The following is a 144,179-nucleotide window of genomic DNA, read 5'->3' on the forward strand; positions in this document are numbered from 1 at the left end:
TCCTAGTTGATTGATACCGTTCTGTTCAGAAATGAATGGATTGTAATAGGTTTCTGAGTAGTACTGCTACTACACAATGTGAGATATTTTGACTCTGCTTATGGAGCTATACTTGTTTGCAACCAAGAAATCCTATTTCAGAAAGCAGCTTCATAGATACAAAAGTATTCTCCACACCAAAAGAACCATGTTATTGTAGATATTTTTCTCCTTTTTGATTGATTGTTGTTACCAATAAGGTGTTTTTCAACAGACACTTACCCATTTATCACAGGATTTGAAAGATGATCTCTACTTTCTGTCTGCTAGTGGAGTAGAGAAAATAAAGAGTAAATATTTTATGGACTCGTCTATGAACTCATTACTTACTACATAAGGAACTGAACTTTAAGAGACTATACTCAGTGGCGTTTATGGTGCTTTTGACACTATATTTTTAGGATTCTTGTCTTTTGAAGAATTACACTTAGTCCCATTAGCTGCTTTGCAAGTACTGCATTCACTTTGCAAGTACATTTCTATTCACAAAGTAGGAGCTATTGTAGGTCCTTCTTTTTCTAAGGGATGTCTTTAGAGATACAGATACTTTGTGTGTCCAATAGTTTCAGTCCTAGACAACCCACAAGTGACTTAAAAGCTGTCTTTAGCCAGTTTTGTATATCACTGCTAGGGTGATTTCGTTACTGAAATATATGCTACTAAGAAAGAATGGAAAGACTTGGAATAATCTAACTAACTGGTGATGTTCAGCTAAAAAGTCTCTTTTTAGATAAGTTTAACTTATAAGCCCTTTAAAAGTCAGAATTTTGCGCAGCAATTCAACTTGCTATCTAATAGCTTTAAAATGATGCTGTTAGATTTCCTTGAATCACTATATATTTGCATTAGAAAAGTATCTTAAGATGGTGTAAATGGCAATTTCTTCTAAAAATAGCATGATATAGTGCACACATAAATAAATCATGGTTTTGTCTTCTTTTTGATGCCAGCATGTAATTCCAACTAAACAATGTCTTACTGCCTGAGATGTGAAAAAAAGGGTTCATATTCATTGCACAATATGATAAATATGAAGCAATGCCTTCAAAATGACCCTTTTCAAAATTGAAATTGTTTCAATTAATATCTCAAATGCTCCATTTTTCTGAAAGGTTAATTGCAGTCCATTGACTATGAAGTCAAACACTTCTGCTTTTTCTTTTTACTTTGTACTATGTAAGAATCATTAGGATGAAAGGGTTTTATTTTAAGTATTGCATGATTTTATATATTGCAGCTCTTTTTTAGACAATAAGTTGGACAACCTACTTTTTAACTTGTAATTTAATTTGTTTCTTTTTATTTAATGGCTCATTATAAAACTCAATATTACTTTAGTCACAAACCACAAAACTGCAGTTGCACATGTCAATTCTGTTGCTGCTGTAACTTTTTTACCATGTTTTCTTAATATTTCCAGCTCTTTCTTTGCCAGTTGCAAAGTTACTCTATACAATATTTCTTAGCAGTTCTATGTAGGCTTTAAGTCCAGCTGCAGACTACAACTCTGTTGTAGGTTGAAAAAGGCTTTCCCCCTGGAGTTGGAAAGTAGTTCTTGGTGTTGAGCCAATCAGCGCCCCTGTGAAATTAGTGTATTACACAGACCGGAAAAGCAGACTGGTACATAGCTGGAAGGAGAGGCAGCCATGGCTGGAGATACCACGTGTTAGAGCTGAGGGGCCAGTGAGCTACACTGGGGGCCAAGGCCCCCAGCTCCCGGCTGGGACCACGGGAGACCCGGCATAGTGTTGAAACTGGACCGGGTGCCGTGGCTAAAGGCTGGGGGGAGTTTCTCCACTGTGAGTGGGCACTGAAGCAGCAGCAGAGGCAGCACTGAATAGAGAGCTTTGGCTGAAAGCCGAGAAGATAACCAGAGAGCAGTAATATGGCACAGAGAGACTGCGAGACACAGAGACACAGGCTGAGAGATGCAGAGGTGTCCTGCAGAGAGAGAAAGCCGGCAACACAGCAGAGAAAGCTCAGCAGAGACTGATTTGGGGTAAGACTGAATTACATCCCCAAAACCCTGAGACCTCCTTGGAAGGAGGGGTGGGCTTCCAAATTTGAAGGGAGTCCCCAGCATCTAGAGAGAGAGAGAGGAGCTGAGAGCTCAGAGGTGTCCTGCGAGCTGGATCAGGATGGGCAGACCAAGGAATGCGGGGGAAGTGGGCCCCCTGCCACATTTGCAGCCAAGACGAAGCAGAAGAGCTCTGCTAGAAAGCTTGGAGCAAGAACCGAACTGAAAGCCCCTAAAACATTCTGCCCCCGGGGGAACTTGACCCACTGGGGAGAGGGACTTTTATGGAAATGTCTTGCACTCCGTGATATGACTGTGGCAAGGCAAGTTTTGTCCCGGCTTTGGGGTCCATGGGCGAGACCTTCGGCTGGAGCCAAAGGACTGAGAGGGGTAAGAGAGGGACTCCTGCATTGTAAAGAAGAGAGAGATTTTTTTCTAGCTATGACGAATTGGAACTGCTGCTTTGAAGAGGAGAGATTCTGCTGCCCTGAAAGTGAAAAAGACTTCTTCTTCTTTCCTTCTCGATGTTTATGGACAGGAGGGATGATCTATGTATATATATTGTTTTACCATAGGAGAGATAGTTAGGATTGTTGTATATATATGTATTATAGTATTTATTGTGTTAGTAATAAATTTAGATATAATTCCCCCATGTTGGTAGTTGTGCATGTCTGAAAACTTCTCTCACACTGAAGCAAATTGTGGGAGGTTTGAAAATTGGATTTTTGGAGAGTCAAACTACAACAGCTACTACCCATACACATTTTTTTGCATGTATAGTACTACCTCTTCTTTACAAATCAATGCAAACTTCACACATGAATATATACATTGCCTGGAATTATCTAAAATTTGAACTTAATCCCACTGAATTGTCACATAAGAGGCTTATAAAAAGTTTCACAGAGGTTAATGAATATTAATACATATTTGCAGATTTTTTGATTTAGTAACTCTATATATGTTTTTTATGTTTATCTTTGTGGGTTTTTTTCTCAGGACGGAATTTTCTATTACATGTAAAGTTGCAACTAATCATGCCAGAACTAATTTTGGGAGTTAATTAAAACAGAGACAAGAGCAGTATGAAAAAAATTTAGTTTCTTACTTAAATTCTGAAGTATGACTTTAGAATTTTACTACAAATGGATTAAATAAAATTAATACTGGTATAGCATTCATGACAAAAGTTTAAATTGTTCCTAAAAACCAAAGATCCTTACAAGAGCAAGGGGAAATATGTAGCATGGAGTAATACTTCAAGGGCATTTAAAGTTCATCCAGATATTTCTTATGAAGGCTGTAATGACTGAGTTAGCGTATTGGAATCAAGAAAATTACACCAATAGACATTAAACCACACATTTAATTTATGTGTATATGAGTGATAGGTGGATATAGATTTCTGAATAAATTAATACTGCAAGGTTCTTTATTTACCTTGTACATAAATGATACAGCTTTATTTTTCAGGCAGTTTCATGCATGTGATGCCGTGTATTGCAAAAGAAGCTTGAGACTTAGCTGGACACTTTCGTGCATTTTTTATGCTTAATATTGTCATGTTTGAGCTTGGAGTTTGAGATGATCATACCACCGTTTCACTTATATTATTGCTAGAAGCATGAGCAAAACCTGCAGCTGCTAAAGTCCGACAGAAATCCCCAGATATAACATTCAAGAAAAAATTTATTAACACATAATATTCTGATCCTTGTCCACACAAGATAAGACATGTTAAATTCATATTATTAAATGCCATTTAGATTACCTTCCTCTGTCTTATCTGTCATTTGAAGAATAATAAATGCATATTTATTTAAAGCTGAACTATAGCCAATAAATTTCTACTTCAGATTTATTATTTGTTTATTATCCTTACAAAATGTAAGAAAAAATTAATTTGTTGCTTTCCTTTTTTAAAATTGATTTTTTTTCAGAAATAGTAGATCTGATGTCTAAATTTATTAAATTTTAATTCATAATATGGGTATTTCATTGATTTCTTTTTCCTTTTTTTTTCCCCTTTTTTTTTCTTTTCAGTTCCAGGACTCATTGACTTACCCACTTCACTCCTAAGTTTCATTTTTTTTTCTACTTTCTTGTGTCATTATTGGTAATTATTGACTTATTTATCTCATTCAAAAAGTCACTTTTGGATAATGCATAAAGATGCTTGTCCCTATCTTCAAAAGAGTCCTTGCAAGTCAAAAATCAGCTTTTTTCTAGAAAAATACAGTGTTTTATTGGACATGTAAACTTTTCTGAATTGGACGTGGTCTACTGACGTGGATTTTAATAGTCTTCAAGTTTGTATTTTCCAAAGACTATTTCTGCCTATAAATCCTATTTCAGAATTATGGTAGGTTGACCCTGCCCAGCAGCCAGAAAACTACTCTGATTTTCACTCACTGCCCTCTCCTAGGGGATTGAAAGAAAAGATAGAAGGAAGGTAAAAACCTTCCTGACAAATTAAGGTAAAGAAAGTTTAATAAGAAAGCTGTATGTGCAAGCAAAGCAAGACTAGAAAGTGATTCACTACTTTCCATAGGCAGGAAGTTATCTCACATTCTAGGAAGCAGGGCATAACAGTTACAACCACAACAACAACAACAAACACCTCTTCTTCCTCCTTTCCCTGAGTTTTTATTGTTGAGCATGGTATATGACCATACGTATCCCTTTGGTCAGTTCAGTTCAGCTGTCCCACAGTTGTGCCTCTTCCCCAGCATACTCAGTTTGAGGGAGGTAGGGAAGAAAGAGAGAAAAAGCCTTTATGCTCTGCAAGCACAGCAGTAACAAACCCAGTGGTGGTTACTGAAACTGTTTCAGCATTAAGTGCAAAGTACTGCACTATATGGACTGCAGCGAACTTAACTCCATAACTTCATCCCAGCCAGACCCAGCACAAGCATTCTTTCAAAATACTTCTGATTTGGCCTAGACTTCATTGCAGCTAATAATAACTTGTGATGGTGTTGAGTTGATTATCAGAGGAAACAAATTTTTTTTGGTCACCAGATGACTCTACTTTAGAGAGATGTTATTACTCCTTATAAGAATTTCATGACTATTAATCTACTGATTTGAAGGTGTAATTTCATCACTGTAATTATATGTCCAGTATCATGTCAGTGCATCACAAAACTGATGTTACTGAGGCAGAATTATATGCACAGCTAAAAAATATGGCAACTGCAATTTTATCCAGATGGCCAATCTGAACTCGCCCATGTCCAGCACCATCGAATTAGTGGAAAGACTGACTTGCATGTAGGCGTAATGCCATATGAACAGATGGAGATGAGTACAAATATCTAAGAGACCATCTATAATCACAAACTATGTTTGTGAAGGACACAAGTTTAGCCAGCAAGTACCAGATGGTTGTCTGTCCTGAGGTTGTAGAAATACAGCTATGGGAATGGACCATTCTTAATCCTGATTTTGACTAGATAAAAAACCTTAAGTTAGCAAAATTACTTCACTACTGATGAAAAAAAATATATTATTTTACTTATTTTTAAATATATCTTAATATTTCTTTTTAAAATAGTATATTCTCTTGTATATAAGTGAAAAGTTACTTTGTAGGCAGTGGAAAGGAATACTTAGGAGACGCTCTTAATAAAATTTAACAGAAATTTTTTTACATCAGGTGAACTTCCATGTTAAATGGAATTGGTGGGAACGATTATGGCCTTTAATAAATGGATAAGAAATTCTGCTCTTTTAGGTTCCAACTACATGTAAATTTTTCAAAAAAAAGTAAAAATTCACAGAATATCTTTCTATGGGTGTCTGGTTGTGACTTCTAAGAAAATATCCTCCTTTGAAACTATGATTTTAACTAACTTAGGGCATAATTTGCATGCATTAAAGTCTATGCAGCCTTCTAGAATGAAGGATCAGAAATATTTTCTTTCCCAACTTTCATTGTGACGGTGATGATGGTGATGATTGCTATTATTACTATTATAAACTGTTACTTTTGTTTTTCTTTAAACAAATTATTTCAGTTTTAATATTGGTAAGTGCATCTCTTCCCTTCTTCATATAATATTCCTGCAAAAACATTTGTTTTATAAGAAATGAAAATTTAAGTTAGAAACTGATTTTCTGTTGTCCTGTATTGTAGACTCTGTTTTCAACAGCAAAGAAATTACTACTACAGAATAAAATCTGAATGGCTTTCTCTCTCTGACAAATGTCCAAATCAACATTTATGCAAAGTAAAAAAATAAAATCCTGAGCATCTACTCGTAAATTGACATGATGTGCTTGAATTCAGTGTTTAATTTACAGAAGCTGGTATAATGTCTTTAGAACATGAGTGATTTAGTAGTATGACTTAGAAATTTTAACAATAAGTTTGGAAAATCTGCCTTTTCTACCATGGTTTTCAACATAACATTTTCTGTTGAAATGTTGGTAAATGTTTGATTTTAATTGTGTTCTTACATAAAAAATACACACACATACAGAGTTTAAAAATATATTTTATTTACTTTTTCTATGGCACTTTTAAAAATCTCTTATCATAGCAGTGCTTTTAAATTTATACACATCTGTGGGCTTTACAGAACTTAGCTGACAAATTCTGTGCATGAATATAAAAATAAGCTTTATTACTCAAAAAGCACACAAAAAGCTGCTGATCTAAGACATGCTATGAGATATTCTTTAAGCTTTTGAAAGCATGTCAATGAATCTACACTGTCAATGTGCATTATACTGCAAAGTCATCGAGGCTTAACCTTAGAAAAAAGTACTGATCCAACATTCTGGCAAGTACTTTTCATGCTACTTTATGTATTTGAAAGTGATTTAAAATTCTTGCTAGTTTTATAAATATTCTGCCACTCTGTCAAAACGTTTTGGAAGATTTTCATAGTCTGTACCATTCAAGGTCTGACACAATTGACAAGACAATGTCAGGGACAACTTCAAGCTGTTAAAGACCTTGCCTTACTAGATCCCAGTCAGTGCTGACTATAGAGAAGTGGAGAAAATACGTTCAGTATGTCAGAGAAAAATATTAATCAGAGAACAAGATGCCAGTTTCTCAACCTTCACCAACATAACATACTCTAAAATGACATAAACATCAAATTATGAAAAGAAAAAAAAAGTAACGAAACAATGTGAGTAGATCACAAACTAGACAAGCAAAATTAGAAAAATTTATTTTTCTGAAGAAACACTGAAAAATCACAAGTTTTATATCTTTTCCCTTGTCTACCTTTATCTAAGTTTTAAAAAAACTATAATTTGAGGGGGAAAAAATACCAACAACAACACCCACCAGCAAAGATTAATTGTGCACTAGCTTTTTTCTTTGTATATCAGTTATTTTTAAATTTATGTGAACTGAAAAAACAAAACTAGAAATCAAGCATATGTAGTTACATATTTTTAACTTGGATCAGCACGATTTAAATTTTAAAAAACTGTGAGAAGTACTAGAGATAATTTAGAAAAAGTCATTATATAAATAACTGAATTTAATAATTAGAAATTTTACATTAAAAAAATATTGATATCTTTGGTTTTGCTAAATCAACACCCAAATCTTCTTATTACTATTGAAAATTATATATTGACTCAAAATCCTATGAAGATTTAAACACTTTCAATTATTTTAGCAGACATTCAATGACAAAAAGATCACCTGCATGACTCAATAGGTGTGATTCAATAGTCATTGGCATTGACATGTATCTCTTCATTAATTTAAGTAAGATTAGCCAATTCTAATCCCATTTTCTTGCTAAATTTAGTTCCCTCTGGCTTGACTGAGTACGACAGTACACACCAGGATGCTGTTAATCTGTACACCCAAATTATTCACTCAGTAAAGTCTTCAAAGCAGTTTGTAACTAGTTTTTTAGCAATTTTATAAAACATTTTTAGAACTTTAGAAGTACAGTAATGAACCACAGTATCGTTAAAACTAATGAGGATTTGAAACTATTTTAGTATCTTGCTTCCTACTTAAGATGTTTATTAACTTGTAATATTTAATTAGTGTTATGCTATGATATAAAGGGAAACACTTTTTGACATATTATTTGGAACAAGCTGCCTAGGGAATTAGTGGAATCACCATCTCTGGAAGTGTTCAAAAAACTTATGGACGTGGCTGTTGTGGACATGGTTTAGTGGTGAACATGATGGTGCAGGGTTAGCAATTGAACTCAATGACCTTAGAGGTCTTTTCCAATTGTAATGATTCTATGACTTAAAATATTCTCAAGAATAAAATAGGTATGACTTACTGGAAGTGCTGGCAAAACCAAATACTGCTGTCCCATAAATAGGGATAAAATAATGAAAAGCACAGATACAAACCCTAGAAGATTTCTGCTTCTTAGTGGAAACTGATTAAAGTTGTGAGTGCTTCTTCTCTACACTGGGAGTAAAGCTTCTTAACACTTCCAGTCGGAAAAGCACTTCATTTCTTATCAGGAGATCTGTGTGTTTGATTAAGTGTCTAGTTCAACTGGGAATGCCTTTGGTTGCTTTGTAAAATTCTGTTTATTTTTAGAAAAAAACTGAGAAACAAATATAATTGCCTTTTCCCATTATGGCTTATTTGGTACAGTTAATAATTTAGTATCCCCAAACCAATTCTTTTAAATCTCTGGCCATTCCTTGGTTATAGGGTGGAGCTGTGGGCTCAAAATAGTATCGAATCAGACTTAAGGGTTAAAAATATTTCCAGATCTGTGCAATGCCAAATATAGGATACCTTAAGGTTCCAAACTTGATTCTTGACCACCTTAGAATTATTATGCAAATAATACCAAGATACATTTAGAGACTGTACATATTTCCATGTAATTGAGTTGCAAAATTGAGCTTCACCATGACAACTGGCACGGGTCATTTTTGACACCTGCATACACACAAACACATACAAAAAAAGGAGAGGAAAGATGAACATGTTGCAGTATGTATATATATTTATCTCTTTCTGTGATCTGAATATAATTGTCAGTAGAAAATATATTGTTTGAATTGTTTTCATAATTATATGTATATATTTCCAGCACATCTTTGTAACATAAAGCCTAAACAAGTTACAAAAGACCCACATGTGTTTCCGTACTGATTAATCTGTGGTTTCTGGCAAAACTTAAAATTGTTAGAGCTATTTTTTTCCTTTTGTATTATCCCACTGCATACTCTTCTTGAATAGAATTATTAGTAATAAAAGAGAAATAAGAATATGCACACCCCCAAACTCCAGTGAGACTTATTTATAAAAATTTATTTCGTGAAGTTGAATGTGGTTCAGATGTGTTATTTTTGTTGTGTTCAGAAAGTTGTCTGAAATCACCAATTTTCACTTCAAGATCCATATTTGAAAAATGCCTTTTCTTTCACAAAAGTGAATTCAAGGGGACATGAAATTTCACATTATGTACACTACTTTTGTCAGTTTCATTAGTTCTGAGGGTATATTTGCCAAAACCAGGCTATCTGAAGTAGACTCAAAATGCAAACGACAGATTGAGTAGAGAAGTGAAGAGGGAAGAAAAAACTTGTTTTGTACCATCAGTTCAAATGTTCTGATGTCTATTTAATAGGGAAAAAGTGTTCATGGAATAAAAACAGGTTATGAAATCTCTTCCAGAAGATGGTACAAATATGAAAGTACAACTTCAAATGTGTTTCTGGGAATCCTAAAATATTTAATTTTTTCCTTTGCTGACTGTGCCTTTCAACTTCTAAACTTAAAAAGTGGAGAAATATCTCAGAAAATAAAGAAAAGTCATTTTATGTTACCTCACAATGATACTTATGACTCTGTTCTATGAACTACCAATCCAACTGTGTGTTGTATAAAAAAAACCCAAACCATCTAATTTCTTTTGTTGCAGTGGATAATTACAGTATTCTTGAATAAGTAGCCACTCTGGCAAATCCTGTAGAAGAAGCCACAGAGTTGTGATGGAATAGGTAATATAAAAAATTGCTAATTGAAAACTGTAACTTTCAAAACAAACACTTATGTACAGAATTTTCTCCACAGTATCAATTTAGTCATTTGGATGAAACATTGGCTCCTTAAATTCATAAAATTCAGACTACATTCATACACATCTAACTTCTCATTGTGTTTTTAGATTTCTATCTAAATATATATATTTATTAAAGTAAATTAAATCTAGTTGATTATGTACTATATACATCTATGTATATGTTTACATATATATTAGCTTTTAAACCACGGAAAGAACAGCATATTTTAAATATGTTAGAATTTGATTTTAAAAAAATCTACTGGAGAACGGGATTTTTTAAAAAGGAATTAAATGATTACTGAATTTAATGACTAAAACTTATCTGCTATTTTTTGCAAATAATCCTCACTGCTGATTCTTGAACACAGTATCTTCATCACTAATGAAATTAAAACATTTTGAAACAATGTTTTAAAGACAATTGAAAGTCTTAAAAATCTAAGGCTTCTCAAACATAATAAAAAATTACTACATTTTCACATTTGATAAAACACTTCTTGATTGACATTTCCAACTGCATAATGTTAAATATAATGCTATAAGGTGAAAAACAGCAATGTTTATGGTATATATATTACTGCATATATATGCATTTTGTAGTACCTCTTTTTGTGCACTTTGAAGAGAAGTGATTTATTTGGTATACAAAATAATGTTTTTTCCCAGCTGTATTCTATTCTTATTTTCATAAAACATCACTTAAATTACAGTTTTTGGAAAAATATATATATAAATTTAAGTAAATACTATTAATGCCAGATTAGGCCTAGGATATTCAAAAGTTTAAGGTGAAACATAGTTCATCCCAAGTGATTAATGTGCTAAAAGATAAAGTAAAATAAATAATGATTTCAGGAGAATATAAAACAACATACATACAAAGATGGCATATTTATAAAAATGTTTTGTCAATGACCTCCAGTTTCTCATCTGGTATTAGTAATTAAAAACAAACAGTATACACAGTGGAATTGGGATAAACTTGGTGGAGGACAGGAAATTCAGGTATTGTCAGGAGTATTTAGGGTCAATGTTATTGACTATTTAATGTTTTACTCCTTTACAGAGTGTATTTTCAGACACATTTACTTCATTTTAAACATATTTAGCAGATTAGCAGACTGTTCAAACAGTGTCTTAGAATATTTTATGGACCTGCAACACATAGAGCCAAGCCAGGACTTTAGAGGAATGAGATTTTGGAGGTGAATATAAAAAACTTTCTTCCCATGCCCCTTAGAAATAAACCCAGACACCATGTCTTTATTTTTTTTTATTATGACACTGTACTTTGCTATGATTGATGGAGTTTCCATTGTAGGTCCATATGGCTATTTAAAATTCCCTGGCTTGATATGTACTGACTAGAGAAAATAACATTCTGACAGGAATCCTTAACAGTTGTGAAAGCACAGAAAGTAACTGCTTTGATCTGTCTACTAAACACAACATTGGCTCTAAAAATGAAAATGCATTGCATAAGATGGCCAAAACCTCTGTAAAGAAATTTTGCTTGACTAAAATCATAGTGAATTATTCTGGAATCCTGAGAAAGATGTCAGCTTTTTTCCTCAACCAGATACTCTTTTTCCATCTTCTTGATCTGGAAGTCAGTGTCATTCTGTTTCTGTAGTTATTTTGAGCCTTCCTTGGAAGGCATTAAGGTGTCCATTGTACTCTGCACATTTTGTAATGGATACACCTTGAGATTAAAAAAGGGAAGATATGTTTTTCAGATGCTCACAAAAAAATTCCTTTTGGGGAAAAAGCCTCATTTGAATGAATGTATCAAATATATGAATAAACAGTTAGTAAGTATGAGAAGAAGGAAAAACAGAAAAATAAATCTTGAAAATATGTCAGGATGTCATATACCTCCTGTAGCCTTATAAATTGAAATTTATAGTCTTTAATAGTAGACATTTCTCATTGTATGGAAAACTCAAAACTGCATTCAGTGTAACTCAGAACTCTAATGAATCACCTGATTTCTGAGGATCTGTTGAGTGAATGATTCCTCAAATTGCAAAAACACTGAGATTCTCCAGAACACTTCCTGTTCTATATCTTGATTGTCTTTTTTAGTGTTCCTAAATCTTGTGCAGTGCTTACAGTGACCATTCAGAACATACAACTAAATATAAATAATAAATTACATAATATAGAAATCTTGTAATTGTATACATCTAAAAATTATTTTCAAATACTCATATTAAATATCAAGCCATGACAGAATATTATTGCAATCCAACAGAACTGGTTTTAATATTTGAAAATGTTTGTGTCTGGTGGATTGATTTCTAGAAACCAAGCATCTGTTCCAACTTAGCTTCTAAGATTAGACAACCAAAACAAAGCACGCTTTTACATTAATTTGGCAGATGGAGAGAACAGAATTTGAAATTACAATACAGTAATTGATTGGGATTGTAATGATGTTAATTCCAATTAAAACAACACTGACAAGACAAATGTTCATTTGAAATCAATATCATAGTAATGAGGGGGTCTATATCCTGTTGTCATTGTTGATTTATTTCCACAAGCAGTGATTTTCAGACTGAGCTTACCTGCCAAGAGAACTACTCAAAATAAATGATGATGCAGACAGATAGATAATTAAAAGAATGTTGGAGGAAAATTATAGTCAATCACTGGAATAACACCACTGAAGAGGATAAAATATCTGTTTTTATTGTTGTTGTGACTTAAAATTCATGCAAAACACAATTTAATAATAGTAAAGAAAATGAAAAATATATTTAATAGTTCCTTCCCTAAGATAAGATAATATTCTGCAATGGTTAATATCAGATTGTTAATACTAGATACCCGGCGAAAATAGTATTGAATTGATTGAAATATTGGAAAATTTTAAGAATATATTTAGTTTGCTTTTGTAAAGGATATCCTGTATTCATACATATAAACAGTCCTTATAGAGTGGTGCTGTGTAGCTCAGGTGGTGCTGATAGCACACTAATGTTTTGACTACAGTTAAGCAGTGCCTGCACAACATCAAGGCTACCTCTCCAGTAACCACTATCCATACTGAGGCCCTAATCCCCAGGAAGTGACTGGACATCACCCACTGATGGGAAGTAGACAATAAGATTTTTTGTTTTCATTTGCTTGTATATGCAGCCTTTGCTTTTCTTTATTAAAATACCTTTATCTAGACCCACAATCATCTTATTTTTTTCCACTGCCCTGCTGACATGGCGAGTTGGGAAAGTATCTTACGTGACACCTGAAGGCCAACCAAGGTTGACCCACCACAGTCCTATTAGTAATATGTCTATTTTATTAATTTTAAATACATTACAGAAAATTTATATGGAAGTCTAGGATGAAAACATGAGCAGACTCCATCAGTGGCATCAGATGCTATGCCAGGGTAAGAAAGAATATACAGTTGTAAAGTATATGTTTCCTATACTACTACTAACTAACTTTACTAATTACTACTAACTTTGTCACTATCTTGTAAAATGTTTTACACAACAAATTTAAGCTCCTACATTTCAATCATTTATCATAGAAAGTATTTCACATTTCCTTGTTCAATAATTATTGCTGACAATTGGTGCATTGAATACAACTCTATGTTTTCTGGACCTTAAAGTCCATTTCTATTGCTAGAAATGCCCCCCTGGGGGCTCCCCTCGCCAAAACCACGCAGCCCCCGAGGGAGAAAGGAGAGGGGGAGCTTCGCTGGTGTGGGTTGCACCCTCGTGGGAGAGGAGAGGCAGAGCTTCAGAGCACACAGAGGTTTGCTGGTCCGGTTTGGGGGAGGGGAAGGGTGTCAGGCGGGCCATGGGGGTTCTCGGACTGGCAGGACGGCGGGCGGGGCAGCCCTGTATTAAGTGTTGCAGGTGAACAGTGCGTGGGAAGATATGTGGTAACACGGTGGGGGGAGGATAAGGTCAGGGTGGATAGCGGGTTCTTCTGGGGGTTGGGGGTCTCGGCCAGGCTAGGGCCTTGAGAGGTACCCAAGTCCCAGCTGAGTATGGGGCTGGAACGGTTTGGTTTTGGCTCACCTGCGGCTACTGCCCAGGTTCGGTATGTTCTGGATGTATTTGTTGCGTCCTGAAAGGGTGGTCAGGACAAAGGGTTGTTCCTGGGTATTTCCCTGGGAGAGAATATAGATGGGTGGCAGAAAAGTAGGGAGTGTAAGGCTTGCCCTAACCGTTTTAATGGGAAAGAAACCTGTGTACCCCTTTGCGGTTGCAAGCTATGCTGGCGATGGTACAAGCCTTTGGTAGGGTTGCCCATACCAGACAGGTCAAAACCGTAGGGTCAGATACAATATACCCATGGGCAGGATAAGCTCACTAGCCTTCTGGCAGTCATCCTAGGATAAGGACAACTCTTATTCCAAACCTGGGCAGATGGAGCTTGTTTAGCCCCATAAGGCCATTCATCTAAGAGAAGGATACTCTAATTAAACCTACGTCCTGAGGACCTCGCTGTCACCGTCCAAGCTCGCTCAGCCCTGGCAGATGAACCTTAGGATTAAAGGGTGGGTCCAGTTCCATGCATGCTGCGCCTCACCTAAAAAATCCACCACGCAGGCTCGAAGGCCTTACCCACATTTGCAAAGCCCTGTAGCATCAGGTGAGGGTCGATATGGCAGATGAAAGGCCCAAATCTTCGTTCGCAAAGCCTAGCCCTGATGATCATAGCACATTTACAGTGTGCAGCTTGTAAGTTTCAGTTTCTCCAATGTGGATGTCTTTTAGAACTAGAGCATGCATAGCAAATAAGTATACTTCCTGTGCTCTCTTGAATTCACTTTCCTTGCAAAATAACCTTTTAGTATAGATCATTTCCTCATAGCATTCTACTCTTCCTTTAGGAGTCCCTCTGGGTCCTTCAGTCTTCATAGAAGGAGAAAGAAAAGGCTTTCTGAGAAGTCATCAGCATCTCTCATGCCTTTCTCTGTAATCTTGAGGTTTGCTTTCAGTTTTTAAATCATATTTTCTAATGTATAAAATGCTTTCTTCTCCCTATTTTGCAGCTGAGGTTCAGAAGTTACACAAGATCCACTCCCAGTTTCAGCTGACAGAAAGGACAGCTGTTGCACAGTGACCTCCTCACTGGTCAGACTTTTGCCACTGGAGAGATTTGCACAGTTCTGGCTGAAGTGGATGAGGCAGGTGAGGTAAAATGGTTGACAGGGCCCGGAGGACACTGACAGCCCTTACTGTGCCTGACCATCACCCTAGGGCCTCCCCCACCCTGCCCATGTCCCAGGACCCCAATTCAGCCTCTCCCACTGCCCACAGTCATCAGTTCCTCCCCTCCATGGCCCAGACTGGCCATGGGCGCTGCTAAGCCAGGCCTCACTTGCAGGTTAGTCCTGGGCCACCCCAGCCATCTCCATGGCTCTTGTTCCCCTCACCATGCTTGATCGTGCGGCGCTCTATGGTTCACCCCAGAGTCTGCTTGAGATAAGTACCAGCACGGTGTCCAGAGCACCTTGCTCTGAGTTCAGAAAGTAATCATCATAAAAAGTGAAAGTGTAACAAATAAATGGGAAATGTGTTTAAGGTGTCAAAATCTGCTGATTCATTGTTCACCGAGGTAAACATGGAACAAACCTCTAGGGTGACTAATACCATTCATATCCTAGAACAGCAAAAATCCAGTTCCAGCTATAGGAACAATCAGTACTTGGGGTTCAAGAAAGGACTTTAAACAATAATCATTTATCATGGCTTCTAGTGTGCTTTTGCTCTGAAGTACCCAGAAAATAATATGCATTAAAAAGTAGTACTGTCAAGCCTGCAGTGGGTAGTGCAGAGAATGATTAGGTTGTCTTCGTATCTACAGCTTGGGGGTTCATCATTGTAGCATATTGTCTTACACAGTTCAGAAGAATTTCTTCAATGTAATACATTAAAGTCATTTTCTTACACTGTCACAATGCTTATGGAAATGTCAAGTCCTTTTGCTACGGAAGGTGTTATAAACTGATTAAATATATTTGGAAGGTTTGGTATTGAGTAGCCAGTTTGATTTCCATCACTAGTTTATTTGTAATAGTCTGTGCATGTTCCCCCAGTGCATGGTGTCACTTCTGAGCTTCTGTGCTGTACTATACATTCAGTTATATCTCAGAAAAAGTTGTAGACCAGAGCATTATGAAGATTGATGTAAAAAAACTTTTAAAATTTTAAAATATTTCATCTTTTTGTTTAATATATTATGAAAAATTATTAAAAACTGATACATTTTGCAAATCACGTAATTGCTGATATCCAGACATAATGAATCTAAGTTTCTTACTGATACAACATTTCATAAATAGCCAGCAACCTGGGTCATACCAGGATATATAATGATAATTTGACCACCTCTGTCACTTGCATGATATGATCGAATGACGGTTAGAAGTAAATTACAATTATGTAGATACAGTTTATTCTCTAAAAACAAAAGAGTACAGTCTTTCTTAAAACCTACTGTGTAAGGTGTAAATGGTTGCCTTCATGATCTGACTAATGTGCTGCTAGGCACCTGGAATTAGCCTGTAGTCATAGAATCATAGAATCATAGAATAGGTTGGGTTGGAAAAGACCTCCAAGATCATCAAGTCCAACCCCTGATCCAACTCCAATTACTATATCATGGCACTGAGGGCCACGTCCAATCTCTTTTTAAAAACCTCCAGGGATGGTGAATCCACCACCTCTCTGGGTAGGCCATTCCAATGCCTGATAACCCTCTCTGTAAAGAATTTCTTCCTAACATCTAACCTAAACCTCCCCTGGCAGAGCTTGAGCCCATGCCCCCTTGTCCTATTGTTGATTGCCCGGGAGAAGAGACCAACCCCCGTCTGGCTATAACCTCCTTTCAGGGAGTTGAAGAGAGTGATGAGGTCGCCTCTAAGCCTTCTCTTCTCCAGACTAAACAACCCCAGCTCCCTCAGCCTCTCCTCATAGGACTTGTGCTCAAGTCCCTTCACCAGCCTCGTTGCTCTTCTCTGGACCTGCTCCAGCACCTCAATATCCTTCGTGAACTGAGGGGCCCAGAGCTGAACACAATACTCAAGGTGTGGCCTCACCAATGCAGAGTACAGGGGAAGGATCACTTCCCTGCTTCTGCTGGCCACACTGTTCCTGATGCAGGCCAGGATGCCATTGGCCTTCTTGGCCACCTGGGCACACTGCTGGCTCATGTTCAGCCTCCTGTCGATCAGCACCCCCAAGTCCCTTTCCACCTGGCTGCTCTCCAGCCACTCTGTCCCCAGCCTGTAGCGCTGCAGGGGGTTGTTGTGGCCAAAGTGCAGGACCTGGCACTTGGCCTGGTTGAACTTCATTCCATTGGAGTTAGCCCATCTCTCCAGTCTATCCAGATCCCTTTGCAGAGCCCTCCTGCCTTCTGGCAGGTCGACACTCCCTCCCAACTTGGTGTCATCTGCAAATTTGCTGATGATGGACTCAATCCCCTCATCTAAATCATCAATAAAGATGTTAAAAAGGACTGGGCCCAGCACTGACCTCTGGGGGACACCACTAGTGACCGGCCGCCAACTGGATGCAGCTCCGTTCACCAGCACTCTCTGGGCCCGGCCCTCGAGCCACTTCCTGACCCAGCACAGAGTGCCCCTGTCCAAGCCGTGGGCTGCCAGCTTTTCCAGGAGTATGCTATGGGAGACAGTGTCAAAGGCTTTGCTGAAGTCCAGATAGACCACATCCACAGCCTTTCCCTCATCCACCAGGTGGGTCACCTGATCGTAAAAGGAGATCAGGTTGGTCAAACAGGATCTGCCCCTCCTAAACCCATGTTGGCTGAGTCTGATCCCTTGTCCATCCTGTAGCTGCTGTGTGATTTCACAGAGGATAATCTGCTCCATAACTCTGCCAGGCACCGAGGTCAGGCTGACAGGCCTGTAGTTACCCGGGTCAGCCTTGCAGCCTTTTTTATGGATTGGGGTGATATTTGCCAACTTCCAGTCATGTGGGACCTCCTCAGTGAGCCAGGATTGTTGGAAGATGATGGAGAGCGGCTTGGCAAGCTCTTCTGCCAGCTCCCTCATTACACTAGGATGGATCCCGTCTGGTCCCATAGACTTGTGAGGATCCAGATGACAGTAAGTCACTAACTATTTCCTCCTGGAATACAAGGGGACTATTTGGTTTCCTATCTCTGTCTACCAGCCCCAGAGGCCAATTACCTTGAGGGCCACCTGTCCTAATGGTAAAAACTGAGGCAAAGTAGGTGTTAAGTACCTCAGCCTTCTCCTCATCTCTATTAACTATGTTTCCCTCCAAGTTCTTCAAAGAATGGAGGTTTTCTTTGCCTCTCCTTTTGTTATTAATGTATTTATAGAAGAACTTTTTATTATCCCTAACAGAAGTGGCTAATTTAACTTCAAATTGCACTTTTGTATCCCTGATTTTCTTTCTGCATGATCTAGCTGTCTTCCTGAATTCTTCGTAAGTAGTCAGCCCTTTCTTCCACAGTTGGTAAACTCTCTTTTTATCCCTGATTTCCTTCAGAATCTCCCTGTTTAACCAAGCTGGTTGTCTTCCCCGCCGGCTTGCCTTTCGGCACACCGGTACGGCCTGTTCCTGTGCACTCAAAACTTCCTGCTTGAAACACATCCATCCCTCCTGGACCCCCTTGTTTTCAAGGGTTGTTTCCCAGGGTATGCTCTGGACTAGACTTCTGAATAGGTCAAAATCTGCCCTCCGGAAGTCCAGCGTAGAGGTTTTATTGTTGTTTCTCCTTGAATCTCTGAGTATTGAAAATTCTATTATTTCGTGGTCACTATTTCCCAGGCGGCCTTCAACCACTACATCTCCCAACAGCCCATCTCTGTTCGTAAACAGCAGGTTTAGCGGGGCCTTATGCCTGGTAGGTTCATTTACCAGTTGATGAAGGAAATTGTCCTCTATACACTCCAGGAAATTCCTAGACTGCTTCTTCTCTGCAGTATTGAGCTCCCAGTAGATATCCGGCAGGTTAAAGTCTCCCACAAGGACAAGGGCTGACGATTTCGAGACATCTGCCAGCTGCTTGTAGAATATTTCATCCCCTTCGTCATCCTGGTAGGGCGGTCTGTAACAGACACCTATGATGATGTCAGCCTTGTTGGTCTTTCCCCTGATTCTGGTCCACAGGCACTCAACCTTATCGTTGCTGATCTCAAGTTCAACAGAGTCAAGAGACTCTCTAACATATAAAGCCACCCCTCCACCTCTCCTACCCTGCCTGTTCTTTCTGAAGAGCTTGTAGCCATCCATGGCAACAGTCCAGTCATGCGAGTCATCCCACCATGTTTCTGTGATGGCGACTACATCATAGCCTTCCTGCTGCACAATGGCTTCCAGCTCCTCTTGTTTGTTGCCCATACTGAGTGCATTAGTGTACATGCACTTCAGGTGGGCTGTTGATTTAATTCTTAACTCAGGCTTTCCATCCTTAGGCTGATCACTGGAGAGCCCGGTTCCAACCCCTTCCCCCTTCAAACCTAGTTTAAAGCCCTCCTGATCAACCTCGCTAACTTATGGGCTACAGTCCTCTTCTTCTTTCTAGAAAGATGAATCCCATCTGAAAGATGTCCTTGTTGGATTTCTGTAATGAAATGTATAGAAAGTGGTGTCTTATTTCCATGGTTTTTTTTCTCAAAGTAGGACAGATGCAGCATTTAAAGTTGTGATACTGAAGATTCCCACCTGACTGAAAGCAAATTGCAAGAGCGTGAAGGTATTATCTTCAGAAGTCCTAGAGATCTCAAGGTACTTCCGAACCTAGGCAAGGATTTCAATCCCATATCTCTTGAGATGACGATATAACTATTCATCCTATGAGAAAGAAAACCAGGAGAAATAATTCTGGGAGAGAATATAAGATTTAATTGCCCTGCAGATATTTTTCTTGCTATAAGCAGCTAAGAATTCTATTCCTGCTGTCACAGTGCATCTTGGATTACTTTCCCTACAATGATACAAATTCATGTGATTATAGAGGACTGCCATTGACCCCATGCCTTTTACATCCCATAAATATAGCCCTGTAGCCCAGGAATACAGTTCTGCCACAGATAATAAGAAGCCCCAGGTTTTGTGCTGAGTTGACAGAGTCTTAGGATCGAGAGAGATTTGCTTAATCTGAACTTGTGACCTGCCTGGAGCTTTGTTTTCACTTGGTTTATCTGTAACAGCAATTTGTCTAATGACCAGGTGGTTGTGGCTGATTCATTTCACTTTTACTTACATTAGTATGGTAGAACTATCTTTTTTTTATATATACTTAGTAGCAAAAAGTAGCTGTTATGTGTAGAATAAGATGGTTTTGACTATGCAGTAATGACATGGTGCAGTACATTAGTCATGCAAGTACCGTGATGCAGCCCTGGTATGACAGTAGAGACCTTGAGAAGTGGTGATAGAGAATGTGGTGTGCAGGACTACAGGCATGATGGTAAGAGATGAAGCCCAAGCAGACATTAGAGAACCCATGGCTAAAAAAACCCTCCTTGCTGTTCAGTTGAAGAAATGGAGATGAGGAGCTGGAGAAAAAAATTTTTATGATTCACACAGAAAGAAGAGTAAAAACTTCAAACACATGTAAACCAAGATGCATATGGCAAAATCAAAGTTAATGTGGACTTGTAAATAATGAGAAATATTAAAGTATAAAAATCATGTTAACAGACACAAAAGAACCCCTCCAAGCATATCCCAATGTGAGGAAGAAGAATCCATCAACATCATACACCTCTTAGTGAGGTATTTGGGATACTAGGGACTCTTGCGGCTACTCTCTCCATACACTCCCTCTTCACTGTACTGAAGTTATCCACATGAGAACCATGAGCAGCTATGAAAAGGTGAGCATAATTCTTGGAAAAAGGATTAGATAAAAAGAAGTATGTGCCTAGAAATGTGAACTGTATTATTGGTTTTGATATTTTTCCCCCTGTTTAATTTTAGTCTTTTTCTTTCTTTTTTCTTTTTCCATAATTAGATGTTGAATAATAAATCTTTTTTCTTAAACTGTTGATTTCCATCATGTTAAAATAAACTCTTGGCTTTGCAAAGGTGCGATTTCTTTTTTTGACTGTGACCAGATTTTTTGTGTAATATAATAACAAAATAAAAATGCTTATGTTGTGGAAGATGTTGTTTTGGTATCCTTAGGCAAAGAAGAAAACTACATCCTTGATGCTATGATTCTGAACAGATTCTGTAATCCTTTTGTTATAAAGATTGTACAGTCTCTTTTTTTTTAAAACCTACTCTGTTCTAATTGATTGTGTGCAAATGATTGTCTTAATGTTTTGAACAGTATGTGAACAATATTCCTCCCTACAGTCCTTAGTATAGAATTAGTGTAGAATTCAGGCAAGGCCTGTGTTACTGGCATGAAATGTTCGGTGGTTCTGAGTCCAAGCAAAACACCTGGTTCATAGTAAAATAACTATACTTTACTCCAAGACAGACTGACACACTCATATCCCCATTGGGAATGGTATATGTTGTGTATATGCCCTGAAATGTGCCCAGGATTTGCTGTGAAAATGCCAGTTTGCACAAGGGAAAACACTGAAAAGAAGTGTCAATTAAATTAATTACCTAGTGTAGATACTTGCAGAACAATTCTTGAGTTCATATTTTAACCCTGTTTTATTTATAGTGTATATAGACTAACACATCTCTCTCAACATTAATTCTTGCCCAGCTCTAAGTAGTTGCATGAATTAGGTGTGAAGAGCTTGAGATTGTATTTTGAGACAACCAACTCTCTTCAGAAATTTTTCTATGTCACTGCTTTTAGATTAAAAAAAAACACCTGTTTTTAGGAATATAAGATTTCTATTGTTATTTTATACATTCATTTTCTTGTTTTAAAGGAAAAGTAATGTCTGGTTTATTATTTTAGAAAAATCACATTTCAATCTCCCTATAACAAATTCCGGACCACAAAGAAGCTGCAGATTAATTAGGGTTAAAAAAGACCAAATATTTAACCTTAATTAGAAGAAGAGGATTATTCTGTATTTTAAAATTTATACACTTCCACAAAGACAAAGCTTTACAGTCTTATAGTGCTCAAAGATGTGTTCCAAGTTTTAGCATTCTTCTAGGTCAGAGTAAACACATTTAGTGATTATGGAGTAGATGCGTAATTTAAAGTTCACTTATTTACTTGTCTGGGGCCCCTGGTGGCCTAGTGGTTAGCATGCAGCACTCTCACCGCTGCGACCCAGGTTCGAATCCCAGTCCCCCGGGCAGATGGAGCTCGTCAGCCCTGTGAGGCCATCCATCTATGAGAAGGTCACTCTAAACAAACCTACGTCCTGAGGACCTCACTGCCATTGTCCAAGCTTGCTTGGCCCCGGCAGATGAACCTTAGGATTAAAGGGTGGACTCAGTTCAGCGCATGCTGTGTCTCACCTAAAAAATCCATTGCGCAGGCTGGAAAGGTAAAAGACCTTTCCCAAAATCTTCGTTCGCGAAGACTGGCCATTATTTACTTGTCTGGATTTATAAACAATTTATCTGAAACTTACTTTCTCCATTTCTTTTCATATATTTAAATATCTATCATATATATGTAATATATAGAGATAATATTTTTATAAGATTTAACATCTTTCTAGTCCTGTTATCTATGTTTGTTATTGATACTAATTATACTTCCATGACTTTTTGTCCACAGGGAACAATTATTGTACAATCGGACAAATGTTGAGTGATTAAAGATTTATATGGAACAAATGTTAAGAGGTTTTTTAATTTCTTCCATAAGCATAAACATAGTGTATTTAATAAATTGGATATCAATAGTTTAGGGCTATAAATAGGAGTTGATGAAAAGTGAGAAATTCTGATTCAGCAACTACCATTAGAATAATGCCTTAAATGTGATGGAGGCCACTGTCTGTACAACTGGATTTTTCTATTTTCTTCTCAATGAGTTGGTATAAACCAGTTTTGCAGGCTGCCAGAAGAGTCACTCTTTAGTGCTGCATAATCATTACTGTGTTTTCTGTTCTACCTTCACATCTGACTCTTCAGATGGAAATTGCTATTAAGGAGTTTCCATGACATGTTGAACACAAAATGACTAACTGCAGCTAAATATTCTCCAGGCAGATCAGGATAGCATGTTTTTCCCAGTTGTCCTTGCAACCTATTTTCCTGCAAGATATAATTTTTAGCTTCATTATTTTTCCCACTTTTTCGTCAAAAATCCTCTAGTGGTTTGACCCTACAGTCAACTGAAACAGTCATTGGTGGCTCAAGAACATAAATTGTCTTATCAAAATACCATAGGGTATTCACACATGTTTATGCTAAAATCATAAAGCTGAAACAGATACAGGTTCTTGAGAAAGTCAAGAGACACTGTTCCACACTAAAAGTTACACAAACTGCTAAGGAATGAAGAGATAAATGAAAAAATTCCTTACAACACAAAAGCTGAGTTCTATAGAGTCAGGATTAGATACTTTCTCAGTGTTTCAGATAAGTTTCCTAGAAAGTTGTACATGTCTTGGCCACAGGCAATGATACATCACAAGTGAATCTTTAGTAACAACTCAGTCAGTATGAAGTTGCTTTTATAACCAACAGGCATTATAAAACATTTGTCAAAGATGACCTCTAATGAAGGATAGAAAAAAAGCAGTTATTTAAAAAAAACTGTAAGGAAAACCTCTGTAAAGAGTTCTATTGATATTTTAGTCCCCGAGTTTTTTTGCACTATAGGTTACAAACACATTATTATATTAAAAAAAAAAATACAATCAGCAAGGGATTTTAATAAAAGTAAACCTTGAAAAATAAAAAAACCCCCTAATATTCATTATTTTTGATAGCATTTATTTATTTTTAATTTATTTTTCTTCATCTTAAAGAAACATGCCATTAATGTTTCCTTTTGTATTTCAGGAAGACTATTTTCTTACATAGAAAAAGATTAAAATACTGAAGAAAAGGCCAGTCATCTCATGTTGTTTTATGTAAGAGAAACAGAGACAGTGTGAATAACATAAACTGCCTCAATGTCTTATAATTTTGAAATAACTTGGGTTGCCCTAAAGCAAATCATAGACCTTAATAAAGAATAAACCTTTATGATTGTTTCAATTGGTTGTTTTTCAGCAGAGGAAAATGAGAAACCATTATGTGCACTAGTAGAAGCTTTCTTTTAAGTGACAGTTCAGTTTAGTTCATATCACCTTACTCATGTGAGCGATAACAAATAAGGAAACTGAGGACAGATTCCTAAGAATAATGAAGCAGTGTAGATCTTGGGAAAATTGTCTTTTCAGTGAAACATTGATGGCATTGTTCATAACAAAACTACCTCAGCATGACAGAACTAATTAGTCACCATCTGAACTTACTTAGCCAAACGAAAAAAGCAATTAAAAATGCCGTCATCACTGAATCTACCACTGAACAGCTGGTTATATTGATAAGCAATACAGCAAGTTAAAGCTACTTTGGAACACAATGGAACTTAATCAGCTTGCTAAGTAGTAATTAGAAAGCAACGAGAGAATATGAGATTACTGTTGAGAAACTGTTATTATGATGCAAACAACTTTCAAAATTCAGTTTGATTCCCCACCTCCCTCCCCCAAAAAATTTTAAATAAGGAAAATGGGTGAGAATTTAAATTTCTCAAGAGTGAAACTCATAAAACCCCTAGGAGGTTTTCACTTATTACTTTGTCTGTGATTTGAAGAGGTTTATGGTGTAAAAAATGCATGACAGCATATATCTTGCTTAGCCTTTGCAGTCAGGTTGACTACTGAAATACACTGGAGCAAAGAATTCAGTAGTTCTTCCAGTGTATTCATCAGTTACATAATTACCTTTCTTATGCATTGCCTTAAAAAAAGAAATCAGAAAAAAAAAACAACAACAAATCTTCCTTCATATTTTGAAAAGGTTTGAAAAAATTACAATTAAATGAGGAAATAAATAGTTCATTAAGTGATATTTAAAGATTTTTTGTATTTATTGAAACTAATTTATATTGTTAAAACACAAGCAAAATAGAAGTTACACAAACATTTTGTATTTTATAATGGAAGGGGTTTTATAGGTGAGACACTTGAAAAAACAAACAATATAAAAGCTTAACAGCCATTGGTTTTAAGGGGGCATATAATAAATACATTATTTTTCTAGGTTTTCTTACTAGTAGCGCATACTCAAATATACAGCCATGATAATTCTCTCCAGCATGTCAGTCCTTCATTTTCTCTTATAAATTTGAATTAAATATTTGTGCCTTAGTAAAAGGTGCAATGATTTATATCAAGAGCTCTAATCAAAACATATTCTTCTGGAAAGGTGTTGAAAAATGTTATGCAACATTTGAATGAAATCTAAGACAGGAGTTTCTAAAATATTCCGCACAGTTTGGTTTCTATGCCTAGGGACACCCTTTGACAAAATACTTACCATTTATTTAAGTCAATCCATAATCAAGGGAAAATTAATGTTAAATACACACTTAAATACTAAACAAAATGTATATTGGATGAGCAATTCAATAGTAATTGTAGGGGACTGTATTGGAACTTAGGTTATGGCTCAGTTACCTATTCTACAAAATTACTATTTGTTTCCCGTCTATGTTTAACTGCTTCTTTTATGATGTTCTCTCATTAGCTCCAGACTGACAAACCATTGCCTGTTTCTGACTGATTTCTAGCTTTAGGAAGCACAATAATTTGTGAGTAGTATCATGGCTTTTACCCATCATGCTGATTTTGAGTCCCTCAAGATTTGAACCCCTCAAGACAAGAATAAAACTTGACGATTTTCTTTTAGTTGTTAATCAGTAGCTGTAGCTGGACAGCTACGACAATTGAATTGTGAATGCTTGGCTAATCATAGGAGAAAGGAAGACAATCCCAAGACATATCTGGATGATAGCCAGCAGGAGTGAAGTCAGCAGAACTGAGCAGTAACTGGAAGAAAGGTAATTCTGGCAGTGGGAGATCATGACCACTGACTCACTTGCCACCTACTCAAAATGGACCCCAGACTCAAACTGAGAGGAAAACTGCACATGCAAAGTAATTAGCATGAGAAGCAAGAGGTATAACTAGCAAATACAGATTTGAGAAAAAGCTATGTAATCTGTAACTAACGAATGCTGATGCCTTTGTTTGTGCCAGCCTTTTGTGGGTTACCACCCAGCTCTCTACTTTGTGAAAGTTAGAATAAAAACCAGAAATACACAGCATGTGAATTGGCTCTGTTCACCAGGTAACGAGCCCATGTTTGGAACAACCATGCTAATAGAAGAAAACCCAAGCTGGACAAATCCTGTAGAGCAGCTACTTAAATGACGACCTCAGAATCAGAGTATATTCTGAGTTGAGGATCATTGAGTCCAACTCTTAAGTGAATGACCCGTACAGGTCACACCCGTACAATTTTGGTGTTATTAGCACCAAGTTATAAACAACTCAGTTAATGATAACAGTGTTAGTATTACCTTATGCCTTTTTTAGGGAGTGTGTATCTCAAAAAAACCAAACTAACAACCCAAATAAAAAACAAACAAACAAACAAACAAACAAACAAAAAGAAGGACCAGAAAAGAAGGGTCTCTGAGCAGTTGTTTAGTTACAAGGTTTGTTAGATGCAGAGAATGCTGTCACAATCTTTGGAAAATAGCAATTTGTTCAGCTTACCATACAGATAAACCGTAACCTTGAACAGAACTCTGTCCTTCTCCCCTCAAATTAACAATTACTTTTCTCTGACTTTCCCATAACTGATAAGAATATCCATAAGTAGTTCTTCTCTAAGCTAGTTCTTGGAAGATAGGTAAGCTTGCTTTCTAGATAAACAAAGAATTCGTATGGTCCAACGGCTCTATAGTTCTGATTAAATTTCCCCATATTATTTAACCAGTTTGCTTTTACACCAGCTAAACTATATTTTGGGCACATATTCATTGCACTTTTGGCCCAACTTGCTTAGTCTACATTTCTGAGTCCTTTCTTCTGCTCTTTCTTCTCTTCACTGTTCTTTCTCTTCATTTTCCTCAGCAGGTCCAACACGTACTTTATGCCCCACAACTCCATTTTGCAAAAAGATGAAAGCCACGTAGCTACTCCTTCAGATTCTATCAACCCTCAAAAGGCAGGGGGACAGTCAGATGCAGAAAGACTGTGCAGAAAGCTTAGGCACAATGTGCTTTCTCTTAGATTATCAGTCTAAAGCTTTGGTGCCTGGTATTGGAGGAGACAGGGCACTCATTACAGTTTAGTACAGGTCAACAGGGCAATTATCTCAGTTTAATACAAAGTAATGGACTTTGACTTTCTCACTAACATTAGCCAGACATATCTAGAGCAGTAGGATAAATTCCCTGGTAAGCAATAGGGAGAGGGATGAGACAGGAAAGAAAGTGGAAGAGCAATAATCAGCATCTTGAGGAAAAAAGATACATGTAATTCTTATCACTCTCAGGAATTCACTTTTTGCAGAATCAAATCAGCAAAAGGATTTTTTTAATCCAGTAATGGATAAATTGATATATCAGCTGGGTTGCCTATATAGATTGAAAAAAATCATAAAAAATAAAATACAGTGAAATAATTTTTAATTCATTATATGCAAATGCCATATAAATTAAATTGTTTAGCTCTAGAGGTCTAGAGGTCTGTCACACAGTGTTGGTAAAATTGCTTTGTTTTTCACAATGTCCCCTGTAAAGGTTTAATTTATATGTTGACTTTTTCTCTGACATTGAACTATTCATATTTTCAAGGGTGCTTCTATTGTTGAACTTGGTTTAGCTTCTGTTGATGTTTCTCTGCCTTCATTTATATTATGAAGACATTAGAAGAATTATAATCAGATTTCTTTTTCCTAGATAAAAAGAAGTGTAACAATAGTAATAATTTAGATTCATCTTTCAACTACAGTTTTCAGGTTACACCAAACTGTAATCTGAAAATAATTTGAAGGAAATACCTTGTGCTAATTTTATTGCAATTGGATTGAGTTTATTTTAGTATGACCTAATGTCTCAGTTTGTTAATTATTTATGTGTAAAACTGTATGGTATTTTGTCTTATTGAGAAAACAGCTCATATTCCTCTTATAGGTTTAAGAGTTGGATGGATTCTCATTCACTTATTTCAAATTCCTTAAATAGAATAGATTTTTTTTTTTTGTCCCTGTATGGGGAAAACCTTTTTACTTCCTTCTTCCAAATATTTCACACAGAGAAAGTCAAAAGTGGCATATTAACTATTTCTGGACTGGTCTTACTGATGCTGCTTGACATTAAGCTAATACCATAATAATAGTACATGACTGTTGATGGCACTTCAGTAGAAAGCCTGTTCTTTTTAGTGACTTCTATTTAATTTACTTTCCATTGTGTTCAACATTTACCAAAGGTTAATAATTAAAAAATAAATAGTCATAGTAATAATCATAATCATAGTAATTAGTTGATGCTAGTATTGCAATTAATCTTAACTGAACCCTTGTCTAGAAAGTCCAGTTACGGATTAAGACTCCATTATTTTGTATATAAAACTGACATGGGGAAAGACTGATATCTGCTATAAAAAGCTGTATGTGTAGTATAGAAGAAAGTAAATAAGAGAAAAAAGACACAATAATGAATACTGATACTAACATGTCATATGCTTCCTTCTGGTTCCTGATTTTATAATTCTAGAAATAATACTTTTGAAGTAAAATCCAATATTTTTAGTATAATCCAATATTTATAAGAAAGATTTAACAAGAAACTAATAACATATTATAGGAAAACTACATCTTATAGAACCATCCTATACTTATTCTCTTAGGATAAATATATTTCAAATCCAGTCCTGAATGAAGATCATGCAGCGATGAGAAAGATGTGAGAATTGGGGGGAAAAAAAAAAGGAGAAAGTTATCTATTCTGCAAGGTAACTCTACAGTTTCTATGTTTAAAAATCTGTTTTACTGTTCAAGTTAGTGTTCTATATGGGAAACTTTGAAAGCTATTTCTAAATAGTATTGTTAAAAATTTGCAAGAATTTCTAGTCTTTGGAATGGATAATATTTCCTTCAATAAAAATCAGTCAGTTAACACAAAAATTCTTAAGCCATCTGGGAGAAGAAACAGTATAACATGACTTGGAAAATCAATGTGATGTTATATATAATGAATGCAAATCAAAAAACATCCTTTCCATTGAACTACAAGTGACAAACACGTTCAAAGACATTTTTTATGGGTTGTTACTGACTCAGAAATTATAAAATGCAGAACAAATCATTGTGGCAATTCTACTCCTTTCCAATTGTTGTCTATGTCCAAAGTGTTGTCAAAATAATGCAAGACAAAAGCTTTGCAAGATGAGAAAAGAGTTTGAAGTCCTATGGTGACAGATTTTCTAGTAAAATATATTATATTCAGTATGCAAAATAGTTGGGTTTGTTCATCTGAAAGACATCAAAGGTTCCTGAAATTTATATATCTGAGAAACACAAGTTACTACGTGGATATTTTTTATTCTGTTTTCTTTAACAAAGTGTTAAAAGAATACAGTTCTTACAATCTTGGAAGAATAAAAATTACTATGAAAATGTATCAAATACTATAAAATAATATACTCAAGGTGTAAATATATGTTAATGGATGTAATTATATTGGTAATTTTTTTAATCTATAATTTAATCATCTACATTATTATCAATATTCTTGCAATAAATACACATTTGGTTAAGACAAAAATAAAATGCTTAGCTAAAAGAATATTCTGGTCCCTTAACATTTTAACACCTTCTCTGAACTTCTCATTTAATACCTCTTTATTGTAGATGTTTATTCCAAGAGAAGTTTGCAATGATCAATATCTTCTCACAATTATTCTTCATAGAATAATTAAAGTCAGCAAGGGACCTCTGGATGTCTTTTAGGAGTAACTGGGCTTGTCTAGTTGAGTTTGAAAAACACCAGATAACAAGATAACCCTACAAGGGTACCCAAATACAGGCTTTACTATCTTTGTTAAATGTTGAAAATTCTAGACAATAATGTGAATTTTGAAATGTAAAGCTTCATAAGATTTCCTTAAGTCGAAATATAAGCAGTATTTTAAATATAGTACTCAGCTGGTGTGAAATGCACAAGTTCTGTTGAAGACAGAAATTTATATCAGAAAACTACTGATATTGACTGAAGAGATTATAAATTATAAATGCCTCTCAAAAATGTAAGATATAGGTAAAATAATGGATATGATAAAATATTTTTCAATAAAACAAAGATTACAAAGATGGTTGTTTTAATCAATTACTTTTTTTAAGGGGATTAGATAGCTATAGATTAATATGACATAATATAGTTTAAATGGAGAGACTTCTAGTGGAAACAGCCATGTTTGATGTTTATTGAAGTATTGTACCTCATCCCATATTTACTTGCTTTCTGGATCTATTTAGAACAATATAGCTAACTTGTTAACAAGTAAGGTGCCATTTTAACAGATGGTTTAGTGTGTAGAAACCAAAAGACCATGAATGAACATCATATGTATTTACTGAAAGCATGAGTCCCACTAGAAAACACCCAAACATCTGCCTGTCCTAAGGTTATCAACCTACGGTTGAGGGAATGTCCCATCACTAATCTATTATTTTGACAGAGAAGTTTATATGAAAAATCATCACTCAATCACTAAAAAAAAAGAAAGGAGATTCTATTACAGAGAAAATAAATTATAAATTAAATTTTTGCTTTTTAAAATTTCTCTAACCAGGTAAAATTATTGGGGCCGGGGCTCTCGTTTTCTACATATTAATAATTTAGAGTTTTCATGGTAGCTTGTAGGCACTTTGTCACAAACAACTGTAAGCTCAAGATATTGCTGTATTCCTCCTCCAAGGAGTTCTGACCAACTAATTTTCTGTCCATTTCAGAACGCTTTCAGCTATAATAAGTAAGAAGCTTTTCTCAGTGGTCAAATGGCACATATTGGGGAGACATTCTTGCCACAGGAAAGTTATTATATTTAAAGCTAAGTATTTTTGTAATACACTACAAGAATTATTTCTAATAATTTTTCTATAATAAGTCTCTAATGCCATTGACTTCACCAAGATTTTTTTCTATTTACTTTATATAATTAAATAATAGCAGAGGAGTCTTTTCCTAATCAATACACGTAATTATTTCCATTATAACTTGTGTTTTTATTAGAAGATTAGTTTTCAGCAGAATGCATATACTATCTTAATACTTTATTGATTCATATATTTATCAGCCTAGAATTTTGATTTCTTATCTGGTAACTAAGCCATTATAATTTTAAGAAGTAAAAAATCTGCAAAAATTATTTAATGATATTTGTATATTTATCTACTTATTTTGTGTTATGTTCAATATATAAAACCTGTGATTCTATGGCAATTATTATTTTTGATACACTCCTACAAATTCTGTACACGCTATAGATAAGACACATGGGCCAGCGGGAGTGCGCGGACACCCCCAGCACGCGCGGAGCCGTCCCCGCCCCCCTCCGCCCCCTGCCCCCCCCGCCCCCCCGGCCCCCACCCCCCGCCGGCCACATGGGTTATAAATGCAATAATGGTAAATGACATTATTATCCAATTGACAGGGCCAAACAAAAAACTACTCAAACTAGATTTAATCTTTGTTGAAACTATGTATTATAAAGAGCATTTTTGAGGTAGTAATGATGAGAAAATTTTCTAAGGTACACAAATTATTCTTTACAGCTTAAATTGACAGTATTTGTACTTTACAGTACAAATTAACAATAGACTTTCTAACTATTTGACATTCTGTTTTCTTCTTATCATTAGTCCATAATATTGTTCATTAAGAATATATTTCGTTTAAAAGCAGACTGCAAAGTGAATGCCCTGAAAAAACTGCTACCTGTACCCACACTTGAGCAAGTTTACCCTGAAGGACTGCAGTCCATGAGAATGACCCAAGTTAGAGCAAACATGAAGGAAGGAGTGGTCGAGAGGTACTGTTATGGACTGACCACAACCCCTTACTCCCCATAACCCTGCACCACTTGGGGTGGGAGTCAGCGGAGTTGAACTTTAAGGCTTGAAGTTGAGACTGGAGAAAAGGGAGTGGAGGGTAGAAGAATCTTAAATTTTTGTATTTGTTCCTCACCATCCAACTCTATTTTTAATTGGCAGCAAATTAAATTAATTAAATCAATTAATTAAATGAATTAATTAAATCAATTCTATTTTACCTGTAACAGTAATTGGTAAGTGATCTCCCCATCTTTATCCTAATCCACAAGCTTCTCCATCCTACATTTTCTCCTTGTCCTGTTTAGGAGGTGGGTGGGGATATGACAGCCAACCAAGGTCTACCCAGAATAGTCCAATTTTTATATCCTGACCTTGTCAATAAATTATATATGTCACTGCTTTTGTGCTAGTTCTAATTTATGTTTATATCTTTTAAAGTCTGTAAAACTGTTCCACAGATGAATGATAATTTTCTGTATGAAAATTATTAAACTACTCTAGGAAACTACAAAATGTTTATAAAGTATATTCTCCTGGCTATTTAATAATGACATTTAATCCACTATGGTTTTCTAAAATGATTGATGACCCCACTTGTTTAATGTAAAACTAGGTATTTTCTAGCTATTACTTTGAAGATAGGGTGCAGAAGCAGTGTTTCTTTTTCCCTTTCTTCACAAGAAATTAATTTTCTCTGGTTCACCTCTCTGTTTGACCTTCCCTAGGCTTTTTGTATGAGACGGATCCAGGAAGCTAGTGGACTTCGTAAATATTAACGAAGATACCTCAAAATTTCTACCTCCTAAGAGACGATAAAAAATACACATTACCATAGCTAACAAGTGTGTTCCCATGGGGACTAAGAATTTGATTTAATTTATTTAATTGGAAAATTAAAGGAACTAAAATTACAATTCCCATGGGTAAAGGATTTGAAATACACTAATATTCTGTTTTAAGTGTAAAAACTCCCATGACAAGAACATAGATTTAAACATCATAAATTATGGGTCAATCTGTAATACCATTTACATGACTGTAAAGCTGGAATAACAGAGCGAAAATCAATGTAGTTGTTATTCAGTGCCCATTATCATACACATTATGTAACTTGAAACACCTATATGAGGCTTAAGTTTCAGTGATGTTAGAAAAACATATTCACTCATTATTATTATAATCACAGCACATAGAAACTACCTTTGAAGTAGAATAACTAAAAATACAAGCCCTTTTAATGTTCTTTTTAATGTTCATGTATTAAAAATGTAAAATATTTTAATGCATAAAATTGGAATTAATTTTGTGGCTAATATCTGGCAGTCTGTGTATGTTGCAGTATTTGTTGAGCTGTGATGAGAGACTACATAGCATAGAGTTGTGCACATGTGTATATATTGAGTCACAGCCTGACAAGCTAACTTTCAAGAAGCTTGGGCGTTTTTTGGTGTTACTACTAATGTTGCTAGATCTATTATATCACTAACAGAAAAAGATAAGCTTAGGGCTTAAATTTGATCTGCAGGATCTTTATCAGAGATCACATAAGCAAATGGGGAGCTCTGTTTAACAAAATATCAGACTGATTTTTTTAATTTGTATCTAAAAGTTGATTTCATTAATTACAAAGTCACTGTAGAGTTTTAATAAAGAAATTTCTAGAAAACATATGGCAGTTTATATTTCACAAGTATTGTTTTTCCCAACGAGTGTCACAGCTGTTTGAGTTCATCTGCCGTGCACATGTGAAAATCATTTAAAGTCCATTACTTAAGGGCAACCTTGGCTTCAGGGACCATGAAATGGTGGAGTTCAAGATCTTTAGGACAGTAAGATCTTTAGGACAGCAAGGACAGTAAGATCTTTAGGACAGCATAACAGCAAGTTTGTTATGCTGAACTTCAGGAGGGAAGACTTTGGCCTCTATAGGGATCTACTTGGTCGAGTACCATGGGATAAGGCCCTGGAGGGAAGAGAGGCCCAAGAAAGCAGGCCCGATATTCAAGGATCAGCTCCTCTGAGCCCAGGACCTGTTGCCATAAATGCTGGTGGGGCAGCCCTCACATGTCAGTGAGGGAAACTGAGATTTACAAAGAGAGGAATTACAAAGACTCTGTGTCTTTTCCACAAAGGCAGAATGGAACTGTGATACCTTAGCATCACTGCCTGTCCCACCTGGCTGATTGCAGTGATAATGACCATGTGGCCTCTGTCTGAAAACTTACCACACCCAGCAGCAGGCCAGCATGCCCACGGTAATCCCTTCGCAATGTATTTCATGGAATGTCTCATGGCTGTAGGCCTCATGCTTAAAGCCCCTTTTAGGTACTGGAAGGCTGCTATAAAGTCTCCATAGAGGTTTCTCTTCTCTAGCTTGAACAACCCCAATTTGCTCAGCTTGTCTTCATAGGAAAGGTGATCCAGTCCTCTGATCACCTTAATTTTGTGGATTGGAAGTCTGAATGTAGGTGTTAATGTCAACTATTTTTCTTTTCTTTCTGAAAAAACACTCGCATCTCTTTATGTATCCACTGACTTACTTTCTTCAGCCTCACCCAGTAGAATATAGTTATTTGCGGTTCAGAATGAAACTGGCTGGATAATCTCAGACATTTTATTAAATTCTTAGAAGTGCTTTTCTACTAATTTGTTCTATTTAAAAAGAAACCCAGAAACATTTCTTGATCTATCTTGGAAAGACAAGAGAACCTTTATTTAGTTAATTTTCTTATTTGGACTACCTAGTAAATGCATAAGAATTTGATGCCTGGAAACAGCACAAGTCACATAGAGATACCTAAGTGATGTTGTAGATATTAATAAAGGGAAAACACATGAAATTCTACTTCTTCAAGGACTTGAAATTTCCTCCTCAGTCAGAAAGACACAATAAAACTGTTGTTCAGATCGTCAAATCTTTTCCAGCCTTTGACAATGCAACCAGGTACAAAGCATTAGTCTTGTTACTCTTTCCTAAGACATCCAATGAATGAAACAGTGCCCAGCAATATCGTAGGCTGCCTACTCTATTACCTTTTCTAGAGCACTGAAAACAGAATACTGACTGATTTGTCCTTAGTTATCAAATAGCCTGAAATATTAAAACTGGTGAAAATATTACAGTAGTGATCCCTAAAAAGTTATAGAAAAAGAGGAAAATACCATTTAAAAATTGTAATACCCAAAGTATCATTATCTTTTTGTGATTAGAATGTACCCTTTAACATTTGCATCTCAATAATTAATTAGCTTTATTTCAGGAAATAGTAAAAAATGTAGCCCATTCCTTGCTATCTATCCGTTCATTTGGTTTTACTAAAAATGTATCACTGTGTTATGTACGTAGCGGGGAGGGAAGAGAGGAAGTTCACTATTCCTTCTGATCTCAAGTAGTAATTAAAAAAAACTGAGTGAACACTCAGCTACCCATGGGGATGCAAGAAAATGACTGAACCTAGTTTAAGCAGAGGTTTGAGTATGTAATTTATTTATGAACTAATGCATTAATTCATGAGAATCTGGAGGTGGTATGGGGATTAGGGCTTTTTACTCTATAATCTTTTCTTGGGAAATGTATAGTTTAGTAGTCTTAGCCAGCTGCTGATTAAAACAGTCAGTCTGAAGCCAGATTGGTTTGCTTTCCTTGCTTACTTGTACCTCTGAGCCAAATGCGAGGTACTGACATCAGTCTGTCATAATAGATCTGCTTGTGAGGATTCAGACAACCTTTTGAAAATGCTCTAGACTATAATTTACCCCAAGTAAACCATTTTTTTTCGAATACAGGTCAGTCATTTATCTAACACTCATTAGAATAAAAACAGAAAATGTAAGCAAGTGACAGCACCTGAAATGTGTGAAAGTGTAACTAGCTGAAAAGCATCCAAGTATAAATCAAATATCTATTTTTCTTTTAAAGATGCTCAAAAAAATGTTGCAGATTTTTAAAAAGCTTTTTCTTCTTTTATTATGAGATCAATGTACAATACATTTATGACTTTGGTTACTTGTCTTTGTCCTTTAAATAAACAAGCCAAGGGACAAGACACTGCACTTCTATAAAGGTAGGGGAGAAAAGAATGGCTAAAACATCATTCATGCTCCTTCCTCTCTCTTCTCCAGGATGAACAAAACCCACTCAGAATTCATTGGAGAGGTACTCCAGTCCTCTACTGATCTTAGTGGCTAGCCCTCCTCTGGACTTGCTTCAACAGGTCCATATCCTTCTTATGTTACAGAACCCAGAGCTCGACACAGTATTCTGAGTGGCATCATGAGGGGAAGAGAATGGGAAAAATCACTTCCCTTGGCCTGCTGGCCATGCTTCTTTTGAAGCAGCTAAGGATATAGTTGGCTTTCTGAGCTGCAAGCACACATTACCAGGTCATATTCAGTTTTTTAGCCACCAATACCCAACAAGTCCTTCTCTGCAGGAACGCCCTCAACCCACTCATTTCCCAGCCTGTATTAAAGGTTGGGATTGCTCCAACCCAGGTGTAGGATCTTACACTGAGTCTTGTTGAACTTCATGTGGTTTGCATGGGCCCACCTGTCTAGCCTGACAAGGTACCTCTGGATGGTATCACTTCCCCCCTTCTGTCTAGAGCATCAACCACACTACAGAGCTTCCTGACATCCATAAACTTGTTGAGGGTCCACTCAGTCCCACTCCCCATGTCCCTGACAAAGATTCAAATAATTCTGGTCCCCATATGGACCTCTGAGGAATACCGCACATCATTGACTTCCACCCAGATATCAAGCCATAGGTTGCAACTCGTTTGAGTACAGCCATCCAGCCAATTCCTTATCCACCAAGTGGTCCACTTGTCAAATCCACAAATGCCAGAAAACAAGTGACAGCCCAGCCTTCAGACTTTGCAAAGGGAAGGTAAGCTTGCTTCTAACCCTGAGGTGACAGACTCAACCAACTAAAAAGACAAAGGAGGCTGAACTGTTGTCTCTGCTTGGAGAAGGAGGAATCCTCCCCTTCATCCTGAAGTGCCACTACATAACAGGTAAGATGCCTCAGGGTTGGAGAATGAAAGGAGAGTTAGTATCAGGCTAGAGCCAGAAAAGGTTAACCATAAAAAGCTGGTCCAACCACCCACCTGCATGACAACTACTGTCACCAGAATAGTATGTTAGTAACTGTAGAGTCCTTGCCAAGAGGCAACAAAGTGCCTATCTGTTGCCCAGAAAATATCTCTAGAGAAGTTTGCTACCTGGTGGGAGCTCACATACGTGACATCACAGAGGTGCCAAGCCTGGCAAACACTGCAGACTGTCACCTGTTTATACTATTCCAAGTAGGGTTGAATGATGTTGCAGTGAGGTAATTCAGAAATATCAAAAGGAACTTTACCTTTCTCCTAAAAACTTATTTATTTGAAGAAGGCACATGTAGGATTTACAGTTTCAGTCACGTGATGATTAGTGGACATCCAGCGTTCAACTGGTAGGTATTTAACTGTTGTAGATCAGTGAGTGCCACATGTAACCCTTCAGAGTAAGTGTTCAACATATCTTTTAGCCTGCAGGAAGTTCTGCATAAACTCTTCCAAAAGAGCTGTCTACACCATTAGAAAATTTGGCACGGACCGTGTCTTAGCTGAACTTCGTGATGATGATATATAGATAGTAGGTTCAAATAGCTCTGTATATTCATTGCAGTTGATATATACAGTCTACTTACACATACATTGTCTAGTCTGTCAGATTTTGTGGCATTTCTTTGCTCTTTCACTGACTTTATTTGTGTCACTATCACACCCATTGAAATCAACGATTTCCTTGTGAAACAGCAACAGTTTAGTCCTCAGAGGGAAGTAAAATGATTTTATAGAAACACCTCCAGGTTATTGCTGAAAGCTGGAAGAGAATCATTTGCAAGACTTCAAATATTCATATTTAAAACTTCAATTAAACTAAGCATTTCAAACTTTTTTATCTGAATAAAACTGAAGGAAGCTATACCACAGGATGATGGGAAATCTGACAGTAAATGTGGCATGTCTGTAGGAATCAGATTGAAATACCTTTTCTACCTAAACTAGACTAGAGCTTTGAATTCAGATCTTATCAACTGTCATAACTGGCATGATCACTTACATATTGCTATGTGGTTACTACATTTTTTTATAACAAGATTCCTAGACTGAAAACTTTTGTTTTCCAGCTGTGGTTTAATTAAAAAGGTTTAGGTTTCACTGAGTCCATATTTGACAAGGAAATTCAGAATTTGGAGAAAAGATTCCCAGTTAATAAATAACGTTACATATTTTTACCACATTATACTGTTTGAGAGGTAAACTTTGTATAATAACTCTATTTCGGTGTTTCTGAAATACTTATGTTTCGTATATCACTTCCTCTTGAAAAATAACCTAAGATGCAGAGGACACTTCAATTTAGAGAAAATTTCTCAATGATGAATCTATATATCGTAAAAGTCTATAAATGTCTCAGGCTGCCACTTCAATACTTTCCCCAGTCATTGGGAACAAAATATTAGTTTATTGGGTTTTTTGTCTGCAATCTATTTTTTTCTATGCAATCTATTTTCTCAGCTATTACCAATCAGAGACTATGTTCAAGATACTTCCCAACTGCTTCAGTGTGGAATCATCATTAGACATACATCCTAGTGTTGATGTCTAGAAATAGGGATATTGTCACTGACACATGTGTTGCAAGCATTTAATTATAATTAAATAAGCACCCAACCAAGCTGCGTTCAGCTACATTATAATGTGATTAAAGGCTTGCTCTAAGAAATAGGCAGGATCTGCTCTGCTAGTTTTACTTTCTAATCTTCTAAGAAAGGATTAACATTAAAAAATGGTCTCATTATTTCTCTGCTCCTTCATTTCAAGGCCCAAATAATATTTTAAGATTAGAAAGCTTACTTTGCCTTTATTGTTGATGATGTACAAACTAATGTAGTATTTTCACATAATAATTTTGTGATTGGAATGTATTTTATATATGGTTGCATATTGCTATTCATATTTATGCCCTGAATTCTTTGGGGGTTTTTTTGTCATTAGGTGCAGGTCTGTCTTGCTATCTAATCCATACAATAAAATTGACCGAATCTTTCATTGTTATCCCTTTCTTTAGTCTGTTTTCCTTATCTTAACCAGATAATTTCAAATTATTTCTGTGCACATGCATATACACTCCCAATTTTTATTATTATTAATAAAAATGGTAAATAATTTGATTTCAAGGAAAAAAGATACAACAGAAATATTTCTTTGCAATAGGAAAAAATCACAGAGATTATTTTAATCTTAGTATATTTAACATTTTTACTGATTATTATTTTATTCAAATCAAATGTGATTTTTAAAATATTTTCAATATCTTAAATGTTTTGACAATTGGACAATTTAGTTAATTAATGAATGCTTTTCCAATTATTTCCCAAAGTTTGGGAAATAACTCATCTAAAATTGATTTTCAGTTTAATAAGGAGATTGTTAAGTCTAAAAATAAGTAAAGTTTCTGAGCAAAAATGATTTAATTTAGCCAAACTACTGTATTGCCAAGAAGTTTAAAACCTTCATTTAAAATTCACAGAATAGAACAGTAGTTCCAAGAGACATTATTTTAAAGACTATCCCTTGTCTAATAGAAACACGAAATAAAACTACGGATTTATTTTTAAGCATTTGTGAAGAGGGAAATACATGCACTATTCCTTCAGATAAGCAGAGCAGGTTTAAGGTTTACAAATTCATAGGCTTTGTTTCATAAGCACTTGGCCTAAGTTACAATAGCAAGATGAGAATTTACCTTGCAAAAGGAAAATCTGCTCTGTTGTATTGACTGTAGAAATGGGCTCAGTGCCCAGAGTTCTTTATGAAAGTACAAGGGTTTCTAAAAGTTTTGTTGTGACAAATTTTATGTTCTTGTCATCACCCTTTAATACCATTTTTTTAAAATACTGGTCTTATATTTGTAAAGTCTTTATACACACATTCTTTTCAAATAGCATTTAATATACCCGTGAGTTAAAAAATATTCATATTTATTACAAATTCTAAGTACTTTTGAAGAATCCTTATGGGAAACAGACTGACTTAAAATGTACTGGTTTGAAACTATGGTTTCTATGCAAGGCTATTCTGGAAGCACCACGCAAAGTAAAACTTCAGAACAGGACTAGTTTTCTGCATATGATTAGAGAAACCAAAATTATCTTTCCCTTGGCACATTTGCAAAAGACAGCACTTAAAAAATAAACTCTTTCTGCAGGCTATTGAAATTAAGCAGTGATCTCATACAAAGCACAGTGCAGCTGGTATCATGGGATGAAGACAGTGGAATCTTTTCTAATGGAAAAATGAAGTCAGACCAAGCTTGCCTCCTTTCTTTCACAGAATATAATTATGTAAACTACAAAGCTCCATTATAGACAATGTTTATAATTCACAACTGTTTTTCCCTAAATTTTAAATAAAGCTTTTTAATGGTTGATGTCAAGCTGACATATTTCCACAGATGCCAGAAACAATGAACAATCAAAAATATGTTTCTGTTGTTTCTTTCATAATTACTCCAAATTGTGGGATCCCATAATAAAAATCAACGTAATGAACAAACACCACTGCATGTTGATAAACATCACAGTCTTTCAAATTAAAGAAAAAAAACTATGACATACTAATTAGTAGAGAAATTTATTTATTTCTCTACAATGGTACACAGAATTTGATTTTAAGAATTTTTAAGTTTAGATAATTTTATGGTATAGAACGTTTTCCTGCTCTGTTGATTTATCTAACGTGTCTAACAAGTTTGTGAATCTCTGCTTTATGTTTAGACAATCTTACATATAGTTAGAATACAAACAATGTTGAAATAATTCAAATAATGAATTATTCTATTCAGCAGAATGATGGCAAAATACTTCTTTCCATTATCCTATGCTTTTTAAAATTTGCAGGAATGTAGACTGGTATTCTGCATTGGACTCTACTAGGGCATTCTCTTGCATAAATTTAGCTTTTATCAATATCTCTACATTATTCTGTGAGCCTAGAGGTTTCTTCTACTGTGTCTGAGACTAAAGCTAAAGTTAATTTATTAAAACCAGGTAGAATAAAAGAGTTCCTAAAGGTCAGGAAGAAATCATAAATTTCCTGTTTTAAGAGGGTTTCCTCTTGTTTAGATAAGGCTGAAACAGATGACACATACAGAATATGCTTTTTGGTTTCTCATACATCTTTGTCAAAGAGAAAGAAATGAACTTTAAAGTGATGTAAGAACTTGAATGATTCATTTAATCTTTGACATGCTACTTGAGCATAACAAGACTGTTACCTTTTTTAAGTTGGAAGGGACAGGTTTTTTTTTCCTTTGGTGAGCAATTTGGATTAAAAAAAAATTCTGGCAAAATTCTGTTGATGTAAAATGCTAAACCTCCTCCTGTGTCTACAGGGCCTATGAAATTTGCTGCCAGTTATAGGACTGATCATGCATCCTTCTGAATGCCAATATGACACTGGAAAAAATCAGAAAGGAGGTATCTTTTCACTGACACAAGACTGTGTGGGTCACAGTGATTTTTGGCTTGGAGGTATTCTGGGTTAACCCCAGTAGGCAGGTAAACACTACATAGCTGCTCTCTGACACACAGCACAGAGGGATGAGGAAGAGAATCAAAGTGTCAAAAGTGAGAAAACTCACAATTTGAGATACAGACAATTTAGTAGGTAAAATAAAGGCTGAACATGCAATGAAAGCAAAATAAGAAATTAATTAATTACTTCCCATCAGCAGACAGCTGTTGAACCATCTCCAGGAAAGTAGGACTCCATCACATGAAATGGTTACTTGGGAAGATAAATTCCATCATTCCTAAAGTCACCCCCTTCCTCCTTTCTCTCAGTATTAATGCTCAGCACTATGTCGTACAGTATGGGATATCCCTTTTGTCAGTTGGTTCAGCTGTCCCAGCTGTGTCCCCTTACAACCTCTTGTACGTTCCCAGCCTCCTCACTGGAGGAGCAGTGTGAGAAACTGAGAAACCTTTGACACTGCGAAAACACTGTTCAGAAATAGTTAAAACATCCCTGTGTTATCAACAGTGTTTCCATCATAAACCCAAACACAGCACCATACAAACTGCTACAATTTAAATAACTCCATTCCAGTCAAAACCAGTTCAGGTTCAGTTCAGTGTTTTGTTTTTTTTCTGGGGAGTGGAGTTTGTTGGGGTTTGGAAGAGGGGTTTTTCTTTTTTCTCCCAGGTGCCTTGTGCTCTTTAGAATTATGATGAAGGCTTAAGGGATTTGGCAAGTAATCAACAATGGACTCAGTTATCCTTGTGGTCCCTTCCAACTCAGGATATTCTATGATTTTGATTCATGATCTGCTCAGTACCGTCCCCTTGACAAAGCTTCAGTTTCATTATTTCTTTTACCATTTTCCTTTCCAGACTGACAGTCCCCTTTTTCTAAACCTTACTAAGTCACTAACTGTGCAAAAAAGTGAAATGCAAGGCAAACATGCAACAGTCAGTGCAGCTTCTATGACTCCAGTTATAAATTGCCCGAAGTCCAGAAAAAACATTTCTTGAATTAATTTTGGATTCCTGTTTCTATAAGAGACCTGCAGGACATCAGTTGACCAGCTTCTGTACCATTCTGATCTTAAGCCTAAAACTGACTTCTTCTAAAAGCCTAAGAAACAGTGCAAAATTGTGTCTAAAATTATGTCTTAGAAAAAAAATCAGTTATTTCTTTATTTGTATTTCAGATATTTTTATAGACAATTTCATCATTGGGTTGTTTCTATCTTCAGAAGTGCTTCTCCTATTATCTTGGCTGAAATGTATTTTTTTATTTCTTCTCGTGTCTTTAATGGACAAAAGTTTCTTTTGCTATCTTTCCAAAATCTTCTGGGTTGTGAATTAAACCCCTGTAGGTCATTCAAACCTTTCTCCTAGAAATCACGACAATTTCTACGCCTCCAATATGAACTCTTAGTATCCCATCTTTCTTGGAACATAGTGCCCAAAACAGGGAACAGCAGCCAATCCAAATAGTTATTAATATAAAGGGAAAATTAAAATTTCTTCATGTAAGGTTCAACAAGGCCAAGTGTAGGGTCCTGCACCCAATCAGAGCAATCTGAAACACAAGTACAGGCTGGTGGAGAATGGATTGAGACCAACCCTGAGTAAAAGGACTTGAGGGTGTTTATGACAAAAAGCTCAGTGTGACCCAGCAGTTGCAGGCCAGAAAACCAACCACATCCTGGTCTGCATCTAAAGAGACATGGCCAACAGGTCAAGGTGGGTGATTCTGTCCCTCTACTCTCTTCTTGTGAGAGTATCTATCTCTGGGGTCCCCCACACTAGAAGTATGTCGACCTGATAGATCGAGTCCAGGGAAAAGTCACTAAGTTATCACAGGGTTGGAACCCCTCTCCTGTGAAGACAGGCAGAGAAGGTTGTGGTTGTTCAGCCTGGAAAAGAGAAGGCTATAAGGATACCCTACAGCAGCCTTCCAATACCTAAAGAGGGGTTACAAAAGGGCATGTAGTGATAGGACAAGGCAGAATGGTCTTAACCTGAAGGAGGCCAGGATTAGATTAGATATTAGGAAGAAATTTTTTACTATAAGGGTGTTCAGGCACTGGAACACGTTGACCAAAGAGGTAGTGGACTCCCTAGAACTGGAGGTGTTAAGACCAGGCTGAATGGGGCTCTGAGTAACTTGGTCCAGTGGAAGTTTCCCTGCTCATGTCAGGAGAGCTGGAACTAGATGATCTTTAAGATCCCTTTCAATCCATATTGTCTTTATTATCCTACAACAATTAAATCTGGAATTAATACAACCTCTTTGATTAGACATTTAATATTTTTTGTATGCTAAGTGCTAGGAGGTGAAAAACCCAGGAGCCTGACAGGCACAAGGCTGCTGCAGGTCTATACCCCCAGGGTCATCCAGTAATAAAGCTGAGCATGTAGTCTCTCTAGGCGCACACATACAGATATACAAGACTTATACAGATATACAAACTGTAGTGGTTTGAGCCAGGTTTTCCCCCTGAAACTAAGAAAGTGGTAACCCCCAGGGGGTGGTGACCCTTGGGGCTTGACCAATCAGTGCTCCTGCAAAATATAAACATATCTCTGGAGACCGAAAAGGAAGCAGTGGTTCTTGTGGTGGGAAGAAGAGGTGGCCATGTTGTGGTGAGCCACGAGGAGAAGGGGCTCCGGCCCCTTGGGGGCCTTTGCCCCCCCCCCCCCAGCCCCCGGTTGGGGGGCTGCAGGGACTCGGAATGGTGTTGAAGCTGGACTGAGTGCCTGTAGCTAGGAGCTGGGGGAGTTTTCTCCCCTGTAAGTAGAAGTGGGAGATGCTGGGAGCAGCGACGGAGCAGCAGCGGAGACAGCAGCGTCCGAAGAGCAGTGGCAAAGAGCCAACTGATAAGGACCAAAAGGAGCAACACAAGCCGGTATGCAGCTAAGGCAGACACAGAGGTGTCTGAGGAGAAGGAAAAGCAGCAACAGGACAAGAGAACCAAGCCAGCAGCAGGAACAGAGTTTCGCGGGGTAAGAACTGGATAAACCAAAACCCCCAAACTCGCTAGAAACCCCTCCGAGAAAGAGGAGGGGGTGGTGGACTGAGAGGAGTCCTAAAGTGCAATATGCACTGCTGAGAGGAGCTAGGAAGCTCATGGCCTCCTGAGAGATAAGCCAGGACGGCCGAAGGAATGTGTGTGTGTGGGGGGTGACCTTGGCCCCCCCTGCTCCAGCTTCAGAGAAGCTGGCAGCCATCTTTGAGGCAGAGCATGGGAGCTCTGCACAGGGGCTTGATTTCCCCTGAGGATACCAGACCGTCACGGAGACCCCGGTGCTTCGTGATATGACCATGGTGTAGCGGCCGTGTCTGGGGTTACGCAGCCCATGGAAAGACCCCTTGTTTGGAGACGGGGGCCGAGAGAGACTTGGAAACCTCCCTCGTGTGTGCTGGCAGAGAGCCAGCAACTGTTTCTGGTGGAAGAGAAGAAGAGAGCCTGCTGCCTAGAGAGGAAGACCTGCTGCTCACAAACTGGAAGGGGTCTTTTCTTCTTCTTCTCTCCTGGACTTTTATTTGGAGGGAGAAGAGATTTGGCCCATTGTAAATATTACTGTCATGGTAGAGATAGATATAGAGTTAAGATTGTATGCAGTGTATTATAGTATTTATTTATGTGTATAGTCTTTGTAATATATTCCTTCCCCCCATATTGAGTCTCGTGTTTTTGTCTGGAAAACCCATCTCACATGGGGTTGAGATGTGGGTGGGGGGCTAGGAATCAGAATTGGATTTTGGGCCTGCTGAAACCATGACACAAACTTATGTACAGATATAGATGGTGGCCACACAGAGCACTCACATCAACACAAAGAGCAGCAATGGCCTCGTCCTGTTCATCTCTGTGGCCATGCAGGATGGCAATCTGTTAGGGGAAATATATATATACATATACATACATACATACATATACACACAGACACACACACAATGTAGATACCTCCAGTAGGTGGGCTCAGACACCCCATCTGTCCAGTAGCTGCCCTTGGATGCCAGGCTCCCCAGCTGACAGCACTTGCATGTACAATCTCCCAAGGCTGCAGCCCCACTCTGGCTTCTGGTATAAAGACTTCCTTACTCACTCTCATCCCTCCACCACTACACACAGAGGTGACTGGCAGTTGACCAAGACTTCCCTGAACTCAACAACCAACTGCTTTTCTTGATGCACAACATACACAGGGTCTCATGCTTAGAGACCCCAGACTCAATGGTCTCTCCACCAGTTTGCTGGGACTCCAGGCCACTTTGTCTACTAAGTAACTAATATCATGTGACCTACACTAGCAAACATACATTCGTCATGATCTGTTCTGATGTGCCTGATGTTCTGGATTGATTACTCTCGATATATTAGAGAAGCCATTAAAAAGAAAAAGAGACCATGCTCACAAAGTAATTAGAAAACTACTTCTAGATTTCAGCTAGGTCATTGCTCCTTTATCCATAAACTTTGACATTAGACTGCTATTAGACATGTAGACTGAAGCTGGTCATCTAATTTATTGAGAGAATATCAGTAAGCAGAAGTACATGTTCATATACATATATACATATTCATATAAATGTGCTACACAGTGTGTATCTTTACCTACCACATTCTTAAGTTGGTAGATAATTCAACAAAATTTAGTACAGTGCAGGTAAGAAACTGCTCTGTTTTCTATATCTCCTCCATTCTCTGAACAAGCATCATATCTCTGACTTCTACCAAAATATATTCAGGCAATATTTTCTTAAAGAACTCAAATAATAGATTTTTTAATGATCTATTATGATCCCAGTAAAAATAAGCTTAACTTATGTGATCTGAGCTGTAGCTTATCTCAATTTCTCTGTAAAATCTTCATTATTTATCTTTATCCAGACAGAAATTACAATTCTACTATCTTTTTTTTCTTTCTAAATTAAGTATTGTTTTTTCCCCTCTCTAGATTCCCCTGTAGGCATCAACTTCACTTTAATCCTCTCTATCAGAAAGTCTCCATCTGCCATCTCTGCAAATCAGAACTGTTCTCCATGTTTCTTATATCTCATCTCACATTTTCAAAAATAAGGAGAGTAGAAAGCAGGTAGGGTAAATCTTAGTGAACATTTCACTACACTGATATGACATTACAAAGTATTAAGACTATTTTTTCACTTAATGTTTATGTGATTTTACATATAAAAGATTTTAATTTTTTTTTATTATTATTATTCCTTCTATTTTTTTCTGAGAATATTATATTACAGTATTAACATTTATATTGTTTTCTGTGACAATTACTAATATAATTACAGACACACTCAGCCTGACCTAGAATGTATTTTGGCATGTGTTCCAGGTTGAAGATTTTTGTTAGTTTTGCAGACAGAGATGGGTTTATATTGAATATTCTCTATTATGGCTCAAAAACTAAAGAGTCAAGAAGAAGAATCAGCAGAGTACTATTCCAATAAGCTATAAGGCTCTTAAACCAAACAGTCTGTTCAGCCTGGAACTGTAAATAGGAACACAACTTTTCTGTTGTCACTTGTGTACATTAGTAATATTTAGGAAAATTGTTAGGAAGTAATATTAGCAAACTGTGAAATATCCTGGCTATATTTTCCTATTAATTTTTCATGAAATCTTAGATTGACTTTTGCCTTTAATTTTGTACAAGTTTGAAGAGGTCTTATTATTGCATTACAGATACTCAGGGCTCCAGATAGGTGTTTGTGTACTGTTGCAGATAAGAAAGTGTTTCACTTCAAAGAGGGCATGAGATTTGCTGAGTTTCTTTTTAATTTTCTGAAGAGTAGTGATGATTTGACAGCTGCAATGCATTAATGCAATGGGGGGGTGGTGTTTAAACTTCCTAGGCAAGCATCATAAAGTTTATTACAGTTTATATTTTTGCCAATCTGCTAACTATAAGTAGAGTAGAAAATATACATGCTAACTAAAGGGGAAGAAGGGTGTCATGTTTAATTTGCATTTAGGATTTTCTAGATATCTCAGGTTATTGTACTTATATTGCATAATCTACCATGGTTTTGATTGCTGTTATTCAAGACACAACTTTCAAAGTACAGCTGATGGTAATTAATAATCATCTTTCACATTAATAAATATTTGTTAGTTTGTATTTGAGTTAAGGGTTTATTTGTGGAGGTTTCTCTCCCAACTATAAGTTTAAATTGATGTTACTAATGTTGCTATGTGAAAATTAAAACTAAAATAGAATACTTACCTTACAAGCTCATGAGTAGCTGCTTGAAAACTAAACTGTATCTGAGATAACTTTTTCGTGTTTATTATATCATGAAAAATAGGGCTGAAAAATAGGGCCAAAAAATAACTTCTGATTGGAAACTAGAAGATAGTAAGAAAAGTAACATTTTAAATGCCTTGAAGTGATACTGAAATTGAGTTCTTCAGAAAGTGAATATGACCAGAAAACATATTTTTGAACAGTAGGAGATTTTCCCATAGCTGCTATGAGACTTTTCCCTCCACCCACCCACAGTTATCAAGAAAGTAAAAATGTTGATATTCACCATCAATGTGCTCTAAATCACATAACACACATGAATTAAAAGTGTAAACTCCAGTATCAAGACTATATTTTTGCTATATGTTTATTTGTGCAGTAAAGTGTACTAACTACATTTTCACATTTCTTCTGGCTGCAGAGAAATATATTATAGATTAACTAATTATCTATGATTATTTTAATACACTATGGCTGCTGTCTATTATGACCCCAGTAGAAATGACAGATTGTAGATTCCAAAAAATATTGATAACATTTGTGAGAGCTAACAGTAGAATGAAAAAGATAAATAGCATAGATAATCCTATGTTGCTTCATATTCTGGGAAACCAAATTGGATCATTGGGTGACAAGGCACTCTGATCAGAGCTGCCCACCTCTAATCATGCTACCCAGGTCCCCTCAACAGAGAGGTTCATCAGCATTTTGGTACCTAGAGATCTTATAGGACTTTCTTAGTAGAAAATATTTTTATCAATTATTTTTACTGTCAAGCAAAAAAGTGTTCACATGAGAAAATGTTGCTTTGCTTTAAGACAAAGATAGGTACAGGTGGCATAATCACTGATACCCAATGGGAAGAGCTACAGGCTGCTCCATCAGCATTTGCTGGCTGAGTTTTTCTTGCAGTAAAAAGCTGCAGACGTGACAGCCAAGACATACATATGCAGAGTACATTCAGGTTCACCATTTTGTGGGTAACTTACTCCTCACATACAAAGATATTCTGATCTTCCGCAACTGTATAGGGAAAAGAAATATTTTAAAAGATCTAATGAAACTTGTGATTTCTCCACAAGTTTTTCCCACCCCTCCCCTCCTTGCCCCCCCCCAAAAAAACCCCAACCCTTAAAAACAAAACTGTTCTGCAAAAAGTCTATCACTTCTATACTGTCTTAAGCTTTGTAGGATGTATCAGTCATATTCATTTTTTAATTTCCTTCATTATAGCTATGGACTTTATTTCATATATGCTTTATGTGATAATATTGTCCTATGACAATTTGAATTCTTAGCAATCAAAGTAAGATATGAAGGTAAATAAAAATGATCTCTTTTCCTTTTTTTTTCTTTGTCTGGTGTTTACTTCTATTATTGTTGAGCTTCAAGTTGCCATAGATGTATTTTAATATTTGCTAGATGGAGGTAATCACAGCATTAGGGACTCTTTGCTTAGCTTATAGCTCAATTATTGTAAAGTAGCTAAAATGAATTGTGTAATAAAGCTATAAGTGTACTAAGGGTGTATTGAAAAACTCATAAAATATAAAACTGTGGGTTTTGCCTATAATTATCTCCAAATTTCTCAAAGGTTCTGAAATACAGGTTCCAGAGTTTTCATATGAATAACAGCTCAAATCAGTGAGATGGGTTTAGCACAATTTGTTTTAGAAGTATAAAATTTGTTATTATGGGGCAAACAATTTCAGGGAAAGGACAAAAGATTCTAAATATTGCAGGATGAAGATTTAGTAAAATCCTATGGTAATGGCAGTATTTACAGAAATTATCAGTGCAATGAATTTCAGAGCTATGAAATAAAGGCTGTTCTGTATATAGTAAATGAAATGAGATAGATACTTCAGAAAGGATGCAGAGCAATTCCCTGACAAGCAAATCAAAAAGATTTCTTGAAACAATCAATGGAAAACACTGAGCATTTCCTTGATTTTAGTTCATTATTCAGATCAGTATGCAGGTCTTGATTCAGGTCCATTATTCCCATAAATTCTGTCTTTCAAAAGCTGATCAGAGCTTATTCTTTGCTTAAAGCAGAAACTTAAAGCTAAGCTTAGCTGCTCTACTCCTATACACTTTCCCTGTAAATTTTATTACATAAATTATTTAATATTTTAAAAATATTTAATTTAAAGTGTTTACTTGGTAAACAATAGACAACATTCAAAATATGCCCTGTTGGCTTTACTATTCTGCCAAAGTTTCTTCAGTCCATGTGAAAGAGTGCTTTTCTCTGATGTTTTTGTTATTGTATGAAATGAAATAAGTAGGGACTATAAAAGGAACATATGCAGAAGTGTGAGTCCAAAGTCTAATGGGAAGAGGGTCTGGATTCTAGTTTTTTTTACCTAGACTCTTTCTGCACGTTTACACTGAAACAACCATCAATACATTCCTATTGCTAAATAACTCACATCTACCTTCTTACATGTCTTATTAGTAAGCATTGATAGGGTCAGGTGTAAATTCTTTTCTGTGGACACAGTTAAGTCTGTGTGAAAGACTTGCCAGCATACGGGTGTCACAGAAGGTTTCTGCTGTTTTGTTTGCTTTTGCTGTTGTAGTGCAGACTGATATAGCTGTGGCTGCAAAATTTTGTAATATAAACCAAGCCTCAGGCTCTCAGTCTGCGGCTGACCCAGTATAATGTTGTATTGCAGACATTTAACATTTAGAAAACTTTCTTCACAATTCTGAGGTCTAGAAACTTTGTAGTTGCTCTACAGGTGTGTCTGTGATATTACAAGCTCTAGGCATAGCCTAGGGCTACTTTTAACTTCCCTTCTAAATTCAACGCTTTCAGTATATCATAAAACTCTTCCCATCATACATCCAATAAAAGGTTAATCCAACCACTGAGATACTTCACTTATACAGTTTACCAGTATGTTCAAACCTTTCAGACACTAATTCCTTGAATATACTTCCAAAACATCTGGTGTTCTTTCTGTTTCAATTCTGTATTTCTCCCTTTGTATCACAAGAAAGCTGTATATGTTATTTTAGATTATAATTCTGATTCATTCCAGCTTTGGAATATTTATAATGTTACGTTATTTTTTTTTACCCAGCAAAGGATAAATAAAACTTCTAAGTATTTAGGTGAAGTGTAGTCATGGCAAGACAGCTCTTCATATATATCTTTTTCTTTCTTCATATACCCACACTCATCGGAAGTGTCCAGAAAGCATTAGACTTTCAAAAAATCCATAGATGAAATTAAACCCATGAAGAAGCATGTTTCAATTCTGAAACAATCAAACATATTCTTGCCAACTCTAGTCTGTGCACCCTGTATTAAAAATATGCAGTTATGGACCTTTATTTATCTGTCTGTCCTGATCTTCTCTAGATAGAATGATTAAGTTAAATATTTTTATGATTCTGTGTTGAATGATGTTTTGTTTGGTATATACCCAGGATAAAATTACTATTCTGTAACTTTCACATTTATGTGCATAGTCAATACATCTCTGTAAGGAGACATCTCACTAAGTCCTATGCAAACTTTCATTTGTGGGATTATAGTTTTGAATGCATGCTAACATACATTTTACACTGTCAAAATCTTTTCTTGAATCCAAGTGATTGTATTTTTTCCATAGATCTTTGCCTTTGAAAAGTAGATCCTGGGAACTACAGGTCTGACCTCAGTGACGAGGAAGGTCATGAAGCTGATCACCTTGAGTGCCATCGTGTTGCGCTTGCAGGACAACCATTGTAGCAGGCCCAGCCAGCATGCGTTTATGAAAAGCATGTCCTGCTTGACTAACTTTGCCTCCTCCTCATGACCCACTGATTGGATGAGGAAAAGGCTGTGGTGTCTACCTGGACTTTAATAAAACCTTTGACACTGTTTCCCACAGTATTCTCCTAGGGAAACCGGCAGCCCATAGCTTGGACAAGTGCACTCTTCTCTGGTTAAAAAGAGCCCCCAGAGTGGTGGTGAATGGAGTTAAACCGAATTGGTGACTGGTCACCACTGATTTTCCACAGGGTTCAGTACTGGTGCCCATCATGTTTTGTAATTTTATCAATTATCTCGACATAGGCATCTAGCACACCCTCTCTACATTTGCAGATGACACTAAGTTGAGTAGGAATGTTGATCTGCTGGAGGACAAGAAGGCTTTGCAGAGGGTTCTGGACAGGGTGGATCAATGGGCTGAGGTCAATTCTTTTAGGTTCAACAAGGCCAAGTGCCAGGTTCTACATTTCCGTCACAAGAACCCCATGCACCACTACAAGCTTGGGGAAGAGGACTTAGAAAGCTGTGCAGCGGAAAAGGACCTGAGGGTACTGGTCAACAGCCAGCTGAACCTGAAACAGAGGTGCGCCCAGGTGGCCAAGAAGGCCAATGGCATTTTGGATTGTATCAGAAATGGTGTGGCCAGCAAGACCAATAAAGTGATTGTGCCTCTGCACTCAGCACTGATGAGGCAACATCTCGAATTCTATGTTCAGTTTTGGGTCCCTTAGTACAAGAAAGACATTGAGGTGCTGGAGCACATCCAGAGAAGGACAGCAAAGCTGGTTAAGGATCTGGAGCCAAAATCTTATGAGGCATTGGAACTGTCTAGACTGGAGAAGAGGCTGAGGGGAGACCTTATTGCTCTCTACAACTACCTGAGAGGAGGTTGCAGGGAGATGGGGGTGGGTCTCTTTTCACAAATAACAAATGACAGAATGAGAGGACATGGTGTCAAGTTGCACCAGAGGAAGTTTAGACTGGATATTAGAAAAAAATTCTTCACAGAAAGTGTGGTGAACCATTGGAACAAACTGCCCGGGGAAGTGGTGAAATCACCAACCCTGGAAATATTCAAAAACTTATTGACATGGAAATTTGGGGATATAGTTTAGTGGTGAACATGGTAGTGCCAGGTTAATAGTTGAACATGATGATCTTAGAGGGCTTTTCCAACAATTCTATGATTCTATGTGCTTTGGGCACATGTTCTATATATCAGAAATGAAAGCAAAGCATTTCAATGTTATGCTTTTAAAATTGGCAGGCTATATTTGTATTCTTTGGACCCATATCTTTTATTTAGTTATTTATTGTTGTTCTTAGTTCTAATATGTACAGTGGAAATTATATTACTTGCACACCAAACATATTTTGTAAAATAAAATAACATATGCAAAGCTCACATTTTTGCTGTTTAAATACCATGCAGTTAATCTTCATAAAAGGAACAATAATTTAAAGGAAAATGTCCAAAAGATGTAAATTCTTTAGTGCACTGAATCATTCAGGATTCCAGTGCAAAAGTGTTCTGTGATTCTGCAATTAATTGCTCAGTTAAAGTGCCTAGGCATGCCAGGACAAAACAAATTTACAAAGGAAACATCAACTTTGACATTTCTTATGTTCTGAATACTCACATTTCCAAGGTTATTATTCTCTTTATTCATGTGTTTGCATTGTGTACATGGTATTTACATTCTTCTAAAATCATGTGAATCTTCTAAAAATTGTGAAGCAAAAGTTGGCAAATACAAGCTCATTTTTACAAGTAATAAACACATGGTAATTTCTAGGACTAGGAAATAACAAAAAAATTGACATATATATATTTTTATATATAAACACACACATAAAGGGTTACTCTGTCTCAAAAGCACTTCAAATGTGCATAAATTATCCTTGCATCACCCTAGCTACTTAAATAGAGCAAAAATCCTACAGTATTTCAATAAGGCCAAGTCTACAGTTTTGATCTATTTCATCAAGATAAGTAAACAAAGATTTACAGAAAAAGAGACATCTTTCAGGAGAGAAAAGCTAATGTCTCTGTTAGGTATTACACATATCCTATTACACAATTGTCTTAGTTTAAAGACAATATATTTGGGTGGGAACTCAAATGAAATTAACACCCTGCCCTTTTATAGAGACAAAATTGTGAGGAGATATAAGTGAAAAAGAAGAAGAATTTACTAAAAGAATTTAGCAATAACTGAAAAAATACAGGGGAAACAGTTTACCCACAAAGGGAGAAACTCACTCAACATGTGGCACCCCTACCCCTGGGAACAAAAGGGAAACCAAGATGGCAGAGCGTCTTCCCCGCTAAACTTCCCGCACTTCTCACGGCACTGGTGCTGCCTGTTTGGCTTGGCTGAACTGGGACTCTGATGGGTTTTCAGTTTTTTTGCACACAGCTGGGGTGGGCAGCGAGCAATGGGGGGCCCAGCACAGTGGTCCAGCACAGGGATCCAGCACAGTGGTCCAGCACAGTGGTCCCAGGGCGGTGAGCTGGCACTGAGCAGAGAATGAAGGGAGGTATTAGTTCTGGGCTCAGTCAGGTGGCGAGGGCCCCCTTCAGATGATGTAATGGTATGAATATTTATTGCTAAGGTTCCCTGGTTTTGTAACCGTAATAAAAATCTACAATGTTTAAAAAGAAGAAAGAAAAAAAAAGGAAATTAAATTAAGCTAAACCTTAAATAACTTGCATATTTTCTTCAATTTTGACATTACAAGCTGGCAAAAACTCTAAATGATGATAAATTAGTTTGTACTAAAAATTTTTTATCTGTATCACCATTTCTAAAAGGCTAGATGTTTGATGATTTCCACACCTGTAAAAAAATAGTGTTAAAATTCTTTGTTAAAATCTTAACTTTGGCCTTTCCAATAAAGTTCATATATAACAAAGGAAGAAAAGTTTTTAAGACATTGATAATTTATCATTAAATATTTTCTTTACATTAAGGATTTTTAAATTCAGACTAGTCAGATACATTGTCTTTATTGCATAAAAGAAGTTACTACTCAATTATTCATAGGCATTACCAATATGATAAAAAACACCAGAAATAAACCAAATATATAAAACCCCAACTAATCAACAACAGCAACACGAACAAAAAGACAAAGAAGAAGCATTTTAATAAAATTCAATTTCACTTCCAGTGAAATTGAACAATTGTTCCTTTGTCACCAAAAAAAAAAGAAAAATCTTTCAGGTAGCCAAGAATATTAAAATAAAACAAAATTCAAAACCAAAACAAAGGAAGAAAAGGATGAGTACCTAAGATACACTGCAAAATGTCCTCGTAATATTAAAGAAACTATATAATTACACATAAATTAATGCTTTCGATATGTTGAACTAATTAGGGTCTATGATAATGATTTAGTTTTGGCTTTTTAGATCCTTTTCTCAGGGAAGTGTAAACATTATATGTGTCATAAAGTTTTTATTTTAATGATCTAGTAATCTCCAAGACAGGAAAGGCTGCATCATTAACTGTTCAATTTATAGTAATAAAAATGCCATAAAAACTGCTGTTTAAGAACAGAATTGGTAAAGCAAGTAGAAACTACTGATTCTTAAGTCATATTTTCATACAATTCTGATATCTTCTATAAGTATTAATTCTCACTTAATTCATTTAATAAAAAAATGTGAACTTCATGACATTTTCTAGAAACACTTGAGTCTGTTGATCTACATTTTACTCCAATGTCCTGTCAATGAACATTTGCAGGTTTTTTCTTGAGTAACAGAACTTTTATAGAACAGATCAGTTTGAAAAATATAACCCTAGTATAAGCTATATGTAAGTATAAACTTATTTTTAATTGGGATTGATAAAATAATTTACGTAATATCCACTATGGTAACATAAAAACATCAAACTTTAAAAGAGTTTTCCCTATTTAAAGGTTTTGGAAAAATGTATATGTCCAAACTTGCCATTAAACAATCTATCATTACATTTCCAAAACTGATGATTTTGGAGGAGATAGGCAAACTAAGGGGACCCTTTCTTCTAGCAAGACAAAGCAGCAGAATTATTTTATGGTTGAATGAATAATAAATTACCACTTCACATTGCTTTTCTTACCTTTATAAAAGTATGGTCCCTAGATATAGTCTTACGAATTCAGAGGTTTAGATACGTAAGTCTTCCAGTGTTGTTAAGTTTAAGCTCTCTGTTTTATTATTATTTTTTGTTTTATGACTTACAGGAGGTGAGATTCATATGAGAAAAATGTATATTGACTTTGCTAGAAATACTTTGAAAAGCATAAGGTCATTCTTTCAGCTTGTAAGGTAGATGCATATGTTTTTATCTCCTTTTACATTGATAGCAGTAATATATGATTTACAGGTTATTGGAAGCCTATTCTATAAATAATTCATCAATAGCAAAATAAGATTAATTAAAAAGGAGAGGAGAAAAAACCCCGAATGAGCCCTTTATCCAACACAGTAACTAACAAATACTTTTCTTAAAAGTACATGCAATCTGCTGTTATTAATACCATTAATGAAGTGTTCAGGAATTTTCCTGTGTAGGAAAGGAGCTATAGTGAAAATACTAGCACAATATCTGCTCTATATTTTGCAACCTAGTTACCACTTTATCTGGAGTCTGCTTCCAATAAAAAATACAAATAGTAGCTTCTGAATTATTCCTATCTCTGGTGTGTTATTTTGTTTTGTTTAGGTTTTTTTTTTCTCCTATGTTTGTTTATCTTTTTTTTTTTTTACTTTTTCCTGACATACCTGTAGAGATAAAAAGATCTTTATCTCACCACAAAGTATTATGATTACTCTTCCTTTTCTTCCTCCTTCAGAAAAAAACAGTAACTGGAGACTTATTCTCAAACATTTCAGGAAATTATTTCTTAATATGGAGAAAAAATGATTCAAACATTCAAAAGCAGTGCTTTTCTTCAAAGTGCATGACGGTCTGGATGCGTTATCTGTGACTTAAAGCCTTGTTTCAGTTTTCCTGCACTTTAGTAGGCTGAGGGCACTATAATAATAGCACTAATATAGTTAATTTAAGATACAGTTGTTGAGAATTAGTAGTTTTGACCACATAGCGACAATAATTAAAAACATATAAGACAATCACTAGCATGAAAAGTGTTAATAATAAATTAATTTACTGAAGTTAATTTTAGAACTTTAAAACTGGCTTTTATTTATCGCTTCTAAACTCTGCCTTTACAGATTTAGTATTCCCTAACTGATATATGTGTGTGTGTATATATATATACACACACACATATACATACATACATTTCTTTGCAAAGAGTAGAATGACAATTCTTTTACTTTGCCAGTGAACATTATCTGCCATTGATTTATAACAACATGGTTATGAAATCCCAAACTAAGTGAAACAACAGAACAGAGAAATTACTTGCTCACTTCAGAGAAAAATGCAGAAGACTTACAACACTGATAACATCAGAGGATAATCTGTCTTTAGGCATTTCTTGGCTCAACTATTTGGTCAGAAATAGCAAAGATAGAATTAAAATTCCTTTAGCTTCATATTGACATTTCAAGATTTTCAATATTTCATAAGTTTAGCAATTAAGAAACCTAGGATATTTTTCTATACATTTTGCAAATGTCTTAATCTGCATTAACATGGAGTATGGACTAATTTTGCATTTGCTAAAATACTGTTCTCACCCTTAGGAATATACTTACATATACCTATGCTCCCTGGAAACTTTGTTACCTCCCTTTAGGGAAAATAATTTTACTGTTACACTCCCCTGCTTCAGAGCAGAGGATTACATTTCTCAATGTAAAGCAAAGTTATTACCATCTCTTAAAGTCTCCTAGTTATATACAGCTGTTTGAATCCTGACAGTATCAAGAATCTCTGGATATACTTGTGCATAAGCCTTTTGTCACGGTTCACATATTCAACATATGTTGAATAGAGACAACAGTATGGCAGTGTTTGTGCATTTATGCCCACCTTATGGATAGAGGTCTTCATAAGGTGTGTCTTGAGAAGGAAGATCCTTCAGTCTTTCTTCTCCAACAGGTGAGTAGTTATATTTTTTAGACTGCTGATTAGAGACCATTGGGTTCTTAGGTATCTGCTGAGGTGGACACCTCTGTAGAGCTGGTGAGCAGGAGCACAGCAAGTAGACTTTAGTTATTAGAGGGACAGCTTGTAGTGGAGGGGCCACAGAAACCCTGTGAGAGAGCACACCAATGGAGGTGGTGGGGTTCTTCCTGCCTAGGTGAAGATTTACAGCCCTAATCTATAATATTTCACATTCAGGAGCTGGATAGGGGCTTTCGGTTAGTTTTTATGGAATATGTTGTACCACTTTCTACTGAGAACTGAATTTATTTCTAAAGCATAAAAAGTTAACAAAATGATAGTAAGAAAAAGACTAAGGTATCACTCAACTGTGACCACTTTATTCAAAGAAACTAAACATTCTATTTTTATTTCCCAGTTTATAGAGTAAACATTCTTAATAAAAATAATCTGACAGCTTCCCTCTGAATTAACTTATTCTGGAAACCTTGTAAGAATAACCCAATTATGTCAGGAAATGCACACACACATTAGGTAACTATTCCATATGTTTTCATCAACTGTTATTTTACATCAGAATCCAACATGTACTAAAACAACTGTTTGCTGTGAAGGCATTATTAGTTCCAAACAGATGAAGAGGTGTTACATTCAATTTTTCTTTTTTTTTTTTCACATCTTGGTTCTAACATAATGATAACAGAAAGTAAGAATTCTAAGAGTAGTTGTAAGGAAGAAAAAAAGTTAAAAATTAAAAATACTACTCGCAAGTCTGTATCTTTGACTAGCAGTAAGATGAAAGACCTGTTGTCTCATTAAAAGTTAGCCAGAGTATCCAACTACTTCATAATATTTTACTGGAAAGTTGTAATATATTTTAACAAAATATTAACCATTTTTAGTCATATTTTCCAGTAAACGTAATGTCTCATATTTAAATCAGAATAAGTACTTAGATGCACTAAAATTCTCTGACTTGTTTCATTGATCTGACTTCTTTACATATAAAAGGCAGTTCCTTTTAATGAACAGTTTTTATTTATTCACACCTTTGGGCTGGAATTCAATCTGGAATTACATGTATACACTGAAATTAATCAAGTTCTAATGGCTTTCTGAGTGGAACATTTTTCTTGCTTTGAGGGGGTGTATGTGTAATATGGAGAGTGGCAGTAAAATCACTGGAACGCTGGAAGTGTCCAAGGCCAGGTTGGACGAAGCTTTGAGCAATATGGCCAGTAGAAGGTGTCCTTCCCATAGCAGGGAAGTTGGAACTAGATGATCTTAAAGGTCCCTTCCAACCTAAACCATTCTATCATTCTGTGATCACTAATAAAATTAAAACCTATTCTTTTTGAGTTGTCTTTTTGTTTGTTTGTTTGTGTTGTTAGAATGTAACTTTATTTACATTTGCACTCTTGAACTGTGAACATCCTGCACTTTCACCTGTTCTTGTTCCTACTGAGGTTTATTATCATAGCTTCTCATATCATGGCAATGGACTCAAGCTTCTTGGATGAATACAATATTCAGGTGTTCTGTGAAACTTTTGCTTCAGGCTAGGAAGTTTTTAAGTATGAAGATATTCCTGATACACAACTGTGTACTCTAACAGAGTTAGAGTTATACAGAGACAGTTAAAAATCTTTAAGTATGTAAAAGGAAAGTATTTTACTGCACACCAACATATTCAATACTTGAATGTTATATCTGTTACATGACAGTAGAAATATCCTCAACATAATCAAAATTCTACAAAATCTTTTTCCCTTTTCTCACCCATTTCTGTATGTTCCCTGTGAAAGCATCTCTCCAACACATTTGAAAATGTCAACTACTCTGTGAATTCAGTCTATATTTACATGAAGCATTTTAGGTAATCGTGCATATCAAGCATGTGAACAAATACTTTAAAGTGAAGAACAAAATTATATGAGACTCTAGTCTTATTTCTGCCAGCCCTCCTAAGATTACTTTTAGGCCTAGGAAGTTTTGACAGGGATGGCCAGTAGTGATAAAAATGAATCAAAACCATGATGGGGGCTCTGAATAAAATAAAAGGGCTTTGCAATAACTGCAGTATGAAGGACAGTATAAAAACTGTCATTTCAAAGAGGTTAAGTGACATGTCAGTGACAAAATGGGTTATGCTAGAAAGTATTTCTGTTCAAAAGTCTGTTCAAGTTTCAAAACAAGGAACCGTGCAGCAGGCAAATGCACTTGAGTTGCTCTGAATTTGAAAATGGCAACTCTCTGTTTGCAGTATTTTGGTTTGCTTTTTACTGGAAAGAAACATCCATTCAAAACAACCTCTATCATTACAGAGAACAAGGTGAAACTGGGGATTGATATAAGAGAGTTTATACTCCATTATTACAGTTTAAAAAAAAAAAAAAAAGGAGTAGAGTTTTTTAGTTTCTTTGGTAAGAGCTACAAAAAATCAATTCTAAAGCTGTTGTTTACCAGATAGGACACATGGCCGCTAGGAGGCAATCCCAGCTATTAGGAATTTCTGAAATCAGTAGCATTTAAATGTATTATTGAAATGTGGTTTTATGACAGTTCATTAATCCATATCACAGTCAGTTTACTAAGTTTAGAACTGTATTTCAGTCAATGTGAGCATATTCTTTGACAAATAACAGTATGTCATTATACTATTTTCATTTAAATACCAATTTTTCAATGCCATATCATGTTTTCCCCTCAGTCTCTATTTTTAATCCTATTCCATGCCTTTCCTGGACTGTCTAGTTTCTCATTTATTTTTTGGCCATTTTTTCTATTCTTGTTGGGTGTCCTTGAGCAGTAACAAGATCCATCAGACTTCTGATAGGTTTGTCTTCCCTGAACCAGATAAGAACTTCAGGATCTGTTTCTGTAGTTCAATTGATAAAGCAAAAATAATAGCCTCTGAGGAAAGGGGAAAAAAAAAAAGAAGTGAATCAGTATATATTGAAAACTAATTTTAAATGGCTAAATTCTATACCCTGACTGCTAAGAAGCTTATGTTAGTGTAAGGTAATGTTTACACAAGCATTATAGAACCAAAACTACTTCGGATGAAGTATTATGTCTTATAGACATGACAAGATATGACATCTTCTAATACATAACAAGATTTCTCTGAGGGCTCAGAAAGGGCCTGAATAATAAATTACAAAACCAAACACCATCTTGGGATTCTGTGACTAAAAACAGAAATAAAATACTTTTCCAGTAATTTCTTACGTTTCAGTCAATTACAGGGCTGCTTTAAAGAATTCTATTGATATTAAAAAAAATAATTAGATAATTGGGTTTAGATTCCTAAATCATATTGTTGTGTTAGCAGGGTAAATATGCCTTAGATATCTGTAGACCCATATTTCTGCAAGAAACTCTATTATGACCTTTTCTGTTACTCTATAAAATAAACCAAATCATGACCAAAATATGTTTGGTCACTCAGGAACCAAGTCAAACTTTAAAGATGAGATAGAAAACAATGCAATTATTTTGGAAGGTATCCTGGATGAACTAGAAAATTCATATTTCAAAAAAAAGAAAAAAAGTACAATTTTTTAACACTGCATTCAAAAAAAAAAGACATTTTTATCTGTCTTTATTAATTTAAATTGCGATCATATTTAAAATAAAAGAATACTATGGAATAAATAGCAAAATAAAATCTACAAAAAAAGAAAAAAAAAGCCAGAACTCATTCCAATCTATGCTCTGTTTGTCTTTCATTTCACTGAAAGCTAGATCAGGTTGTTGTAATTTTGTAGGTGGACTGAAATAAGTATCCTGGGATAAAGAGTCACACTGTTTTTCTTATTTGACCTGTTGGCATTAAGTCTCAGTTTATAAATACCAAATAAATATTTTTCCTCCAATTTTTTTCTCTGATATAAAAATGACTGTAACACCTTGTGACATGCTCTGTAAACTCACTGTTCTTAAAATCACGTAAAAAACAGAAGTAAAACATTACATCCTCCTTTTCATAATACAAAAATATCTATGTTTTACTTTGTATTTTTTATTTGCTTTTGAACAAAAATGCTGCAGCCCAGTAAGACTATATAACACTAAAAAAGGGAAATTAAAAGCAATCTTTAGTATTGATAAAAGAAGAAATTAAAAGTGACAAAAAAATCTAAATCTTAAGTTATCAATTGTTATGGTTAATTATTTTAACATCTCTATAATAGCTGGCTAATGGATTCTTAATAATGTTTAACAGTAGCACTGGTTTCTAAATGCTTACTACAGTAGCACTTCGTAGTTATTGATGTAACTTCAGCCACTGTCAGTTGACTTACATAATTTGAGTAATAAACATGACAGCTATTTTGGTGTTGGTATATTTTTGTACTGACAGAATTGAGAACAAATGTTCCCTGTTAGATCAACCTCAAAGTGATTCTTTCAGATCCCAAGAAAGCATGTCAGCTCTGTCAGACAATGTGCAAATTATAATCCAGTAAAAACAATGGGTTTGTTGTTTTGACAGGTTTTAAACACTATGTAATTTATTTACATATCAAAAATAACTTTGAAATCTAGGCTAAAATATGGATGAGAGATGACATTCTTTTTTTCTCAAAGGGCTCAATGAATATCTGTTGACAGCAAAAAAACCCAGATTCTGAGTGGGTCTAGCTGAATATTTTTTATAAAATTGTTTTCTTTTCAGTCACAACTGATCTTTTCATGTTGAATGGACCGAAGATATCACTTTGTCTGTGGCTGTTACACAGAGGGATTTCAAAGTACACCCTAGATTTTTCTTGACTTTGTGCCAAGATCATTGATAGGTATAAATCATTCTTTCCTAATCCTTTTTTCTATGGGAAGGAAACCTCCAATGCCCTCATGCTTCGGATATGTTCAGGATACCAGAACTTTTGAAACACACACAGCACAGCACGGTTGTTGGCAAAATCTATTTGTCTTTGTTGTGGCATTGGATTATTTTTTGTCTTATCTCTAATTTTTCTCTGTTACTTAACTTATTCCTTAGCTTTGTTTCTCTTGTGAATGTTCTCTCATCTGTCTTTCCTTCTCTTTTATATTAAATCTGTTTCCATTTCAGAAACCATTTCGGGGGCTATTTCATTAACATCAAAACCACAGAAGACTTTCTTGTGACCAACCAGACATGCTGTCTTCGATGAGGAACAGTACTGTGAAAAAATTTGTTACCACTTGGTCTGAATTATGTGTAAATCACCTTTTAATGGTTGCTGTATACTTAAGGAATTATCAAATACTTGGATGTTTGTGAAGATCAGTCAGGTTCAGGGATACAAATGCCAAATGCAGTCCACTTGTCTGCTCCTATAAGTGGTGCTAATAGGACTGCTATATAGATATCTGCAAATAGGTTGGCTTCATAGCTATTTTTAATACTGTCAGAACAATGGATTTTTCTGGAGAATACCCATTTAATTACTCTGGAAAAAACCAGTTTATCCCCAAGAGACATACAGTCTAAGCGGTTATAGTTACAATTATAAGCAAGTGAAAATAAAACCCTATTGTTGAAATATTTCCAAAATTGTCATTGCAATAATTTCTCCTGCCTCAGTTGACAAGGCTAAACAGAGAGAATTTAAAGATAGAGAGAAACATCATCTATACGCATAGCAAGTTCTTCAACAGAAGACAAATAGATGGCGTTCAATCCTTTTCTCACTTTAAAAAGCTGTTCATGGCATTACTGAAGTTCCTAATAACTTAAAAGCAATGAGAGATATTCTGTATGTTTCAAAACGTATTTATTTTTTAATAAATTGTGGCAGAAATTTTAATGTGTTCCAAATCAATGGATTGCTCATAGAAATAGAAATGTCTGTTACATCAATAGTGTAATCCATTAACGTTTGGGTTTTTTTTTCTTTCTCTTTTATTGTGTGTGGCTTAAGTATGATTTTACTATGCTTTTTGGGAAGAAGCTTTTATGTACTCCATATATCAAGTTTATGATACATGGAAAAAAAAAGTCCACAGTTATTCCTAACAAATACAGGAAATAACTTAAACATTAAACATCTTATGTCTATGATGTATTGAAAATTTTTTTCAGTATACAATTACATTGCTTTCCTTTCCAAGTAATTTTTTTCATTCAAATGAGGGCAACTATGTACTACATTTCCACAATAAATCCTGTTCCTTCTTATGCAAGTCTTCTTAACCCTTAAATATATGACTAATAAATTTCTATTTTTGTGTGAAAATGAAAAAAAGCAAATTAGTCTACTTAATTATTTTATAGTTTAAAGTGATGTTCTTATTTTTCTCCTGCATGATATTAATGAAAAACACAGGATAAAAAAAGTTTTTAAGGATGAAAATATAGGACTGCAAATTAGTTTCAACTCCATGTAAAATTGGAAAATAAATGTGGATGAGGTGTGATGCTGAATGATATATACACTTATGAATAATGATTGGCAAATATCTATTCTTTCTCAAATTGCAGGGTTATGTGTTGTAATTTTGAAGATTTGTGGAACAGGGGAGTGCTTTGTTTTCTCCGGGGTATAAAGTAGTTTACATAAACTGCAAAATGCAAATATTTCCCTGATGACTTGTTTTCCTTAGGAAATTAAGTCCTCTCAATTGTGATCTTACTATGGAAGGAAATACTGCCTGAACTTTGATTCAGTACAAACTCATATCACACGCTGTATACTGTGTAGTTTGCACAAATATTTGTGATCAGGGATTTGAGGTGAATTATTCAAATTAAGCTGTAATAGAAACCAGATCCAATGATATACCTTAGAAACAAAACTGAATAGAGCAAGTGCTCACACAAACATCAGATATTTCACATTGACCCAGAAAATATTAATTTTTATTGTTTGGATTTCAGAGAAAATATTTGCATAAAATCTGTACTATCATATAATATGTATGAGTTTAAAAATCTCTGGACTGAATGATAGTAAAGAAAATGTTTCTTATTAGTTTTTTATTCTTTTAATTTGAACATATGTATATTTGTACTTTCAGCTGTTTTCAGTTACTTTATTTTTTCCATTGACTCTTCAAGATTCCCATTTGCATTCTGACATTTTCTTTTTTTTTTTTTCAGCCTGAGAATTCATTTATTTTCAAGTGAGAAGCACATCAAAGCCACAGAGTATCTTAATCTGGATGCTTCCAAGAGGATCTGCAATTAAGAGCTTTTTGTTCTTTCTCAAATGTGACAAGGAGATGCACAAAAGGGTTTTTTGTTGTGGGTAGGTGGGACTTAACAGAATTCTAGATCAGACATGTATACATCTGCTATAAACAAAGTAATTTCTTTCCAAGGGCAATTTAACAATCACATACCAAAAAGAGGCAACAATTTGCAATTACAATGCCAGTTTTAGCAGTGAACCTGCTGCCCTTCTTCCCCAAGAGCAAACCTATAGCAGAAAATAATTGATTGAATCACAAAAAAAATCACAAGAACCATTTTTTCTTAAAAAAAAAATTGTAGATCCATAAAGAAATATAAAATCAAGGCTCTCTACCAAAGAGAATCAAAATAATAATCCTTTGGGAACAGGTCCAATATGTGCCTTCCTTTAACCTATCCTTGTTCTGACCCACCCCTGAGGGGGGGTAACTGAGATTCTTGTTAATAGATCCCTAGGGGCAGATTAGAGTGAAACAACACTGAATGACCAGTATGTATATGTATGGCAGGTCTATTTTAGAACAATTGGGTTGCAACACAAAAGAGGTATGTAGCTGCTTTTGTTATTATCTATAGAAATACAACAATATAAAAGCATAAAAGGAGAGAGGGGAGCAGTTTTACACCTGAGTCTTATGGGGAGGGGGGAGGTGAGGACATTGGCATGAAAAAAAGCATTATTCCACCTCGCAAGTTCTGCTTATTACTGGCTTTTTCCTTTATCTGACTCAAAAAAACACCTCGTTGAGACATCAGTCGAAGGTTATCAGGGACACAATCAATCTCAGGGCTCAACTGATTTATCTAAACAAAGGTCGGTCCTCTGATGATGGGTGCACACCTCCTTTGCACCTGAGCTGTTCCTATGCAGACCAGAGGTTTCACCACCACACGCCCCAAAACTGTCCTCCTCCCTTTCAGTTGGGTGTTCCAAACCTGGCCTCTGCTGTTGTTGAAACACAGGCCTAATGGCCCTTATGATGCATGGTCTCTTCTCCAGTTATTGCCACTCAGACCTCTGCACACATACCTACAAACAGAATAGAGAGATTGGATCAGAATTTATCCTGGGTAAAATTCTAAATTTACATGCATTTATAATGAATAATGTATTTAAATTGCTGTTTTCCTGATAATGAACATATACAAATACAGTATGAAAAAGGTAGAATGTAATATAAATAAATAAAAGTAGGTAATTTCTGTGGTGAATAGTCCGATTAAGTGAGGTCAACTCACTTACTTATCAGGTATAAAAATTATAATATAAGGAAGCATAATCATCTCTTTCTGTCAACATTTTTGTCAAAATAAATTGTTTCTGACTAGTTGGATATTCCAATGGAATACTTGCTGCCAAAATAAAAAAAAAAATCCCTTAAAAAAACCCCACTTCTCCCCCAGCCTTCCTTCCAGCACTACACCTGTGACAAAAAACGTATTTCAGCTGTTCATAGGCACAGCAATTTTTTTTTGGAAATAGCTTAAGAATATATCAGAATTTTATACAATTCTTCTACCTACAGTTTTATCTTCAGTCCTTACGTAGCAATTTAAATATGGAAAAGTTTATCAACTGCAACTTTAACTTCTTGGTGACTCTGCATATCAATTTGGTAAGGATCCTTCTTCACCGTAAAAAAAATAAAATTCACAGAATCACAGAATGGGTATGGTTGAAGGGACCACAGTGGGTCATCTTGTCCAACCTCCCTGCTCTAGCAGGGTCATCCTAGAGCACATTGCACAGAATTTTGTCCAGATGGTTCTTGAATATCTTCAGTGAGGGAGACTCCACAACCTCTCTGGGCAGTCTGTTCCAGTGCTCAGTCACCTGCACGGCAAAGAAGTTCTTCCTCACATTCATGTGTAACTTCCTGTGGATCAGTTTCTGCCCATTGCCTCTTATCCTATGCTTGGCTCCACCAAGCAGAGCCTGGCTCCATCCTCTTGACACCCTCCTTTCCTAAACTGGCTCTTTTTAAAAATTATTTAAATGGTAATAATCATATTTATCTTCTACACAGAAGTAAATGCACCATCAACCTGAATGAGCAAGTGATGTTTACAATTGTATTTTGAAATGTTTACATAGAGAAAAGAAGAAAATAAAACCTTACTATGGACAAATGATATTTTAGTGCCTAGTGCCTCTGCTTTGTCTGTGATTTTAATATTTTTAAGTCAGATTTAACATTACTGTTTCCAGATATACATGTTCTTCAATTTTTGAAATGTGGCATATTTCATAAGAAGTCTGAAACAAATTATATAAAAATAGTAGCCAGATACACTGGAGGCTAGTCTATTTATTCCCTTTGTTTTAAGAAAACAAACCCACAAAGGGTAACATCGCTTGTTAGTTACCATAAATTATTAGTAGAAGCAAGAATAGAATTCAAAGCTCTTGTTTCTGGAAGCACTGGCCATGTTGGCAAGTACAACATTCTTGATTTCATCTGTTTATTTTAAAAAGAATCTACTTCAAAGTTTGAAGAAAAGAGATTTAAATGTTTGAGAAAGGAGTTTCAGATGTCTGGAAGTGTTCAAAGGTCTTTGAACTTATGCTGCTTAGCGCCATTCTGAACATTCACACTTACAGATAGAGGAATTCTCCTTCTATGCAGCAAGTTGTTAGGTATATTTTATTTAATTTGAGCCTTCTTATGAATTCTTTTTTATTTCTCTCAAAAAATTTATATTATGTCCCATTAAATACTTAGTTTTATGAATGGACTAATTGGAAGCCCACTGCTGTGACAGAGAATTACAGTAATCAGTATTTTAGCCTTGGTAAAAGACTTTTCCCTTTGGATCATAATAAAAAATAATGGTCAAAGTCCAACTGAAAGTCTCTTCAGCACAGGCAAGAGTTTGGGTTCCCCATAAATCATTATATATAGTATATATGTATATTATAAAGTTCATTATTGCAAAATTAGTATGACATATCATACTCATCTGTTACTCTTTACTGGGCAGGAGTTAAAAATCAATGCTTCAAATAAAGTATAAGTTTTCTCAAATGTGGCTGCCTATATGAAGTACCATATTGTCCTGGTTAGAACGGCTGGGACCAATTCATCACTGGATGGGTGTAACCCAAAACTGTGTATTCTATAGCCTTCCATGCCATTTCCCAAAAACTGTTGTCAGTAGAGGCCTGCGAGGTGGGAAGATGTTCCTGTCCTCATACCCTTTTATGGAATTCCCCTGTCTGATACCCTTTTATGGAATTCCCCTCTCTGAGGGAGGGACTGAGCACTCCCGCCTGAACTGGAGAATATATAACTGGAGTTTCGGAACCTTGGCACCTCTCGTGGGATCCAGAGGAAGACTGCAGACCACCGCTCTCAACCAGACTGAGACCACCACCCTCGACTGGACTGCAATCACCACTTTCTGACCAGACTGCAGCAGCTCTCCCACCAGCAGGTTTTTCCCCTCTCCCTTTACTTTGGACTCGGGGGGGCCAAGGAACACCACTTTTGTTCATGCCCCAGGGTGCTGGGTCATACATTTGGGTTTTGCAGGTTAAAACCAATTGTCTGTCTGTATAATTGTACTTATTGCATTATTTTAATAAATTGTTATTCTGACTTATAATCTCTCTTTTGAGTTGAGTTCATTTCCCCTGCTGGTTAACTTTTAAACCAGCACACATATATATGCAGTATGACTATCAAATTAAAAACAACAACAAAAAAAACCCCCAAACAACAACAAATCCCCACATCCTTTTTAAGGTCAAACAGGTAGTAAATCAGCAATTCTGTTGTTAGTCACTACCAGTGTTCCATTGCAGAGTTAGGCCCGTGTATTCCAATATATTCGCCCCCCTCTGGTTGCTGCTGTCAGTCATTTGCACAACCCCCAGAGAGAAAAAGAGTGTGCGTGACATATGCTAGGACAAGTTAATGTCCAGCTATCTGAAGTGAGCATCTAGAGACAAGGGATGGCAGAGAAGTGTGATTTTTATGTTTGGCCTTGTTATCTATTGCAATTATAAAATGCAAATAAAAATAAGTCATTTCAAAAGGAAAAGCATACAAGGAAAAAAACACAAAAACCAAACCAAAATCAAACCAAAACAAAAAACCAACCAAACAAAACTGCAAACAAACAAAAAAACTAAATACAATCCCCCACCCTGAGATGAGGTATTGCTATTTTCACTTTCACACATGGAATTTCTCAAATTTGTGAGTTCTTTCTTACTAGGGAGATAAGTAGCATGGTCTCCATCCGGACGTAATAAAATTAAGGAAATTTTCATAGGAAAGACAGCTGAGTATTTAAAAAAAAAATATACTATATCCGTTTCAGTATTTAAAGAAGGTGCAGTGATAAATATTAGGGTTTACTTACTCTTCCTTTTGTAGTAGCTTGGTTACACTGTACCAGCATAGACCAGTATTCTAATGGGCCTGTTTCCAACTTATGAAGTCACCTCCAGTCTCCACATGTACAATTCACAGCTGATGCAGAATACAAGTGAAGAGATAAGATCATTATAGTAACATTCCTTTAATGCATTTGAAGAACCATCTAATGACTCAGAAGATTTAGAAAATGCTATGGGAGTACCTTAGACCCAGCTAGCAACAGTGTCTACAATTTTTCATCCTGACTGAATAACAGCAGCAGCTTGATCTCTCACCTTCATTATATTCCAATAAAATCTTTTACTAGTATTTTTGGAGGCAGATTTCTGATATTTCTTTTGTAGTCTTAGAAGTTTCTTAGAAAGACACTAATAACATTTTGCAATTCTTTTGTTTCTTTGGATTGCACATCACAGACTTAACAGAATACTTTTGAGAGTGAAAATTGTATTCCTAGATTTTACCAACACTGTCCTAAATTTCCTTTCCTTCCAAATACTTCAGAATTGTGGTTATAAGAGAGTTATTCTCATGGCTCTATTCTCAGGGATTAATTTACTGATTTAAAGTAGTAGTAATATTGTTTTTTATATCTGTTTCGCTTTTTTCTCTTCTAGCATATAAAACTAGACTGTCTTGCAGTGTGAAGCCCTCAATTAAAAGATAAATGATACAGTCTTATGGAAAACATTTGTTATTGTATTATATTCATTTTCCCTTTGAAATTTAGGTCATAACCTGAAAATTCAAATAAATAGAAACGACGTAGAATTTGCAAATAATTTTTTCCCCACTTTCTCTTCATCTAGTGATCTGTCAAAATATTTGCTCATGACATAATGAGTTAAACTTTTTCTGCCTTTTCCACATTTTCTTTGTTTTCCAGAGTACATGGAGACAAAATCTCTCCATCTATCAGGTTCATTTACACAGAAAAATCCTATAAACTTCTGTTTTCAAAACATGCCTTTGATTGACCATAAACTCCTATTATATCTCACACTTTTAGGAATTTCTGGAATTTAAAAAGTCAAAATCATAAACCACATGAAGATAAAAAACTGTACAAATCAGAGCACAAAGCACAGAGCACATTTAAGTGGGCTCTGCATTATGTTGGATTAGATTGAAGAAGCATGTGGTTCAGACACAAAAAGTATTGCTCTGTAAAAAAAACCCAACTGTTTATTTAAACTTCTTAAATTAAGACTGTAAACTATGTGAGAAAGAAACTGGTCAAGTGAGGATCTAAGTAGATATGAAGGGCCAGAGTAGTTGTTACACTGAGAAGTATATTTTTAGTTCTCAAATATTGTCTCAATTATTGATAAAGAGGCCAATGTGTTTACATTAACATAGCTGCTATTACTTTTCATTATTTAAATCTAATGCTGTCATTGCTTGTTTCTTTGCTGGAGTTTTGGCGGCACATAAGATAACTATTTTCTTCTTTATTAAATAGTTTCCATTTTTTTTAAAAATGTATCCCAGTTCAAGACAGAAACAAAATAATTTGCTGTGTCTACCTTTTTATGATGACAATTTTCTCATGGATCATCTTTCATTCCTGTGATGAGATCACACAGTTAGAACCAAGTTTTATGAAAATTCTTATTGGGTTTATTCAAGTGTATAAAAAGCTCTCCTTTGACCTTGTGTTGTGATCCATACATCACAGAATCATTTGACAGGATTCATTTGACTTTTGGCTTGAAGTCTGAGGTCTACTTTGTGCAGTCCAGTGAGGATATGCTTCATGCTTTCTCATCTCAGTGATCAGCCCTAGCTCCTGCTCATTTTGTTCCCACAGAAATATTCAGCTTCACCGAACATTACAGAATTTGTGTACATGGCAAAAAGCAAAACAGAAATATTCTCTATTGTCCAGAAAATTTCATCAAGGATTTTACCTGTGCAAAGCATCCTAGTCTTATCTGTTAATATCATAATGATTGGTTGACCAAATCGACATTAGTGTCTTCTGGTAAATTTTCATTTCCAAACATTATCATATTATTAGTTAGATTTCAGTAAAAGTTCATCGAAAGAGCTGTGATTATAACCCTCAAGAACCATTCTGAAATAATTTTGAAATTATTTTGTTATACTGCATTAAAAGTACTCCCAGAAGTAATTTTTAAATTGTTGGGTTTAATTATATATGCAAATCATAAACGTTACTAACACGTTTTATACGTTGGAAAATTTTCTACCTACAGATAACATGGTCTACAGAGGGGACTCTACTAGAATACACTTTGTGATATTAGTTCTACCATCTTAGTCCTACAATCTTTTTGTCATATCTTCATTACCATCAGAGACACAAAACTCAGAGTCCAATAAAGAGTAAAAAATGCCCAAATTATCTTCACAGACAATCCTCTTTAGCTTTTTAGCAAAGAAAACTGTGGGAAGAGGTAGAATATTGATGAAAAACAGATAGGCACTCAGAACAAAATCAATATGGTACTATGCTTGTACACAGGTACACGGTCTTGACATTTCATTATATATTATTCTTGGCATTCATTATATATTCTCATATATAATGTTTTCAATAGATGAAAATGAAATAATTAAAAATAATTAAAAGAGAGAAACAGTGCATTTCAGAAACTAATACAATTGGCAATTTTTTAGGGAAATCAGGCCTCTTTGCCCAGGCAACTAACAACAGAACAAGACAACATAGACTCAAGCAGTGTTGGGGAAGGTTCACGTTGGACAAGAGGAAGAATTTCTTCATGTAAAGGGCTGTTAAACATTCAAATGGGCTGCCCAGAGAGGTGGAGGAGTCACCTTAGAGGTGTTCAAGAAACAACTGGATGTGGTATTTAGTGCTATGGTCTAGTTGACAAGATGTTGATTGGTCAAAGACTGGACTCAATGATCTTAGAGGTCTTTTCCAACTTAAATGAATCTGTGATTATGTGGAATAAAAATAACCATAGATCTTAGATGTCTGTTGCACCACTACTTGATGAAAAATACTGTTACTATTAAAAATAAATCAGTTGAACAGGTGGTTCACTCTGACTCAAATATTAATGGGGCAGAGACGTTAATGTGGAAAAAAGTTTTACTCTAATGTATTGAAATGATTAATTATTATAATAATTGATCTAAAATGTTACTTCTGTATAATAAAAATTAAGTCAAATTATTTTGATTTTCATATTAACAGAAAAAAATCTACAGTTATAAAGAACTTATTGTTGCCTTCAATTCAGATGTTTGAATAGAATATAAACTGTTTAACAGTTTTGTTCTGTCACCTTTTGTGACTATATAATTTCTTAACGGCTAAATTCTTTCAGAAAAAGAAAACGCCTAATTTAAAATTACAGGGCTGTGTGTTGTTGTACAATACCCCTTGTAGCGTTGTGTTGAATGATATGACGTCACTAAAATGATTCATATAATGTATTATTTCTAGTATGGGCTTGCAGATGTTGAAGTGTATCATACGTCAATAACTACTTTGTTGGCTAACAGTAAAGGCTTTTTGGAGGAGAACTGCTTAGTTCTTTATTCCAGCAAATTCAGAAAAATCAGAAAAATAAACAATTTTCTTACAAACAAAGGAACAAACTGTTCCATAGAAGTCTCTCAAGGTAAGATAAAATAAATCAGATAAATAGAAATACAAATATATATATAAAATATTGTTTTAGAAATTACTCCTATGACCTTATTTTGAGTTCAGTTGCTTCATCTCTGTAAAGATGTACCAAAGATTAATGAGATTCATGCAAAAGCGACAAAAACGATTAATGATAAGGTAAGATTTACATACTATAGGAGATTACAGTGACAAAGTAATAGGAAAAAAAGAATACTGTGAGAAGTTAAGTAACTTACGAAGGGCAAATGAAAATGGATTACTTTCACTTCTTAGTTTAGTTTTATAGCCAAAGACCAAGAGAAAATCTTATGTAATACAGGGCTCTCTGTTTCAGGCATTTCATGCAGTGAACTGCTGGCATATGAAAAGATATTCACATTATATTTATATTTAGAGATTTTGAAATACCCACATTACTGACCTTCAGTAACCTTTTCTGTTCACATTCTTTTATTGAGTGACTGTGTAAGTTAGGTTTCTAACTATTGTTTCCTCAGTTTATTTAATCCATACAGCTAAAAATGTCTAAATTAGACCATGAGATTATTCTTTATTCTGTTTAAAGATATTTTATTTATTTTTTTTTACTTCCACTGGGGTATTTATTTCTGACTCTTCTGAATACTGTTTAAAGACCTTTTTTTAACAAACTGTATGATGAGATAAATGATTATGAATGTTTAAAATTCAAACAGTTGCCTAACTATGAGTGACATATTGCAAGATTTTGTCATCCATTAAGTGGTTAACTTCCATTAAGTGGTTAAGTGGTTAACAGATTGCAACTCACAAAAGTATCCTTACCCTGAAATTCATGATTCCAGAAGGGCTAAAAATATACCCAAAAGAGAGTATAGGAAAAGAGGGTACTGAGAAATAAATATACAAATAATATATTTGGAAAGACAGTACATTTCACATGAAAAAAATGTACTTTTTCTATATAAGCTGGATTTATCACTCTTACTGAGAAAGGATTTAATATCTGAAATACAAAAATGTGTGTTAATAGTGAATAAAATACGGGGTTTATCAGTTTTTATGTTCGCACATTTTATGATATAACTGTGACTCTAGAATACTTTTCATTATCTACTTCTAGCACTGGCTAGCCTGTTAGGAGACTATTAATTGCTACTTCATAGAATGAGGTATGAGCCTAAATCAGTCTCTACATTTACCTGCTATAGCAGTAAAGAAAATGTTTTCTTCACATAGCAAGAAGGTTTTTATTTTTGGCAAGAAACACCTACTACTAGCCAAATCTAGGAACAAGAAGCTGGAGCAAATGAAACAATTAACTCGCTAAGGCAGCTCCTCTAAGACACTTCAACTACTCTGTATATTTAATGATGTGTTACAGTTTGTTTCCAGATGTTTGCAGATTAGGCTCTAATGTAGTGCATTAAAGTACATCAATTCATTCAGTCAGACATAAGCACAATAATACCCAAAGCTAAAATAGTGGGATTTTTGCATATAAGAAGTAAATAGTGTCTTTTTTTTTTCTGATTTTAATGGTAAAAAATAATAATACTTTTTGGTAATAATATTTTAATGGGTGAAATGATGCATAAATATCCAGTTATGTTATTAGAATATACTAACTTTAAATTTTGAAATGCATAAGGATTATCAGCAATGCTAAGATGTAAAGCTCTAAATTCAATAGCACATAGAAACATGGTTTATCTGTAAATTTTGAAAAAAATGGTGAAAATTGATAGAACTTCTTTGGTTTATTTGTCTAATTGTCTGGACTATTAACCATCTCACATAACTCCACTTATGTACCTAAAGATAATTGCTTGGCTATGTCTATTGGCAACAAGCAACAGGCTAAAGATAACAAATCCAAGCTCAAAAGAGCTGCTTATGAAAGACTGGATGAATTTAACTAGTTTTGCCTGTTAGCTGTGGTATATTATTCTCTATCATTTCTCAAAGACAGTACTCATTACATGCAAAATGCTAACAAAAATGCTATCCATGAAACTAACAAAATAGACATATGAATAAAATCAACCCTCTTGTAAATTTTGGTATACATGTGAAAATTCTACTTCTCAGTAAATTTCTTTCATTGCTTTAAAGCATCTGTATTTTAAGGGGCCTTCTTTATGAAATATAAAACAAAGATTTACAATAGTTGGAGTTAAAACTGCATCCATAATTCAAATAAATATTGCTGGGTGAAGACATATCTAGCACCTCTTCCAGTAAACAGGGTATTTTATGGGATAACTCAGAACAATTTTACATTATTTTATATCTCAAAAGAATTCACCAGTGTCACATGAATGCATTGAAGCTGAATTTAATGCATTTGAGGATATTTTATTAAGAGTTGAAAGACATGAAAAGCAAAAAGAATATCCAGAAAAGTACTAACGAGAAATAAAACATCTACTCTAGAACATTTTCCTAACACATATTGCTATCTAGAAAACAGCAAAAATTATTTTAGTGTTATTGTTACAGTGAGTTATTGGCTTATGCTGTTCTGTTTACCTCTGCACTGGATGCCTTTAGGCTTAAATTTACTGTAAATCCAAGTTGCTGAAGTAGGCATTGACTGCGTCTCTGAAAACCTACCTTCAGGGATCTGTGCACACCCTCATTGCTTAGAAGATTGATTTGTAGCTTCAAGCATAAGACACTTAAGGGGATCTGAAAGTAGGATGGCCACACGGGTGACATGTTATATTCTGCTCAGGGTGAGATAAGGAGCTGTGTGCTCTGTTAGCGCCCTCTGATGGTCAGCTCATGCAACCCTTTCAGATAATACATGAATCAATAAAATATATACTTAGGATGACAATAATATATATATTAAAAAAAAGAACAAAACAAAACCAAAGCAAAAGTGAAGACTAAGTGGAAAAAGTAGATTATGTTAAAACCTGCAAAAATGTAAGAAATATGATTTGCTTGAGTTTTACATATGACAGATGTGTAAATCAGTGGCAAACTGAAAAAAAACCCCACAATAATAATTTGAATCAAACTTTTGGTTAAATAGAATTTTTTTTAAAGAAATTGTTCTGGTATCAATATGAAAACTTGTCATAAGGGGAAGAAAAACAAAGGGCCAATTCATCATGGAGGGAAATGGGAGAGGAATAAGTTATTTCATCATTTCCTAAACCAAGAAGTGTTTATCCTAAATTAAAAGGTGTTTACTCAAGCAATGGAAAATTTTGGATAGATTTTCTACATTTGCAAAATCAGTTACATTTCTCATTGTCTAGCTGTCTTTTATCCATCCAGGTGTTGTGCTGAAAATAGATGAGCAGTTAATCTCTTCTGTTGAAACGATACCACTTCACACATGCATACAATTAAATGACCCTGTGAGAAGAAAGGACTGTTGCCTTTAGACAATTTGAATATTCTGTGCAAAGAAGACAGTTTCATCAGATGTATATTACCTGAGTATCCTCTAGACTAAGAGAACTCATGTTTACATTTTCTTAAAATATATCACATAAAGGAATATTATTATTTACAATATTGTCTCTTTAGTGTTTATGCAATTCTAGCCTGAATAACATGTTCTCTAAGGGCCTAATTCTGCAAATATTATTGCAGTTGATTAATTTTACTTTCATGTTTAGTCCCTTTGAAGTCAAAAGCATCAGGAAGATGAATGCAAGTAATAGCTATATAGGCATTTGGAGAATCAGATCTGGAATTTAAATATAGTAGAGCACGTTGGTCTGATCAGTCTAGGAAACATCTACTTTCACTAGAAAACACTAATTTGAAACATCTAAACTGTTTAAGACTGGGGGAAATTAATTAAATGACAAAATGATGGGAAAAACTTTTTTGAACTCTATGAACAATTTCAGTCTTTAATACTCTAGTGTATGACAAACACTTCCTTAAGCTTTCTTTGACCTAAAATAGAGTTAAGTGCATCATCAGGGAAAACAAAACCAAAGCAATTATCCAGAGGCTGACGTTCCTTTCAAACTGATAGATAAGGAAAGAAACTTGACTTTTTCCACTTCTTGCTAGCATCTGATAATTTCTGATTTAGGAGATAAATAAAATTAGTAGAATTTAATGAAATTTTGTAGTGTGGTACATTCTTTTTCTTCTTTTCACATTACTTCATAAGGGTTTTAGAAAATTCAGGGGCTTATTCTTCTATAATACATCTGTGAGGCAACATAAAAATGGGTTTTCCTTTAGTATTTTATTCATGGTACTTACATAATTTCTTACATTGAAAACTCTCATTTCCATTATTAACTTTTCTTTTGTGAATTATGCATTAATGTAGGCTAAACTGTTATTTAAAGACAATAGATAAATTGTATATGTTTGATGTTTTATTTAAAATAATATATATGTAGCAAATTATTCCAAAAACTTTAAGTTGCACTGGAATAGCATTACATATATACATTTATATATACACTCACATATGTACACACATATGATTAGAGATATATGTATATACACATCTATACATTCCTAATAAGGAACATCTGTGTCAGAACATGACTGCCACTTAAACATTAGCCTTTTGCTTATTTAATCCACATGCTGTATTTTATTTTTTCTAATAAAAAAATTACTACTTTCTGGATTATTCTGTTTCCATAATTTTGTCCTCCCCAGTAACTACTTTTTAGGAAGTGGACATCTCGCAGTTCCCAGTAAATGTAGCTTTGTTCCAAAAATTGTCTGTGGGAAGCCCCTTTCAGTGCTAGGACAAGCAATCAGGTAGTGTAAAAACTCTGAAGTAAATTCCAAATGACCTGACTTGGTAAAATGACCTATTAGCTATAAAGACCATGTATTTAAGCTCTCTACAGAAATTGGCATCATTTGATGGAATGGTGTGTCAAGATTGGAGCTTACTTAGTGTCCTGGTTGAAGAGAGGGGTTGGAACTTAGTGCCATGCATGTGGAACTAGGTTGCTATTCACTACCACCCACATTGTTGCTGAAGGCATGGTTTCAGGGAGAAGAAAAGACGTGTGCACCCCCAGAAGAGTGCTCTTTTAGCTCCCTCTCTACAGCAGGAAGGTCCTTGGAATCAGCTCTGTGGACCCTGTCCTGTGCTGCCACCACCCATCCATTCCCCATTCCTCTAAGATGCTACTCCAAGATGTGGTATGGGAAGTGCCATGTGGAATAGATCTTTGGAGCTAAGTCTGAGCCCAGCTGAGTCTCACCCAAGCTGAAAGGAGCTGAGCTGAGCCAAAAGGAGCTGAGTAGAGCCAGGTGGAGTGGAGCAGAGTAGTCCAAAGTGGTGGTACCAGTGCTGGAAGCAGTTACGCAGAATCAAGTCTGGTGTTTAAAGCAGCTGCACAACATGGACAATCTAGCTTCTGGACGTTTGTCCATTGCTGTTTTCCGTTGTCTCAGGCTCAGGGAGGGCAGGGGGGAGAGCTGGCTGTGGAGAGCACCTGCCATCTTGTCTTTGTCTGGGGAAACCACGTGGTGCTGGGTGCGGGAATGGCCACCATTTTGTCTTTGTCCCAGGGGGGCCATGCAGAACTAAGTTGAGGTGGTGAACACCTTTTTTGTGGGTAAAGCATCTTTTTTTTCTGTATACTTTTCTTATTAATATTGCTGCTTTTACTGTGCATTTCTTATTCCATTGCTTTTTATTTCAGTATATTGTTATGTCAACCCATAGTCTCTGTCTTTTTGCCTCCCTTACTGGAAGGGGGGGGGTGAAGGGTAGTGGTTTATTTGCAGCTTAATTTTCATGTGGTATTAAACCACCATATCTGGTCATACTATCTTCAGTATCTTTGTACTAATCACCAATACACAGAATAGACCAGATTTTTTCTATGTATTTCTGGCACAGAAGTCTGATCACATTTTGTCTTCTTTAGTTATAACATATAAAGCTGAGACACTGAGTATCCCGTGCCATGCTAAAGAACTGCCTTTTTACTAACATTCCCTCTTATTGACAGCTGTGTTTTAGGGCTCAGCAAATCGTCAGAAAAGGTCTTGTGCCTACTTTACTCAGCCCTTAAAGAAGGTCTCTCACAAACAGCTGTTCCTGATCTGCAGGCTTAAGCAGGTTTTCCTAATGACACCGTCATTAAGAAGCCCAAAAGAAAAGCTAAATATATATTTATTGCTGCCAAACTTTTATGATTATTATCTGTTTACTTGTTTGTCTTGGCAATGGAATTTAAATGTAGCTCCTTCTTGGTGCTGGGAGTACTTGAACAAGTTTAGATTAGATATTAGGAAAAAATTCTTCATATAAATGGTTGTCAAGCATTGGAACAGACTGTTCAGGGAAATGGTGGAGTCTTTAATCATGGAAGTGTTCAAAAAACTTGTGGATGTGGCACTTGAGATCATGGTTTGATGGTAAACATGGTGGTAGTGCAAAGTTGACAATTGGACTTGGTGATCTTAGAGGTCTTTTCCCATTTTAATCGTTGTATGATTCTAAGTGAGGACAATTTTTGTGTTTCTATTTCACAAAGAAATTAGTGAATTTGATAAATATTTATAGTTGCAATCATATAGTATGGTTTTGGTCTTCTTTCTTTTTGTGTTCTGTCTCAGTGCAGGTTATGTTATAACTATATATATTGCATGTTAGTGGGGAAACTTTTTATTGTTGTGCTTCAATATTATACTAAGTAAACATGTATATATATGTCAAAGAAATAGAAATCATATATTTAAACTCTTCAAAGTCTTCAATTTAAAATTGTACAATCTTGTACTTAATGGTGAACAAATGCAAGAGATTTTTCATCATCATATATTCTTATGTCTTTTAGAGTGAGATATAAAACCTTCTCAGGGAAAGAAAGAGCTAATATAGTAATAGAAATGAAACTGGAATAATTAAAACATATGGGATAGTATTTCTTCTTCAACAATAATCTTTACAAGTAGCAAGAGGTAAATTGAGTATTTATGTATGTTTTTCTTAGAACCAATTGTAATGCATTTTCTTTACTAATCTGCCTGTTTCATGTATCCTATACAGAAAATACCTTTTGATTAACTTTATAATTTATGTCCAAATATCATTGGACATTGGACATTGGAATGATTTTTTTCTCCTTAATAACTTAATGCAGGATCATTCCTGCATGCTGCTGAACAATTTGACCCAAGTCCAAACAAGCACTAAAGCTTAAATTCAAGCACGCAAATCGTAAGACTGAAATGAATAGAAAGTTATTTGATTAATTTTCTGGCCTCTGGATGGAGGCCAGACTGTTCAGTATCTTGAAGACTCTTGGGGGTATGAATAATTTCATCTAAGAAATACTCCTATTTTAAAAGCCTATATAAAGATCAATCATACCAAACCCAGATCTTTGATTTTATGTATGTACCCTACCTTTAATGCTGTGGAAGTCAATGTAACATTTTTAAGGAGAATATGGTTTTAGATTACTATTAACTGTACACACTTTATAATTGGATGACATCAATATACCAGTTTTATATTCTTCCTTCTTCTCTAACCAAACAAAAAATCGGAGAGAACCTCATTTGAAATTCAGTCACCGATTTAAAACATTTCATCCCAGCCTGTTCACATAACAGTCTTAACAGTCACCTTAGATCCTCTTGTACTCAAATTAGGATTCTATGGTCCAGATTGGAGGATGGTGTTCAGAACTGGTTAGAAGATTAGGCACAAAAGGTAGTGATTAAAATATCACATTCTACCTTGGAAGAAGTAGCAAGGGAAGCACTTTAGGAGTCTATCCTGGGACCTGCCCGGTTTAACATATTTCTTAATGATCTGGAGGAGGTGATGGAGTGCTTGATCATCACTTTTGCACATGACTCCAAACTGAGTAATGAGTCAATATGAGTGGGATCAATGGATCCAGATGGACCTCGACAGGCTGGAGGAATGGGCTGCCAGGAACCTTATGAAATTTAATCAGGATACACGTCAATTCCTCAGCATAGGAAGGAAGATACCTCTGCAATGACAGGCTGGGGCCTGACCATCGGGGGAGCAGATCTGCTGGGAGGAACCTGAGAGTGCTGGTAGATGGTAAGCTGGGAATGACCCAGCAGTGTGCAGCAACCAGACCTGTACTAAGCATGGCCTGGAGGTCTAGGGGAATGGCTAAGCCCCTTTACCAGGCACTCATTTTACCACATAGTAATCTACATTACTGTGTATGGTTTTGGGCCCCTCTATTCAAGAAAGACATCAGTAGACTGGGGCGAGTCAAGTGGAGGGCCTCCAATCTGGCAAGGGACAGGAACACTTACCACGAGAGATGCTGAGGAACCTGGGCTTGTTCAGCTCCGCCAAGGGATGGCTTTGAGGGAGAACAGCAGACCATGCACACTTTCTGCCTCAGCAGCTGCAGTCGGGTCATCAAGGAGATAGATACTGGCTCCTTCAAGGACTACAAGACAGGTGGATGAGGGACAATAAGCAGAAATGAGGAGGATTTGATTACCAAGAAACATTTTTACTCTGAGAGGATAATCAGAAAGTGGAACAGGATGCCTAGAGATGATGTGCAATCTTCGTCCTTGGGGCTTTTGAAGACCTTGATCCAATTTAATCAGGCTCGAAGCAAGCTGATCTGTCCTCAGACATGGCCCTTTTTTGAGCAGGACACTAGATTTAGATGACCTTCTGAGGTTCCTTACAATTTGAATTTTCCTGTGATCCTGTAAGACTATGATATTTATAGCATCATTATTTCTGCCACAAATCTTTTGAAATTAGAACCACTCCAAAAAGAACTGATGTGCTTATTACATGTGTCAGTAAAAGTAAATAATTATAAGACAAAAAATATTTTCAAAAACTTCTTGAGATATGCAAGTTCCATACTGTTTATTCAGTGATTAAATGGCTTTCTGAACTCTGAGAATGTTGTTCATTCTTGTTTTTAACTGTTTTGAAGATCAGATTTGGATTTATGGTGCTTTGGCTCCGTCGAAAACCTTTCTGATATTTTTGTTCTTACTGTAATTACTATACTCATTATATAAAACATTGGGCTGGGTATAAAACAAAATATTAAACCCTGGGTACTGTAGGGATAAATCTATGAAGTCCACAAGAAGTACAGGTAAAAATTATGCAAGAGTTAGCATGTGTATACAGTAAGAGTAATACTGCTTTACAATATGTCAGCTATAAAAAAAAAAAACAAACCAAAACAAACCCCTCCAAAACTCCAACCTCACTGCAAAGAAACACAGCCTGCAAAATATAACTACAATAGAGTTTTGAAAATCTAAAGACAAAGCAAGAGTTCATTATTTCCTTCAAGACTTCTTTCTGTCTAATAATCTAGATAAACTTCTGTAATGGAAGTATATGAGCAAGGTTTATAAATAATTGACTGCACCACCTTGTGTTGAGCAAAACCCAGCTTTTATCAATGAAGTCTCATGATAAGAGATTTCATCTATCCCAATATTCTTAAAAGGATTATGGCAGCAAAAAGAACAAAGTGAGTTCCTTAACATTCCACCTGCATTAATTTTTCATGATAGGAAAGGACTGAGTGGTTAATAGAAAATGGAACAGACTCTACACATTATCTGAGAACTGTAGGAAGGAACCAAGAGAGCATCTTGTATATTTAATTTCCTATTTGTGTTAGTTTCTGGGTTTAAAATATGCATAAATATGTAACAAAGGCAGATTAAAAAACAAACAGATAAAAAAATCAACAGCCCATGAACAGATTTGTGAGCCATGCAGCTAAATCCCAAGGCATTTTTTCTGGATTTCTTAACAAAAATATTTATCTAGCATTGTCATCCATAATGTATTGAGGTCAACTAAAAATTAAACCACAGATGCTTGGTGAATTTCTAAGAATATAGAGCAATATATATTCTGGCATGAGGAAGTGTTATTTATTTATTTTAGCAAATTATATTTCTAAGACCTGCTGACTTAGAGAGCAACGATTCTGCTTATTCTTATATATGCATGGATACAGAAAAAAACTGTTGTTAATGGGAAATGGGAACCCTTTATGTACTTCTAGTTTCAAAATTCTTGCATTAATCTTCAGACTTTTCTTTCACAGGAATTTCTGTTGAAGAAAATTAATGAAAACTGAGAAATCAAATCCAAACTTCTTTTCCTCATCCAAGCAGTACAGAAAAAAAGCAGCTTACGCATTACTCTAAAAAAAATAAATAAAAAAAGTTTTATTTATTAATTCATTTTACATTCATTTTATTCACAAAGAAACAATTCCTTCTTAAAAAAAGTAAATCTGGTAGATGAAAAAAAGCAATTTGCTTTATTTTATCTAATAAATTTCTGCATGTATTTATCATGGATAAATACAGTTTTATACTTATAGCTGACATCTCCTGATTAAAAACATATTAATGAATAAAATGTAATACTTCAAACCTTCTAAGGTAAGGTTCTAAGGACTTAGACTTTGGCAGGTATATTATTAGTACTGAAACATTTTATTGATGAAATTCAAACTATTCATGTAAACTAAGCCATTATGTCACAACTGGCTTTCCATCTATTCTATCAGAAATAGACATTAACCCTATAATATTTCCAGTAGTAACTGTGAAAATCCCTTTTTCTATAAAAATAATTACATGCACGAATAATGGCTAGTTGACATGTCTGATGACATTCACTTCTGTCAAAGCCTTGCAATAGAATCTGCAGTAAAAGTAACATTCAAGCTGATGCTTATAATGCATACCATGGGAGAAAATGTTTCACATATTGATGTATTGAATGTTTCAAATAATTGCTCTCAAGACATTTAGATGTTTTAATATTTGTGCTTATGTTTCTGGCATTTTTACCTCCTGCAGCTTAAATTATGTTACTGGGATGTCAAACATCTAAGGTATATAGTGATAACTGAGTACATACGAGACTAAAATTACACATAATCCTTAAAATCACATATGATCCTAAGACGGTCACTAAATTTATATGTAAGGCTTCTGCTTTAAATATATTTGATAATTTGTAAAAATTCATCCTGCATCAATTACAATGTGTAATCTCAGAATTAAATTAAGTGATTCACAAACCTGATGATAATGTTGAAAGTTTTGGCAATGACTTTTCCATTTCCTTGTAAGCTCTGCTCACTCTCAGTACCATTTTTCTAGTGGGTAAGTACAGGAGCTGTATAGTTTTGCAGGTTTTTTTTTAAGGTTGCATTAGATAATGGTTTCAGCAAACCAATTCAGATGACTTCTTACTTCCACAATGAAGTTCTCATACTCAACATGAATATTATTGACATGCACATATAAGGAAAAGAAAGAGAAAGAAAGGACAAGAGTAGAAAGATAGTGGAAAGATAATGCCACCCATGGATCCAGCCGTGAGACTTGGTTGTTGCAGTTTTGATGTCTGTTGGTTGAAGTGATGGCCGCAGTCTTGAACCGTCGGGGGGGGGGGGGAAGCCCACGAAACATAGAGTTCAATGGGTTAAGGTATGTTCAGGTTTAAGTGGGAATGCCCTGCCCTGGGCAAGTGTAAAACCTCCCCTGGCGGTTTTACAGTGTCTGTTGCAACACCGTGGATCTGCTGCAACACTGTGGATCACACACAGTCCTCAGAAATGAGGCTGGGAGTGCTTTAAGGGTCTTCGGTGGTTTATGATACCTTGTAAGACATGACAGCTGCCTCTCACATCAGCATAGTTGAGCCAGTTATGCCATGTCAGAAGGGATGAATACCTTTAGGCCTATGTGTGAATACGAATGTCCAGACACCTCACCCGGAGGGGAGTTTTCACACCTGAGTCAGTTGTGTAAGGGTGCATTATCCCACCTTGCAGGATCTGCTTCTTATCGGACTCTTCCCTATCTGGCTTAAAACCCAGCTTGCCCCTAAATGAAGGTTGGTTTGTCGTGAGCATCCTCTGGTGCTCATGCCCTCTGCACCCAGGGTGTTACCTTGCAAAACACATCCTGCTTTTGCATACGCCCAATAACCATTAGCCCTTAACATTTCAGTCTCTCATGGATATTAGCAAAAAATTATTTACTGTGAGGACGGTGGGAGACTAGTAAATTTGTATATAAAGTATAAATTAGGAGAGGAGTGGCTGGAAATGAGTCCTGCAGAAAGGGATCTTCAGTGCTGGTCAGCAGCAGGTTCAGTGTGAGTCACCAGTGTGCCCTGGCAGCCAAGAGGGAAAATCCATCCTATGATGTATCAAACAGAACATCACCAGGTAGTCAAAAGATGTGATTATCCCTCTGTATGAAACTGCACACTAAAAGATTTGAAGCCTATTTTCTGCTGCACACAGCTATTTTTGGCATGTAGCCCCTTTTACAACCTAATTGTCTTTTTTCCTGTTAACTTTACTTAAAGATTAGTCTTTAGTCTTCAAGATCTGTATTCTTCTAATTTATAACTGTACAAACAACCCTTCTGTCTTTATTTATTCCTGTCTTAGATTTATTTGTGGTTTTTAGTTTGAATACCTAACCTGAATCTTAGGGAATTTATCCTAAGACTTTGTTTATGACTAACTGTAACATCTTTTCCTAATCTTTCTCTTACTAGACGAAATAAGCCAATGACTTCAAGTTTCCTCTCATGTTGTCAATTTTTTTTTCTCTGATAATGTCAGTAGTTATTCTTGGCATTTGTTCTGGTTTGAACAGATCTTTCATAAATGTGACTAGAATTTTATATCAAATTGAAATTGAATTGTTATCAAACTTTATTTCATGCATTAGCATTAATAATTTTCTTCCTTACTATCTTCACCTGTATCTTATGAAATCTCATTTTGGATCCTTTTTATTATTTTCAGGGTTGTATCCATTTTTGAGTCATAATTATCATACTGCACTGCAGTAAATCTTGACTGTAGGATTTTAGAGTACACAGTATAAACTAAGTAGGATTAGGATAATAATTCTCAGAAACGTAGAACATAGAATGGTTTGGGTTGAAGGGACCTCTAAAGATCATCTATTCCAACTCCCTCTGAGATGAGCAGGGACATCTCCAACTAGATCAGGTTTCTCAGAGCCCCATCCAACCTGACTGCAAATATTTCCAGGTGTGGGGCATCCACTGCCTCTCTGGGCAACCTGTTCCAGTGCCTGTCCACTCACATTGCAAAAATATCTATCTAGTCTAAATCTATTATCTTTTAGTTAAAATCCATTCTCTCTTTTCCTATCACTACAGTCCCTACTAAAAAATTTGTACCCATCTTTCTTATAAGCACTCTTTGTGTATTGCAAGGCCACAATTAGGTTACCCCAAAGCCTTCTATTCTCCAAGATGAACAATCTCAATTCTGTCAGCCTTTCCCTGTAGGAGAGGTGTTCCATTCCTCTGATCATTTCTGTGGTCCTCCTCTGGGCCTGCTCCAACAGGTTGATCTTTCCTGTGCTGAGGACTACAGAGCTGGACATGGTGCACCAGATGAGAGTAGAGGGACAGAAGCTGATGTACACTTGATCCCATATGTCATTGATGAAGATAATAAACAGTACTGATCCCAGTACAGGCCTCTGAGGGGACTACTTGTCACTGATGTCCTTGACCACTACCCTCTGGATGGGACCACACAACCAGTTCCTCATCCACTAGACAGTCCACCCCATCAAATCCATATCTCGCCAGTTTACAGAGAAGGATATTGTGGGGCACCATGAAGGCCTTACAGAAGTCCAAACAGACATCTGTAGCTTTTCTCTTGTCCACTGATGTAGCCATTCCATCATAGAAGGCCACTAGGTTGGTCAGACTAAACTTGACCTTCATGAAGCCTTGCTGGTTGTCTTGAATCACCTCCCCATCCTCTATTGTGCCTTTGCATATCCTTCAGGTGGATCTGTTCCATGTTCCTTCCAGGCACAGAGGGGAGGCTGACAGGTCAGTGCTTCCCAGGGTCCTCCTTTCAACCCATTTTAAAAATGAGTGCAATGTTTCCCTTTTTCCTGTCACCGGGGGCTTTATCTGACTGCCCTGAATTTTCAAATGTCAGGGAGAGTAGCTAGACAACCACATCAGCCAACTCCATCAGGACTCTGGGATGCATCTCATCAGGTCCATTCAAGAAGTATAGGAAAAGGTATGGGAAGAGAAGTTGCCATCAAAGACTGAGGCAAAGGTACATCAGTCTTCTTCTCTTGCATTGTTGTCAATTTTGTCAGTTTTGTTCATTGGTGCAAGGGGTACACTTTCTTTGACCTTCCTTTTCTGGCTGACATATCTGTAGAAGTCCTTATTATTATTCTTTGCATCCCTTGCCAAGTTCAGCTCCAGTTGTACTTTGGCCTTCCTGACCCCATCCCTACACAATTGGGCAGTTTTTAGTCCCTATACTCTTTCTGCTTCCACTAGCTGTGCATTTCCTTCCTGGCCTTTAGTTTGACCAGCAGGTCTTGACTTATTCATGCTAATCTCTTGCCTTCCTTTCCTGATTTCCTACACCTGGGGTTTGAAAGCTTTTGTGCTCTATGAAATTAGTCTTTAAAAATCTGCCACCTCCCCGGGTACTTTTTGCCAAAGACACCAGGAAAGACCATTCTCCCCAGCCGTGGTGTAGAGCACATTTTTCACATCTTGTCCTGTCCTGACAGGCCCAAGGGCTACTGCATGAGCAATCTCTTGTTTAATTTGTTAAAAGCTTGTTGTTCAGGACCTCATTTGAAATTGTTCTTCTGTGCCACATGATAGAGAAGGCTTACAATTTTACTGTAATCTGGAATATAAATCCTCCAAAAACCCACAGCACCTAGGAAAGTCTGTGTTTCCTTCTTGCTGGTTGATGGGGACATAGCTGCTGTTTTGTTGACCATGTCCATTGGAATCCAAAGACATCCATCTTGCCATTTTTCTCCTAAAAACTGAACTATCTGGGCAGTTCCCTTGTTTTATGGCAGAACTGGCCTTCAGAAGCTATAAGACAAATAAACAATTTACACAGAAAGTCCGCAACAATACCGACCATTGCTCCTGCCATGCTTTCTTCCCCCAGAAGGAACGCCTTTCTTCTCAGAAGCGAGAGAGAGAGAGACCCTTTTCCCCACCCCTGGCAATGACATGAGATGGTATCGAATAACATAATGCCTTGGCCACACCCCATCCAGCTGATCTGAGCTGTAATCAGAACACCCCCCCACACATGTACAATAATGCACATTACTGAAAATGTTGAATGGGAAATGTAGGTTAATGCATTTGTACTTAACACTGTGTTTAGTAGTCTGGTGAAGACAAAACTCTTATGACATTAAAATTATTTAGAATTCTACTTTATTGCTTTAGAGGACCATGAGTATAGACTGTATTAGTTCATACACTTCAGATATTTACTAGGTTCCCATTCTTGCTTTATTTTATTTTTTTGTTCAATAGAAATAATTTGAAAAGATAGGATGTAGTTTTCTTAAGTAAATGAATTCTCAGAGAAAGGCAATACTTTTAGTGTTTGCTCAAAAAAAGTCTCAATTTGCTAATATTAGGTGAATAAATATTTAAATCTGTATTTAAAATAGTTTAATTATATTAAATTCATTTTCATAAGGCATAGAAAAACAAAAGAAAAACTATTGAGATTTCATTTAATCCAATAGTAGTTTCACAGTTTCTGAGTTCAGAAGGGCTCATTACAATCCTTATTTTGAAGTTTTATATAGAACTGTTCACAGATTTTTGTCATGGGATTCAACATCATCTCTTTTCATTGTAGTGTAACCTATCCTTCTGAAAGATATCAGTCATATCTTATGGATGTCAAGTGGTGGTTAATTTCAAATATCCCTGATGAAATAGCTAATTTTACTGAAACATCAAAAATAAGCCTGTTATGTTGTGTGGGAAAGCCGAGTTGCAACTGCACTTTTATCACTTTTGTAGCTATCCATGTTTTTATTTAAGTTAACAGGGTTTTAGTTTTAGAGATGTTAAAATGGGGTTGATCTGTTCAAAGAGTCCTCAAGTAAGAGAGGAACTGTGTCTCACCATCCAGCTCAAGTCCTGTTCTCCTGCGTTTGCTTTTGATTGCTAGGTTCCGTGGCCTTCAACCTGGATTTCATGATTTTATCTGCTCTCCCTGCTTGGAGACTGTTATCATGAAAATCTACCTGTTCAGCACCAGCAGTCACTTGAGGTTCAGTACTTTTTTCATTAACTTACAGTGACGAATTTCCCCCCCACATCATACTTGGCTTTACCAGGAAGTGCTCTGAATGCAGAAGATCTCATCACTCCACCCAGTGATATTTTTACCTATAGCTGTCGGGAGCAGAAATTGAAAGAAATACTCTGTCTTCTGTCCTGAAAAACTCTTACTGAATGAATTCTCCATGGACTTAGCTGAAATTGTAATAACAAGCTTTTTAAGAAGACAAGTATCAAATACCTATATCTTCAAAACTACTCAGAAATTATTTTTTAAGAAAAGTTTATTTAAGTTTCTTAAATTATTTTTAATAAAGCAAAAATAAGTCAATCTCTGAAAATTATTTTTCTTTTGTTGTTGGTCTAAGGACAGGACTTTCCCTTTCTTTAATCTACGTTATAGTCTTATCAGGTCATTGCAGCTCCCAGATCAAAGATTGTCAAAATAGTAACACATTTTAATTATGGTTCGTTATTCAGAGAAAGGGGAAAGAAATAAAACTAAGTCAAAATTCAAGCAAACAGGGATCAAGAGTTGACAATAATGACAACATTACACCTAACAAACAGAAAAAAACACCATAAATATATTTAGAGATAAGGCATACGGCAGAGAGGCTTTATGTTAACACAAAAAACGTTTCTGTAAAGATATACTCCGTAACATAAGAAATTATAATTAGAGTTATTTAATGAAGACTATCTAACAGCTGTATAAGAACATTCTAAACAGTTCACTAGTGGATAGCTAAATGCATCTCTAAAATAATCTCACTGAGGTGAAATAGTTTTATTATTAGTAGTAGTATTTTGTGAGCTGACGAGACAAGTATTTCTAGTAAATTAGAAAGGAAAAGCAATATAAATGTTTCCTTGCCTAAAATAAATGCATATCTTTCAATTCAAATATATATCCAGGGAAAACAAGCTTCTCCTTGATAATCTTGCCTCAAAAGAGGAAATTACTTGTACTGACAGTCTGGTAATGCTCTTCTTCTGACAATTAATTATTTTACTTCTTTAGCTAGTAACTTGAAGCCCAACTAATAATACCATAAGCTCATGCCATCAGCATTTGGATTATGGGTTGAACTGAATAAGAAAAAATATGAGTAATTTATTTAAGTTACTTGAAGTAAGTTCAGTAACTTCATGAGCAATACGTACTCTGGATTACTTGTTTGCTTATTCATTCACTGAGGAATGTGCCCACATTCTCATTCTTGACCATAAAAACATTTTAGCAATGTGAAGAGCATAGGCAAGTGAACAAAATTTTTTTAGTTACCGCTAATGAGTGTCAGATGACTACCCCAAGCTACAATGTCTGTGGGAAAGTAATTGGAAATGAGCTACCCTGCTCCAAAAGAACTAGTGCCTGTCTTAGGGACACAGAACAATCATAGTTCCTCCCAGTTCTATTTATTTATCTATATCCTGTATAGGGGAGACAACCTCCACCCTTAAGGGCTTTCTTTACCTTAATACCGCCCCAAAAAAGCTTTACACTTGTTCCCACTGTGATTAGGCAGATACATAGACAAAAATATGGAGTAGAGTATCACCTTGATGTACGACAAAAAAAGCCAGAAATTTATTTCTATTACCAGTTATATAATGTTTCATATTTCATTATGACTTTAAAGACAGTTTGCTATTCCTGAAGGACTAACACATAATCTGGCAATAAAATTTCTATAGATGAAAAACTTCTCTCATGATACTTCTTTGTCATACTATTAGAGAAGACCAATAAAACAGGTTTATGATACTCCAAAAATCTGCTGAGAATGGAACTGCGTTTGTTTCCTTGGTTTTGTATTGAGTGGTTTCAATTAGAATTCTCTCTTCTCCTCTTTGTCCTTTATGAAGAAGTAGTCAATGAATAAAAACAAAAGAAATCGAAAAACTCAGCAAGGCTTGAAAATTTCAGATGTAGATCACCACTATAAAAAACCTCAAATAATTAAAAATCCATTCTTGGAAACTACAAAGTATGAAGAATTTTTTTAAATTTAATTTTTATTGAATCTAAATTTCTCACTGAGGTATTCCAATAATTCATAAAAGCTAATAACTTAGTTAAGCTTGTTCCTGTTAAAAAAATTACTTAAATATTAAAATCAATTAGAAGGCTTTGAAAGCTGCTGTGTGTGTTACCTTTTACTGTCAGACAATGCATCAAAGAAAACATAAAATAGGAAGCAAGCAAAACTGACTCTTTGGTGTTGAAGACAAGACCCTTTTATAAACACATTAATGACAAGAGATAGTGTTTTTCACTCAGTGTGCACTGAGGCATAACGAATTTAGGGCCCCAGACTGAAATATATTTTCCTCCAAAAAGCACAGTCATTTAACCAACCATTGATTTGTTTCCTGGTGTTTTGACACTTTATGATGAGCTTCTTCAGAGCCAACTTACCTTACTTTTCAGATAATAAATAATGCACAAAAGAAAGAAAACAATACACACACACACAAAACCACGCATTCATATATTTATTTTTTCAGTGGAATGCTACCTGTCACGTGAAAAGGAGAGATTTCCTCGACCCTTAGTGTGGGGAGATTTCCTCGACCCTTAGTATTTGATTTGTCTGTCAGTGCCCCAGGAAAGTCAAAACCCTTGCACCTGACCAATCTGTCAGCATCCTGTCCTGGGAACCCTTCACCAAACATTCCTGCTGGATCAGAGGGCAATTCAACTGCCCTTTTCAGGGAGCAAAGCCAACAGCATGAGGGAGACCCCCTCACTGGGTCTTTCCACTTTATTGGAGTGGTTACCCGCTGCTGGCAACTGCCAGCACCTGTGAAGGACTCACAGGAATAACACTCTTTATTAATATAAAATTGTTTGAAGATTGCTGGTGATAGTATCAGGCTGCAAAAATGTATTTAAAGCAACACACAGACAAGCTCTAATCCCAATAAAAGTATTCAGCACACATATAGTTCCTGCCCAACAGGCGTCCCTATGGGGGAGAAGACTCCAGTCCATCTATTGATCCCAGCACTTACAATGGAGTCTTCCTGCACTTTTCTCCTGTTCTCGACTTACTTTTATACTATTTCTTTATGTTTAAGTGGAGCTTGAGTGACTTTAGTCATACATACTTTTGTTACTGATTGGTGTAAAATTCTCTCGCTTCACTTTTAAAAATAGTCAAAGAAATATAGAGCACGTGCCCAGTGGGGGGTGGCTGTACCTTGGAGGTGGGTAACTTTGGGATGGAGGTGTGCATTAGTATTACCATTAGGCTTTAATGAACCAAGTCCATCTGAGGAGAGAGATTCTGCCACAGTTGTTGCCTCAGCAGCAGGACATTTCCTATCTCCCTTGGGTGACAGTTGCTATGTGGTTTATCAGGTGCAAAGTACCATCTAAGTCCTCTCTCTGCAAGGATTTCCAAAGAAACTGGCCACGGTGCCTCCACTCTGCTCCACCCTCCGTTCCTTCCCTCTTAGCAGGTGTTTACTGTTGTGTGGGTAATTATCATGGAGCTGCCAGCTGCATTCCATCCAGGGAGTAGCAGCTGCAATTTACCTTATAATTTCCGTACCATTATAACTTCTGTTAGGATGTGAATTTAATTTTTTTCTGCCAGCCATCTTCCCACACTATTCTTATTGAATATTGAGGTTGCTTAGGTGATGTACAAGGACTTATCAAATCAAAAGCATTTAATAATCTTATTTTCATTTACTGATGTAACCCATTTATTAAGGATAAATAGTTTCTTCATTTATAAATATTTCAATATGTCATTTTATACATATTTTTATTACATTGTGTTTTTCCCCCCAGTTGCAGAAATTAAATATGTGGATTTTAAAATCTGTATCATTAACTCACTCAAGTTTGAAATATTGTCTTATTTGTAATAATGCAGTTTTTACCTAGGCTTTCTATAATTATGTATAATTTTAGTATCAATCAGCACTGAATATTATGAAGGAGACAGTCACCTGACTGTAATCTTAAATGTAATTTGTTTATTCTAAATGAGTCAATAAGGAATGCTAGACTGTGAAAGAGGAGTAAGAATCCTTCAAAGAAGAGGAAAAAATCTAGAGTAAAGAATACCACAATTCTAAAATATATGTGCCAAATCTTTCTCTGGAGAAAGCTTCCCTTTTCCATTGAATATACAGAGTAATATAAACAATAAATTCAGATTAGAGGAGTAACAGATGCTTTGAACTGAATGAAATTATTTTTCCAAAACAGATCCAGACTCTGTTTTCTTTTTTACTTGTTTTACCTATTAATTCATAACACAAGTCATGTTGCAAGACATGTAAGACAAACTAGGAAACAGTACAAACTGATTGAAGAAAGACCAAGCAATAGTATACAGACCTGCCATAAAGCCTCCTGCCTGAGAACACGGGGGAAACAGCCCAATGTCTCTCAAAATTTCCACAAATTCTCTTTGTGTTCAATATGGTTGCAGCCTGACCTCAGCAAACATAGAATGAACTCACTCTTCTCTTCCTTGGAATTTAAGTCTAATAAAATCATGAGCAAGTCACAAAGATTCATATCATTTATATGTGCCCGCATGTGCATGTATACATAAAGTCACGCGTTAAAATGGCTTAAGGAATTGTCTGTTCGCTGTCACTTCTAGAGGGAAGATCACATATAAAACCTCCTGATTTCCTGAGATCAAAATAGCATTTGAAACACGATAAGGAGGTAGTTTTAGAATTTGTGAAAGCTTTTCTAATTCAAGACTTTTTCTCCCTATTCTCTAACCTTTTGTATTTTTACCTTTTCTCAAAGCATTTCTTCACTCCCTAAATATCTTGCTTTGTTCTTTTCTTTCCTCTTCTTCCTAGATAGTCCTCTGAGTGTTCTCTCCTTGGCTATGTATTTTGCCTTGCTGCTTCTTTTGAAGTCAGTGGCAAATCTCTTATTGATTTCAGTGTGAGAAAGATCAGCTTTCACTCCTTTACTTCTCTCCGTTTTACCATCTCTAATAGCTGGTAGCAAAATCCTACTGACTGTGGCTCTGATCTCTGAAGTGCTGGTATACCACACTTTTGAGTTTTGATCCCAGTCAGATCACTTTTTGACAGCCAAAACTGTATCAAAATAGAAGCACTACTGTGCTATTAAAAAAAAGCAAAACCCAAAAACCCCCCACAAAAACCCCAAAACCAACAAAAAACCCCACAGAGACTATGAGCTACGTTTTATTCTTTTCAACTAGTGCTGAGTGCCAGGATTTCTTGTGTCATGATTTTTCCTTCTCAACTGCTTAACTTCCCTCAGTCATCATGCTCATGCTGTTCATTAATTCTACTCACTCAGTAAGGCAAGCTGAAAAGAAGGCAGAGGAAGGCAGGAAGCAGTAATTCTCCTGTTTAACTCCTAGAATTTCTTCACCAACTATCTTAATAAAAGGCAGGTGAACAATTTAGGGATTTTTTTTTTGATAGGACTTGTATCAACAGAAGGTATATTAAAGCCAACACTGTCACTTGCAATGATTTATTTTCATGTCTCACAATATTAAAGGCAAACACGGCATGATACCATGTTCTTATGTTCTCCTTGATAATTCTCCTCTTAATTCTCTCTCTACCACTAGGAGATACTTTATCATGATTAAACATTTTACTTGAGATTAAATACAAATCGATAAGTTTGGTTTTAGGCATACAACCTGAATGTCTTATGTTTAATCCAAAATTCAATTTCGTTTGCTTGCATAATAACTATTTCTGTGTGTATAGGCACACATAAATCTACACATATGCATGCATATACAAATGTAAAAGAGAGAAAGAGACCAAGTGGTATTGTATGTGAGAACATCTTCAATTTAAAGGAGATGTAATGTGAAAGATTGTGGTGATCCTGGGACTTACCAATACCTAAACTCATTTTTGAAGGCATTGTTTAATGCCTTCAAGTAGCAGGTAAGATTTCTTTCATGGTATTACTTTACAGTGTCTGTAATAAAAATTTATATCTACGCTGAGAAAGTATGGAAAAGATAATCTTCTTGCATGCCTCCTAAAATCTTACTGTCAAGAGGAGCCACTTATGATAACACTTGAAATCTTAAAATTGTATTTCCATAATCACATTGGATCAAGCTTCCCATATCAATTCATCTCAGATACAACTGATCTATTACTGTGTTTCTTTTCTGCATGGAAAAATTGTAAATTAAAGTCAAAGATGAGATAGAAAAACACAGTGAAACGAACAAAAAGGGAAGAGATGGATATTCCAATTAAGAATACAGATAGAGTTTTACAAAAGTAACTGGTGGGGGGTTTTGTGTTCACCAATTTAGCATGCTTTGATACATATCTGAATTTTTAAGAATGCTTACTGTTTGTTCATTAAAAATCGATTTTTGATATTATTTAAAACAGGATATGAGAAATACCATTCAGTATCACTTGTCCCCCCAAAATAATGTCTTTAAGAACATTCTGATTTCCTCTAAAGATACAATTTTTTGATGTCAGGGAATAAAAAAAAAACAACAAAACAACTTTGAACTGAAATTAATAATTGGTTGGAAATTTTTTCCTCTTCAAATATCATAAAAGTAAAAATAAAAAAAAAATCTAAGAGAAAAAAATATAGACTGAATTTTAAAATACTTGACTTAGTTCTCCAACATATTTGAAACAAAACTTGTGGATAAGAATATCCACTTTGAAATTCTAGATAATTCATAGACAAAGCTTTTCTTTGTATTGAAAGCCATTTTGAAACCAACCCAACTTTCAGTTAACATTTCATATAATAAACTTTAAACAATCCAACCAATTTTGAAAACTTTGGAAAAAGGATAAAAAATTTTGAGGCTTAAGTAAAACTTAGTCACAAAGATAAATCGCCTAGAAATTACATTTACACTGACATATTAAATGTTTTGTGCTAACCTGTCATTATGGAGTATCAGTCATATTGCATTAGCTTACTAGGTGCTTAGCAGCAGTTTCTGTGCTACAATTCTCAACTTCTAAATTTGGTTTTTAGTCATACATATTTATTTTGCTTTATATATTACATATAAATCATTGAAATTATGCTTGTTGACACAAAATTACATTCCAATACATAGTATTAAATGTTAGTTCACTGATGACAAAACCACTTAGAATATATTTTCTAGGGCATTTTTGTTTCATTAATTTATTTTAATGATATAACAGTCTTGGTGGCAAAAGGTCATTTGAAAATTTTATATAGACATGACACAAAATCAACATATACATTAAATAAATTTAAGAACATTTAATTACCATGATTTTTTTCCGAAGGAATGTACCTGTTATGCAGCCATGCATTGCTATTTGATATTACATAGAAAAACATATTAAATATTTAAAAAATGGAAATTTAAAATATATTCTTAGGATGAAATATATTTATTTAGCAATCCAGTGCTAGGGAAAAAATGTCTCTTTTTTCAGTGCAAATGACACTGCCACTGGAGCTTGTGACTGTTTCTGATGCCCCCAGTTCAAGAATAATGTCAATGCACTATAAATGAAAGAACCATAGAAACTACTCGGAAGTTGAGACTGAATGAATTAATTTTTTTTTCTTAATGAAGTAGTAGGTGACAGGTAGATTAAGCAACATAGATACAATATAAATCTGAACTTTGTTTTATTTGTGTCAAAAATGCAACAAAATCCAGTGTCTAGGAGATGAAATTCAGCGAGTTCAGCTGTAAGATGTGGTTACTATAAGATCTAACTTGGACCACCTTACAGTCACACTTAGACCACCTTGCCATCTTAAAAAAGGTCCATCTTTAGCAAAGGAACATTTTAGCTATGATTGCATATTTTTAAAAAGAGTCTTTAATTCAAAACCAAACTTGAATTTGTCTAGTGAAGCATAAAGATGTGGGATATTCAGAACAGCTTATTAAATAAGCATCTCTTCTAGCTTTTTAATTGAGTATAAAGCCAAGGCTGATAAATTCTAACAATTTATTGATGGCTAGTTGCAACTTTGATCCTAATTGAATTCATTTACTTGTCAAATGATACATGAAAGAGTGGCTATGTCTTCAGATAACTTCATTATACATGGGTTTTATGACAGTATCACTAATAATTCTGTCTTTCAAGACTCAGAAAGGAGAAAAAGGATTCAGTTCTTCTTTAAGATCAACAAAATATAATTACTCGATTCTTCATCACATTCTGGTTTTAGGGGGTATTGTCTTTATTGACAAAGCATTAGTCAGCTAAAAAGGGCTGGTAATTTCAAGAAAGCTTTGTTTTGGAATCCTCTGTAAGCTAACCCAAGACAGTTTCTTCATGTTCTGTATGCCTATACTATATGCCTATATTAGGAAATAGTTCTGTTAGGAAGAAATGGTTCAGCTTCTGAGTTCCTGTAACATCAGTATTTGTTGTCTGCCAAGAATGTGTCAATGGTAGTCCTTGTATCATTTCTGCTGCACTTGCCAGCTTCTCTGAATATCTGATAAAGGTTCTTATTGTAATTCATTGTCTTGAATTTCACACGGTAAAGTGTATCATTACTGCATCCATATAAATTCTTTGATAAAAAGATTGTATTACTGATTTCTCTTAAAAAAATTTTTTAGAGAAGTAGTTTATTAATATTGTATTAGCAACATATAAGATTCACTTTTAAGAATCAGGAATATAGCACTGTGGTCCAAGCCTACCAGCATAATCTAAGCAAATGACACTGTTATGCTGTCTTTAGAAACAAGCTGGTAGCTGAATCTTCTGGTGCTATTATAACTAAAGCTTCACTTGGTCCATTATGAAATGATTTACAACATATTTCTTTTGTTGCTTTTTATTCCTTCCACTACTCATCATGCAATTCTATTCGATTTGCCTATAGGCAAGTCCTACTTCCAATGAATGGCAATCTGTGTGTTTAAATAAGCTTCTGTTTCAAGCACAATTTATTTTTTTTTTTTTAATTTAGGTAGCAACCTATTCCTTTTCTCTAAAGACACTTTGAACACATGACTTCTTAGCATTCAGTTGGGATAAGTGAAGCAAAAAATTATATGCTCAAAGAAACAGGAGAATAATTCTAATGAAAATGTAAATAGAGGATTATTACTCTGTAGTTGTGCCTATGAAATATAGTTTACATGCTACTTTTTTTGCAATTTATCAGACTTTTTATGAATTCAGGGAGAGGGATTTGAATTACTTTCTAATGCACTATAAATAAAAAAAAAAGTCAATGCCTGAGGATTGTTTCTGTACTACAAAAAAACACCTTTTAACAGCATTTCCTGCCTGCTTTTGCTTTCAGAATAAAACGAAAACTCAGGATGAGGATGTCTTGGGTTTAAGCACAAAGGTTTTAGAGGTGGGTGACTGCAGGGGAGCAGCCTCTATGGGGAGAGACAGGGCTACCCCATGATGGACACAGCCATCTCCAGACCATTCCATCTAACATGCTGAAGGGCACAGCTGAGCTCCTCAGCCAAGCTGGTGGTACCTCACTGAAAATGTATTAAAGAAAGGGAAAAAAAAACTGTGGGAGAGAGGAGTGAGATAAAAACATGAGGGAACCAGCCCTACAGACACCCAAGTGAAGTCCATGAAGAAGGTAGAGAAGGTACTCAGGGTGCTGGAGAGGAGATTCCCCTGCTGCCCTTGGAGAGGACTATGGTGTTACACTCCAGTCCAGAAGATCCACGCTTTTACCAGTTGTACACCTTAATTTTAGACTTCAAGAAATTTTGTTCACATGAACCCTTGCAAAGTCTTTGATACCATGAATTCACGTCCAGAGAAAAACTACACATTTTTCTCTAAGACATTTCTTTTAATTTGGTGACAAATTAATTTGGCATTTTGGCAAAAAGGATTTTACAGAAACAACATGCAACTTCCCAAAAGCATTAGAACAGATTACTTTGACTAGCAAGCATTACTGTGGAGTAGAAAACCTTTGTTACACCCAGCAAACATAAACTCCATACAACTTAAGTGAAATACCCACAAATTAAGTGAAATACAGAAAATAGGTATTTGAGTTGTCCACAGGAGTAAAGGAAGAGAGATTAAGAGAAGAAAGAACAAATAGAGGAAGAGAAGAGAGAGACATATTTACCACTCTGGAAGTCACATGTTGACAGGTCAGGAGGACAGAGGCCAAGGGAAGATAGAGACCATGTCTGTCTGTTTATAGACTCTGATCACTCTCCCTAGGCAGGACCTTTGACTCACTGTCCCCCTAGCCGAAGTGATGGGTGCCACAGCCACTTAGAGGCTCCAGGAGGTGTGGTGTGGGAGGGCCACCTGGTGGCCTTATTGATTGACAGCCCAGCCACATGGCTTTCCCTGCCTTGTGCTCTTTATGGGCACAGCCGTGTTGGCTACAGGCCTAGGTCTAGCCCTTCCCGCCCCCCCAACACACACAAACAGAAAACATGGTTTATTCAATCCATCAATGAAGCAATCCGGTGAGATACAAATCTGGTCTCTGACACATGGTGAAGCAGTTCATCCCTGCAGCCCATGGAGGGGACACGCTGAAGCAGATATCCACATTGGAGCACATGGAAGACCCTATGCCAGAGCAGGTGCCCTAAAGGAAGCTATGCCAAATGGAGAGGAGCCCACGAATGAGCAGGTTTTCTGGCAGGACCTGGGGCTCATGGCGGCCATCCATGCTGTAGCACTCTGTATCTGAAGGACTGTGTCCCACAGAAAGGACCCACATTGCAGCAGTTCTTCAAAAACTATAGCCTGTGGGAAGGACCCATACTGGAGTGGTTTCTGAAAGACTGTACCCCATGGGAGCGACTCGACATGGAACAGGGGAGCAGAAGGGATGAACTGTTAGAAGCTGACCCCAGCTCCCCATTCCCCATTTTCCCTTGTAGCTTGTTGGTAAATGGTCACCAAGCATCTGTGTTTATGAGAACCAAGTATATGGATCCCTAACTCCTCCTGTAACAGGCTTCCAGATGCATCATTGCAGCCCAGAAGTTAATACTGGAAAAGCTAGTCAGCTATAATTCCTTCTTAAAAAAGTTAGAATGTACTAAGTGTAGACTGCATGGGATTCCTAGACAGTCAAAGAACAGATGTTATCTTTTGGTAAGGTGAATAAAAAAACTGCAAAACCAACAGCACAGGTCTAGGATAGTTAAGGCTGTTCTGTACACAAGCTTTTGAGAATAATGTACAGCTAAAAGTTTTTGCCGCATTGCTTGTCACAGCCTAGGACAGAGTACAGACCTAGATAGACTTTGAATAAAATCCAGTGTAATTGGTTCTGTGTTCTGTAGGTGTTTAGATTTTTCCTGGATTACAGCCACAATCAGATAACTAAGTGGAATAAGTGAAGTTTGTAGACTTCAGCTGTTTGGGTGATTAAGTTATAAAGGGCCAGATGTTTTCATTTTTTGAACAGAATTTCTTCGGGATTTTATTGATTATGTTGTCAGAACTGAAAATCATCATAATGCAACAGAAGTCAATTGATCAATTCTTTTCAATTAAGTGTAACTGTTATGTACAATGTGCATAAATTTTCCTAGATGGCTTTCAAGGAATAATGTTGTCTGAATCTAAATTATATGACACAGATTAGACTAGTATACACAGTTGTAAAGACCCAACATGAGTTAATTAGCCATTTACTTATATCCCTGCAGCTCTATTAAAACCACTAATATTCACTTACTATCTCTGAAGAGATCATTTTACCAGGTGTCAGCTCAAAAAATATTCATAGCATGAAAACAATAGCTGGAAGCTAATTCTAATATATTGTGTGTGATTCTTCTCAAAAGATCATGCAGTGAATATTTCCATTGAAATCTGTCACGACCAGGTTGGACGGGGAGTTGAGCAACCTGGTGTAGTGGGAGGTGTCTGTTCATGACAGAGAGGTTGAACCTAGATGATAATTGAGGTCCCTTTCAAGCCAAACCGTTCTATGATTCTATGACAAGTACATGGGCATGTACTTGTGAGAAAAAAATAACTCATTATACATAAGTCCAAATGAAGCAGAATTTACTAAAAGTTTAGTTTTAGTATTTTTCCCATATCAGGATGAGCTCAGCCACTATTTGTAACTTGGGTAATAAATCATCTCTACATGACTGTATTGTGGTCCTGGTATTGCAACTTGTCTCTTAGGTCTTCTAAATTGGGATATAAAACCATTCTGTAGACCGATGAACTGAGAGGATACCTCTCACACTCAATGTCTAGTTATCCTTTGTCTTGGTTGAAATTAGTGTAAGGAGTAGAAGAGAATACCTCTATTCCTAGAGGTATGACTAAAATCAGTTTGTAGTGGATTAAAAATTTAAATGGAAAATATATTTGACATATCATTAAATACAGTTTTGCTTCTCTTGTGGAAGTGACATAAAATGATGGCAGGTATAATGCCATATTTTCTACTCAGTTCTCTCTGAATCAGCAAGTTTCATTCTCTAATCAAGTAGAACATGAAATTGTTAGTACTCACCTAGGAAAAAAAAAGGGTTGGTTCTTCTTTGCTTTGGCCTAGAAGCCAAGGTCATCAAAAAGTATTACACGGTAGACTTAAAGACATTTGATTTGAAGAGAATAAGATACTCCTATCAAAGGCAAATTGACTGCAGCCTCAGAGATGAAAGGCAAGTGACTAATCATCTCTTTCTCTGAGTTTATTTTTTTTAAACTATTAGTAGAGAATCTGCACAGCATAAAAGCAATAGCAAAGATGAAGGTCAGTTGGAATATTGTTATACTACCACTTATAAAGAAAATAGCTCTAATGTATTTTAAAAAATCAAAGGCTTTTATACAGTCACTAATAAAAGATGCCAAAGTGCTGTTAGTAGCAGATTTAAAGTGACTTTTGCTTGTGGTGATTAAACCCAGCAGGCGTGCTTGTTTTACAAACAGTATCCTTTGTGTATAATTCGTGGAGGCACATAATGCATTTTCTATCACAGACAAAGAAATACAAGAGCTTTAGTATCTTTCACATAACAGATCAGATTTAGGAGATGCTTATAATGGAAGGTTTTCATCTGACTGACCAAACCGATTAAAGTGAGGCTCTAGTCTGCTGCTAGCTTACATTCTTCTCCTACTTTGAGATATTCTAGTGGTAATACTGAATTAAAATAGTGCACACTCAGAAATCTTAAAAAAAAAAAAAAAGGAAAAGTGTGGATTTTGAGGAAATAGTACTTAATTCACCCTTTCTTTTTACTGTGTCTCTGCTGACCAGAGATATGTAAGTAATGTTGACTTTCATCTCTTCACCTCAGAGATACAAGAGGACAGATACTTCTTTGCTGTTAAATTTCTGCAAGGATATTAAAACGCTATTACTGAAGAGGAATGTTCATAGCATGAAAGTTATAAAGAACATTCTCAATAAGCTAGGTACACAGATACACTGGCTTTCCAAAAATAGTTCTCAAAAGTAGTTCTCAGATCCTATTCTGTCTTTGTAATTTGCTGTACTGGCTTTCACCTTATATGATGCTTTCTGTGCTTGACTGCAGACCATATGGTTCATGTCAAATGTATGCATTACGGAGCACTGTGTTTGCCTGTCAGATTCTACTTCTTTATGGATTTTTACTTCTAATCAGAAGCATATGTCTTACATAAATAATTGCATTTCACAACTATTTAAATGCTGTCTATAAAATCATGTCTTTTTATTATTTAAAACATACGTTAAATAATCTAGCTCAGATTTTAATGGTAGATATTGTATAGTCTGCTTCTTGAGATGCACACATATACAGGTTTCAATGTTCAGAGCAGGCTTTCATGTCCACTGCAGTGCATTAGTGTCTTAGCTGCCACAGTTGTGCTCATCTATTTCAGTGGCATGTGTTCACTCAGTGGTTGTTCTGCAAAAGTAAATTAGATTGTTAATTCTATTTCTGGATTCTACTCTCTTTTACTGCTGTGCATTAATTCTATTAACACACCAGTTGAGAAACTTTGTGGCAAGATGAATAACAAGCACAACTGAAAGATAGTTCCGTAGTTCATTAAATAGGCGATAAAAAGTCAGACTGTGTGGTAGGCAATAACAGTGAGACAGGAAGTAAACAAACAATGTTTGTCTTGTCAGAGTACTAGCTGATACTGCAATCTTTACACAGTCTTTCCAATTTATCATGATAAAATCTATCATACAGATCTCAGAAAAATCAAGGCTACATCTACAGAACTTGTTAGGCACATGAAAGATACCCTTCTGATGTGTAAAATCCGGTGCTAGTCTCCATGCTTACGCGCTCTCGTGTTGCTCCCAACACTCCCAGTAACTGTAAATGGCAAGAAACAGACCAAGCACGAGACCAACCCCCAGATCATAACAACCCAATATTTAGGATCAAGTAGAACACATGGTCTATGAACCAACCTCATACATGCTGTATGCGTATTCCCTGAGAAATGACAGATGGCACACCCTGCATGATTAAGAAATTCACAAGTTCCCATAACTCAGCCTTGAGCATGTAATAAAGCCATGATTCTTGATCTAGTCAGGTGACTCCTGAGATGCAGGAAGCAGAGTAGAGTCTCTATGAGCTGCTCTGGTCAGCTGCATCCATCCTAGGGACTGCTGGCTACATTGCATTTCACATTTTGTAATGGGGGAAAAGGTCACATGCATTTAACAGAAATTCAAGAACTTGTTAGGGTAAATTCAGTCTTAACAATCTAAAAACCCAACATTACAACAGCTAGTCTGATATGGTGATACTGACATTCACAATCCAAAATATTCAATTAATGCAAAATAAACATTAATATTAATGCAGTTAAAAACTGTTGCACAAATTTTTCTGCTGTATTGCTTTTCTTTGGTGTCATGCTTACTGTCCAAGTACACACTACCAGTAGTCCTCAAGAAGAAAGAATGAGGAGTTACATCAAGGTGTCAGCATCCCAAATTCTTCACCTGGATGAGTGTGGTGTTGATGGTGGCATTTTCTCTTCCTTAGTCCAGGATTCAATTGGGACTATTTGTGTGTATTTTCTAACACAGTTTTACACCTTGCTTCACACTTTGCTAGTCTAAAGGTCTACATTACAGACTAAATTACCATGTATGGTATATTTTATGTGTTAGGTACTTGCTCTTCGTTCATTTTGTTACCCTTAAAAGCCTTTTTGTCCAGATCTAATATCTTTAACTGACTGCTAGTAAGTTGCTTATATTCCCAGTGTCATCCAATGTCATTCTTTGCCTCTTCTATTACCATGCTATGGTTGCACTCCCTTGCACTGCATCCTCCATCTCCTCTTTCAAGGGGCAGCATTGAGCACCCTGGTTTACAAACATATTTGTGTTAAAGAGTAAATATGTATAAACTCAAGAACAGAAATATTTTTAAATATCCTTTAAAATTTTGGAATATTTATGTGATAAAGGCATGAGCCCACCAAAATTTATGTTCCAAATGTTCACACATAAAATCAGAAATATTAATGTGATTATTTATCGTATAAATGCTAAAATATCAATGCTATCCTATGTCAGTTATTGATAGGTTAGTATGTGAAGAATTTTGTGATCTTCATAGCTGTACAAGATAAGTAATCAGTCTTGTTAACTGAGCAATGTCTTATGTACCTCCTCTGTACAGAAGGAAACAAACTGTGATAAATAACAGGTTTGTAATGTTCAAACAGTGAAGTGTCACACACAAAAACAAAGTAGGTAAAACAATTTTATCCAAGTATTATTCTTTTTTTTTCTTAAAAGAAAGAAAAATGGTTTCTATACCCTTGCTTCAAAAGAGATTGGAAAAGAAGGGAAGGAAGTCCTCGCTCCAGCCATGGCTAAAGTTAAGAAAGTGTGTTCTTCCTGCAGTGGTGGAGATTCCATGTCATGAGACACACTTTGCACTATTGAGAAAAGCACATTGCCCTGCTATGTATGCCCTGCTGTATGCAAGACAAATTGTAACATTACAGCCTAGCCCAGTCTAGAAATTTGCTGGTCTGTATGTGCTCGTGAATGCAGTCAATAATGAAATCACACAGGAAAAAAAGAAGTGATATTTTCAAATGGATTGTGGAGCAAGAAAACAACAACAAAAACCCTAAGAAGACAAATAGAGAAGCTGATTGTGAAAGAAAAAATTAGTATACTTTTGGAACATACTTTAAAATGTAATGTCTTCATACAGATGGTAACACCTGATTCCATGCAAAAGTAGATTAATTTGCATCCCTTGATGTCTTCAGAGCAAGTGTAACAAAATTGAAGAGAAACATCATGGCCAGATTCTTTCTGGTTGAGATTCGGTTGTGCCTCTGAAACTCAAATGAGGTGTGCTTGCTAGGTCTGCTTGTTTCCTGATGGTGTCTGCAAACATAAAATAAAATATTAGTTTTAGTGTAATTATTTCATATATCAGTTCCTCAATAGTATTGCAGAAATGCTTACTTGTACATCACCTCTACTTCCATTTTGACATGCTGTCCATTAACCTTTGGTTCACAAGTGCAGAGAAGCTAGCATTCACAGATACTGCTAGCCACTGTAGAGAGAAAATTCATACAGCCAAAGTTCAACCAGAGTTGAAGTTGGCCAGAAATGTGGGGGACAATAGAAAGAGTTTTTCAAATATAATAATGGCAAGAGACAGTATAGAAATATCATTCGCCTGTTACAGAAAGAGGATGGTCACCTAACAAATGGGATAGAGGCAAGGCAGATGAGTTTAATGCATCCTTTGCCTCTGTGTTCAACATGGAGGACGGGTCAAGGGGGTCTCAGTGCTCTGAGCTGGAGGACCATGACTGCCAGAACGATCAGCTCCCAGCTGACCCTGAACAATATGCTGCTCCAGCTGGATCCCTAGAAATCTGTGGGGCCTGATGGGAGTCATCCCAGAATCATCAAACAGCTGGCTGATATAATTGCAGAACCTCTCTCGATGATTTTTGAGCTGTCTTGGGAATCTGGAGAGCTCCCATCTGACTGAAAACTGGCAAAGGTTGTACCAATTTTCAAGGTCAAGAAGGAGAGCCCTGGAAACTACAGGCCCGTTGGTCTCTCTTCAGTGCCTAGTAATGTTATGGAGAAGAATATTCTGGGAGGTGTTGAAAAACGCCTGGAACACAAAGCAGTCATTGGTCACAGCCAGCATGGCTTCATGAGAAGAAAGTCCTGCTAATCTAACCTGATTTCTTTTTATGACAAGGTAACCCACCTAGTTGATCAATGGAAGGTAGTTGATATAATTTCTCTGGATTTCAGTGAAGTTTTTGATACTGTCTCTCACAGAACCCTTCTGGACAAAATGTCTAGCACACAGCTGGATAAACACATCATGTGGTAGGTGAGCAATTGGCTCACAAGTTGAGCACAGAGGGTAATAGTGAACGGGGTAACATCAGACTGGAGACCTGTCACTACTGGGGTTCCACAGGGCTCCATCTTAGGCCCTGTGCTCTTCAACATTTTCATAAATGACTTGAACACAGGACCGGAAGGGATACTAAGCAAGTTTGCAGATCACACAAAACTGGAAGGAGCTGCTGACTCCCTTGAAGGCAGGGAGGCCCTGCAAAGAGACCTCAACAAATGAGAGCACTGGGTAATCACCAACCAGAGGAAGTTCAGCAAGGGAAAGTGCAGGATTTTGCACCTGGGATAGGGCAACCCTGATGTTTGTACAGACTGGGGAATGAGATGCTGGAAGCAGTACCTTGGAAAGGCACCTGGGGGTCCTGGTCAACAGCAAGTTGATTATGATTCAGCAGTGCCCTGGCAGCCAGGAGGGACAACCATGTCCTGGGGGGCACCAGGCAAAGCCACTCGAGGGAGGTGATTGTCCCACTGCTCTGCGCTGGTGCAGCCTCATCTTGAATATTGTGTGAAGTTTTGGGCACTACAATATCAGAAAGATATTGAGCTCTTAGAGAGTGTCCAAAGGAGGGCAATAAAGATGGTGAAGGGCCTTGAGGGGAAGCTGTATGAGGAGAGGCTGAGGTCACTTGCTCTGTTCAGTCTGGAGAAGAGGAGACTGAGGGGAGATCTCATTGCAATTACAACTTCTTTGTGAGGGGAAGAGGAGGGGAAGCACTGATCTCCTCTCTGGTGATCAGTGACAGGACCCGAGGGAATGGCCTGAAGTTGTGTCAGGGGAGGTTTAGGTTGGATATTAGAGAAAGGTTCTTCACCCAGAGGGTGGTTGGGCACTGGAACAGGCTTCCCAAGGAAGCGGGTCATAGCACCAAGCCTGACAGAGTTCAGGAAGCATTTGGATGATACTTTAGGTCACCTGGTGTGGCTCTTGGGAATGTTCCTGTTAAGGGCCAGAAGTTGGATTAGATGATCCTTGTGGGTCCCTTCAGCATATTCTGTGATTCTTTGATTTACTTCTGGGGAAGTAAGGGAGAGGAAGAATTGCTAGAGAAACACACATTAGCATATTACCAGGCTAGTTTATCTCAAATGTTAACAAAGAACAAGATTTTTTTTTCTTCAGAGAAAAAAGTCTCAAAATAATCATAGTTGCAATGTTTGCAAAGGCCTGTCTTAAGCATATGTCATCACTCATGGCCATCTTCCTCTAGCTGCAGATATTATGATGCACCTTGTAGATAATTAGCCTGTGGAGAAGCTGACTTCTTAGCAAATACACAAGAAATATATCTTTTTGAAGACACTTGGTAAAATTGGGAGCAAGGAGAGAAAAATAGATAGTCTTTTGCCTTTGTCATTTTCAAGAGAAAAAGAAAGAAAAAAATGTCACTTTTCACAGGCTTAAAATCCCCTGTATAAAGGTTGAAAAGTGCATTGCAGTGTTCCTTTTATCTTTTTAGGAATGAACACTTGTGCCCATAACATAACATGACGTATTGCAAGAAACTATAAAGAAAAGTCAATATTATAATTGAAAGGGAAGAAACTTAGCAGGGAACCAATATCAAAGATGTAAGACTTTAAATTATTAGTGCTGGAAGCATAGAAGAGATGCTGATCTGCAGACAGGCCTCTAGTTGAATAGTACATTCCTCAGAATGTAATGGAAACAAGAACTAAGTGAAAGAAAATGAACATGCTGAACTAGTGCTTTTATTGTGTGTCACCTAACCCTCAAACCACTAATAGTCATTACCTTATTTTCGCCTCATCCTGTGTCACATAAATTTAAAACCCACACAGGTAATGTTCCTATGAATGGCTAGCAGAAGTTATACTTTTAATCACCATTGCTTTCTAAAGCTGATCCCAATCCTGGAGCTGCTCTGAAATGACATGCCAAATCATACATGTATCATTTTTATAACTGCATATTTTGCATATTAAAACAAATTTAAAATGCGATTTGAAAAAATAATGCCTATAAACTATTAATTAGATTATTTCTATAATATATGCTGCGTAAGTACTGTGTCTTTAGGTCACTGAGTAAAGCCACTCGGGAAAAAAGAACAGACATCAATTTGATAAACAGACTGAATTAGGCTCATATTGCTCATAGAAAGACATCACAACAAACAGATGATAGAGCCACATAAATAACTACAGTTGTTTGATTCCTTCCATTTTTTAGTAATTTTACAGACAAAAATACTTTAAAAAAACCTAAAATAAAATAAAATATATTATAAATAATTTTATTTAATGTATTTAAAATATAAATAATTTTATTAATGTATTTAAAATATATTGAAAATAATTTTAAAAACCAAAACATACGGAGTTTAAAGTTTGCAAGTAAACTTTGAAGTTTTCCCATGTAGTCATTGGACTTAAGAATTTTTCTAGGTGGTCAGAGTCAGCACTGTGCACAGAACAGTATATATAGAATACCCACTGTACTTGTTCAACACCTCATTTATCCCTTTAATGTGGTACTTGTTCTTTTTCAGAGTTACAAGTACTTTAACAAATAACATAATTGTGAAGCTCAATGCTCCTTGTGAATCATTTTCTATTCAGCTTTTAATTTTCTTTAATAGATGACAGAAGGGTAAGGAACAAATGCAGGGTCGGCATAACAAGATGACATCGGCATCAGTTCCCAACCTGGAATTCGTATCAATAAGCACTGAGGTTTCTTTAATATTATCAAAGTTACAGAATTACAGTTGGAATGAATGTTGTCACAACTGCAAGTTGTTGTAATTTTTTTTTTATGCAAGAAAAGAATATTCTGCATTAAATTTAACAAGTTTTTCCATGTAATAATTTAATAATAGGATTTTTTATTATATGCTTAATATATTTTATCATATTATGATATACCTTATATAAAACTATTTTTCCAGTGGTCAGGATTTATTTAATTAATATTTGTTTTGAAGTGGTTTGCCAGTCTATTGAAAGAAACACATCTGAACCAAAATGTTAATTTGACATTATTAATAGAATCTATACAGAATTTGAAACATTGTAGCTTGAACTAATGAGAAGTTAGTAATGAGCTCACCTAAGGAAGAATAATAAATATTTTTAATACAATAAGCTATATATTATGTAGCTACAATATCCTTCTATAAAATCTCACATTTCAGAAAGACTGAACATTGCACGTTAGATTTTACAGGTCATTGTGATGTGACAAAAGATTTCAGGTGTATTTTTTGTGTGCATGTGAAAACAAGCTATTTTTTATATAAAATGGCATGCATTATTTAGTTGAATTCTTACATAGCATTAGATTTCCCTACTTATTTTCTACTACTCCTAATTTCAATAAAATATAGAAGCTGCTATTTTTTTCATACAACAGAGAAGTGATATATTTATTTTCAAATTATATCTGCTAAAAAATGAACTTTTAAAAGCATTTTAGCTGGTGTAGCTGAGGGCTGAGCTTTCAAACATGCCATGTAAGCAGCTGTCATTGAGAAAGAGTACGTAACCCTGTTTTTGAGGAAACAGGTTTTAAACTGACAGTGTGACTAAAACAAAAATAGCAGAACTCTAGCAATGGAGAAGACCTTGGCATAAATGGGATTACTAACATAACTGGATTATCAAGAATTGATACTGTATTACCTGAATATATATATACATATATATGTATGTGTGTATATATATGTGTATATACAACAGTCAGTGCATTCCTTTTTCAAAATATCTAATCATATAAAATTTCAGTATACAGTATTTAATCTATTGTGGTAAAAATCCTCTTTGAAGAATACTATTGCACACGTTTATAGAAGTAACTGGCCCAGTCTGGGGAAAAACAGAGTTGAAGGAAACCAGGCAGTAAGTAACTAAAAGTAACAACATATTAGAAGTAGTTAAGTATGAACTAAGTATTAACTAGTCAAATACGAGTTAAGTATCACCAGAGGACAGGGTCTGGGTAACTATTTCACAGCTTAAAAAAATTATATTTCTGTGGTACAGAAGACTAACAACGATTCAAAGAGGAAGTTGTATTCAGACCACTAAGCAATAGGCAGCCAGACAGATCAATCAATCAAATGATTGATCAGTTCTGTACAGTTGTGATAACTAGCAAAATAGTTAATGGTTGTCAGAAATTAAAAGGCTATATTATTTCATGGTTAATATTCACTTTAACACCCCAAAGGGGGAATCCTCCTAAAGAAAAAAAACACTGAAATGTCCCCTTACAAATATACTCTCTGATTTATAATTAAGGCAGAAAAATAAACTACCAAATGCTATATTTTGAAGAAGATATCTCCAAAAGGAGATGTTTCAAAGATGTCTTATATGAGTTGTGATAAAATGTGTGCTTGAAAAGTCTGTGAGGAAAGAAGTAGGTGCAGCCTGATACCTTAAGGGAAATCGTTTTTGCTGTGGTGTGAAACAGCCATAATTTCTGTTAAGCATCTGGAAACGACATCCAAGAGCCTAATTCCCTGCCAGTCAGTCTTGATGCTGCCTGCAACCACATGACAGAAATCTGTCCCTTACATAAAGAACACATGCTGATGAAAAAGACTTTCTTCCTGAGCTCCACTGACAGAGCACAGTAGAAAAGATGACACTACAAATATATGTAATTTTATTTTTGACATCTCTCTTTAATATTTGATATTTAAGGAACTATACCTTAAATAAAGAACCTCACATGAAACAAATCGTGTAGGGTGATCTCTTAGAATCAGAGGATTCATCTAAGAACCAGAGGATTCTCCTTTTAAGTATCAGAAGAAATTACCCAGGGAGGTAGTGGAGTCACCATCCTTGCAGGTGTTCAAGAAATAATGGGACATGGCACGTGCATTAGCTTCTTATATGAATCAGCAAAGTTACACTTAGCTTCTTATATGAAGCAGCAAAGTTACACATAAAGCTGGAGCATCCACACTTCCAACACCAATGTGCACAGGTAGGGGATCACATGAAACAGGATGTCTGCTTGTAGCCCATATGTTCTGTAAGATCTTGAGTGTGTGTGCACATCTGTGTGTATAAGCGTGTCCTGATAAGCATTTCTTGGATTTATGAAGTGCTTAGAATAGTGTTTAGAAGCTTGCTAACACTCTGTTACCGTTTCAGGTGTCATGGCTTGTTTGGTCCACTACTGAAATTGATTCTGAGTTCAAAACTCAGTTCACTGATTCCCAGTGATTTATGTGCCATAATAAATTAAAAAACAGCTTCAATCCTGAGTTGGCTTAAATTAAGTGACTATTTTATGTGAATATTTATGTGAATATTTTTTTATTAGGGAGGACAAATAGGAAAACCCCTTGATATTTTCAGAATTTAAGCATCAGTAACTCCTTTTCAGTCAAATATATAACTTTTATCCCTTTTAAAGAGTTTTTATTTTTTACTACATTACTTACTGAACTGAACAGTGTGGGAGGGTACAGATAGCACTGATATTGCATTTTTTGCTCCTGTAGCAGCAACCTTGTTTTTTAGAGAGCCACAAAACAAACCCCATGGCAAACACAGGAGCCTGCTGTTTACTAGCTAAATTGCACTAAAAGATATATGTTCAATCAATCACATCCCAATAAAATCTGTTGTTAGGCTTGTTGTTAACCTTTTGGGCTCCACATTGGGCACCAAAACGGACTGTCATGGCTTAACCCCAGCCAGTAACCAAACACCATGCAACCACTCACTCATTTCCCCACTGGAGGGATCAGGGAGAGAATTGGAATTGTAAAAGCTAGAAAACTTGTGGGTTGAGATAAAGAGAGTTTAATAGGGAAAGTAAAACCCATACAGACAAGCAAAGCAAAACAAGGAATTAATTCACTGCTCCCCATGGGCAGGCAGGTGTTCAGCCATCTCCAGGAGAGCAGGGCCCTATCACGTGTAACAGTTACTTGGGAAAACAAACTCCATTACTCCAAACTTCCCCGCCTTTCTCCTTCCCCCCTCCTCCATTGTATACTGAGCATGATGTCATGGTCTGGAATATCCCTTTGGTCAGTTTGGGTCACCTGTCCCAGCTGTGTCTCCTCCCATGCACCTCCAACTTCCTCACCAGTGTGGCGGTATGAGAAGCAGAAAAGGCCTTGGCTCTGTGTGAGCACTGCTCAGCAATAACAAAACACATTTCTATTATTCTATTATTATGTTCAGCACAAATACAAAACACAGCCCCATATCAGTCACTGTTAACTCTAGTTAACTCTACCCCAGCCAAAACCAGCACAGTTCTGCTTCTGGAAACTATGCTAAAATTATTTTTGTCATTTCCTTTATCTGCATACTGTCTTATATATGACAGCCATGATGAACACTAAAGAAATATCTATGTTCATGAAAATTACTAAATCATGTAAAAGTCCTTTATATTCATGGGAAAGTTACAGAAAAAAAAAATCCCAACAAACCTCCAAGAAAAAAATACATCTTTTACCCAAGTTTTGAAAGGACTGTTACTACCGCAGTCATCACCGAAAAAGAGATGCCCACTTGTTATTGGAATGTCCCACTTCGGGTTGTGATTTTTGTTGTTCTGCACTTATGCACTAAATATACCTGGACACTATTAACTACACATTACTTACCTTAAAAGGTTATATCTATACTGCAATCCAAATACAAATTACTTTAGATAAACCACAGATGCTCTTTAAATATATCTTTTAATGTACTTTTTCCAATTTCAATGGCAAAGTCATTATATAATATCTTTTAATAACAACTAAAATATATAATAATATATAATATATTTATCTTTACATTACATATTATATATATTGCATATTTGTACTATATAATGCATTATATATTTTTTAAAACTACAAAAGATCCCCAAACCCTAATCAATCAAGAAAGACTTAGTATTCCTTGATTTTAAATATGTTATAAAATGTAAATAACTGCTCTTTGTGATTGTATTATCATCTTAAACAATAATATATTTTGGGTAAAATGAAATACTTGCAAACATAGCTTTCTCTCTCAGCAATGCCTACTCAGGACTAAATACTCACAAATATTCTTTCAGTTATTCTCAGAGCTTTACATCATTCTGTCAAGGTTTCTTCTTGCTAGTCTCACAAGAGAGTTTGGAAAATTGTAGGACACATATTTGTTCCAGTGCTTAGAGCTATAAATTGTGTACATAGCTACTGTACCTCTGAAGTAAAGAATATTCACTCTCAACATGGACAATATTTTCAATATACTGTGAGGGGGCCATTGTACTGGTTTTGAGGGGCAAGGTTTTGTAGTGTGGGGTTACCAGGGTTGGCTTCTGTGAGAAGCTGCCAGAAGCTTCCTCCATGTCTTACAGAGCCAATGCCAGCTGGCTCCAGGATGGACTTGCCACTGGCCAAGGCCGAGCCTACCAGTGATGGTGGTAGCACCTCCAGGATAACAGATTTAACAAGGAGGGGAAAACAGCTAGTGCACAATTGCAACCACAGAGGAGTGAGAATATATGAGAGAGAAACAGCTCTGCAGACACCAAGTTCACTGAAGAAGGAGGGGGAGGAGGTGCTTCAGGTGCTGGAGCTGAGATTCCCCTGTAGCCCATGAAGAAGACCATGGTGAGGCAGCTGTCCCTCTACAGCCCATGTAGGTCTACAGGGGAGCAGAGATGCACCTGCAACCCCGTGGTGGACTCCACACCAGAGCAGGTGAATGCCCAAAGGAGGCTGTGACCCATAGGAAGCCCATGCTGGAGCAGGCTCCTAACAGAACCTGTGGCTCCATGGAGAGATAAGCCCCTGCTGGAGCAGGTTTTCTGGCAGAATGTGTGACCCCCATGGGGGATCAAAGCCAGACCAGCCGTTTCATGAAGGACTGCATTCTGTGGAAGGGACTCATGCTGGGGTAGTTTGTTAAGAACTGTGGGACATGGGAAGGACTCACACTGGAGAATTCCTTGAAGAACTGTCTCTCATGTGACGACCTCACACTGGAGCAGGGGAAGAATGTGAGGAGTCCTTCCCCTAAGGAGGAAGAATTGGCAGAAACAATGGGTGAAGAATGAATGCATTCCTAGTCCCCCTGCACTGCTCTGGCAAAGGAGGATGATAAATCAGGAGTAGTGTTTAACCCATGAAGAAAGGATGGGTAGAGGGAAGGTCTTTTTAAGATTTGCTTTCATTTTCTCATTGCACTTCTCTGATTTGATTTGTAACAAATTTTATTACTTTCCCAAGCCAAGTCTGTTTTTCCTGTGACAGTAAGTGGTAAATAATCTCACCCTCTCCTATCTCTCCTTGTATTTTCTTTCTCCTGTCTGGTTGAGGACAGAGTGATAGAGCAGCATTGGTGGGCATCTGGCACCCAGCTAGGGTCAACTTACCACAGCCATTATGGTGAATCATTTTCTCTTGTATTCTTTTCCCTATCTGGGTTTCAAAGGACAAAAGTTAATGATAATCATTATACACTTTAAAAGTCAGTAGTTCAAACATGAAATACCAATCATGCCCCTTTTGTAAGCAATTCAATAGTTCCCCATTAGAAAAATACAGAAGGAAAAAAATTAAGGCACTGTGGTTCATTTTTGCTAAATCAGTCTGAATTCTACACTGAAATAATGTACTGACAGCTAATACTGCTCTGCAAAGTTTTGACTGATTCACCAGTATCATCATGACCCAGTTCAAACTCTTACATTCAGGAGAAACACATAAGAGAAAGTACATTCCTTACAACAGAACAGGCAGACATTTAAATTAGCAATTGAAAGAAATAACTGATCCCTTAAATGGGAAGCATTTGGCAATTAGCATGAAATTATATATGATAGGAATATATTTTAATTTGATGGAATTGCCTGCATTCTGTTAGGGTCACAGATTGTCTTTGTCTCTGTTGAATGATATCCCACTGGTGGCAGGAAAAGCACCTCAGTTCTCTCCTGGTCACAGCATGAAGTTAGCCATATCAACAATCAGATCAGTCACACATTTGTCTTCCTGTTCAAAGCTGAACTGTTTGAGAGGAAGCACTGAGTAGCCTCAATTACATGGTTTAATTTACCTTACAGTTTCACTTCTTCCAATCCTAAGTAAACAGCTGATCCTCCCTCTGTCCACTGACCTTTGTTTTACTGATTTTATATCTGGCATAAGTCATAAATTCCTAGTGAGCCAGCATTCCACCATGCCCTATTTTTCACATCCTTTTCCCAAGTATTCCACTTCACCATCTATGAAGTCTGACAGTTTCTTTTGGTTTTGTCTTACTAGTTTAGTCCCAGGTCAGTTTTGACCAATCAGTTTTCCCCTTATATGATCTATGAGTTTCTCATGTTATCATCTTTAAAGTTTAACTTATGGTCATGTACAAGTGTTCTTACTATACTAAAGTCTTAAAAAAAAAGTGTTTACTTGCATATCAAGGGGATGGAAGAAAGCTAGAGGAAACATGAGACATTTTACCTGAGAACTGGGTAACATCTCCCTCATCTTCCCTACTTACCTTTTGACTTACTCATTCAGTTCTCATCACTGTCATGTTCCAGCTCCCCTCACACTGCTTCAGTCTGTGTGCCCAGGTATGGAAAGCTACTTCTTTTTCTGTGTGAGATGCAGCTCTGCTTCCAATTTTACAGTTCTTGAGAGAATTGAGCTTTCCATTTGAACTAAAATAATGAATATTCTGAAGTGATCAGGAATCAAAATTTATCTCCATCATTTGCTATAGCTCATTTTATTTCTCACTCTTCAAACAATGAAAAGAGGTATTTCAATTGTATTTCTGTCTTTTTCATTAACACGTCATGCTTTTGTCTACATGACAGTGTTCATTTAAAGACCACAGAAATTCACATTTTCCTTCATGTCTCAGCTAGTTTCCTGAAATATCCCATCTTTAGCCCTCATAAATCCATGACTTTTTAACCCACTCCCCATTGGACTCAAATGTGGGGTCAGGGATTATGTATTGTCACCCTAACTGAAAATCCGAACAATCTAATCAAAATAGGGTAAATGGTTATCCTTAGCCAAACTACCCCTTTTCTCTCAAGTTATTCTCCCTATAGGAGCAGCCCTCTGGGACCTGAGACAATGAAGGTGGCTTTCCTCAGACAAAATTCAGCACCAGGACTAAGCAAGTTGTCAGCAGCCTCAGGGCTCTGCAGGGCGAGGTATGTCAGCGTTCATGGAGGGAGCCCCCTCACTTTCTCCTGAGTTAGGAGTTCTCAGGAAACTAGTAGGGTACTAGCTTTATCCCAGCTGAAGTCTGGAAGCTGATAAGAGCCAGACTCAACTGAGAATGGTGCAATGATTTGCTGTGCCATGACTTCCTCTGTTGGTCAGACTTGGCCACAGTCATTCACAGAGTTTCACCTCAAACAAGTGATCATTTGGCTGCCAGCTTGTTCAAACAAACTAAACCAGCTCAGGCCACAGCAAGCCCAGACCTCCCCTGTAGCCCCATGCCTGATCATTGCTAGAAAAAGGCAATGGACTTCTATATTTTGACAGAATATATCCTGGGATATTCTGCAGTGTACTCACATATATAAAAGCGCAAGTACTGATGTCCAGACTAAAGGAGGAACAAAACAGAAATGTTGACTTTCAAATAAATGCAATTACTGTTGTCAGTATCTTGGTTAATTAGTTGTTAAACAATTATATGCTGATTACTGTAAAGGCAAGACAGCTATACCACAGATGAAGGAAGAAGGAAAACAATGTATCAAGGGTTTCAATAAATTGTTCTGATAGTACAACAAATTCTAATTCAATCACTAATTTATGAAATTAAAAATTCTTTCCTCCAAGAATTTCATTCAGAGGACATACTAAGACAGAAGTCCTGAAACATCAATCTTGTACTCTAATTCTCACTTTGAGTCATATTGCTGAATCTCAGAACCTTTAGGTCAGCCTGAGGTGAACACTGTTGAGGTCCTTGAGGTCTTGGTGCACTTCCCTTGACTTATCCTAGTTTTTATTAACTTTCTGTTTTATTCCTATTTCTTGCTCAGCTTGAGTGATGGCAGTCCTACTAAAGAATAATTCTGCAATTGCTTTAAGTTTGTTGTCCCTTCAACACCTACCTTTTCTGTTCTGGTGCTCCAAAACATCCATTCAGGGCCAGCTAAGTTCAGAAACATCCACATCTCACTTAAAACCAGAGCCAAAACAAGCAATTCCTCTGTGACTAGTGCCACACTACATACTGATACCTTCCTTTCATCTGCCGCTTCTTTTCCTCATCCTCCTTCCACACAGAAATTCCAGCTCTCTTAGCCTTTGAGAAGCTGCTTCTCCAAGAAGTTCTCACCAGGCTACCTAGTTATTCACAACAGATTTCCTTCTTAGCTGGTTAGTTACTTTTACAAGTTCTTGAGTTTAGAGTTATCAGGTGCTATTCTTTGTGTCTTCTCCCTCTTTAGCATTCCTCATATGTTATGCTAGTTGTTGCATACTATTTATGCATACTATATGCATATTATATATGCATTATCTTTGGAATAGAAAATCGAGTTATATAAGATTGACAGTTCATTTTCTGAATGAGAATTATCAAATGTGGTTAAAGACTTTGTACTTTCCATTTTTGGTGGTCAAACTGTAGTATTTCTAAGTATAGCGAAAATCTTAATTTCAAAGTCTCAGAAATTCAAGTCTACTAAGATGTTTCAGTTTGAAAGAAAAAATCTGCAGTGACTTTCAAAAAAAATTAATTCTTGCAGCGGAAATGCAGTTCTAGATAGGTTGCAAGGTGTTATTATAATCAAGTGGTCACAATAGTAACTGCAATTGCAGTAACTAGGAGTTATATTTTAAATTTTTGAGCTATGTCAAGATTTTTTTCATACCATGAAAAGGATCTGAGTTATTGGTTACTATTTTCCTCTTTTATCTGTCATATTGAATTGAGCTGTGGAAATGATGTGGTCAAAGTGAAGAGCTAGTAACATAACTGATATATAAGGAAAATTTGAAAAGAAAAATTCAAAGAACCACACAAAGCTTCATCAGCTTTTAGTTCTTCCTAATTTACTGTTCATTTACTAAAGAAGAATAAGTTATAATTTACAATAAAATTAAGAAAAACATACGTATCACTTATGTTGATACAGCAGACTCTAAATATGCCATTTTCTCTGTGCATTAAAACACTGACCAAGAAATTTATTTGGCAATTCTTTGGGAAATACTGTACAAATAATCTAATACATAAACAAGATAGATGCTATCAAAAGTCATCATCTTTTTTTAAGTTCCTATCACAATGCCCAAAGGCAAATATTTGAACCTCTTCCTTTTTTTAAATTTTCTCTCTTAAAAATAGATATAGCTTTTGAAGAAAGGGAGAAAACAAAAGTTTTCTTTTATTAAAATATAGAAAAATAATGTATTTTTAAAACTGAATTTTAAGGACTTTAAAGAATAAACTCAGAAAATATTTTCTGGTGATAAACATTTCTATGCAATATATTTGGTCTGCAAAGTAATTTTTCCTGCTTAAAAAATACCTTAGCTTTTTTGGGTTTTTTTTAAGATAATGATGTGAATACAGAAGTGCTTCACCTACTACAGTACAGCTGGTTGAAGATTAATGAGCTGTTTCTTTGGGTTCAAGTTTTCCACTTGTTTCAGCTACACATTAGTGGTACAATTAATTTCACAACACTAGGTTTTTGTCACCTAGCATTTCCTGCAGAATTCTACTACGGTAAGTATTCTTCAATTAAACCTTTAAAATGTCATCAATGTTGTATACTACAGTTGAAATGTAAAAATACCTTCAAGGTCCACAAAATCTTTAGTATTCAGTGGGGGGGTATTAGGACACAGATGTAGCCTCTAGGCTGATGATTTTTAAGTCTGTTTGGCTTGAAAATGCTGCAAATAGTTAATGAAGTGCTTTTTACAATTTTACTATGAAATATTTGGCATTTAAGGATTATCAAGGTGAAACAAAGCAGCTACTCTTTTATATTCTTAGTGTTGAAGACTATCAGATACTTCAGATTTCAACTGAGAGTCTAAGCATGGGACTATTCCCATTCATACTGTGGTATTCTTTGAAGGTGGGAACAGAAATTAAATCTCCATCTGACTGTGCTGTGAAGTGCAGGCTGCATATACCATTCTTAAACATAAAAATTGTTGTGGTTTTTATTATTTTTAAAAATATATCAAGTTTTATGACCTTAACCTGGATGTTATAATAATTTTTCTATTCTTCCAGACGAGGGGAAAAAAATTTTCTTAACTGTCCTTCCATGCCCAGTAGGTCAATGGAGGTGATTCTCTCCCTCTACTCTGCCCTTATGAGATCCCACCTGGAACACTACATCCAGCTCTGGGCCTCCCAGCATAAAAAAGAACATCGACTTGTTGGAGTGGGTCCAAAGGAGGGCCACAAAAAGTATTTCTCCTATGAGAAAGGTTGAGACAGTTGGGGTTGTTCAGCCCGGAGAAGACAAGGCACTAGGGAGACCTTATAGCAGCCTTTCAATATATAAAGGGGGCTTATAAGAAAGATGGAGAGAGACTTTTTATCAAAGCCTCCAGTGACGATACAAAGAACAGCAGTTTTAAGCTGAAAGAGGGTAAGTTTAAACTGGATGTTAGGAAGAAATTTTTTAAGATGAGTGCAGTGAGACACTGGAATAGGTTTCCCAGAGAATTTGTGGATACCACATCCCTGGAAGTGTTTAAGATCAGATTGGATGGGTCTTAAATACTAATGGTGCTATTTTTTCTATGTCAGTATTTGATTAAAAAATCCAAAATATTGAGTACCACCTTATTAATTTATTTATTCTATTATTTTCTACTTTAAATAATTTATCTGAACACTGTTTTTCTTTGGATAGAGCAGCATCAGTCCAGAATGTAATCAAATCCATTCTTATTCTAAGAACCCTCTATTTACATGTTTGGTTACATCTTAAAGGTGGGACTACTAAAGATGAGACTGTTATACACCTTATTCCACTTTGCACTTAAAACAAGTTGGTTGCGTGTCTTCCATTGTGGGAGACCTGTCTTTCCCAGCCCACCTCTACCAAATGTGTCTACCATTAGACAATTAACATGGCATGAGTTGACACAGATTATATATGAGGTATTGAAGTGTCATTCTTACCATTTGGAAGTAAAACTACATTAAACCCTGTTACTCAAATCATCAAAACAGATTTATTGATATTCATGTCTCATTCTCTTACTCACTCTGGTCCCTTCCAACCTGACTGATTCTATGAGTCTGTGACAGCATAGACTCTCTCAGATTCCTTGTCTGAAGTGTCTAGGTGAGAAACTCATATCTTCAAATTCAATGGTGTCAAGGAGTTGGGATGTTAATACTACTAGATGTCTAAAATGTGGGTCCAAATATTATAAAGATAGAGAAAAGGTAGAGTTAGTGCATGAAATATTATCCTAGACTGGACCTGTCTTAGTATCATCTACAAGTTTTTAGAATTAGGCTGCTATTTCTATTAGACCTATGGCAGGCAGATGCACTTCGCAAACAAAACATTTGCTAAACATCTAGATTTCCAAATGTTTTATTTATATTCATACCTGAAAAAGAAAATATTCAGAAATAAGAAACCAGGTAAGAACTATGAACTCTTTGGATAGAAGACTTCTAACCAGACAGATATTTTCTGATCTTTCCTCATCCTTACTCTAGGCTTCACATATCTATTCTGTTCTCAGTCACAAAATGCTCAAGCTTCAAAAAGACTTCTTTGAAGCAAGCCTTTGAGATAACTAGAATAACTAACTTTGAGGTGGTTATTTGGTCACAGAAGAGAGAAAAGTGGTCACATTCTTTTTCTTATGCCTTCTTTTTCCTTAGTCTGTTAATATTTCAAAGCTTGAAATGCTGTTCTTTTTGTAACTTACTGAGTGAAAGATTCATGGCTTTCATTTGAATGATATCATTAGTCATAAAGGAAAAAAGTGACTAAGACAAAAGAGAGATAGTTTCATGGGGAATAAAATGTCATTATAACCTAGCCACAAACTTTTCTAATCTGAAAGAGTACCTACAGTACCCTACAGAAACGCTTGTGAAGTGCTCAGCCCTATCAAATCACCCCATGGTTGTCCTTTGAATTCTTTATTTTCAGCTTCTCTTGCATGCATATTTAATCAGACATCTCACTTCTGTATATGCAAAGGAAATTTTAAATAAAATATGCTCTATAGAAAGGCAAAGAAGCCATTAGCTCACTTTCAAAGCTGATGATTAAAAATTCAGAAAATACCTTATCTAAAATGGAGTTAATCATAATAGTGTCCCATCAAAAAGATTCATGATCACCATCTTGTGCCACTGAACAACACATTGCAGCCACTGTCTAGATGTTTAACTAACAAGAGCAGTTTTTCTAAATATTTAGTAAATATTTTGCTCAGTTTTAATGAATACTAATTGTCCTGTGCAGTTTACTCATTCTCATTTGTAGATGGCTTATAAAGTGAAAAGAAAGATAATACAGAAGATATAAACTAGACTTTTAATACCAAGGTGATTCATTTAAAAGAACTATCTACCTCCACCACCAGACCAAAGTCCTCATGAAATCTTCATGTATGTATTCTTGGGAAGTTGTTCTCCATGGTATTTGACACAAGTTAAAAAGGAAGCTGAATAACACTTCTTGTCATTCACAGAAACTTGAATAGTTTTGAGATTCTGCAAGAAATCACATGGAGCATGGTCTAGTAGTTTCCCTTCTTTAGACCTGCACTAAAAACTACCTCTCCAGGTTCTGAGAAATCCTCATATCACATATAATCTCCCATCAAATCCCTTTTTTTCTTCAGTGGAATTTGAGGATGATAGGACAGTTCTGTTTGTCCTGATTTTCTTAGCTATTTTGCCTTTTAGCTACACACCCGTTAGAAATCAGAAGAGAAACTTCCACTGCACTTCAGCAGTTTAGAAATTTTACTTCGAGGGGGTAGACCCATACCTGATACTTCTCTGATCATGCTGTCACAAATGTAAGGCCAAATTTCCATCAAGACTCATTCTGCACATCACTGAGTAACACATTTAAAATGAAGAAGGTGATAAGATCCTGGTTGTAGAGAGGAGAGAGTACAGAAGTGTCTCAGTTTTTTGGACAGGTGGGTGTACCCTTCACAGTCTTCATACTTCTAGATTTAAAAGCAGCACCTAGGTTTCTTGCAGCTGACAAATTCTATAGCTACAGAAAAAGGAAGGGGACAAAGGCATGATCTACATGATCTAAAGGCATGATCTAAAACAGCCTTTTAGTAAAGATTTAGTGACATTAGACCAATTTGCAGTAATTTTGACTATTTTTATGAATGAACTATTCATTCACTAAGCATTCTAAGTGATGCCAGCTGTCTGTGTTTCAGTCTGCATGAGGACTGGACTTTTTTTATTGACTTAAAACATTGATATTGTACCAAGCTGTCCAAAGGAGCTGCTGCCAGGAGATTGAAGATAAGGTTGAGGGGAGGAAGCCATAGCCCACAAACTCTTAGGTTTGTGAGACCCTAGTGGCGTAGTCTTGGGGGTGTGATGCCTTCTTTTAGGTGTTTGATGTTTGTCTTAAGGCGACCTGTGGCACCTTCTGTGCATGTGATGCTTGTCTCCTATGAGCCAGGCTGTGTCAAAAGGGGCCCTGTATGCACAGACACCCGACTCCCATGGAGAAGGCCTCATAGCAAGGGTGCCTGTGAAGCACCATCTCCCCAAAACTAAATGACCTTGCGAAAACCAGTGCCTCCAGCCTCTGCAAAAGCAGCCTCTTCACACAGAGGGGGAGGCACCAAGAGGGTTTCTAAGTATAAACCCACTGAATTTTGTGTTTTGTGGGCTTGTCTCCCCCACTACTCCCTGATGAACCAAGACACCAGGGACAACAACAACCAAGTTTGTCAAAGACCTCTGAAGTGGTGACTATGAACATTTACTCTTTTCTCTCGCTTGCTCTCTCTTTTCCCTTTAACTCTGAGTCTTTTTTCTGTCTTTCTCTCTTTTCCCTTACACATTTTCTTGGGTGGCTATATTACAACCAAAATGGCTAAATACCTGTTTGCCTTTGCAATACCTTAAAGCTTTATATTGCCATATTACTGTAGACAATAACAACCAAAACAGCTACACACCTGTTTTCCTTTGCAACCAAAATCGTTCTAAAATAAATCCTATATGTATCTCTGGAAACACTGATCATCTAGTATCATTTTACTTTAATTCACTCCAAGGGATTTAATAATAAAACAAACGTTACTCCTGCCTGGTAGGGCAGGTCATAGCAGTTTACTGGCATGCTTACATTATTCAATAATTAGATTGCAAGATTTAATTTTTGTAAAGTTTGAAGAGAATGATACACAAAATGTAGTTCAGCATCTGAAAGATTAACCTACTATATTTAAATCTCTGAGTCATTGACACAATGACTCAAATTTATTGGACTAAACACTTTAATACATTTTTACAACTTTTGAAGGTTGTGGTAGTGTTCTCTTTCTTTTTGTTTCTTTGTTTTTCAGTGGGAAGATTGGAAGATTGGCATATTAGGCATTTTAAATCCTTCTGGAAGATAAACTATTGAGGATGGCTTGAAGGTCACAATTTTCACAATAGTAATTTTTTTTTCCTAAGGCTCAAGTCATTGTCCATTAGTATTTGATATTCAGGAAAAATATCCCTTATTTTAGGCAAGAAAGGTAACTCAGAGCAATCATATATCGTGGCTGGAATCTTTACTCCACCTGTCAATATATGATTGCATTTAAGCTGTCTACTGAAGAGCTCCTTTTCTGCTTAGCTGTGGTTGCCATGACCCATGTATTTATTTCATAAGATGAAAACATTCATTAACTGGAATGGTTCTTATATAGAAGAAGGAAGTCTTATAAATTGTACACTAAACCCTGGCAGGTATTGAATACAATTATTTTTGTATTGTTATATTTATTTTATTTTAAATTTCTTAACTGAACTCCATTGCTATTTAAGGAATGAGCTGGACACTTGAGAAATACATTGCTCTATATCAAAGAGTCCATGTATTTCATGAACCTTTTGTATTTTACAGGGGAAGACACTACTAACCAGTCTATCAACAGTAGAGTGGAAGTCTAGGATTCTTTCAAAAACAGGAATATAATAATAAGCTAATCACATCTTGTGTAATGTTTTTAAGTAAATCATGACAATTCCTCTCAGGTTTTTGTTAATAGTGGAGGAATGATACTCAAATTTTTGCAAAGTGATGAGATATCCACGCAAACACATACATAGAGAAGAGAGGAACTAAATATGGTATTAAATGTATGTATGTACATGAAACTATTTTTGCCTTAGTACAAAACAAAATATTTTTTATTTGTAGTAAATCAAATATATCTTCTAAAACCATAACTTCAATTATTCATTATTAGCTAATTTTATTGTATGAGTACCTTGATGTCTTCATATAAACCAGTAAGGGATTGCTTTTTAAAATACCTACTATATTGGACTCTTCAATTACCTTATAAGAAATACAGAATTAGAAAGATAACATGCAGAGTGTGCTTGTTTATATCCTATTAAGAAAAATTAAAGGGAAATAGTTGTCTTCCCCATATTTTTTCTCTTCTTTTGATTTGGCAGCAATGAGATCCAAATATTTCTTCTTTACAGTGCATTACTTAGAAACTAGAAAATATATAAAGGTATTTCAGTACTTTTTTTTGCTAGTTTATGATATTATAATCCCCACAAATACTGATTTCTCTAGTTTATTCCAATGTAGCACTGCATTAAATTAAAAATTTTCTATGCAGCATCACACAACCAGTTTGAGATACACTTGTTTTTTAGATTTGCTCAGTTGAAGAACCTTGTAGTCCTGAAGATGAAGCCAATGAAGAACAAAGCCTCAGCAATAATAATAGTGCTGCCTTAGACTAGCAGAGTCAGCACTTGTGGGAACATTACTTGTCAAACTACCATCACAAGACCAAGACAGCAATTTCCATATGAAATTATTTGCTGTGCTAGCTATATTGTATCTCGTCTTGTCTTTCAGTTAAGCAGTCTGCCCTTTTTGAGAAATCCAAATTAATGTAAAATAAAATAGGTGGAGTTTTTTCATATATACCATCTGTTTAATATTTATCATGGACTGCCTTCTTCAGCACCCATGGAAATAACTCACAGTCACTGTTCATGTCAGTGACAGATAGAATTAAGACTTATGATCCATCGATGCCTTCATTTTCAGTATAAAACTGGAAGTAAAAAGTAATTTCAGTAATTTTAATAAATATATAGGGCCAAAAGATATGGTTTGTCACCTGATCTTTTTCCCATCTATCCTAGTTATGTATTTCAGCATCTATACCATCTATACACCTACTACTTGTTCTATGTGAATTTAACTGGTTATAACTGACACACTTGCAAGTTTGTTATTGATCCTGCGCTATTTATCTTTCAAGCTGTGGCAATAATTTTAGTTCTATTTTCATAAGAGTTGTAAGAACTTTATATAATTTCCTTAATAATATTTTATTAATTCCTCATCTTTTAGTACACTTATTTTTCCTTTAAACACTATTCTTGTCTTTTTCTCTAATTTTTATTTGACTCAAGTACTACAAATTTACTAGACTATTAGTTAGTTTCTGGTTAAAAGACTATGGATACAGGATTAGTCTCTTATCTACAATTTCTAATTCTTTTGAAATTTAAAATATATTTTTGCCTTAAAAATGCCAATAAGCTTGCATAAACAGCCACCTTCCATAGCCTCCAGAATTTTTCTGTGCCATTTTTTTACCAGATAGTAACTCTTTAATCCTGTAGTCATTGCTAGCAGAACTTCTCATGTCACAAACATTAGAATATTTATAGTGTAGGCAAACAATTGTCACCATGGTAAAGGCATAGCTGATTTCATGTTGTGGAAGAGGGAATGAACACCTCTTGACACAGTCTGTCATTATTATATGTGATATAATGGTACCTTTATTCTGGACTTATAGAGGTGTCTGATATTTCCATCATGGAGTGCTGAAATACGACTAAAAGAAACACTGTATTACTGAAAACTGTAATCAGTTGTTGGTATAGAGCTAATATTACCAGTCTCTGATAGTGGTATTAGTTTTTCTTTTGTCTAATGTGTGCTTTTGTCATGTTTTATACATGCAGGTGTAACTTAATGTAAAATAAAGTGACACACGTTTTACTCCATTTCTAATCTTTATTTAGTTACAGAAAAGGAATGCATACATAGATATGTTGATCTACTTTTAGGAGTACTTGTCTGACATCACTAAAAGAACAATTGTTACTACAATACATTAAAATATTACCAAATTTTGGAGAAAAATGTAAGTTTACTAGAGCCTTTAGCTTCTGTAAAACAAAGATTTTGGAAACTAGACTTTATAAGTCCGTGGCATTGTATCCTACCAAGCAAATAAATTAAAACAAATAGTTACAGTAATTGCTAATGTCAACAAAACAAAACAGCAAAATAGTAAAAGAAAAGTGCAATGGTCATAATTGAGTACTGAAAAGATTTTAAATTATTTTTAAAACATTTTAATTTATGCGATTAAAGTCTCACTGTACAGTGATGACTTAACCCCATCTCAGATCTTACATGCTCGTGAATTTCTAATAAACAGTATTTATGTAGTATATGTATATATTCCACATTCTTTAAAAATCAACCACTTTTCCAGTGATTCATTAAGAAGTTTGGAAGGATTTGAAGGGTCATAAAATGTGCCTAGTCTATTTCTTACAGCTACAAATAGTAGAAATATATATTTAGACTTTGATAAGATTTTATGGTAACTGGGATATTTGTATACTTACAATAACTTAGCAGTTGAAAATCAGCAAGGCAGCTGGGGTTGATGGAATTCCACCTGAAGTCTGGAAACATGGGGGCCTTGCACTTCATACCAAATTTCACGAGTTTGTGGTGCGCTATTGGGAACTAGGCCAACTACCATCAGACCTTCGTGATGCAGTCATCATCACTTTGTATAAGAAGAAAGGAATTAAATCAGATTGCTCAAATTACCGTGGTATTATCTGCTCTCCATTGCTGGCAAAATCCTGGCAAGAATACTCTTGAACAGACTAATACCCGCTATAGCAGAAGAAATTCTACCTGAAAGTCAGTGTGGTTTCAGAGCCAACAGAAGTACCACAGACATGGTATTTGTTCTCAGACAACTGCAAGAGAAGTGTAGGGAAAAGAACCAAGGTCTCTATGTAACCTTTGTCAACCTCACCAAGGCTTTCGATACTGTGAGCAGAAAAGGTCTTTGGCAGATTTTGGAACATTTAGGTTGTCCCCTCAAGTTCCTTAAAATGATCATCTCACTTCATAAGGATCAGCACGGCCAAGTCAGATATGGCAACACACTTTCTGAACCCTTTCTAATAGAGAATGGTGTGAAAAAAGGCTGCATTCTCACTCCTACCCTATTCACAGTCTTTTTCAGCATGATGCTCCAAAGGGCCTCGGTAGACCTCAATGATCAGGACGGTATCTACATTCGATATCGTACTGATGGAAGCCTTTTCAACCTAAGGCAACTGAAGGCCCACACCAAGACCTTAAACCATCTTGTCCGGGAGCTGCTTTATGCTGATGGCGCCGCCCTTTTTACCCACACAGAAGCAGCCCTGCAGCGTTTAACATCCTGCTTTGCAGACGCTGCTGAGCTCTTTGGGCTGGAAGTCAGCCTTAAAAAAGACAGAAGTTCTCTATCAACCTGTACCTCAGGAAGTCCCCCATCATCCCCACATCACCATTGGCCAATCAGAGCTCAAATCAGTCCAGCAGTTTAATTACCTAGGCAGCCTCATCTCCTCGGATGGTAAGATTGACGGGGAGATAGACAACAGATTAGCAAAGGCATATAGTGCTTTCGGAAAGCTTCATAAAAGAGTTTGGTGAAATAAACACCTGAAGAAAAGTACAAAGATCAGTGTTTACAGAGCCATAGTGCTGTCTACTCTCTTATACGGATCTGAATCATGGGTCATCTACCGCCACCACCTGCATCTCCTAGAACGCTTCCATCAACGCTGTCTCCTCACAATCCTAAACATCCACTGGTCAGATTATGTGACCAATACGTCTGTTCTTGAACAAGCAGCAGTCACAAGTATTGAGGCCATGTTGCTGAGAACACAGCTGCGTTGGGCAGGGCACGTCTCCAGGATGAAGGACCACTGCCTCCCTAAGATCTTGCTTTATGGTGAACTTGCCACCGGCTACCGCAAGTGAGCAGCCCCGAAGAAAAGATACAAGGACTCCCTGAAAAAACATCTCAGCCTCGGGCATATTGATCACCATAACTGGTCTACTCTGGCCTCCAATCAGGAGGTCTGGAGACACACCATCTATAATGCTGCTGATGCTTTTGAGAACGCACGCAGGATCACCCTTGAGGAGAAAAGACAATGCAGAAAGAATCGTGCCTTGCAGAATATACCATCTAAGGAGTCTTTCTGCTGTGCCTTTTGCAACCGGACATGTCTATCTCGTATTGGCCTTTTTAGCCGCCAATGCGCTTGCAACAAACGTGGGTAGAGCCTTCCCCAAATCTTCGTTAGTGAAGCCTAGCCATGAGTGAGAGATGACATTAACTTATTTGCATGTTATGATTGTAGCACAAGATTTTATTTTAAAAATGTATTATAAACAATATTAAACTGTTATGAGGAAATAACAATAGGTGCTAAACTTCTGTCTTTAAATCATGATAAAAATTACACATTTCAAGGATTTTCACATTTATTTGTTAGATAAGAGTATACAAAAGTCATACAACAGAAAAAAAGACTGTTTGCTATGCATATATGCAAATTATTATTAAATAATAAAGAATAATTTGATAGACAGTTCTACCACTGCCTAAAAGACATACACTTTAAAAAAAAATAATTATTCTCTTCATTTTGTTTTACAAAAAAAAAAAACACACAAAAAGAAGAAAAAATCCTATCTCACAACTTGAACAACTCTAAGAATGTCTTAAATTAATCTTCAGAAAAATTATTGTGTATTGCATTTTATGTTTCTTGTACTTTAGAAACCTATTTATTTTAAAGACTGACCCAAATCTTCACTGTAAGAGTCAGCTGTGAGACATTTCTCAAGAAAAATATATTTTTTAAGCTGTCAGCTTTCCTGTTCTTCTCAACATTATTAAAATCTTATTGTTTGACTTAGGTGGTCAGCCTTGAGAACGTTCCAAAAATTGGTGTTTGAATATGCAATTTATTCATATTTTTGATACTTTTTATTTTTAGTGGTTTTATCTGTTACATGAAATATTTTTTTTGATGCGTTGCATATGTAAAAGTGTACTGATACTAATACTTTATACTAATCAGCTGTATAAAGCATAACCTTTCATTAGCAAGAATACACTCTACATTTAAATGTAAGAATGAATTCTTCTGTTATATGACCCCTAATGGTTCAAATGTCTCAGGGATTCTTTTTAAAACAATTATACTGCCAGTTGCTAAGAAAAAGTCAACAACTGGTTCTGCTTGTCAGAATTATATTTTTAAGCACTTAATTGAAGAATTCAGTTAGAAGCACATATGTTCTTAAATTAGCTGACTTTTTTAATCAATAAAACATGCCTTGATTTGAAGGCCCATTATTTTTAGTGCTACAGCATCATGAGAAGAAAAGGACATCTAATTCGATGATGTCACAAACACTGACATTTTCACGTGGTGTTAAGTTTCTTAGAAAAGACACCTTCTTAAATATTGGCTACTTCGGTGTTGCTTACAATTCTGAGCCAAATGCATGATCTAAATTCAAGTTCAAGTTCATGAATCAGGAGGTTCTTTAAATTTTTTTGAGTGTTATGAAAGGGATGATTTTGCCAGTTTCAGCTCTATCATAAAGACTGTGTATACCTTCAGTATGTTACTTTAAAGTTGATAATATTATACTCCTGTCACTGAATTGAGGTAATTACACGTTAAAAAATGGCTACTGAAGTCATAACGATATCTAGTTAAAAAGTGAAAAACTGCACTTCATTTGTGAACTAAAACAGTAACATAATTTTATTCTTATTTTCTAACAATATCAAAATTAATTCTTTTTACATGTTCCTTTTATTGAAAAATATAGGCACCTAGTTGGAAGAATTATAACACTCCTTTTGACAGCAAACCTTTCTAGTAACATTCACTGCTCCTACTTAGCTTGCTGACAGTTCATACTGTTTATGATCATAATCATAAATACCCACTGAGTTGTTTTCTATGAAGTTGTTTCTGGCTTGTCTAAGCTGCATCAAGGACTATAAATAAATATGGTCTAAAAATCAGATATTTTAAAAGAAAGGGGGCTTCTGTAGATCAAACCTTCTTTGGTTTTGTCTCTTGGCCCTGTTGTGAATAATCTTTGTATGTCAGTGATGAGGTCAGGCAATATCTTTCTACCGTCTTACTCATAAACAGCCAGATAACTTTGACCAACTAAACCTTTGCTCCTAATGATCTGTAAAGCATCTATGCAGCTCTGATAGCAAAACAAGACTCACTCTGTTACACACTGGGTCAACAGTTCTTTCCTCTCTCTTTTAGCAACAATTCTGAAGTGTGAAGAGTGTAGGTAGAGTTACTACCTCCATTTTGAGTGTTTCCAAAGACAAAAAATATGTTTTGAAATCAGTTGCATCTCTTGTCCTATCTACATAAAATCCACGTTTAAGAATGCCTTCGTTAAAGCAAATTACCTCCAAAGATTTTTAATATCCATATTCCATCTGCATTCCATTTTTCTTTATATTTCCTGTGGGGGGAAAAAAAACAGTCAACATTTATTGACTGAAACACTAAGGTAAATTTAAAAGATTGATACTCCTTTATAAAAATCAATCATCTTGAATCTATATTTCTCTTAAACATTTGCAAATTTCTATCTATGGCAAAGATTTGAAAACATAGATGTCAGAAGACAGACTTCTAAGTGAGCATGCAGGTTACAGCCAATATACAATGTATTTTGATCTCGAATAGAGAATGAAATTTAAAGATGGGTGAGATGTGTTCCACACCTCTGAGACTTGTACTGTTCAGTTGCTGTCTATAAGAGCACCTCTGAGAAATGTAGCTCTTAGAATTTAAACAGTTATCTCTACAGAGTAACGGCTTTGTAGGGTGGTAGTATTTCATGAATACCATTTTTGTAGGGGTTTGGCCAGATGTTGCTCTTTCTTTCATGTGACTCTGCTGATTTAAATAGAAAAGTCATCTATTCCACTGCTTGATGCAACTGGGGAAAAAAATAAATTGTTGCTTTGCAAGTTCCCTTAGTCTAGACTTCAGCATCCTCTGCTCTGAAGGGAGTTTGAATTTCAACCTATAAAAAAAAATCATTAACAAAAAAGACTGTTGCCATTTGAACAATAGAATGTCAAAATCTGCCATATTAACATTATTATAAAATATTCAACCCTGAAGCAGTTCTAGTAAACTTTAAATATGCTGAATAGGAAATGTAACAGAGACCAGGTGGGCTTCCAGCAGCAGGAGGCAATATAGGAGAAAAGCAGTCAGAAACTTAAAATGTATAGTTTAGGATATTTTCTACAGAGATTTTTTACAACTCTCTGAAGTCAGCACCTGCAATTTTCTCCTCTTCAGCATTTACTGAAACTTCTGCAGAGCTAGTAAAGGTAATTATTTGATTTGAAATTCTTCCACAATCTCCAGTGCTCTTGCGGTTATGTTATCACTTCTGCCACTCAGCTCTTCTGTTAAGGAGCCTCTTGTTTATTATGAAGAAAGAGTGTTTCTAATACCCTTACTATGGTATAGTAAGTATGGCACTTAGTATATCTATTTCTTTGGTCTCTTTTCAGTGAATTCACTATTGCTAATTATTATGTACTGAGAGCTGTGAGTGTTGTTTATGTGGTTGTCATAACATAGACATTATGGAAAGTGAAAAAGGGCCTGTCAATGAGGTGTTAAAGACCTATATAGATTATAATGTGGATATAGTGATTAATAACATTTTACTTTTCTCCACTAACATAAATGAAGGAAAGTGAAGCTGCAATAGATACTCAAAGATCTTTTCTTGATGGTGAAAATAGGATCAAGTTTCTTCAAATAAAAATATAGAACATGAAAGAAAGGAGTAATCTCAATCATGGATTTAAAATTCTTATAATGTAATAATCCAGGGATGTAAAGATAGAGTCACACACAACAAAATAAACCCCTGAGGCAATAATCCATATTTTTCAGTGAAATGCTTCTTTTTCAAAGTAAAGAAGAACATTCTGCTCAAATCTTTTCAAACCTGTCTGGGCATTATACTAGGAAGTATCCAATACTGGCAGGAAAAAGAAAAGACTTTTCCAACTCACTTCATTCCTTCCTGAATAAGAATTCAGGTTAAGCACCACCAAAAGTTTGGTATGAAGGTTCTATAAAAGTGACAAGAGTTCTACACTTTTTCAAAAAATGTAGAGTTCACATTCTACATCCTTTCAAAAATTAAATTGGTATCCAGATAGACTTCATACCACTGATCACCATACTCTGAGCCTAGCAATTTAGCCAGTTTTCAATCCACTTCGCTGACTGCTCATCCAGCCCATACTTCACCAGTGAGGATGTTACGGAAGTCGGTGTCAAAGACCTTCCTGAAGTCTAGGTAGACAGAATCCACTGCTCCCTACAAGGCTGGTCATTTCATCATAAAATCATTTAGGTTGGAAAAGGCCATCAAGAGCATTGAGTCCAACCATTAAGCTATCACTGCCAAGTCCACAACTAGACTGTGCTCCTAAGTGTCAGATCCATACATTTTTTTAACGGTTCCAGGGATGGTGTTTAAACCACTTCGCTGGGCAGCCTGTTCCAATGCCTGACCACCTTTTCAGTGATTACATTTTTCCTAATATCTAATCTAAACCTTTCCTGGTGCAACTTGAAGCCATTTCATCCTCTTACTTGTTACCTGGGAGAAGAGAGAAACGCTTACCTCGCTACCACCTCCTGAGCCTCCCTTTCTCCAGCCTAAATGACTCCAGTTCCCTCAGCTGCTCCTCATAAGACTTGTGCTCCAGACAATTCACCAGCTTTGTTGCCCTTCTCTGGACATGCTCCAACATCTCAATATCTTTCTTGTCAACAAGAGGGGTCAGAACTGAACACAGGATTCAAGCTGCAGCCTCACTAGTGCCAAGTACAGGGGGACAATCACTTCCCTAGCCCCGCTGGCCACACTATTTCTGATGCAAGCCAGGATGCCATAGGCTTTCTTGACCACCTGGGCACACTGGTAGCTCATGTTCCAGCCAGCTGTCCACTGGTACTCCCAAGTACTTTTCCACTGCTCAGCTTTCCAGCCGCTCTTCCGCAAGCCTGTAGCACTGCACGGGGCTGTTGCGACCTAAGAGCAGGATCAAGCACTTCACCTTTTTGAACCTCATACAACTGGCCTCAGCCCATTGATCCAGTCTGTCCAGAGCCTGGGTCAACACTCCTGCCCAGCTTGATATCACCAAGAAGTTTATCAGGTCGGTCAAGCATAGCTTCTGCTTTATGAATCCATGTTGACTACTCCTGATGGTTTTCTTGTCTTTCATGTGCCTGGAAATGGTTTCCAGGATTAGATCCATCGCATTCCCAGGGATCAAGTGAGGCTGAGAAATCCCTATTTCCCAAGGTCCTTGTATTGCTGAAAGTTGAGTTTTGTTCTTCGTTTTGAAATATGGTGCATTGATATCAAAACCAGAAGAGCAATTAATATTACAAGACTTGGCTTAAAATAAGAACCATCTTTCACAGGGCACCTTCACCTTTTTTTTATTATGAACAATGAATTATGGATACAGAGTAAGAGTTCTGTCACACCCCAATTACCTCATTTCCAGCCGACTACTCATGACTGCATCTCTGACTGAATTAGAAAATATCTTGCAGGTTAATGAGATCTCTGAAGCTGGACAAGGGAAACCATATTTTTCCATATTTAATAAAAGTATATTTAACCCATAGAAAAGCAGTAATGGGGATCGTTTTTAGATGCTTTGTGGATTTTAAAACAACAAATGAATTTCCTTTCCTATGTCAAACTCAGAGTATCACTAATTCAAGTTTTGTCTTCAGGAGGAAAAATGTGTTTTTTCCTCCCTTTTATAGGACTAGTAATGGCAGAATGGTCAACATTTGAAAAGAAGTATAAAAAAATACCTGTAAGTACCAGATATTAATGCTCGCATGTCCTGATATATGTAAAATGTTCTTTTCAAATAGAATATTATAACTTTACCTGGAAACACCAATATTAAAGAGAAATATCAAGAAGACTAAATTAACTTTCTGTAATTAATCTAGGAAAAGTTCTCTTGGTTTCTCAGAAAAAAAGCAAAAGGAAAAGAAAAAAAAATAAAACATTGAGATAAATGTGGAAATTTCAAGAAGAAATTTCATTTCCAAGTACCAAAAGGACTAAAAACATAGCATTCTCATAATTAAAAAAAAAAGGAAGATATAAGAAGAATGAAAATATGTAGTAAGGACTTTTTTCCTTTTTCAATTCACTCGATATCTTTCTACTGTGATATTAGATTGACAAAAAATAGAACCATAGAATCATCTGGGTTGAAAGGGACTTTTGAAGGTCATCTAGTCCAACCTCTCTGCAATGATCTCCAACTAGATCATATTGCTCAAAGCCCAGTCCAATCTGACCTTTAATGTTTCCAGGTATAGGACATCTACAACCTCTCTGAAAAACCTGTTTCTGTGTTTCACCACCCTCATCATAATTTTTTTCCCTCCTACTTGGAGTGAATCAACCCTTTTAATCTAAAATCACTACTTCTTGTTCTAACACTACAAGCCCTACTAGAAAGTTTGTTCCCATGTTTCTTTTAAGCCCCCTTTAAATATTGAAAGATTGCAATAGGCTATCTCTGCAGCATTCTCTTTTCCAGGCAGAGCAACCACAACTCCCTAAGCCTTTTCTTACAAAAGAGGTTCTTCATCACTCTCATCATTTTTGTGGCCCTCTGGCCCCTCTATAATAGTCTATGTTCTTCTTGTGCTGAGGACTCCAGATCTGGACACAGTGCTCCACATGGGGTCTCAACAGAGTAGAGGTGTAGAATCAACCCTCTTTTCCTGCAGCCCTGGATGTGGTTGGCTTTCTGTGCTGCAAGTGCACAGTGCCAGTTCACATTCAGCTTTTCATACACCAAAATCTGCAAATCCTTCTCACCAGGACTGACCTCTATCTACTCATCCCCCAGACTATATTAATACGAGGGGTTGCACCAAGCCAGGTGCAACATACTGGGCTTGGCCTTGTTAAACAGCATGAGATTCACATGGGCCCACTTCTCAAGCTTGTCCAGGTCCCTGTGGATAGCATCCTATCCTTCAGGTGTGTCAACCACTCCACTTACTAGTGTCATCACCATAGGTAAGAATGAATAAATTATCATCTTTGCTTAACAAAATACCTGATGACTAAGAATCTGAAATAAAACCCCTGGAAGTGAGAATATGTGGCGTTTTACAGTGCCTGTACACGTTTTACCATAAGTGAGTTTGGCCATGTCAGAACAGGTGCTGTTGTCATTACAGACACCAAAAAAAATGATTTTTCATAAATTCTAAAACACTATTACAGTGAATCAATTCCATTCCCTCTAAAGCTATGCAAGCACTCTTATTCTTGTGTCACTGTAGTATCTGGTTTAAATATGAAACATCTTGTTCTGTTGTCATGGTTCCTAAGCACAAAAAAATATACATTATCTCAAGGATTAAAGAGAAGACTACACATTTTTATTTGAATATATCAGTACACAATGACAAATAATAGCATTTTATCTAATAAAATTTAAATTGCTTCTTCCCATGCTGAGAATTTAATATTAAAACGCTTTTTCTAAAGACTAATATTTCTTATAATATTTATTGGATTATTTGTTTCTTAGAAAGAAGCAAGCTAGTTCATAAAAAAAAAAGGAAAAAAATTCAAAAGCTTTACTCCATTTGGAAAAGTCAAATACTATTTTTTTAAAAGTCATTATTGACACTGAGTTGTCTTTTAAAAAAGTGGAAATTTCATTGACACTCTGCACTTGCAAAAGTGTTGTTCAGAATGAGCATTCCAGTCTTATTACAATCAAGAAATACTGTTCCACCATAATCCCGAAAACTAGTAAACAGATAACCTGACTTTCAGCATCAAAGATTAGGTCATCATATACCAAGCCTTGTGCATCACCATCCACTCAAATTATCATTTGTTTTCTTCTATTATTATTTCATCAACACCAAATCCAGTTTAAATCAAGGACACATCTGTGTTTTCATTGGTCACATTTGTCAGTAGCCAATGAACTGATTATGACTCTCCAGACATTAGTGCAGGGTCCAGAACCTTCATGACACAAGATTACTAGCCCTCAGGTAATTTCACTACAAAACTCTACTCCACAGCTATCTATACGTGAGATAGCTATTTAAAACCACATCTAGATCTACAAAAAGTAATGATATCCTGCAGTAAGTGTTATGTCTTCTCTCTAATTCGTATATCCAATTCTCTAGAAGGGTATAAACGTATACAGAAATTATTTATGGGTACAAAGTGTACACATGATCAGTCATGATCAATGTCTGGTATAACATGAAAGGATCAAGCAGATGTAGTTTGGTAAAGCAAAAAACTATACTTGAACCACAAATACAATAACCTCACAATACTCTGGTGCTAGAAACTCAGAGACAGTATTTTAATTTTAAATGAAAAAGCTTTAGGCCCAAACTCTTTTATGAAGAAATATTGACCTTGGTTATTCCTGGTTGTTGGGAATATTTTCACATGGAAAAATTTCTGACTCCCACAGAAATCAGTTTCTCATTTCAACAACTTTGCTTAGTAAAAAGACATTTTTCTTCACTTTCTGTTTAACAGAGATCTGAGTGGTCAAAATGCTATTGTTAATTAAAAAATAATCACGATTATAATCTAGGATTTAAAGCATCTCAGATATGATAGAAGGTAACCTTTTCACTTCATTAACTGTGTTACTCTATTTTGTTATGTTTTCTAAAGCCTCAGAAAAGTTAGCCATCAAGGTATAAAACTCTAAATTTGAGGTAAAACTCTAGAGGTCTTAATACTGCTCTTGTACCATTTTAGGCATCTGTAAAAATGAAACCACAGAAAACAATTAAAAAGTGAGAAATAATTTCCTTTGTAGAATAAGGTTCTAGGACTACTGTCAATTCTTAATGATTAATAATCACAAGGTTTGGGCTTAACATATATGGATAAGGTAAGCAATTTAATAGGTATATAAGTGGAGTTTCCCAGATCTAAATTTTTATTTTATATTCTCACAAAAAGTAATACATAATAAGAAAGAAAAAACCCAACCCATAAATAACTGTAAGAATAGACTTGCTTACAGACCTTTTCCTATAAGATTACTTGACAATATTTATATTGTTCTATATTCCATCAGCAAAAGACAATGGAAAAGAGAAAACATTGGCTTTGTTTAAACTATAAGCACAAACTATACCAGCTGGTGCAGTCTGTTGGGAACTAATATGTGGGTCAGCACATTGCATCATCAGCACTTCTTCAGCAAATCCACCTGCTTGAGTAAACTGACAATATGGGGCCGCAGTGTAGCAAATTACATTATTAAAGAGACAACTTCCTAAATTTGTGGCCTTCTTAGCATTTTATTCCAGATAATATTAACTCTCCTTGAATAAAAGTATTTCATTTTGTAACTAGCTTCAGTGAGCTGATAGGTTCTTTGAAGATAGTATAAGGTAAAAAGTTACTTTGCTAATATGGCTATAGTGCAGAAAAAATATCAACAGAATATTAAGTTTATTTACCCAGATGTTATTTTCTACTAAAATAATTGACAATTATTTTATTGTCCTAAACAGAGTCTGAAACAGATGCTGGAAGGTTAATGAAAAGTTCTTTTACAAAGGAATCTTCCCTATATCACTACAGATTACTATATAGACACAAACACCCCGAGATGTGCTCCATATTAACATGCTTTAAATAATTTTGCATTTAGTTTTCCTGCTCTATCTTGGAAGATGTTTAATTCCAAGGGAATCAATTCTTCTTCATCTGAAAGGACATGCCTATCAAAAACAGAGGACCACATCAAATTAAAATAAAAAACCCCAAACCAAAACACATGCAGTCACAATAACTGAAAGCAGATGGGATAAGCTAAACACAGCATAAGCATAAATGAAGACTGAAAAACCTCATGAAAATCTGAAAGTCAAAGCTTGTCTCTTTGGGATAAGCTGCTGCAGGTTGGCCTTCAATGAAAGCTCTTGATGTTTCGAAGGGTAGTTCAAGATCTATGCCTTGTGAATTAATCAGCATATTCATATTTTGGAAAGGTTATAGAGGAATAATGTTGGCTGAACATTAATTTCTGAAAAAAGTAACTTTTTCTTCTCAAGAAATGAACTGTTTCATATTGAAACAAAATGAGTTTTAAATTAACGACTTAGAAGCTATTTAAAATATTCCAGCAATATTTCTGTTTTATTTTTCTTGTAATTTCTTTTTTGCATTTGAATTTGCATGTCTAAAATCCATGTTGGTTGATGCTGTAAATATTCAACAGAAAATGTAATAGAGAATGTTCATCTTTTATACTATATTATACCGCATAATTTTAGCTAAATGACAGGTGTTAACTGTCAGTTTTCTGGAGGTAATTCAGAAGTGTACCCTCATAGATTCTCCTGATTAGTGAAGATATATATCTCAAATTACTAGATTTTTGCTTCTTTTTCTGAAGAGATACAGAGAAATTGTTTTCCCTAGATTATGCTCACATGCAATGAAATTATGTGTCTCTGAATTCATTATATGCTAAGATAGTTGGACTTTTTAAATACAAAACATCAGCAAGTAAACTCATATTAGAACTGAGAGAAAAATTCTAAAAAATACTGAATTTAAGTGGGTTTTTCATTACTGAGAACAGCTGTCCACATATCAGAATTCAGAAATAGAAAACTGCACCACAAAGATGTCCTTTAGAAGCTGTGAAGAAAAAGCAAAACAGTATTTAAAGATAACATGTGTTGAGGGGAGCAAATCATGGTGCTATGTTTAGTTAATATGTCTTCATCTTCTGATAAATAGAATAGTAGGAATGGGGAAGATGTTTATAAACACAGGCTCTACGATCAGCTGGATTTTAAGTACTAGAAGACTAGTCAGATTCTCACAGGATTCTATTGTGTAGGTTTAACAAGCAAAATTCCTTCAACTTTTCTTCATACATCATGATCTCCAACACTGCAGTCATCTCAGTGGCCATTCCAAAAATCCTGTCAAGCTTTTTATCTTCTTTCTTGAATTGGGAGAGCCAAACCCTGATACAATATACAAGATAAAAAAACCTTGTACATTTTATATGTAATTTAACAAGTGTAAAGTCATCATGGCTAGGCTTTGTGAATGAAGATTTGGGAAGGTTTCTACCCACACAAGTGTAGAGTAGAGAGGGAGTGATAACATCATCTGATCTACTGACTATACTCTTGCTGATACAGCTCAGAATAAGGTTTTATTTTGTTGCTGCAATGATGCACTGTCATTTTATGTTTTTATATGATCTATATGTAACAAAACTAAGTGAAATGTCCCCTGTTAACAGATGAGTTTCTGGTAAATAGAATGGTGGTTTTTTTCTATATTACTTGATTTCATCACTAATTAGAATATTATTCAAACGCCTTTAATCTTACTTTGGAGATTAGAAATCACATGTTGAGTTGTTTAAATATTCTCCTTTCTCATCTCTGGCAAAGCAGACATTTACAATTATATGTAGACAACACTTGGTCTAACCAATGCACACGTGCAGAGAAAATCTTTTATTTTTCAGTCACTAATATTTTTCAGTCTGCAAAGTATTGCTTAAGGCATCAAGAAATCGAAAAGCTTGGTTAGGAACTGAGATCTGTAGAGCAAAATCTGTGCGAAAAAAATATGTGTTTTCTTCTGAAATATTTTGTAACAGCTAGGTAAAAAATGCCTTATGAAAAATTTTGTTAGCAGTATTACCCAATTTTGTTAGCAAATAAAAAATAAACTTATCATATTTTTATTTATACACAATTTTAAGTCTATATGCATATTTTAGCAAATTACATCTCAGCCCTAAATGTTTTGATGGCAGGTTTGCTTACCTGTCAATTATGTGTCTCCTATTCAGTGCAACAGATAAATGGGTCACAATGCATTTCACTTGTCCTCTTGATTGGATAAGGTAAGCATCCGAAATAATCTCTATTATTTCCACCATCATATATGTTTGAGATTTCCCCACATATCTCTTAAAATATATGACATTTTTCGTTTAGTCAATCTTTCATGTACAAAAATATCTATACATGGACTGAATTTGCTTAACGTCTTCCATTGCACACACACACAAAGTTAATTTGGGAGAATACTCCTTTATGGATTCTGTGAAATATGTGTCTTGTCCTATGCTGTATCAAATATTTGCAAAATACAAGTGACATAAACAGTGTTTATGCTGAGTACCATAACTCATTTGTTGACTCACTGGTGGTGCAACCTTGGATCCCACTGGTGCGAAATGAACCAAACAAAAAAATGTTACAAGAAGCCATGACAAGAGGTTCTACACCTTTACTGTGTAGCTGCATTTAAGTCAAAGCCCCTGCCCCAAGCCCTTGCTTGAGCTATGCTGCAGTCATGTCTGTGCCTGGTCATGCACCTTCCTGATCTGGACCCTGATGTCTTGATCTCAGACCTGCCTCATTACTGGAGGCTTGTCTGGTGGTATGGACTCTTTGATGGATCTTATGATGTTAGGGTATTGTTGCTGATCTTGTAGTATTAATTATCTTCCATAATGAACATTACAGAGATAACAATGGATTCTGATTTGTCTTTTTCACAGCAGAAAACCCACATTATTCAAATATATTTTTGGACAATAATTTTAAATCCAAAATGCTATTATCCCATAGTCTTGCACTGTCCTTCATCAGTCTCACCTGCATTGTTCTGCATCTGTTCTCTAGATGAAAACCCATGGACTACACTTAGTGTCAGACAGATTATATACATAACCCTTCATCATCAATTTAATTCCTGATAAGATTTAATCAAGATTGGTTTTAAGCCCTGCATAAACTTTTCTGAGAGAACATTTGATCCAAAGAGTGGATTACTGTTTTTATTTAAAAAAAAAAGATAATAATTTGGAAAATAATATATGTATGCCTGCTATTCAGTGCCGCATCACATCCTTCTCTCCAGATTAAAGAGACATGGATTTTACGGATGCACTGTTCAGTGAATAAGGAGTTGGGTGGCTGGATACAGCCAGAGAGTTGGGGTCAATGGCTCTATGACCAGATGGAGGTCAGTGACGAGTGGTGTCCCTTTGGGCATTGTCCTAGGACCAGTGCTCTTTAATATCTTAAGCACTGGCATGGAGAGTGCAATCAACTTTGCAGCAAGTTTGCAGATGACCTGAAGCTGAGCTGAGCAGTTGACACAACAGGAGGAAAGGATGCCGTCCAGAGGAACCTGGACAAGCTTGAGAAGTGGACCCATAGGAACCTCATGAAGATCAGCAAGCCAAAGTGCAAGGTGATGCACCTGGGCTGGAGCAATCTCAGACGTGAGCAAAGACTAAGAGGAAGAATTAATTGAGAGCAGCCCTGTGGAAAAGGACTTGGGGGCCCTTGTAGATGAAAAGGTGGACATGAGCCAACAGTGTGCGCTTGCAGCCCAGAAAGTCAACAGCATCCTGGGCTGCATCAAGAGAGGAGTGGCCAGCAGGTCAAGGGAGCTGATTCTTCCCCTTCTACTCTGCCCTCATGAGATCCCACCTGGAATACTGAATCCAGATCTGGGATCCTCAACACCAGTTGGACCTGTTAGAGCAGGTCCAGAGAAGGATGACAAAAATGATGAGAGAGCTGGAGCACCTCACCTATGAAGACAGGCTGAGAGAGCTGGGGTTGCTCTGCCTGGAGAAGAGAAGGCTTCGGGGACACCTCGTTGTGGCCTTTCAGTACTTGAAGGAGGGTTATAAAAAGGACAGAGAGCAAGTAATTTTTCTGAAGACTTAGGGAATTTATAACTTTGAATATAAGTAATACTAAAGAAACATAGGGGATAGATTATTTGTAAACTGGAGAAAAAAGAAAAAGCTTCTGTGTCAAATGTGTCTACTCTGACAAAGTAGTATTTGTTTGCCTTTCTTCATCCAAAATCCATCCCTTTCCTCAATTCTGTCACCCTCCTACTCTCCAGTGTAGCACAGCACTGCATAAGATTGATGAGTATGAAAAAGAAAATGTAAATATACATGTATACATTCAAAAGGTAAGTGTAAGGTATAATGAAATTTAAAATCAAAAAGGTATGGTGAAGCTATAAATTATATGTTTTGTTAAAATGTATACATTTTGTTTCACTACAATTCTGAAGGTGCTTTCCAAATAATAAAATATGGCTGAACTTTTTTGTGCCTTTCTCCTATTAAAATAATTTCACCTTCAAGTGTTGTTTGTTATATAAAAACATATTGTTTGTTTATTTATCTCTTCCGCTGTGTGTGTCTCTTCCTGATTTGTATGAAATCTTTCTGCGGGTTGAGGGAAGACAGTTCTGTCAGGCATGAATTTTCTTTTCAAATATAGAGGTAGTAACATGCTGTCAGGATGACTTCTGACGTTTAGCTATCCTGTGTATAATACTGCTGCAGTTCTGTTCTCAAGCAAGCATGGCAAATGGGCCAGCATTTTTTCTGTTTCTCCTGAAGTAGGTTGTTTTAGCAGAGTAGAAATATGCCACTGCATCCAGATGACAAGCAAGACTTGTCTGTCCTTCGTTGTCTCAATGCTTTTACCAGAAGAAAAGCAGAAACATTCCAAGCATCTTATGTAAGTGTTTTGTGGCAAAAGTTTCGTAGTTAAAGGCCTGCAAGATCTCTAAGACTGATCTCAAAGTTCATCAAACTCTAGTGGTCCATATAATTTTACAGTTAGGGATTATAGGTAGGACACCACCTCTGCATTTACTTTCATTCCCCTACCTAAGAAAAGGGAATAGGAGAATAAAGAGCATAACAACATCCTTCAGCCCTAGAGTGATTTAAAACCTAAATTAGTAATAAGAACTTTGTGATTATTCACTTCATTCTGGTATCTATCTATTCTGTCTACATGAATACATATTGAATTCAATTAAGAGAGCTCCTTTTATGTTTTGATTTAAATTTATTTTTTATAGTGAACACCATAATCCACCCAGGTTTGCAACATAGACCTTGATTATTTTCTCAAGCTGCAACACTTTTTTTTTTAATGTACTAGGAGCTATAAAGAATTTCTTTTGGGACTACTATGCAATGAGCATATCTTTTGAATAATTTATCCTATTTCTACTGGTTTATTATATTTCAGTACCCCATAATAAGCTTTTATTTTTCTTATTAAAACCAAAAAACAAACCAAACTAAAGCAAGCAACCAAAAACCAGAGAGTTTTCCTATTATTTAATTTATTTTTTTTCAAAATTACACCTTTCATAGAACTGGTATGATTTAAAAATCAGAGTTCTAAAAATAGTGTCATAATTTTGATGTCTAATAATAGTATTCTTT

This window comes from Neopelma chrysocephalum, unplaced genomic scaffold (genome assembly GCF_003984885.1).
Source record: "Neopelma chrysocephalum unplaced genomic scaffold, ASM398488v2 Primary Assembly neopelma1_71, whole genome shotgun sequence".
NCBI lineage: Eukaryota > Metazoa > Chordata > Aves > Passeriformes > Pipridae > Neopelma > Neopelma chrysocephalum.